Source organism: Eptesicus fuscus, chromosome 12 (assembly GCF_027574615.1).
Source record: "Eptesicus fuscus isolate TK198812 chromosome 12, DD_ASM_mEF_20220401, whole genome shotgun sequence".
Classification (NCBI taxonomy): Eukaryota; Metazoa; Chordata; class Mammalia; order Chiroptera; family Vespertilionidae; genus Eptesicus; species Eptesicus fuscus.
The window spans coordinates 67,696,350-67,825,787 of record NC_072484.1 but is presented as its reverse complement, the minus strand read 5'-3'; the positions used below and the strand labels follow the sequence as shown (position 1 = coordinate 67,825,787).

Below are 129,438 nucleotides of genomic sequence, written 5' to 3'. Positions count from 1 at the left end.
CCGCCCTCTCCCTCTCCCTCTTCCAATCCACCATCAGTTCTGCCCACCCTTACCTCCAAGTCACTTACTGAATTTGCCTCCTCCTCTCCAACCCCAGCAGCACGGGGCCTGAGCGCAATCCCTGGCCAGCCCTTCCCTGGCCGATCACAAGTCACCAGTGTCTCCCCCTCCAAACCTCCTTCATCCTGTGGCGGGGTGGGGGCGGGGGGGATGGGAGGGGCGGTTCCTACAGTCAGGTCTTCTCTGCTGCCCTCCTTGCATGGCTCCCATGGCCCCCACATAACATCCAGTCCTTGCGGTCTCCCCAGCTGTGTCTCTCATGGTTCCTCTTACCCTCAATCACCGCCAGCCTTTGAATTCTGCCCTTTCTTACCTCTGTACTTTGCTCACAATGGCCTGCCCTTTTGGAATTCCCTTCTACCTCTTTCTTCCCTTAGCTAACGCCTCTGCACCCTTCAAGGCTCCCTCCAAGCCCACCTCCTCCTGGAAGCCTTCGATGATCACCCAAGACCACATGACCTGCTTTCTCTGGGTTCCCAAAAGTACCCTATTCCAACATGGCTCACACGGAATTAAAACGATCTTTTTACTTCTCTGTTAGAGGTTTCGTGGTTAAAACATGGGGGCTTCGGATCCCCTGAGTTCACAACCTGGTTCTGTCTTATTGTGACCCTGGGCAAATTACTTGTTTTTTCTGTACCTCAGGTTTCTCACCTGTAAAATGGGGATAAAAAGAGTCCCTACCAAAAACTAAAAATTCAAACCAAGAAAGTACACACCTCATGGGTTTACTGGAACCAATGAATGCACGTAAGTTCTCAGCACAGGGCCTGGCACATAGTAAATGCTCAATAAATGCTCAATAAATTTCCCATACCAAGCGATGAGCGCCTGGACTTCAGGGCAGCATCTGATGTGTCTTTGGGAGCCCAGCACCTCCCAGGACCGGCCTGATGAGTGGCCACCTGTCAGAGACCCAGAGCCTCGTGCGCTAAGAGATTCCTCAGCAGTGCCCACCATCAGCCGCTTCTCAGCCCCGCGTCTCAGGATTGACTCCAGAGCACAGTTGGTCCAGGATTTTCACTGGGGGCCCTGCAGTGCCTATGATGGTGGCAAAGGGGCCACCATTAGCCAGAGCTCTCCCCCTGCCTCCCGGCCTGGTCCCAGCACCCCTGAACGATGTAGCCGATGGGGCAGAGGACAGGGTTCTCCATGGTAGGAGCTGTCCCTGGCCAGGCCACTCTCAGTCCAGCAGGCAGACCCTTCTTGGTGCCACAGCCCCACCCGGCTACCGCCGACTCCCCAACATAGCTACAGCTCTTCCACGGCTGCCCCCACTGGGCTCTCTCCTGCCTGGGTGGCCCTTGGCCTTGGTAACAAAGGAGTGTTTCTTGGCAGCGTTACTAATTAGCTGGGAAAGACGATTAGTGTCATTAACAGACTCAAAACATTTGCATTATGAGCTCCTTGCTGGCTGTGGGGGTGCCCTGGACAGAAGTAGGGGTGGGAGCCTCGGAGAGAGCAGGCTTGAGAGGGAGCTGCCCAGGGAGACAGCGAGACAGAGGAGGGCGGAAGGGCGTTGGCAAGAGAAAACGAAATTTAAAGTGGATGAATTATTTACTGCAGGAAACAATCCCGGACTCACTTACTCTCACTCGGAACATCCCAAACTGTAATCCACGGCATTTTTCACTTCTCCCTAGCGTGCTGAGTGATTTTCTTTATGACTGGATACCAGAGGCCGGGTAATCTTGTAAGAGATTGGCTTAGTATCGATCATGTGTGTCTTCCAGGGCTCCCGGCTCCCACCCGTTCTGGATGCTGCCGTCCCCAGGTCCCCAGCTTGGGCCACACCCCAGGTGGGATCTTAGTAGGTGGTCACCTCCCTGGTGAGGATTGGGAGCCACCAGGGTGGGCCCCTTGTCCACCAACGAACTGGGCCGCGGCTGCCATGTTTGGCCTCGCCCAGGGCGGCCCTTCTATTTTGCCAAATGCTTTGGACGCATTGTGCCATTACCTCCTGTCAAGAGCCCTCAGGTAGACACGAGGAAGCCCACTTTTCAGATAATAAGAGCAGTGCTCTCTTAAACAAATGAAATAGCAGCTACTCGTGATTGACCTCCCCATGTCCTAGGTACTGCGCTAGTACTTTTCCTTGATTAGTCATTGTTGGCTCCCCACACCCCCCTTTACCGAAACACTCAGAGAGGTCCCAGGGCTTGCCTGCAGTCACACAGGAAGTGGCGGGATCTGGCCCAAACCCTGACCTGCTCACTGCCAGCACCTGGCATACAGGCTCCAGCTCAGAGCCACGGGAGAGGAGTCACTAAGATAAAGGATGTAGCCCAACCGGTGTGACTCAGTGGCTGAGCGTCCACCTCTGAACCAGATGCCGGTCGGGGCATGTGCCCAGATTGCGGGCTCAATCCCACGTGTGGGGTGTGCAGGAGGCAGCCGATCAATGGTTCTCTCTCATCATTGATGTTTCTCTCTCTCTCTTCCTCTCCCTTCCTCTCTGAAATCAATACAAATATTGTTTTAAAAAGATAAAGGCTGTCAAGCACGTGGTGAAATCGAGCAGGTGTCAGTAGTACGTAGGTGCCCCTCCGGGCACTTCCTGAAGAGGGCAGTGCTGCAGCCGAGGGCCGAGTGGCCGATAGATCAGGCAGGAGTGCAGAGCGTCCAGCTGCTCACTCAGGGCCAGGGCTGTCTTCAGAGCAGAGACGAAGGGTGTCCAGCTGGCTGGAGGACACTGCTGGCTGGACCAGACTCGCCTCCTGCAAGGTGAGAGTGCCCTGAGGGGAGGGACCTCCAGGGAATCAAGAAGGAGGAGAGAGAGATGGGATGTGAGGACGCTGGGGCAGAGAACTCCTGAAACACAGGACCCCAGCTCAGCAGCTGTCCTGGCCTCTGCTTCTTTCACGAAGAAAGAGGAGAAGTGCAGAGACCTGGGTTCTAGTCCTGACAGGGCAGGGTGACATCCCTGCTCCTCTCTGACTTTCCATCTGTAAAGTGGGATCTTTGTCCTGAGTCTCTTTAAAGGCCTCCTTAATTGAGTTCCAGTTAATGAGGTCAGCAGCTGCCCTTCCAAATAGGGGTGGGGCAGCGAAGATGGTAGGTGCCAAATCTCCCGCTGCCACTCCCCCGCACCCCTCACCCCCAGCATTAGCAGAGATCACACGGACAGTCAGGGAATAGGGCCAGGATCCCAGCCTAGCCCCTTCCCAGCCATGCTCCTCCTGGGTCTGCCCCATCCAAGCTGCAGAGGCAATTTGCTTTTAAGGTCACTTGCGTGGGACTGAGGGACCAGAGGCACAGGGCAGGGGGATGGGCAGGAAGTGGGTCCCACCATGGGGCCATGGCTCTGGCATTTGGCCACCTTCTTCTGCTATTGTAACTGTAAATAAAGCATCTGGGAGGATTTCCAGCACTTTAACGGGTTTAACAAGCAGTAATGTGCGACCCACACTACAAATGGATCTTTTAATAATGAATAAGCATTTATTTAACAAGTAATAACAGTTTTACCACCCTCCGGAGCCGCAGAGGTTCAAAGCCCTGGCATCAACTCCTTAGATCTCCTTAGATTGGCATCCCCTGATCATCTCTTTTGTCCACTTTTGAAAAATGAATGTTTGTCTTTCTCTTATTGATTGGTAAAAGCTCTTTGTATGTTAAGGCTATTAACCCTTTATCTGCCATATGCCAATATTTTCTCATAAGTCTGTACCTTTCCCCCCCCTTAGGTTGTACAAAAATTTAAACATTTTATGAGGTAAAATCTGTTCCTTTTTTTTTTTTTTTAACGTGGAGGCTTCTGGGTTTTGAGAATTGCTTATGGGGCCTCTGGCTGTCTTGGGGAGTTGCAGGGCAAGACCAAAGCACAGGCTTAGGGAGTATGGTGGGCGATGCTCAGCAGAATTCCAAGACAAGAGCCCTGGCCCTGGAGTATGATCTTCAGTGAGTCCCTATCTCTTTTGGGCTTCAATGGACTCATCTATAAAATAAAGGTGTTGAAATAGACAATCTCTCAGCTGCCTCCCAGCACAAATCTCTCAAGATTCTAAGAAGAGGATAGTGTAGGAAAGATACCGCAGTGCATTCTGGGAGGGGTCCCAGCCATACTGTCTTTCATGCATCCATCTCTCCCACCAGATCTCAGCCCTTGGAGATCAGGAACTGCAGCTTTTTATTGTGGTGTCCTTAGCATCTTACAGAAGGCTGCCCAGTAGTAAGACTCGGGGTGCGATCTATTGAGCTGATGATCACCCCTGGAGGCAAACCCTGGCTCCATGCATGCCTCTACCCAGGAGGGAGAGTCAAGGGAATAAGATTGTGTGCTGCCTGAGTTTGAAAAGTGACTCTTTTGTTTGCTGGCTGTGTAACCTTGGGCAAGTCACTTCACCTCTCTGAGAATCTGTTTCCTCATCGGTACAACTGGGACAAGACCTCCCAGAAATGTGTTCCAGTTTGAATGAAAATTGACCCAGGAGCAAGAAACACACACGCCAAACCTCTTGCTGTATCTCCATTGCTGACTAGAGTGCATTACACCACGAGCTGCTAACAAGTGTTTTGTGAGTGTCTTGGTGCGGGTTCCTGCAGAAGGGACCCACAGAAAAGGGTTCCAGGGCAAACGGCTTATTTGGGAGGTGCTCCTAGGAAGCACCAGCAGTCAGGTGGGGAAGTGATGGGGGCAGAAAGACAGCCAACGAGGGGTGCATGATCGAGCCCCTTAACCACTGGCGCTTAACTCCACTGGGGAATTCTGGGAGCCGGTGAAGAACTCACATCTCACCCAAAGGGTGAGTGAGAGCTGGGGTCCTTGCACCCCAGCTCCAGAGAGTCTGCAGGTAAGAGCTGCTCCCTGGACGTTATTCCGTGGCTCTTCCAGCCTGTCAGCGGGCAGCGGCGCGGCTCTGGGAGCCTGGGCACGCCTCAGGTGAGGAGGTGCAGGCGCTGGCAGGCGCTGGCAGGCGGGAAGGTGTGCGCGGCGATGCTGAGAGCCAGGGTAGGTCCCGCACCTCTTCTGAAGGACAGGTGATGGCTGCTCAGGAGGGCTGCTCCCCCGGGCGAAGGGAAGGCTCAGGTGGCAGAGGGGTGAGGAGGGCCTGCCTGGTTCTTCATTGCACTCCACTCCGGTCACCGCCTGAAATTGATAGCTGGTCCCAAAGGGCAGAAGTGTCACCTCTCTATAAGATGAGATCTATGTCTCGGGCGGATGGAGGCGACAGGAAGATTTATCAAGGCCCTGGCAAAGTTAACATTAGGACAGGGGACACGGCAAGAGCAGCCTCCAGAGGGGGTCTCTTTGCATTTGCTCAGGCTGGTTCCTGCCGGCAGCTGGGCGAGAAAGGGCCGCCAGGGTCAGCCATCCAGCTGGCCTCCTGGGGGAGAGACGCCCGCCAGACAGATGGGGACACACGGGGCGGAAGGAGACTGGAAGGAGAGCCATCACCCCCGCCTGGCAGTGAGGCTGCGGGGAGACCCGGGGCTGAGTCCTGGCCCTGCCACTCACTCGTTGCAGCCCCGGGCCTCAGTTTCTCCATCTGAGAGGAGAGGGCGGTGCTTTCCCACAGTCTTGGGAAGCTGGTGTGGGATTCGTCCGGGGAAACGATGACAAGCCCGGACTGAACACCTACTATGTGTCAGGCACTGTGATAAGTGCTTTGTTTACAGTTCCTGTAATATTCCGTACAACCACCCACCAGGGAGGCACTATTATTATCTCCATTTGCCTCTGATCTCAGAGAAATGAAGTATCACACCGCGAGTTTGGGGCCGAGTAGAGATTTAAATCCAGGTCCCCTGGTTTCCAGCCCAGAACTCCTTCCACTGTAGCCACGTCCTTGGGGCCGTGGTCCAGGGCCTCCATTGCTGGAACTCCCCAGTCCTGACTTCCCTCTTGCACAGGTGAGCACGTCAGGCTGATGGAATCAGACAAACCTGGGTTTGAATCCCAGCTCAACCAGGTCCTCACCGTGAGACCTTATTCTAAGCACTGCAGAGGAGCCTCCGTTTCTTTGTCTGTAAAATGGGCCTGGTTCTAGGGTCGCTAGGGAACAGGCTCCAGTGGAGGTCGGCTCTCTCTCCTCTCCGTCTTTCCACTCTGGATCTGCAGAGGCGTGGGATTTGCATCTGGGGGGTCATCTGGGGATGGCTTTGTGCTCAGGAAGTGAGGCCCTCCCTCCAGCTCAGCATCTGTGGGGCAAGGAGCCCCAGCAGGCCTGGAAGATGCTAGGGTGAGGCCTGAGGCAAGGACAGCGGCCCGGCTGAAGGAGGAAAGGCAGGTGTCGGGAGCGTGGTCCCCTGTCCCACCTCAGATCCTTGCACCAGACGCACCATCTGAAAACCCAGCCTGCTCCCCTGGGCCCTGAGGTGGGAGGGAATGGCAGGGAGCCTTCGTGGGAGGGGCACCCTACTAACACTTAAAGTAGCTGTGGACTGGGCCTCGGTGTCCCTGTTTGAAAAATGGGCACAGAGAGCTCTCCACGCCACACCTGGGTCTATAAGGGTGTAACTAGGATTTAAAAATTGGGACTCTGGGCACTTTGAAAGATTCATGGTGGGCACTGTCTAACTGTGGGCAGGTTACCGATGCCTCCATGCCTCAGTTCACTCATCTGTACAATGGAACACAATACTTCCCGCACTGGGCTGCTGCGGGGATCATGGAGAGCTGACATGAGTCACACTTGGAATAGTGCTTGGTGCCTAGGAAATGCTGGTGAGCACTGGGTGTGTTGTTGCTATTATTATCTATCATCATCATCGTCATCACCATCATCATCATCATCATCTCATCATCATCATCATCATCATGTCAGATGAGGGAATGCGGGTGTCCGGAGAGGGGCAGAGGCTTGCTCAAGGCCACATGGCAGTCACTGTGACCAGGGGTCTGGACGCCAAGACCACAGCCACCAACGCTGAGCCCAGCCCCGCCCAGGTCCCAGCATCTCCTCGGAGCAGGGCTGCCTCAGCCCATCCTTCCCCCCTGCCCCCACCTACCTTGCCCAGGAGAGAGAGGAGGCCCAGATCCAATTAGCCTGGGAGCCAACGGTGGAGCATTCCCCTTTAACATCGCCGGAGAAGCTGCAGAGATAAAAGGGAAATTAGAATTCTGCTGGGGTCTTCGAGACCGGCCTGGGGCCGCCGTGCGCTGGGGCTGCAGTTCTCCGGGGGAAGGCATGGCTGTCTGAGCCGTAATGGAGGGGCTGCCCCTTGAGAGGTGCTGGTGAGGGTTCTGTCCACACCCAGTTTCTCCCATGAGCTGCCTTCCCACCTTCCCCCCTCCCCATGCCTCAGCCACCCCCTCGCTCCCCCACAGACAGAATTAACTTCTTCTCTCTTGGCTCCCCCTCCCCTTCCAGTACCTGGGGGGAACTAGGGAGGGCATCATGTCAGGGGCACACCCTCAGTTCCTGGCCTACCCCTTCCCCTAACCGAACCCAGGATCCTTCCCTCCTTGCCATGTCTGGACCCAGGAGGAGCAGGGCCTGGGCCAGGACAGACTCTGGGGCTGAAGGCTCGGTCACTTGGGATGGGGAGGGAGGGACCTCTCTAATCATCCTCAAGAAAGAAGGGTCCAGACAGGAGCGCCTTCTGAGGGTCACGGAGGGGTACACAAATGGGACGTCTGAGCCCCTCCTCTAGAGGGGCCTGGGCTATCCCAGGAAATCCCCCGTCACCGCGTCTCCTGCAGCCCCTGCCCTACGGTTGGGGGCTGGACACCCCAGACCCGGTCCTGGGAAGCAAGCAGGCGCCCCCTCGCATCAGCCCCGCCCCGCCCCTGCCTCCCAACGCTCTCCCTCCAGGGACACATTTGCTGCTGGGAAAGTTAATCCATTACAGTTTAAAGGCTCTGTTCCTCGCTGGCAGTAAATTACCTGCTTTGCATTTTGCAGCAACAACTTAACGGTATTAATTTATTGTGCTCTGTCTTTAACAAACATCATTATCATATTGCCAGCCAGGATTATGCAAATGGGAGGGACAAGGGAGAAAGAGGCCCATTCTTGTCCCTAAAGTCACCTTGATTTATTAACTTCGGGGCCCTGCCATTGGCCCGGTCTGGGAGGCACAGGTGAGCAGGTGGCCAGAAGAACCTGGAAAGTCTGGGAAGAGGCGTGGGGCTGGTGGGGGCTCCCCGGGAGGTCCCCCTGGAGGGAAGGGCTGGCTGGGCTCAGAGGGACTGCCTCGTCATGTGACTTCGGATAAGTTCATACCCTCCCCACCTGTAAAACGGGCGTTTGATTAACCAGTTAACTGCCACGTGTCCAAAATGGAAACCATCCCCACACGCCACGATATTTTGAATTTAATTTAAAAAATCAATTTGCCATGAATATTATAAAGATAAATATATCACTCACTCACAATTCGGGTGTTCATGAATATTTTCAGCTGAAAATGCTCACGAAAAATGATTTTAAAGTTGGTCAGGGCTGCCACTTAGGGAAAACATTTTTTTTTTATAGATGCACGTGGCGTGCGGGGAAGGTCCCGCCGCTTGGGTCTACAGACGCTTATGGCATACAATGGGTTAAAAGGTCTCTGGAGCTGATAATATGTGAATTTGAGATTCAACAAGACATTCTGAATGATCTTGAAGGTGTGGGCGCGCATGCGGGTAATACGTGTGGGTGTTTGAGGAGAGTGGCTGGGTGGGAAAGGTCTGGGGCCATGACCTGGTCTTCCCTGGGTCCCCTGGCTCCTGTGACCGCCTGCCTGCCCACCCCAGGCACTGCGCTGGACTAGTGATGGGCAGTACGGGGGGTGGGAGGGTGCGCGGGGGCTGTGGAGAGAGGGTGTGAGGGAAGGGGCTGCTGCCTGGTTAGAGGCCAGGTGCCAGTTCAGGAGAGAGTCCTAGGCTTTCAGGCGACAGAGGGAGAAGCTGGCGTGGGAAGGGGAGCCAGGACCAGCTCAGGCGGGGACAGCAGCACCTCGCCTGATTTTCATCAGGCCTGCAGGCTGGACGAGGCCGCGCCAGGGGCCCCAGTCTCCTGCTGACTCCTGCAACCCCTCCTGAATTTCCTGGGCAACGAGCCATGCCCCAGGCCTGAGTGGGGCGCTGGAGGCAGGTGGGGCCCGGCCCTCCCTCTGCTCACCCGCCTCTACTCTGCCCACCCCCTGCCTCGGGCTGGCCACTCTGAGAGCTGCCTGATTACACAGCTGGCTGCCCCCTGGCCACCCAAGGCCCATTCCCCACCACCTGCAGCCTGGCTCTGCCAGGAACTCACTGGGGCTGCTTCCAAGCACCCGTGGGCTCCCGCCCAGGGTTCTGCCCCGGCCATCAGGGCCCTGCCTCAGGCCCTGCAGAGGCGCCAGGGTGGGGACTGGAGAAGGGCCAGCAGGGATGAGAAGGCAGCAACCTGGCCAGCGGGTGCAGGGGCAGGTAGGGGAATGAGCAGGAGGGGCCATCCTCCTCTCGGCTGAGGCCCCAGGTCACTCCCATCCCTGCCTGTTTCTGCCTCTGCCTCCTGGTCCCCCAGAGCGTGGGGTCTGCTCGGCTGCTTTCCTCTCTACCTCGGTGTCTCCTGCATCTGTCTCTTGGTCTCTCCCAGCAGGGCTTTCAGAGGGGGTGGGGCTGGGAGGGAACTAGGAGCAGAGGGAAGGGGGTAGTGGAGGGCAGGGGGAGGGCAGGAGGCAATTCAATTTTCAGAGTTGGTCCTGGCAATTCAGGTTGTGCAGTGATAAGAAAGCCATTTCTGCGATGGGCTCTAATCCACGCCCTCCTGCCTGCCTTTGCATTCTGAGGCTCCCTCCTCCCTCTGCCCACCTCTTTCCACCTGCCCCGCCTCTCCCTCACTGGCCTGTGCGGTTCCACAGGGGGCGGTTGGGGGGCGGGGAGTTAGAGGGGGATGAGGTGGGAAAGGCTAGGGCTGGGGCTGGGGCTGGGGCTGGGACCTCCCTGCTGTGGAGCTCAGCAAACAGCTGGCGGCCCTGAGCGCAGGGAGGGCCGTGGGTGGTGGCGAGTGGGGACTTGCTTAGCAGGCAAGCTAATCTCATTTGGTTGCTGCAGCCTACACAACCGGCTGCATGCTAAGTGGCCAGAGGCAGCGGCAGGACACAGGACAGACCAGAGAGAGAGGGGAGTGGACCCTTGTGCACCCTGACAGCCCAGACACCGGCCCTGACTTGGATGAGGAGCCACACTGGGCAGTGGCAGGGGGACAGTAAGGGGGCTGGGCATCCTGTGGGGTCAGAGGTTACTCCCTGGGGGGACTTGCCAGAGATGGGAGTAACAGGGTCATTCAGTTGCTTTCTTTCTCAATTCCATGTCCTCCCCACAACTAGCCCTCCTCCTGTGGGGCGGCGGGGCCGGGGTGGGGGGGGATCCACGGGGCAGCAGACATCTGGAGAGTGAGCTGCAGGCTGCTCTTTGGATGTGATTGGAGGGGGGCCAGCTTCGGGTGCAATGGAGCTGATGAGGGGCATAGGGAAAGTGCTGGAAAAGAGGAGGAGGAGGAGGGACACTGGGGGTGGGTGAGAGGGAGCCACTGGGCCTCAGAATCCTGCTCAGTCAGTCACTGCTCCGAGCCTCCAGGGCCTTGTTTGGAGAGAGGCCCAGTGAGGTCTGCAAAGGCCCTGGCTGTTAAAAGATGACCAAGGCCATGGCTCTTGGGAAATGGTCAGAAACCATCTTTCGCTCAGAGCAGGCGGATGGAAGTGCCGAGATGTGGGGCCTGGGCTGGCGCCAGGCTGAAAGTCAGGGCCTCCCAATGGCATCAACACTCCCTCTCCAGCCACCACCCCTCAGGGCTGCCAATTCCCTCCTCGCTCACTGAGAGAATCCTGGAATCACTCAGGTAGCTCGGACAGTGGCTCCTACATGGGGGGGTGGGGGTGGGGGGGGGGGGGGGGTGCCTGCATCATGGGAAAGATGGAGACCTGTTGAGGAACATAAACCTTGACACTCACAAGCTGGGGCGTTGGGAGCCATGCATGGATAGCTCTGTGACTGTTTCCCCATGTGCACCTGAGGGGTTGCTGATGAAATGAGATGGTGCGTGTCCAGTGTCTGGCCCAGGGTCCAGTGTAAAAGAAGCCCCGTTATCATTTCTCAGCATCACATCCCGCACAATGTGGGGCACCCAGAAGGCACCCTAAAATACCCAAAGTACCACAATGCTCCATCGTTGGAGTCGGATGGGCCTTTAGATAACGGCTCTGCCCTCACTTGCTGTGTGGCTGTGGGCAAGTACCTTAACCTCTCTGAGCCTCAGATTCTCCATCGGTAAATGGGAACCTTACAGCAATGTTTTAAGGAGCCAAATAGAAAAATAAACGTAAACATGAATAGGACAATAAATATAGAAAGAGTATCCAGTATGCAAGAGGTGCTCAGGAAACACGTGTTCACTCCCGTAGACGCCCCCGTCTAACGAACTCTCTGGGGGTACACAGGGTCCAGAGAAGGCTCAAGGGCGCCCCCCTGACCCAGGCTGGAACAAAGGTCTCCTGACACCTGCCAGGGGGACAAGAGTGGAGAAACCTCTGGCCCTCAGTTTGCCGCCTGTGCTAGTGAAAGAAGGCTGGATTGATCCACGGTTACAGCGTGGCTCTGGGCTCTCAGGGTCTACTGTTGGGGTCATTGCCAAGCCCAGGGGGCTCCAGGATCATCTTGTCTAATTCACCCAGACCAGTGGTCGGCAAACTCATTAGTCAACAGAGCCAAATATCAACAGCACAACGATTGAAATTTCTTTTGAGAGCCAAATTTTTTAAACTTAAACTATATAGGTAGGTACATTGTTATTCACTTAATTAGGGTACTCCTAAGCTGGCCTTTGCTAAAAACTCAAGGGGCCAGAGAGCCGCATGTGGCTCGCGAGCCGCAGTTTGCCGACCACTGACCCAGACCACTTCCCTTTTGCTCATTGAGTGGCCGTGGAAGACTTGATTCGAAAGGGTGTTAGCTGCTTCAAAGCCTCAGATATGTGTCAAGCCCCTGACGTGTCTATGGTCAAGGGTCCTGGCAGCTCAGACTTTGTGGGATGGGACCACTCCCCACACCCCGGCCCGTGCAGACCCTCCTTATCCCTGCCTGAGTCGGGGCTGGCTGGCCTGCCTGGGGTGGTGAGTGAAGGGGGAGAAGGGACCCCACCCACCCCAACCAGCTGGAGTCTGAGCCTTGGATGCCGGCTCCATTGGCAGTTGAAGTCCCCCTGGTTGTCTAATTTAATCACAGCTGTGTGCACGGTGACTCTATAAATAATTTTTAGTGCGACATAACCATTATTTCACTAATTGCTTCACTCACACCCCTGGCCTGTGAGATAAATTAAAGTTTGCTGAGTCAGCACCTTTGGCCGCTGCCACTTGGGGGCTTGGGAAGTGCAGCCCAACACCGGGTGGTTCCCAGGGCAGCTCCACCTGGGACCCTGCGGGGAGCTGGCTCAGGTGAAGAGGATGCCGGTGGGATGGAAGCCATGAGGAGGAATGAGGAGAAACGGGCTGATAAGGGTTGCCATGGGATACTCGGCCCAGGGCACAACCGGGGGCTGAAATCCAGCCCCCAGAAGGCTTTATCAGTTCACGTGCCCTGACAAGGGATTTGTTGACCCCTGGGAAGGAGGTGCCTTTTTGTACTGTGCACAAAGGCCCTGCGTGGCCAGTAGACCCGAACTAACCCCACCAGCAAGGGTGTCAGGCTATCCCTGTCAGAGGGAAGCAAAGGACGCCTCTCACATCGGCAGTAACGCGGAGGCCGGGGGCTGGGCCTGGTGCTGAGTGACCTTGGCCAAGTCCCTTCCCTCCTCTGGGTTAACATGTCTTGACAGTTTATCACGTGCAAGTCACATCGAAGGCTGGCTTCGAACCCAAGCCCCTGGCTCTAGGCACTAGGTCCTTTCCACTGCCCTGGCCGCGTCCGAAGTTAGTGGGTGTGGCCTGAAATAAAGGCTCACTTGGTCACGCAGGTTTGGGAAGCCTCGGGCGAGGCAGCTGTCTTTCCTGCCTGGCTTCCGGAGAGCTGCAGCCCGTGCCAAAGCGGCCTGACTCTCAGAGTGGCGTTTCCTGGCGCTGCTGGCCACGGAAGCCTTCCTTTTAGATTTCTGGTTCGTGCTAGGCTCCTAGCATCTACCTCTGGCTTTATTAGTGATTTATCCCCAAGGGCAGAGAGCTCTTCTGTTCCTGACCTGCTCGCTGCCCCAGGGGGGCCCGGAGCCGGGACTCTGCACGCAGGGCACTTCCGGATCTGTCTCCACGAGCAGACACGGGTCTTCCTGCGATCAGTGCCGAGTGGGATCAGGCTCCAAGTTCCTCGAGAGCAGCGTCAGGCCTGCCCAGTTGCTGCCGCATCCCGGGGCGCAGCTCGGGGAATACATGTTGAATGAATACATACCCGAGTGGCTGATCTGAAAAGAGACAGCAACTGAGCCACCTGGCTTCACCTCCCGCCCGGAACCTCACGGCTCAGTGGCCTCGGAGCAGAGAGCTCTCGCGTCCGGCTGTCAAATGTGGATTAGACGCAGCCCTGTCCGTCCTGAAGGGCTGGAGTGAGGCTCCAGGTACGATGGGAGTGAAGGAGGCTTTCTAGCGTGTGAACCACTGGACGCAACGGCGGGGCTATTCCTGTTCTCTCCCCGTGGCTCGCCGTGCGGGCTGGGACTGCGGTACGGTCCTCGCGGGCACTGTGGTGCGTGTGCACCTCGGGGCAGGCCCTCTCCCTCTCACATGTCGCTCCTGTCCCATCATCCTCACAGACAGACATGGGCACGAGGGGAAGAATAGGATGCAGGAACTGAGGCTCAGAGATTCTTCCCAGAGGTGATGGGACTTACTCAAGGTCACACAGCTGGTCTTGAACCCAATCTGCTGTCTCCAGAGCTTGCTTTTTTCTCTCCACTCGGGTCTCATTGGCTTCCGTGCCACCAGCTTACACTCCCGGCTCCAAGTGACCAAGTGGCTTGTTATTACAGCCGTGCCAGCAAGCAGTGGAGGGACTACTGGCCCCGTGGTCCAGTCACCGGCTATAGGTTAACAGTGACAGGGCAGCCGTTAGCTGATTGTCTACCACGCGCCTGACATTGAGTCGGCTGCTTTAGATCCATTATGTTCCCCACTGAATCCTCATGCCCCCGCACTTACAGACGTGGGGAGGTATGGAGCGCCAGGTGACTTGTACAAGAGCCTGCGATTAAAGAGCAAGTGGCCACCCCAGAATCCCACCCAAGTCGGTCTGATTCCAAAAGTCTGCTCTTTCCCCTCGTTCTCAGGTCGCCGCAAAACCCACGGCCCTAAGTAGGCAGCTCCGTCTGGGAGGGGTGACTGGTCTCCTCCTTGGCTTCAGGGCCTGGCACACCAGGTCTCTCTGTGGTAGCTGCCGTGGAGCTGTCCCCAAGGCGAGCCATGAGCCTCTGAGGCTCCCCTTCCCTTCCCAGCCCACCCCCCCCTTCTGCCTCCTCAGTCCCTGCGGGCCTGCCCTCGCTGCCTGACACACCATTACGGCCTGGGAATCTCTGAAGAACGAGGACAGGGCTTTGGGCCCGGCCTCTGCAAGCTCCCTGTTTAACATCCAGGGAGGCTGGAAGGAGGAGACGGGTCAGCAGAGATGGAAGTGGCTGCCGACATTCACGATCGACATGGTTTACACCTGAGCCTCCCTCAGAAAGCTGCCCCCGAAGGCAGGCAGGCTCAGTCCACTCCCCTCCCTGCCATCCTGTCTCCCCCGGCCCATCTCCCCTCCCGGGGTCCCAGCCACACTCCTGAGTGTGACATTCAAGGCCCTTCGCGTCTAGCCCCAGCCTCCCCATCTCTCCAGCCTTATCTCTCTTGTTTGTTCATTTAAAAAAGAGAAAATGCTTATTGATCACTCGTGTGTCTGGCAGTGTTCTAGGTACTGAAGAGGCAGCAGAGAGCAGAACAGATCCAATCTCTACTCTCCTGGGAGACACTGACAGTAAGCAAGTTAACAAATAAATGTGTAATGTCAAGCAAAGAAAGAGACTTAAAAAATACACAACAGCCCAGACTCCCCCCAAGGGATCCATAGACAAAATTCACGGAGTTGGTGAAGTTAGAGGGAGTGGGGCGGGGCGGGGGAGGGGGGAGGGGGCAGAAATTACCTTTTTATTACATTAACCTTTAGCTGAAATACAGCATTTCTCTCCGATGATAAATGTTGGCCACACACCTTGGTCGTATTAGCAATGCCTGTGACTGTCGCCAGCAGCAATCAGATACTTCCTATCACGTTAGAGTTGTTGGGGATGTTTCAAAATATCATTGACACCCATCATCGCTTCAAAATTGTGGTGGTTAGTAGAGCTGCCTCCGGATCTGGTTATTTAATGCATTAATAAAGAAGCACTATAGCACTACATCACACATTTGTTTTGCAAATGTTTTGAAAACTGTATTTCAATATAATTGATTTCCTTTGTAACTCTACATATTTTCTTCCCCGCATCTGGGAAGGGGTCTCTAGGCTTCACCAGAGGCCTAGGAGCCTGTGGTCCCAAACGGGTTAAACCCTGGAGAACAGAGTGATGGTGAGGAGGGGGTTAGGTAGAATGGTCAGGGGGCCTCTCTGGGGAGGTGATATTTGACCTGGAGGAGGCAGAGGAGCCTCCACGTGAAGCTTCTGAATGAAGGTCACCCTGGGCGCGTGAACAGCTAGTGGCGTGGGAAGGAGCCAGAAGTCAGCATGGCTGGAGTGAAGTGACCAACGGGGAGAGACAGAGGTGTTGGAGGCAGACAGACGTGAGCAGAGGGAGGATGATGGGCAGGTACAGAAGGTCACCTGGGTGGAAAGCCCCAGGTGCCTAGCAACAGACAATCAGTTGTAGGCGGGACCTCACCCCCAGGGTGACTCTCCTGACCCTTCCTCCCTAGAGATAACATCTAGGCCTCAGTTGTCTTTCAGTTCCAGGCCCAGAAAAACAACAAAACCAGACTCGGGACCAGCTGCATTGAATAATGACCCCCTGCCCTGGTGCTGGCCAACCAATCAGTGGAGGGAACCAAACTCTGAAGGGACACTCCTGGAAAGCTGCTGAATATTCTATTGAGATCTTCCCCCGGGACCTCCCCTAAAATCTCCGCCCTTAAAACCCTTACGGGGAGGACCCAGTGCACTCTCCCTCCTGGGAGCACACCTGTGCCTTCCCCATTCGCCCTCCCCTTCCCTTCCCTGCCCTTCCCCCGCCCCTGGCACTTACCATTAGCTTCCTCACTCCCAAGCTCCAAGGCCCTTCCTCTGCCTCTAGAACTTGTTTGCTAAGACCATTCCTTCTAGGTCTTACTTTCTCTACCTCTGTGATCTACCCAACACATGTTCTCTTACAGTTTGGGTCTAGACTCTGAATTCTTTCCTAGCCAGAACCCAAGTACTGAGGTTGCTGAACCCAGGTTTGGTCTGACCCCACGGGTCAGACACCTGGTGCCATTCCAGCCATCTACAGTAGAGGAAACAGGGGTTACGTCAAGTACAGCCTTGCAGGCCTTGGTGAGGGCTTGGGGTCTCATTCGGAGTGAGATGGAAGCTACTGTAGGGTGTTGAGCAGGGAGCCAGTCTCCAATGTATGGATCAGGAGTCACTGTAAATGTTGGACAGAGAACTGGGCACTGGGCAGTGGGTCAGAAGGGAGCAGGGAGACCAGGTACAAGGCTGCTGCTCTGATCCAGGTGAAGATCATGGTGGCTTGGACCAGGGCAGGAGGGGAGAAGGGGTTCCATTCTGGAGTTTAGAAGCTGAAGCCAACAGGACGGAATGTGACTGCGGATGCACCCGAGCTTTCACACCTCTGTGCCTTAGCATCTGCTCTTCCCTGGGTGCACCTTCCTGCTGTGTCCATCCTCAGGCCCAGAACTCTCCTCTGATTCCCCACCCAGGGTTCAGAGGCTGCTAGTTGCTGACTCTACCCAGTTCCTCTTTCCTCCTTACTAATATCATAGATCCCCAATATTATCTGGGAATAATGTCCACAACTTAAAAGCCACATATCCCAGTCCCCTTTTGCATCTAGGAGTTGCCAGGGAGATATAATTAAAAGTCACTGGGAGGGGCTTCCAGGAACAGGCTTCCTATAGGCGGTTGACTCACTCTTCTGCCTCTCTTCTTCCTCTTTCTTCCTCCCTAGAACACAGACGTGATGGGTGAGGCTCCTTCCCTCAAAAGCTCTTTTGAGACCACGAGGGAAAGACCAAGGGCATCACAGTGACCTCAGCCCTGATATCCTGGGGGCTATACCTCTATTAGAACTTCTCGTCCTGTGAAACGGAAAATGGATTCAAGCCATTGTAGTTGGGTCTCTGTTAGCAGCAGAATAAAACTCTTACCTGATAAAACCGCAATTCAGCTGCTTATTGGATGTCTCCATCTGAATAACATAGGCCCTTGAAATTCAATATGTCTAATGCTGGATCTGCCATCTTTCTCTGAAGGAACTTCTTATTGGGGAACACAGACATCTGGGAAAAAAAGAGCTGTACCTATCCACCTGCCTGCCCACCCGGTCCTCCATCCATCCATCCATCCATCCATCCATCCATCCATCCACCCTCCTACCCATCCACTAATCCATCCATCCATCCATCCATACATACATCCATCCATCCATCCATCCATCATCCATCCACTCACTCATTCACCCATTCATCCATCATCCCTCCATCCATCATCCATCCATCCCTTCATCTATCCATCCATCCACTTACTCATCCACCCATCCATCCATCAATCCTGCATCCATCCATCTATCCAGTCATTCATTCATCTATTTATCCATCTGTCCATCATTCATCCATCCACCCACCCACACATCCACCATCCAACTATCCATATAACCTGTTTGTGCATCCATCTATCTGACAAAGTTTTATAAAGTATCTACCATGAGCTGGACGCTGTGTTAGACACAGGAGCTAGGCATGTGGATAATGTATTTGATACCCATTTGCCTCTATCTGAACAGAATATCTCTGGAAGGATACATTGAAAGCTGGAAACCATGACTATCCCCAGAGAGAAAATGGGTACCAGAAGTCATGGGTATTTATTCCTTTAAAACCCTCTGAATTTTGTATCATGCATATGTATTCACTAAATATTTTTTAATTAAAAATATATGTACATCTCATCTGGGTTTTCAGAATCTGCCTTGCTCCTGAAAGGATTTGAGGCAGTTTACAGGAATGCACAGGGATGAATAGACGCAGCCTGCTGTCGGGGGTTGACAGTCTGACGGGGAAAAGGAATGAGTTAGCAATTCCAATGCAATGTCACATGAGGGCTAGAGGGACCGGGGTACCACTTGGCTTCCCCCAAGCAATGACCATGACCACCTTCATCTCACTCCTGGCTGGGCTTCAGAACCAAGATGCCTACCTCTGTTATATGGCTGACCCCATCGCCCCCCAGGTTCAGGCACTTCTGTGAGCCGACCCCTAAGTCACTGAGCCACACTCCTGTGCACATGCCCACGTCGGGGGTGGCGGAGGGGGGCGGGGAAGGACCTGGAAAAGCAGGCCAGGCCCGGGGAACACGGATGCTCCATGCGGCGTGACCCCTGCGGGGCCTGGGAGAGAGGGCACAGAGCACAGGAAGGAACTTGTCTCTGGTGCCCCGTTGTCCAGCATGGCTGCGACCATCTCCACTGCCTGGGGCTGGGCAGTGCGGCTGAGGGCTGAGGGGGAGCGGGACTGGGAACGCACAGCAGGCCAGAGGAGAGAGAGGACCAGCCGGGCTGCTTGGACAATGCAGTCCTTTTCAGAACAGGCCTTTGAAATTGAACAAGAATAACTTTAAACAATAAGATGCTTCTCTCTCCCCCTCAGCTGTTGCCCAGGCAACACCAGAGTGCTCAACAACTGTTTAGTTTTTTAAGGAACCAAATCTCCCTTCTTTTGGTCAGCGACTGCCAGGAAGATGAAGAGGCAGCGGAGGCGCCCCTCGCGGCCCATTGTGTGGGGACCCGGGTCAGCCGCCTGCAGCAGTGACATTTAAATCTGACGTTACAGATTATATATGAACCCAGAGCCGCACTCTCTCCGGGGGGAGGCTTCAATCTCCCGCCCAGGACACCTCGCCTACGCGTGGCTCTGGCAGTTTGGGGGTGGCGGTCACAGCGGAGAGGCTGACCTCCCCCTGCAAAGCACCAGGTGGCCAGTGTGGGTTTCCGAAGGTGCTCTGTCCCCAACCCTCCACATCACCTGACCCAGGAGAGCCCTCCTCCAGGGTCATTGCATCCACCCGGGGACAGCATCCAACCCCCCAGAGGCTCCCCGACATCCCTGCCTTTGGAGGGGCCTTGACCAGGAACACCTGCCGCTCGCCAGTTGCCAGTTCCCTGCTTGCCAGGCTGAGTGATGCCCATTATCTCCGCGGGGCTCCAACAGCCCAGCGCGCGAGGCTTTTTGTTGTCCCCGGGTCACAGCGAAAGAAACCCAGGTGCAGAGTTCTGATACAAGGCTACCGGAGGTTAGGCCTTTCAAACAGAACCCTTCGATGGCGCGAGGAGGTAGGTGTGACCAGGAGCCCACTGCCAGACGTGGAAGCTGAGGCCCCAGGTCCGGGGGACAGGTGGGGGTGTGGCAGGATGTGGACTGGGCCAGCCTGACTGCAGAGCCTGTGCACGCTGGCGTCGCCCCCCAGGCTGCCTGGGTGGGGCTGGGACCTGGGCGCAGAGGCCAGATCTTCCCTGGACCCTGGACTTGGTCAAAGTGCTCTTCTAGAGGGCGACTGACCTCCCACGTTGCCCCCTTGGAAGCTTTGGCAACATGGAGTTCTGGGCTATGCGTCCTTAGGCAAAAGAACGCATTTAAAACCTCACTTTGCTCACCTGTGAAATGGCAGCGTGGCGTGAAGGCCCTAACAGCTGCCGCGCAGGGAGAACTTGTGTTGGGCGGTGTTCCCAGCACTTGACATGTATTTACTTTGTTTAATCGTCACAATAACCCCGCACAGAGGTATTGCTATTCCCTCTCATTCCAGACGAGGGAATGGGCCAGGAGCGCGGTTGCTGGCCCCAAGTCACACAGCGAAGAATCGGAGCTAAGGAGCATGAGCCAGAGGGACAGGTCCCGGCACTGAGTAGGTTCGAAGCAGGTGCTGGCTCCGGTGTCCCAGGACGATGGACAAGGGGCTCCTGTCTTCTGGGCAACAAAACGCGGGAGAAAGTTACGTTTAGAAAAACCAAACCAGGTTAGGACAAGCCCCTTCTCCAGCTCAGCGGCAGACGCAGGGCGGGAAACTGGCTTCAGCCACCACAAGAGCCGAGGAAGGGGCGTCCCGCACTGTGAAACGAGGAAGGCCACCGCGGGGGAGGGAGTGCTCCCGTCCCCTGGGCCGAAGGAGCGAGCCCCACCCCTGAGACAGGTGGCCTTGCCCTGTGTGGGAATCCCTGGGGGCTGCCCCCAGAAGTGATGAGGAGCAGTCTGATGGCCAGCTGCAGGAATAACATCTCCAGCGGACCCTTCCGCCCTGCCCCTCGGGCCTCTTCTCTCCCAGGAAACTGGTGATGTTCACTGTCCACCTCCCAGCTCCACCCTGGGAAGGTCCCTGTCCCCTCACCCCTCACCCCTCACCCCTCACCCCTCACCCCCTGCATCTCCTTTAGTTTAGCGCCGCCAAATGGCAAGCCCAGAGGTGCAGCGATGGGAGGGGCTGGGTAATGAACTCCCATTGGCTTTCTCACAAGATCACTGTCTTAATTTACGAGGCCTGAGTGAGTCTCATTTCCCTAGTGCGCACCGAGTAATTAACTATTAATAAAAGCATTACTGAGTTAACCACGGGGGCATGTTTAATTCATGGGGCAGCCCTGCCACAGGACGGAGGCTCTGGCTCAGGGGGGATTCCTCCCGGAGCAAAACAGGGCCTGCGGATGCCACCCATGCCGCCCCTCGGGCCCCCGAGCCACCGCGGGGGACACGCTTTGTGCCCCTAACCAGAGAAGCCCAATCCCAGGAGGGTGCAGAGACCTGGCATCCCAAACAGCCATGTGCAGGGCACTGGGGTGGGGGTGGGGGTGGGGGTGAGCCCCGGGGAGGGCTCCGGCTGCTCTTGGGAGCTAGTGAGGTGAGTGACCTCGGGAAGTTGTCTAGCATCTCCTGTTTGTCATCTGGAAGTGGGCCAGCCATAACGCCAAGTTCCCAGGGGTGGCTGCAGGAGTGACCTCCCAGAGGCACGGGCCATCGCTGAGTGTTGGGGGTGGGGGTGGAGGAGATACCTGCTTGCTTGAGCAACTTGGGAGAACAATTCCTATCAGGATTCCTCCTGGGGGACCTGGGGGCTTTACTCCCTCCTCTCACGCAGATGAACTAACTCCTGCGTACAGTACCCAACACACCATCCTCATGCCTCTGTCCAACCGCCCCCCCCCCCCCCCCCCCCAGCCTGGTATGCTTTACCCTTACGTCTGCTTGGCAACGCTCATTCAGTCTTCGACTCAGTTCAAAATGGTCAGCTCCTCCTGAAAATCTTCGTTCCTGCGCCAGGCAGAACTGGTTTCTCCGCACAAGCTCTGCGTCTGTGTTTCCCAATAATTCTATGATGACATCTATCCACCCATCCACTCATCATCTAGCCATCCATCGTCTAGAGCACCTACAGTGTACATCTTTGATCCTGTGGTTTTTAGGTTGTGGATAAGTCTGGCTTTCCCTAGACCAGTGGTTCTTAATCTTTTCGGGGGTCAAAGGCACTCTTCCCCCCAAAAATGCACATATGCACATACATGTCAGATATGGGTTTTTACCCTTCTTCAGGGACCCCTGGTCATCCTTGAAGCCAGGCTGTGGCCCTGGGTGTGGTGGAGGCTGTGATGAGCTGTTCAGATACCCTTTGACAATGAGAGTGGTTCCCCTGCTGCAGTGGGACCGGGAGTCGGCCCTCAGCGGTCGGCCCTCTTTGGAAATTCTCATTGGAAAAAAATAGCCTCAGCAAAGTCACACCTCCTTCCGGGGGCAGGTCCACTTCCAGTGACAGATCGGCGTGGACATGCAAAGGCCGCAGCCCCTCACCCCACCCTGGGACAAGTCTGAAGGGCTGGCTCAGCTCCAGGGCTCCTTGTGGGGTCCTGAGCCCTTTGTGGGGACTCAACTTCTCCCACTCCCCAAACCTGCGTCCTTCTACTCCCTTCCACGTGTTTTTCCTAAGACCGTTTCCTAAATAACATCCTACACCCTAATCTCCCGAGTCTGCTTCCGAGGGAACCGACCGGGTTCAAAGGTCCCACAGAAGCTCCCTGCGGACAACGGCAGCGTCCTGAGGACTCCTCTGTCTCCAGTAGCTCGCACGGGGCAGGGCGCGTGGGCCGTGAGGTCCGAAAGGTTGGCGACCGCTGCTCTAGAATTTATTAAATGCATTGCCATGCACTTGCCCCTGGTTCTCTCTCCGACCCCTCTGTCGTCCCAGCAGGAGAGTTCTCATCAGACTTCCTGGAGAAAGGCACAGCCCCACCAGCAGGATGCCAGGAGAACAAGGCTGTGCGTCTGTTCCTGGGAAAGGCACTAGTTGCCAACGAAACTGCAGATAACCATGGGACCAGAAGTCAAGCTAACTGGGTACTACAAACCCGGGGCAAAGGGGCCCGACTCATGTCAGGGTGAGGGCTCGGGGGTGGCTGGGGGGGCAGGGGCTGGTGGAAATGGGTGGGGGAGGTGGGGAACAGCCTGCCCTTGCAGGACAAATCATTTACAAGTTAGGGTAGCCCCTGGGACCTGAAAAATCCCGTTAATTCCCACTGTTGGAAATTCCTTCACAGAACAAGTATCTATAAAGGGCCTCGCTGGGTCAGGCACTGGAGCAGGCAGCACTCCGTGCTTGCTCCTCCTCTCACTTGCTCCGTCACCTGGGCCAGTTATGTCACATCCTCCTTGCTGACCTTTATAAGTGGCTATTACTATGTGCCCAGCACTGTGCTGCTGTGTACAGACATGTCATCTTCACAACAGCTTCATTAGGATTCCTGCTTCATAGACAAGGAAACAGGCTCAGAGATCAGCAACATGCCCAAGACACACGGCTAGTCACAGGGCAGAGGCGTGAATCCAGGTCTGGTGGCGTCTCTGAGGTGCGTTCTCAGCCACCATCATGCTTAACCTCTGCGAGCTTAGTTTCCACGGCTGTGAAATGGGTACAGTCAATTCCTACTGCACTAGGATTTAGGGATTAAAGAGCCTACACGAGAGGCCTCGAAGGTGCCCAGTGACTGGTCCATCCCGTTCCCCCCGTTTCCCTGGTCCCCTGCCTCAACACTTCCCCGGGCTGGGAGGAAGGATGGCCCCATTTGCCATCTCTCCAAGGACTAATGTCTATCCCAAACTCAGCTCAATATCTGGCATGGGATCAGCACTCCTGGGATGCCGTCAACACAAATGGATGATGTGCATCCCCACCCTCAGTTCTCTGCACTTTGGGGACCCAGCCCAGCCCATCAATAGTCCACGATGCAGCAAGCTGTGGCAAGCATCTCAAAGACTGTTCTTATGGTTCTGTGTAACTCTACTCTCAAGCCACTGGGAGTTTCCTTCTTTTCCCTCAGAAGAATGGAGCAGAAACAGATGGAGGTGATGCCCTGAGCCCTCACAGCAGGGAAAGGTTCCAGAAGGAAGATGAAGGCATTCCAGGCCCTGCCTGCCATTGCAGGTTTGTCCCACAGGCAAGCTCCAGCTCGTTCTCATCCCCACCACGACCTCAACTACAGACATCCTCATATATTGGGGGCAATAACCTTCCTTCCGCGGTAGGCTCCTGGGAGACGGTGGGCATGTAAGCACTTAAAACTCGAACCTGCAGGTCAGCCCACATTCCCTCCTCCCTCCTCTACAGAAGCCCTGGAGCTGTAGGCTTCGTGGGGACAGACAGCACATCCTTGGAGAGACAAGTCACAGCCTGAGCTTCCTGAAACCTGTGCAAGCACCGAGTTACCATGGCAACGATGCAGCCCTGAGATGCAATGGCTGCAGACAGCATGGGTGCTGCTAGGGCTCCAAGCTGAGGGTGAACAGGGTCTGACCTGGGAGGCCAGGCAATAGGGCTGGCAGGGAGGCAGCAGGAGGAGGGACCCTCCTCTAGGATCAGCTGGTAATTGCTGCTAAGTGAGGGGCTGTCATTGAACCTCACATGCAGGCGGCACTGGCCTCTGCTCTGCACCCTGTAATTACTGCACCAGACAGCAGCTTTTGCTCCCTGTGTGGGAAGAGGGGGGCGGTGGGAGGAGGGGCAGGCAGGAAGCTCTCATCCACCTAAGCCGGGGGATCCTGGCAGGCCCTCCTGCAGCCCAAGCATCCTGCATCCCAAGCAGAGGCAGGGGTGAAGGGGGTCCTGACCCCTCCTTTTTGCTAGCTCGCCCCACATCATCTCGTAGAACACGAGCTTCCTTTAATCCTGAGCTTGCAGAATCCAGGGGAGCAGAGGTGCAGGAACCAGATAAGGCACCTCAGCGAGCCCTTCCTGTCACACCTCCCGGTACGGGAGAAGTCTGTGCGGTGAAGCTCACCTTGAGCCTGGAGGCTCTGAGGACCTCAGACTAGTCACGGCACCCACCCCCTGCCTCCGTGGACTGGGAGGGGGTGGGACTCAACAATTCTTAAGGCTTCTTCTTCAGCAGGGGTTGGCAAACTGCAGCCAACACGCCGAGTCCTATTCCTATAAATAAGGCTTCACTGGAACAGCCTGCCGTGTGTTTCTGGATCTGTCCATGGCGGCTGTCCTGCTGCATCGGCAGACTTGAGAGGCTGCAACAGAGACCAGATGGTTCCCAAATGGGAAATAGTTACTATCTGGCCCTTTTCAAAAAGTTTGCCGGTCCCATTCCTCAAACACTAACGTCCTCCTAGGCTTAAAAGGGGCTTTCGTGGCTCCAACCTATCAGAACAGCTCATAACAGGCCGCCCCCCCGCAGACACCCATACCTCCCGCCTGGGCTTGGGTGTGGTGGCAGTTCCCCCAGTTCTGGGAGTCACCTCGTGGTGCGATGGCGCCACCTGCTGTGAATGCCTATAAGCACTTGTGCTTGGGAGGGTGACCCCGTGGCCAGCAGTCCCGCCCAGTCCAGGGGAACCGGCTCCCAGGAGCAGGCCGGGCCTCAGACCCAGAGCACATCGGAGCTGGGGGCTTGTCTCCTCCCGCTCCACTTGATAGACAGCGACTCGTCCAGGGTAGGCGATGGGAAGGCCCAGAGGCCCATCACCCCATCCACATGTGACTCAGGGGCAAACTCTGGGCTCACACACCGGATGCTGAGAACCGTAGGTTGGCCACTCATTTAGGGTGTTGGATCCATGATTGTTGACAGGATTCTCAAAATAAACCCTAATATAATATTTAAACTGTTTCCAACCTTCAGAACAACTCAGACGCTTATTACCCCCATTTCAGAGAGGTTAAGTCATTTGGTTAATAAGTAACGGGTGATAAGGGACAGTCAGGATTCAGATCCAGGCTGTGGAAGCTTTAAGGTCCCCAGAACATGGTGCTCAGCGCATATTCCCTTTCCTGCCTGCAGGTGTGCTTGGGCCCCCGAGAGGGTCCTGGGCTCAAGCAGGAGGACACGTGATGGCAAGGCCTGGATTCTGGCCAGTCACCTGCGAGGACCCAGGCCGAGAAAGCAGAAGCCAGGCCGACTGCCCCTCCCTGCCCCCATGCGTCCAGGCAACATGAAGTGACTAGTGGACTGTAAACCCTTTATTTCCAAACTATAAATAGACCTGCTCTCTGAGCTGAGAGCTGTCCGGGTGATAAGCCCCCAGCTCTCCATCTCCCCGCAACTGCTCTGCAGTCCAGGCCCAGGCCCCTTAGACACCTGTGATGCCTCTGAAATCATGATCTTGGCAGCCAGAGCCTGGCAAGCAGCTGAGAACAGCCCTCCGTTCCTCTGCTGTGACTCCAGCACAGCGTGGGGCCTGTTCTGCCTGGTGCTCCCCGTTTGACCAGCTCTCCATGGGTCCCGTGCTCCCCGAGGCCCAGCGCGGACACTGCGGGCCCACTGCTCCCAGCTGCTGTGAGAAGCCACCTGGTCCCTGAGCGGCCCTCAGTATGAAGACTGGGAGCGGCCTGCTTCCAAGCTGCTCCCCTGGCTGGTCGCTGCTATCCCTGGGCCACCAAGTCCTCCTCCTCCGCCGCCTCATTATCCCCTTCCTCTGGCTGGCTGCTCCGGAGCAGCAGCTCCAGGTCGGGGTTGGAGCCCAGCCCCTTCGAGGGTTTAGGGTCGCCATCACCTGGGGATGAAGAGAGACCAGTTACAGCCCCAATCAGCTTCTTGTGCCCGACGTGAGTGTGTGCTCAGTCACCCGGGCCCCCTCCCCAGCTCCTTAGAGATGACTCCTGTGTCTTCTTGGGAGTGGCAGTGGCACAGCCACCAGCATGCTGAGCAGAGCAGCAGCCACCGCAGAGGCGGCTGAATGGTGCAGATTGGAACTACTTGGGGAAGCCGAGGGCCCCTTGCCTCTTCCCGGAAGGAAATCAGACGGGCTGAAGTCATGGGGAGAAAGTCATGAATGCGGGGCGTAGGAGAGGGGCTCAGGTTACCTCTGGAGTGCAGGGCTTTGAGGGCGACGTGCAGGGATATTCCCGAGAGGCAGAGGGCGAAGCCCAGCCAGTTCAGGAGGCTGATCTGATCGCCCAGCAGATGGCCTGCCAACAGCAAAGTGCAGACTTCCTGCGGGCAGAGAAGCAGGAAGGGGCAGTGATGGGCGGGGTGAGTGGGCCCCTTTGCAAAGAGGGCCAGGCACTAAGCACAACCGCAGGAGAGAGCCGGACGCGCCCAAACTCCCGGGCCAGGGCGGCCGGCCTGCAGGGCAGAGAGGAAGCTTCCAGGGGCTGCTGTAATGCTGTCCTCCTTTGTGTTACTGAGGACACAAAGGAGATGCCTTCACAGAATCGTCAGCATAAAAGGAGGCAAACCAAACGCAGCTGTGCCCACAGGAATAAAGGAGAGCCCTCCGGAAGGTAGAGGTGGGGAGCCCTCCGCTGCCGGGGGAGAATGCGGCGTCATACAGGGCTTTGTGGGACATGCACTGGTTAGGGGTTCTTCGTACACAATGGCTGCCAATGGCACTGTGCAATGACTCATTCTGAGAACCATGGCTCAGGCCTCATCATTTGGTTGGCAACCAGAAGACCCCGGGGGAGCCCTCCGTTTCTGCTTTTAGGCAGCACTGCTTGAGGATCAAAGAGCAAACTCCCTCACGGCTCCAAGGAAGGAGTGAGACCTGGGGTGGAGGGAAGAGGGAAGTGACGAGAGGAGAGGCAAGAGCGCTGCCAGGGAGAGGTAAAGGCAGGCTAGGCAAGCACAGGGCACTGACTTAACCATCCCTGGCTGTGCCCATGGCAGACATCACCAATCAATCACAGAACTTGTTACTGATGAGTCAGTGGGGGCTTCGCAATCCATGGCTCCCTGCCGCTGCCAAAGGACCAGAGTAGGCATTCCTAGTAAAAGGTAAATGCGTCCCAAGCCTAGTGGAGTGGGACCTGGCTCTGCACCCCAGCTCGGCCACTAGCTGTGTTTTCTGGGGTAGGAGCAGCTCATGTCTCATGACCCTCCCCACCTCACAGGGCTGCAGTGAGGGTGGGCGGTACAGACGAGAGCAGGGCACTTAGCACCCTAATGAGGCACTTCGCTGTCTTCTCTATAGGCCCTGGGGTGCAGGAGCTGCTGGTGAGAAACACCCTCAGGGGCTCCTCTCTGAGACAGGACGGGGGTCACCTCTGAGTCTGTACCTTAAAAATGCCGGCAATGGAGAGAGTAAGGCTGGAGGTTCTGGAAACCAGGAGGAACTCGGAGAAACCCAAACCAAAGGCAAGAATCCCGCCAAGGAAGAGGCTCCCGAGTACCCGCAGGAGCAGCCCTGTGTCCTGGAAACGGAAGATTTTCTCAGATGTGGACAAATGGAGACCTGAAAGCAATGGGGGAGACAGGGGGGCCATGTCCTGGGTGTGCCTGCCAGGCGGCCTCCCCCTCCCGCAGCCGCAGCAGGGTGAGAACTGCCCCTGTGGCAGGGCATACTTCCCAAGCATCTGCTGACTGTCCCCGGCCCCGAGGACAAGGATGGGAGGAGCTCATGCAGATGGCCCGAGCCGTGGGGGAACCAGGAAGCAAGGATGGCTGCCCGAGAGCCCAGGGAGTGGCAGGAGGGCTTCGGAGCCCCTGCGCTAAGTACAGGGGGTGGCACCACAGAGACAACCCACAGGGCACCCTGCTCTTCCACGTGGCCTTCCCTCCCATCTGCGGCCTTGGCAGCTGTGAGAACCAATGGGCCCCAGAGAGGTGGGGCAGGCACCAAGTGAGGACTTTCCACCCCTGGGCAACGGGTGGGGGCGGCTGCGGGGGAGGCCTCTGTTCTCCATTCCAGGTGGGCCACCTATAGACAGGGGCAAAACTCGTCTTAATCCAGGCCTATAACACAGCTGTGGGAATTGGCCGAGACACGCCCCCTTTTGGGAGCCGTTTCCCCACTAATAAAATGAACCGGTTGGGACTAGACCCATGTTTCTCAAACAGATGGTATAATCTGATGAACAGTTCTCAAAAAAACACACACTGCATATAAATACTCGACAAAAGCCACGGCCCCCTGCTCCAGAGACACCCACACAGGCATCCAGGCAGCGAATGTGCTTAGACTCTCAGAGGGTTCCTGACCCTCCAGCACTGTCCCTCTGAGAGGGCCCCGCCCTTCAGGAAAGGCCCCTGCGAGTATTAACAGGATGCGGGGTGAGCCCAGACCAGGCACAAAGGACACACCTGCGGGGGCAGGAGGCTGGCTGAGGACTCTGAGACTTTTGGAGGGAAGTACCATAGAAACAGAGTGACGGCCCCCCACTTCCCTGGGGGGCAAACAGCCTCCGATGTAGGACATCTTGCCTGGTGCTGGGCTCAGCAGTACTGCAAAGGCATGGCAAATGGAAGGGACTCGGGGAAAGCAACATAAGTAATGAAGGCGCTTGGGGGATTAATTTACCAGAAAAGATTAAAGGAGCTAAATCCATGCAGCTTTGCTAAGTGACGACCAGGGGCTTTTGGGGGCTTTCGGGGGAGGGCTGGCAGAGATGGGGAGCGGTGTAAACACCCAGGGCGGAGGGAGAGTGTGGCGTTTTGACTGGGGACACAATGGAAGAATGGGGAGAGATTTTAAAGAGAGAGAAAAAATGAGGCTGCAGAACAGAAGTTTCCTGGACAACGGGGCCACACATAATTTTCTCAGAGGTCCGAGACGCTTCACTGCTTGCAACTTAAATGGATGCGGGTCAGAATTTTCTGTAATGGCCCTGAGGACAGAAGGGACTCTGGGAGGAAGGATAAACAGACAGGGGACAAAGCCTAATCCCAAAACATCAAGAGGAAGGAGGATGCTGTGCACCTCCCAGCCTAGATGATTCTCCCTGCTCTCCTCCTCTCTGGGAGAGGACAGTGGAGGGGAATTGCTCACCTGCCCAGACTCTCTGTACCCCCCGCCCCCCCAATACACACTCCTGCAATCCAGCACATATTCCATTCCTCGGAACCTACTGTTTCTACTTCCTGGGATGCTCCCCCCGATCCCCCGTCAGCCTGTCCAAGTCCCATTCATCCTCGCAGATACACTGTCTGGGAGGCCTTTCCACCCTCCCACCCTGAGACAATGCGTGACCTCTCCTCCTAAGAGGCGGAGCACAGGGAATGGTTAAGAGGAGGGACTCTGGAGCCAGCTCCTGGATCCAAGTTCAGGCTCGTTTATGAGGCATGAGACCCGAAGCAAGGTTATCTCTACTTCTCTCTGCCTCAGTTTCTTTCACCTGCAAGATGAGGATACTAATAGTACTGGCCCATGGGGTTTCGGGGAGTATTAAAAGAGGTGATATATGTACAACGATTAGAACAGCCCTGGCCTACCTCTGGGGCTGGACACGTTCACTGTCATCATCGTCTACTATGTTTCATACATTTTCCATGTAACGTTTATCATGCTGGATTCTAGCCATTTGGTTTAAGTGTCTGTTCAGACACACAAACCGGGCACTGCCAGGAGAGGCCGACTAGATCTGTGTCCTGTACAGCTACCACAGTGCTGGGCTCAGAGAGGGGGCCGGGGCCTGCTGTACTGACGTGCCCCGGGGTGGACGGCCCAACCTACCTTCAAATATGGCAAAGAGAGGGAAGAGCCCGAGAAACATGAGTGGCTGCAGGTGGAACATGGTGTCGATGGGGTTCTGGAGCCCTACAGAATGGGGACACGGTGAGCCGCCAGGCCTGGCCACCTGCCTCCACCCGCCGGTGCCGGGCCCCGCTCTCACCAAGATCCGCCTTCTGCAGGAGAATCTGCGTGAGGGTCCAGCGAATGCCGCCGATGAACGAGGCCCCCAGCACCAAGGCAAAGCCCTCCATGTTGAACTGCGTGGACTTGTAGGTGAACATGAAGAGGCCCCCGGCGATGAGGAGGACCACCAGGACCAGCGCCGCCCGCTAGGAGGAGGGGAGCAGGCGGCAGCTCACTGGGGAGTCTCCAGGTCACCCCACCTGGAGTTTGGGGGTCGGCAGCCACCTTGGCTGGCCCTTCCCTCCCCACCCACCACCCTGGAAGGCCCTGGCCAGCTTCTTCCCATGGAGGGGTGCAGGGCTGCATCCAGCTGGCTCGTCCCCAACACCCCTACCTGCCCTCCCCACTGCAGTGCTTCCCTCTGCTGTCCCCGGCCACCCCCCCACTGTGAAGCCCAGGTGCGCCTCCGGCCCCTCTTCCTGGAAGCCTCCCTCCCTTGGCCTCTACCCCCGCCTGCCACACCGCTTTCTGAACTGCTCGGTGGCGCCCCGTGCTAGGTCCTTCCTCAGCGTCGGGAGCTTCTGCCCCTGGGCTGGGCTTGTCTCTTCTGTCACAGTGAGGAGCCCTGCTCAGCCCCCCTTCTCATGCTTACCACCTGAGGGGGTAGGAGGGACTAAGGGGATGCTGGGGCCTCACCAGCTCCTCCAGCTTGAAGATCAGAGAGAAGATCAAGATGAAGAGGACGGCTGAGGATTTGGTCATTGTGTACCTGGAAGCGAAAGTGACCCCAGTGCACAGCTGGAACCCGGGGCTCAGACCCGCCATCCAGAACGGACCCCACAGTAACGTCAGCGGGCCGGAAAGGGGGGAGCTTCCTGACTTCCCTGAGGGCCACGGGCTCTGCTCAGGGCAGCAGGACAACCTGGGTACAAAAGACCAAAGGAAAGTGGCCCGAGTCATCTGGGCCGACACGTGACCTTTAATCGAAGGAAACTCCGAGAGGCCTCTCGTTATCAGCAGGGAGGAAAGCTGCAGGTCTGACACTGAGCTCACCGAGGCCTGCTCTCACCCGCCCTCAGCGGCGACCAGGACGAGGAAGAAAGAATGAGAGGAGAGTACGGGAAGGCAGGGACTGTGCTCTCCGAGGCACAAAATCGGAGAGAAGAAGTCACTGCGGGCCCCCTCTCTGTGCAGCTGCGTGCACCGCACGCCGACATGCCTTCCCGTGGGCCACGACCATCGGTTCTGGTTGAGCCCCTGGCTTCCCCAGGCCGCCCGGCAGCGGGCCCAGCATCGCCTGTGCCCAGCGTAAGGAAGAGTTTCTGGAAAGCTGCTGGGTGTCAGGGAGGAGCTCAGAGAGGACGGCTGGTCCCAGAGGGTGGTGCAGTGCGGGCTTGTCGGTCAGGGGTGCAGACAGCCAGCTGGACGGACAGGGAGCACGTGCGCCTGAGGGGTGGCGGTACTCACAGTGAGACGGTGATATAGAGGAAGCTCCAGTTGGATAGGCCCACGTCAAGTGCCGTCGCCAGTGCTGTGGAGACACAGGGCGCCCGCGGACATGCCGGGGAGAAAGGGCAGGTGGTATGGGGGCACCAGTGATTAGAACACTTCCATGAGGTCACTTCCAAGAGTCCCCTCACTTCCTCTGGGGCTTTAGGCCTTCCTTTCTACCAAGCAACTAAAAGGTTAACTCAAAAAATGGGGGGAGCCCTAACTGGTTTGGCTCAGTGGATAGAGCGTCGGCCTGCAGACTGACGGGTCCCAGGTTTGATTCCGGTCAAGGGCATGTACCTTGGTTGCAGGCACATCCCCAGTAGGGGGCATGCAGGAGGCAGCTGATCAATGTTTCTCTCTCATCGATGTTTCTAACTCTCTATTCCTCTCTCTTCCTCTCTGTAAAAAATCAATAAAATATATAAAAAAAAAAAAAACGGGGGGAGGAAGGGGGTCCACTCCAGCATTCAGGTTGAGGTGTGTTCTGACTGGCTGGGGCCTGTGTCCTTCCCACTTGCTTAATTCTTTGCATACCCCCCTGCTGACAGATATTAACCCGATCCTGCTAGCTCTTCGGAGTGGTCACGGAGGAGGACCTGGCCCTCCAGGATCTGACCCCGTCCACCCTCTCCCTTCCTCTCGCCAATGTTGAGTTCTCGGCGCCCCAAGACACTTTCAGTTCCCTTGCAGACTCCCACATGCACTCAACTCCTCCCCTCCCCGGACCGCCCGGTCCCACTCGCCCTCCAGGCCTCAGCCCACTCAGCCCTTGCTCTGGGGAACCCTCCCCGCCTAGCACCGAGAGCAGGGACTGCACGCTCTGCTCACCACCACCTCCAGGCCTGGAATCACGGCTCAGCGTGCATGTTCAAGGTCAAGGCAACTACACGGCTACCGCTGCACTGGGGCTTTTGTGTGGTGTGCATGGGGGAAGTGGGAAGATGGAGAGTACGTATGAGGCAGACGTGGGGGCAGGGAGGGCAGGCAGAGAGGAGTGAGGAAACATGGGTGGGGCAGGGAAAGAGGGGCCTACGCTTTAGGAGAGCAAGGCTTCCTTTTGTTCTTGGCCTATGGCTTCCCAAGCAACCGCCCTCCTGCCGGGCCCTCCCCACAGGAACACACCTGTCGGAGCTACTCTTCTGAGGTAGTCGGTCCAGCTCAGCACCACGCGGGCCCTGTGGCTGGAGCACTGGACCAGCGCCCTGGACAGGGCGGAGAACAGGAAGATCACGGCCAGGTGCAGCATCGTCATGAAGAGGGGGAAGTGGAAGCTCTGCACGGGGCCCAAAGCACAGCCGGCCCGGCGCAGGTTAGCAGCCAGCCCTCACCTGGCTCCCCGCCCCCGCCTGGTGGCAGTGGCCCTGGTTCGGCGCTTGCTGAGGGCTCTGCAGGGGCTTTCACCCACGTTACAATCACTTGGCATCAGAGACTTAGTCCCAGTGTGGAGGTCACACAGACAGCAGGTGGACGAATGGGGCTCCGCTGTAGCTCAGTGCTGCCTCCACCTTCGCCAGCCTGTCAGCTCTCTGCTCCAGCCCCTCCCCAGGGCCCACACCCAGGAAACAGCAGCCTGGGCCAGGATGGCTGTGCCAGCCATGAGAGTATTGAACCACTTCGCTACCTGTTGGTCAACAGCTGCTGCGTAAGCTCCCCAAGTCTCCCCAGCTCATCCCTGTGGCCCCCTAATTTCCCCCCGATGCAAACATTTCGGGAGAATCCCTGGCATGGCAGCGCTGGCTGTAGGGGTCTGTCCCATCACTAATGGGACTGGCTGAGGCCCCTGCCTTCCTGTTGCTCAGTACCAGGGGCACGGCAGCCCCGCCACCTCCCTCCCGGCCCCGCGGTGCAGGCCTCCCAGTCACCTTGGTCAGCCATTTGTTGTAGAAGGTGATGCCGATGGAGAAGCAGTAGTAGAGAAGGACCAGCCCCAGGGTCAACACTGCCCTCCACACGAAGGCCACGTCGAGGGCCCACCTCCCCATCTGTGGAAGCAGCTGCTCGCCAGCTGGGGGCGGCGGGGGCAGGCTCCTCTCCTGAAGATGGGCCGCGGGAAGAGCCGCCGGGCCTGCGCCACGGCTTCCAACCAGAACTCGCAACAAGGGCGTCGCCCGGTGAGAGGCGTTCTCTTCACTCCATGATCAGGGTGGCGGCCGAGCCCAGGCGGAGTCCTCACCTCAGGGGCTGGTGACCGAGCCAGTCCTCTCCATGGTCACCGGGCGCAGGGCTCCCAGGTCCCAGGTCTGAGGCTAGAAGGACACAAAGGCAGCGCTGGTGACCTGGGCAGAGTGGGGGCCATCTGACGCCACCCACCCAGGCCTGTCCCGCGGGGAGCCGGGAGCCGACGGGAGCAGGAAGGAGCCCACCCCGAGGACGGGCGCTCCCAGCTGAGCTCCCGGTCACATCCGCTCTCTTGTCGCCTCAAGCTGCTCTCCATGAATTGCTACCAAAGTGACCTTTTTAAAACATAAATCTGATCGTGTCAGACCACCGCTTAAAGCCCTTCTGCGGCGTCCAGTGCTCTTAAGATAAAGATCAAAACCCTTCTTTAGGCTAAAAGGGCCCGATCGGGCCCCCGCAGGCCTCAGCTTAGCTGCGGCCCTCGGGCCCTCGTCCCACTGGCCAGCCGCCTTTCAGCTCCCCGAGCAACCGGGCTCCACCCTGCGCCTGGAGGAGCCGGCGCTCGGCCTCCCTCCATACTTTCTCAGCTGACCTACTCATCTTCAGCTCAAATGCTGCTTCCTCAGGAACCCCCCCCCGCCCCCAGTGTGAGGGGTGCCCCGGACACACAGGCTGCTCTCATAGGTCCCCCATGATTCTCCATCGGACCTGTGTCCCCTGGGAGGCGGTGAGCTCCACGAAGAAGGGCCCGCCACGCCCACGCTGGCCTTACAGCCCCACCTGGCACGTTGTAAGTTCTCCATTCGGCGACGACTCATTGCAAGAGAGTGGGCCAGTGGTTTTCAGGGGACCAACCTGGTCATTAAGGTGTTTAAATGGACCAGGAGCCCAGTCGGTGTGGCTCAGTAGTCGAGCATCGACCCATGTGCCCATGTGTCACCGGTCAGGGCACAGGCCTGGGTTACAGGCCTGATCTCTGGTGAGGCACATGGAAGAGGCAGCCAATCGATGTTCTCTCTCACTGATGTTTCTCCCTCTCCCTTGCTCTCTCTCTCTCTAATAATAATAATAATAATAATAATAATAATCAGTAAAATGGACCAGGAAACCAACACCGACCTTGCCGTAGACTCTAACAACCAGTGTCACAGACATGGAGTCTGCCACAGGGTCTTACCAAACTAAACCATCCGGTCAACCCCAGTGAGTGCCGAGCATACCAGACCACCCCCCCCCCCGTCCCCGTCCCCGTCCAGCTTATCCCACCTGCTGCTTCATCTGTGTCCCTCCCTGTCTTCTCCTTTGATACGTTCCCACCCTAAAGAAACGCCACTGCCTTAAAGCCTTCCTACAACCATCTGATCAGAGGCACCCCAACTTCCCCTCCCAGTCCTTTCTGCAGGGAGCATTAGCCTTGTTTCTGAACTCTGTATCATCTCCCCTTCCCCAAGGCAAACTGGGAGCTGGCACAGGCTCCTGTCCCAAAGGACTCCCTAGGGCTCTGGTTCTCGTCAGGGGATCTGGGGGAACCCTGGTGGTGTTCTGCAGGGACACTCCTGACTTTTAGGGAGTGGGGACTCTGAGGCGGGCAGCGCACACCACTGAGAACTGGTCTGCAGCCTCATGACTTGGAGATTCCTGTAGGTTCAAGAGCTGCTTAGAAAGAACCCAACTCTGTTTTACGGGTAACAGAGCAGTTTTTCCATGGTTCTCCTAAGTTTTAGGCACGAACATGTCCAAGAATACATTTACTATGTACACCGAGGGGAGACTGAACTGTTTGTGATGAAAGGGTACCGCGAGCCCCCAGTCTGGAAAAACCAACCGCGGCCGCGGCGGCACGGGGCTGGAGCTGCCACGGGCTGCGGCAGGCTGCACTGTGGCCGTCACCGCCTGCAGGTGCCACCGGAGTGAAGGCAGGGGCTGCTGCATTGTCGCTTCTAGTAGCCTGTGCCCAGGAGCTCACATATTAAAACATTATTACCAACTACTTTCCTTTTATTTATTTTACATTATGGGCAGGGCATTGCCAATTTAAAAAACGTATGTGTTGGCAGTTTTTTGAACCATAAGTTTCATTTTAAGATAATAAAGGGTGGGGGAAGTTATCACCAAAATATGTGTCATTAAAAAGAGGGCGTAGCATCCAGGAGGCTGAGAGCCACTGGGCTATTTTGCCTAAAGTGGGCGCATTCCTTGAAAGGTCTCTGTAAGCCGACAAGGCCCAAGGCGCACCGCCCCCTCCGACCTCCCCGGCAAACGCAGGACATCCCACTGCCTCCTTGTCCTCTGGGCTTGGATGCCTACCATCAGGTGCCTCACACCCAGCCTGTCCAGAATGGACCCTGTTCTCCAGGAGTCCTCCACCCCCCGTCGAGACCTGCTCCTCTTCCCACCTCAGCCAGTGGCACCACCAGTTGCTAGTTGCTAGTTGCTCAGGCCGGAAACCTTGTTCTCATCCTCGATTCCTCTTTTTCCCTCAGCCCACATTCAATCAACAAGTACTGTCAGATCCATCTTAAAAATATCCCAAATACGGTCACATTTCCTGACCTCCACCACTACCATCCAGCCACCATTCCCTTCCCCCCACCCGATGCATTAGTCTCCTATACAATTCTCTCTCTTCTCCCTGCACCGCCCACAGTCAGAATCCTGCTAGCACAGCGAGGCAGTGGGGCCCAACAGGTCTCAAGGCTCACACTCCTTCCTCTAGACCAGGGTTTCTCCACGTGGCATTATGGACATTCGGAGAAGGCCTGTCCTGTGCACTGTAGGACTTTTAGCAGCATTTGGTCCCTAACCACGAGATGCCCGTAGCATCCCTGCCCCTCATCCCAAGTTAATGACAAACAAGAATGTCTCCAGACATTGCTGAACGTCTCCTGGGTTGAGAAGCACTGCTTACACCACACGGGGGACCACAGGGCACGCTGGCACTGAGAGGTCTTTCTTCTAGCCCTCCCTCCCCGTGGTCCTACCCACGGCTTCCAAGACAGGGCAGTCTGTACCCTTCTGTGAATCAACTTCTACCTCCTGCCTTTGCTGCAGTTCCTGCTCCAACAGTGTAATACCCTCCACCCTCCCTCCTTCCTTCAAAGAAAGGTGAGGTCCCCCACCACTAGGAAGTCCCCGGGACTAACCAGCTCACAGGCAGCCCTGTCCGAGTTAACAACACTCCTCTTACTACTTTTCAGAGGTCACCTAACCCCAAACACAACAGACCTCAGCTAGCAGGGCTCTTGGAAATCATCTAGCCACTTACTCAGTGTGCATTTATTGAGCACTCCTGTAAACCAAGAAATCTGTGACTGATAAGGTCCCCACCCTTATTCTGTGATAAGGGAAACCAGGCTTAAAGGAGCAAATACTCTTTTTCAAATCTCGCCTGCCCAGGAAAGGCATTGCATATTCTGCCTTTCTTTCCTTGGGGCAGCGTCGCTTGGAGCAGTAGCCACAGCAGTTGGTGTATCACCACAGCACCCGGCTGCCCCGAACCTTCCCAACTAGAACGTGGGCGGTGCAGCTCAGGGTCAGAAGTGTGGGCCCGGAGTGAGAAAGACCTGGGATCCAATCCTGGCTCCTCTCCTTCCTATTTCATGACCCCAGTTACCTGACTTCTGGACCTCAGTTTCCCCAACTGCAAAGGAGGATAAAGTCATGAGCCTCCTGGGAGGGGAGTCAGTGGCATCAGGCACAGCGCGTGGTGCTGGCTCACGGTAGGGGCCCACCCCCGTCCTGGTCCCGTGAAACGTCCCCAGCCTGTCCCCACGGCCCCAGCGAGTCACTTGCCCCTTCAAGGGCCAAGTCTCTAGTCTCATCATCATCTTACACAACTGACCACTTCCTCCTCCTGGGAAAGCCGCTTGGATATCACACCACACCCTGCAGAGCTTCTTCTGCTTTTCTGGCCTCCTTCTTGGTCAACCCAACCTTTAAAAACCGGGTGCCTGCCGTTGGAACCTGGCTTCTGTTTTCTACCTTAATTCTCATCTTGCGTCATCTCATCCCAGTGATCGACATGCCAACAAGTTCTAAATTCCTTACATCAGCCCCAACCTTTCCTACGAGCTCCAGGCTAGCACATCTAACTTGGGCTCCACTCAGGACACCTGAACCTCACAGTGCCCCCAGTCGAGTGCTTGATTCATGCCCCCCGACATCCTTAGTAAAGGCCAGCATCACATCTGATTACTTAGGCCGAAACCCCCAAATCAATGGCAGGAGCTATCCTTAACCACTCTTTCCTTCTTCTCCAATCCTGTCCTGTCTCCACCCGTCTGCGCCCTTCTCTCTACTCCACCATCGCAGCCTAAGCCACAATTACCTTTCACTACTGACTGCTACCGTTTCCATACCCGCACCTTCTCCTCCTCCTACCCCCCCCCCCACCCCCCTTCCCGCAGCCTGGAGAGAGGGCTTAGGCACAGAAAGCAGCCCAGCAGCCCTCGGGCGAACCCCAACTCCTCAGAAGGCCCCCAGAAATGCCTCCCACCATCTGGCCTCCGAAGAGGGCTGCAACCTCCCTCTCCCACCGCCACCTCGGCGCCCAGCACGCCGGCCCTGGCGGAGTGTCACACACGTCAGCCTGCGTCCTTTGCGCCAGCTGTTCCCTCTGCCGGCAACACTGTTCCCCACAGCTCTGCGCGCTGAACTCTCCCCGGGGCCCCTCCTCATCCTCACAGCACCTCCCACCACCTGGCGATTCCTGGTTTGCCCACGAGTTTTCTGCGGGCCCTCACTCCCACCCAGCGGGCTGCAGCCTCTTCGCGGGCAGAGCCGCACGGGCGGGATTCCCGTGGGCTCCAGGCCAGCTTCGCGGGGCCCAGGAAATGCCCGGTGCAGCGCGCGCAAAGGGCGGCCCGCGAGGGCGCGCGAGGCCCAGGCCCCTCCGCGCGGGGCAGGCTCCCAGGCGCGCCCCGCAGAGCCCGGCCGGACCCGCTCCCCCTCCCGCCCCCGGGAGCGCGCGGAGGCCGGCGGCGCGCCCACTCACCTCGGCCCGGGCGCTCCCGGCCGCGATCCTCCTGCCGGAAGTGCGAGGCCGGCGATGCGTGGTCGGAGGAACATTTCCGCCCCAAGCCACTGGGGGGCGGGGCGTCTGCCGCGGGGGCGGGGCGGGGCGGGGCGGGCCTGGGAGCTGGGTTCTCTCTCCCCGGTCCGCCAACACCCCGCGTCGCGTGCCCTCCCCGGGGAGCATCCCCGCCACCCCGTCCGCAGCCCAGCGCCCGGCACCCGCTCGTACTGTGATCCTCGGGGCCTCGCTCTGGAGCCTCCGTGCCTGCTGCAGAGCCGGGGCACCCAGAAAACTGTCACCTATTTACTTCTATTGAGCCAATTGTTTACCTTATTCCAAACCAGTGCTGGGCAATCGTGGGAGGAACTGCAGAGATAACTCTCACGGGCTTTTTCTTCTGGTTGCACAAGCCAGCTGGGGAGTGCTATGTCAGGGCACTACACTTTAGGATTTAGAAGGTCCAGGGAAGGTAGTAAACAATAAACGTTTGTGAACCATTTTCTATGTGCCCGAAGCTTTATAAGAATGACCTCCATCTCAATAGGCTGAGTAAGGGGAGACAGAGGAAGCAAGGAGAAGAGAAAGATAAGGACAAACTGGTGGGGAAAGAAGCCAAGGCACGGGATGCAGTGGTCCCCAAAACGCCAGCGGCAGAGTTTAGATCTTCATCTCGCAGGATGGATTAAAAGGGGCAGAGCCAGCAGAGCAGACAGAGATCCATTAGGACAGAGCAGGGTAGGGTTGAAGACTGAGGCCCACTTTGGGGCTTTTTGTCCCCCTCTGACGCCAATCCCCTCCTGGGCTCTGGCTCTAAGACTGGCTGCAAACATGCATCCTTGCAAGTGACTCAGCTGGGTTCCCTGGCTCCTCTGAACAGAAGGTTCAAGGCCAGAGTGTAAGCAGTTTATTAGGCAAACCTCTGCTGCCCTCACCACCAGCAGCTGGCATTTCACAGGCTTTAGTTCATTCTGCGCTTAATCACTTACAATGGCACCCATCGCTGCCCAAGGTCTTGGCTTTATTCAGTCCTCAAGGCCTGTACGGTGTGCACTTTCTGTGCAGTTTGGAAGAGCTTGTCCTTGCCCCCTTCTCTCTGAGGCAAGAGAAAAGTATCTGTATTCATCACGGCCCTCCTTCCAGCCTCCCTACTACCAAGGCTGAGGTTTGGAGCAACAGCCCGAAACGTCACCTGGAAGGCTGGGCACGAAGCGTGGCGACACACGGGGTGAAGAACGTGTTTTCTTTGTAAGGTACAAGTACTCCCACTGTTCCCTGGCTGTGTCCCCGGCAGGAAGAGGAGGGAGGATGTGTTCATGGGGGTGTGCAGTGTCTTTCCCTGATGTACTCAGCAGGCCCGAGCAGAAAACACTTGGTCCTGATGTGACAATCTGTGAGCATCTTTACCCAGCAGGTACCTGTGTGCGGGGTGGAGGCAGGGTGGCTGAAGGGAAAGGGGCCCTTGGAAGGTGGCTGGGGACTCCGGCTGGCGCTCTCTCGTCTCCCAGACACAATGAAGTGAAGGCTTGTCAGGTGAAAGTGCCCTTGGGCAGGACGCCAGTAACAGACAGAGCTGTTAGTAGGAAGTAGGAACCACAGTTTGTACATGAAAGAGTATTTATTGAAAACATGTTACTGACAGGAAGCTCCTGGCTGCTCTCAGGTTACAATCTTGGCTCACAACTGGAAGTGTTACTTTTTTTTTTTTTCCTTCCAATTTTATAATCCCTCAAACATTCCATCCTAGGATAGGTAGATCTTATATAAATATATATACACGTCTGTATAAGTATGGCCTATAGTAAAGAAAATATATAGTACACTCTTCATTGGGTAGTACCTACCGTGCCAGGCTACCAAAACTGAATGCCACTGTGTTCACGTACGTCCAAGGAGAGAGGCTGTGTGTGGTCTACAAGTGCGGCAGCACCAGGGAAAGCCACGGGCACAGCTGTGGCTTCCAGCTAGCTCCCTGAAGTCATGGCCAATGGCGGGAACCACAGCACTGGGATGGGCAGGAGGGAAGCCCAACTTGCCGAGGTCTGGAAGGCCGAAGGAAAGCCACCTGGAAGGCTGCACTCCGGGTTAGGTGGGAGGTCTCCCCGGAGGAAGGGAAAGATGTAAGTGTGGGGCGGGGAGTGGACTCTAGTGACCTCACCACAGGCTAGGCCCAGGCTCACCTGGGCTCTCCCTGCAGAGTTCCTGGAGACTAAGAGGGTGGGACTCAGCCTTGATGTCTCTGACTTGCCAGGATGGGAGATTGTGAGCTGGTAGGGAGACATTTGCATCTGCCCAGACAACTGCGTGGGCAAGAGAGACCTGGTGGATCCCGAGAGGAGATGTTAGTGTCGAGCCTCAGCAGCAGCCGCATGTTGGCCCTGTCTGAGGCTGGAGTGAGCCCTCACAAAGACGACAAAAGCATGGGCAAGGCCTCTACTTAGATCTGAGACAGTCACGGGTCACCCAAAGGCAGTCTCTGCAGGGCTCTGAACATGCCCAGCACTGTCCTCTGCAGCCGCCTTTCCTGGGCCAGCTCTTGCCCACATGGGAGCCAGCTGACCACGGGAGTAGGCTCGGGAAGAAAAGGTGAGTGGCTGCTGTTATCCAGCTCAAAAAGCAGTTTCTTGGCCTGAAGGGCAAGGGCATTTGCTGTTCATTCCTCATGGCCCAAAGCCAGGCTCCACAGTGATGGGAGGGCAGAGCACCTGCCTTCATGACTCAGAGTGGATGGGGACCAAGAGGAAGCTCTGGGTGGTCAGAAGTGGGCTGGAGGAATGGTTGGCATTTACTGGCCACCACGGTCCCTACGGATTCTGTACAAGCAAAAGACAAGGCACCAGACTGTGAGTGTTCCTCCTGGGTCCCCGATGCCTTCCCGGGTGCCGTCGCCTCTGGCTCAGGCTCAGGCTCAGGCTCAGCCGTAGTGATACACAAAGTCGTAGCTGCTGGGCTCCTTGGGCACCGGTGGGGGCGCTTCCGGGATCTGGACGTTCTCCAGGTCCAGGAGCCGCAGCTTCATCTCCATGCTCAGCAGGGTGTCCAGGTCGCTCTTGGTCAGCTCGCTGGACATGTCCTTCCCCAGGAGGGCACTGAGGCCGTCAATCCAGATGCAGTACTGGGGGAGCAAGTCGCAGAACATCAGAAGGTGCCCCTGGACAGCAGGAGTCCTGCCACGGTCCTTTTCCTAGGACTCACTCTGGTCTCTTTGGAACTAGTCAGCGTAGGCAAAACGGACTTGGCATAATAGCAAAGGTAAATTGGGAGCTGCTCACTTTCTCAAAAGACTTTTATTTTGGTTTGTTTTTCAATGTCTCCCCATTCACAATACAGACCAGGCAAAGGGCCTGAGCTGAGGTGTACATGGGGTGGGTTTACTCTGCCTCCTATTTCTGTACAGTCAGTGTAAGAACACAGCCTGTGGTAAGCACCAGGAGGCCTGACCTTTTGGGTTTTATGAGAGATTGACATTTAAACTCCCTAAGATAATATAAAATATGATTTTAAAAAATACAATTAGAGAACACAGCAAAACCAGACCTGAGAACTGGGGCAGCAAGTACCTGGAAATGCCCCTGAAATTAGTAATGGGGAGGGAAGAATACAAATTAGGTGAAAAGGACAGGACACAAAAGAAACCACTGTGGGACTCACTTTTGTTTTTAAAAAAGTAAACAAAAACAATACCCCCCCCTCCCCCCCCTGTCAATAAATGTTGAAATTAAGTACTAGAGAAACTGCACCAGAGGGTCTCACAACGAGGGAATGACAGAGTTCTCAGCCCTCCTGCCCCATCTTTCTCTATGCCTTTGCTCCGGGTCTCCCTCCCCACCTGCTAGTTCACTTCCTCCCACTAAAGCTCTGCTGGCAGCTCAGGTCCCTCCTAACGGTTTCCTCCTCCAGAAGCCCCGCCTCCAGCTTCCTCTGACGGCTCAGAGCTCACCAGACCGTGTGGTCTCAACCGCAGTGACTCAGGTAACATCTAGTAGCTTCCAGGTCTGCAACTGAGACTGCAAGCCAGGGTCAGCAGGACCAGGGCCATCTGGCTTCAAAGCCCAAGCCAGACCCACTGCACATGGCCAGGAGCCCTGAGGAGGGGCATCGTTAGGTTCCCTAGGGAGGCAGCCACAGAAACTGAAAAGAGGAAACTTTTCCTAGTCCCAGCAAATAAGTTAGCCCTAGGTGGCCCTGTCTTGCTAATGACAACCTACAGCTACCGCTGAAGAGAGACCTGGAGGGCCTGGCTCAGGGGAAAAGGACCCGGGTGGCAGACCTGTGTCAAACAGCCTTCACGACAGGCTCCAGCCTCCTGCTTTAGGGGGGACAGGACGTTCCTGTTGTGCCCGCTTCTCCCCTCTGGCTAAAGAATCGCAGAGAGGGCCGGGATGTGCAAGGCAGCACCATGCCGCTCACCTCATACTTATTAGGCGCAATGAAGTTTAAGGTCTCATCGGGGTCATAGAGGATGGAGAAAGCCAACTCCAACACCTCCTGAAGGAGAAAGGTTTCAGTTAGTGGAGCAATGGACTGGCCTGGGCCCTGCACACCAAGATCTTGGCCAAAGTCCTAGTGAGTTGGCACCATCACCAAATGTGCTGAGTCATATGTGATGCCATCCAGCACACGAGTGGCTGGAGATGGGGCCCAGTGGTGACTGACCAACCTGAACTCACCCCTCCCCACCCAAGTCATGCCTACAATGGGGTGATACTTTTAAGATTGGAGAAAAGTTATTACTTAATACTCAGAAGCTTCAGAATGTCAGAGCCCATGACTGTGTATTACCTTAAATATGTATCTTGGTAATTAAACCGAAAGGTGTTAACAGTTTAAAACCACAACAATGAAAACAAATTGTGGCCAAAGATGGGAAAATGTGAGCATCAACAACATAAGTGTAATGGGTTAAAAAGAAAGAAAAAGAATTTGCTTAAACCCTGAGTTCATAATACTGGAAAATAAAACAAGACACATACACACAATTGGTCACTGTTGGGTAGTATCAGGGAACCAACTCTAGGTACACAATAGGAAAGAATTCAGCATTTATCCTCCTTTCTTACATAAACTGTACCACTGGGAAACCAACAGTAGGTGACAGCAAGTGTCTCTTTAGAGAAGTAGTTCAGCTAATAATGAAAAGGACGTGTTGCATTCAAATATCACTAGCTATCAAACCTATTTACTAGCGGGACGAGGCATTGAGCATTCGGAGAACTGACACCACAAAAAGAGAGACAGCCACGTGGTATGTGTCTCTGATAGAACATAAGACCCTCTAGGAAGTAGTCTTATTTAAAAAAAAAAGGTCACACCTGAAGTGGATCAAGCCTCTAGATCTCCCCCTCCGTGTACAGATCTGGGACAGAGGAGCAAGTTAAACTGCACCGTGGGGAGACAGTCAGCAAATCTCAGACTCTGGGAAACTACCAAACAAGCAACCTGGTTCCTTCAACTAATAAACTGCAAAGAGAAATACAGATGGAAAGATGGAGGGGGAACTTATGAATTAAGAAACGTAAAAGGCGCTCGCTTCAGCAGCACATATACCGAAATTGGAACGATACAGGGCAGGTTAGCATGGCCCCTGCGCAAGAATGACACGCAAATTTGTGAAGCGTTTCACATTAAAAAAAACCCACAAAACTTAAAAGACTAATCACGAAGTGTAGCCTCTCTTTGGATGCTCACTTAACAAACAAAACGAGGATGAATGTTTGTATGTCTATATGTATTGCATTTGCATATTTATACAGAGAAATTATGTTTATAAAACAATTAGAGGAAGTTCAAACATCAATGGAATAGTTGACATTAAATAACAATTTTTATTTCTTTTTAGATGTGATAATGCTGTTGGGATTATGTTAAAGGAGTCCTCATAATCTAGGGATACATTCTACATACTGACAGATGGAATGATGTGACACTTGGGGTTTTCTTCAAAGTAACAGAGGGGAGGAAGGTAGACAGTACTTTGCCATGGCTGTGAGGCTGGGTGATGCATATATGGGGGTTCTATCTGTTTTTCTGTATGCTCAAAATTATTCTTCATAAAACATTCAGGAGTTAGAGAGACAGAATGCGGGCGAGAGCATGCACCTGAAAGACCGCCACCACGGCCTGCACCAGGCGTCCCTGTGACAGCAGCCGCCTCGGGACTGCCTCTCCACTCACCTTGTTCTGTTTCAGAGCGCTTTTCTCTTTCATGTGGGGACAATCTTTCCCAGTGACAATGGCCTTGATGTCTGCAACAGGAACTGATCAATGAAGGGAATTAGTTTCTGGGAGCTTCCTGGTGCAAGCTGGTCCTGGCTTCGGTGCTCGAAGGGAAGCCTCAGCCCCCAGACTCAGAGAGCTGTATCAGCTCAGCGTGTGGGGCCTTGTATTGTCCCCCTCTGGGGTCACTGCCCATGAACCATGGCCTGCAGGGCTGTGTCAAATCTGACTGGGCTTTTGGATCGTTTCCCCAAGGCATGGGGCCTCTGACACTCACCTCACTTTCATGTCACAGTAATGACGGTGACAACGCCACCACAGCAAACAGCAGTGGCGGCAGCTAACAGTTGCACCTGCTACTGGTTCTAAGTGCTTTACATAGACTAGGCATTTCATCCTCTTATGAGGGAGATATGGCTATTAATCTGACAGAAGGAAAAAAGGCAGAGAGGAGAATGAACTCGAAAATGATTTGAATTAATCAGAATTAATTAGAATTAGTGGCAAAGCCAGGATTTGAATCCAAGTAGTCTGCTCTTAACCACCACCTTTCAACTTTGTTTTGTATCACCCTTTACTATCTGCAAAGCCCATTGCCCTCTGTGATCTCACCGAATTATTCAAACGGCCCTGTGAGGGAGGCAGATAGAGATGACCTCCAACAGATGAGCAAACAGGTCCAGAGAGACATCTGGCCCAAGACCAGATAATCAGCTTGAAACAGCCAGGATTAGAACTCTCCTGACATCGAGTCCAGCTACCAGGTCACAGCAATAGAGAAATGAACCTACTTTTCTCCTGCAGGGACTCAAATGTCACCTCCCCTTGAGGGTTGTCGTCCAAGTCACCATAGTGCAGGACCTTGTGGTTCAGAGCCAAGCGGCAGTACCAGAAACGTTCTGGAACACAAGGGAAGCCAAACAGGTGAGCAAGGACAGTTCTGGGAAAGGCCTGGGCACACACAGGCAGAGGATGCTGTGTTCCCTGCCTGCTCCCTGCAGGGCCCGCCCAGGCAGGCTCCCTCCCCGGGCAGTGGCTCTGGGCAGTAAGGACCGCGCAGTGCCCCAGGCCCCCGTCACCTTGCCTTCGGCGATTCCCAATCTTCCGGAAGCTGCTGCCCTCACAGAGCCGGTTCAGACGCTGCTGCTTGATCAGCTCAAGGATCTCGGGCTGGATCTTCTCCCTCAGCTCCCTGTGGTGGCCACATACCGGGGAAGGGGAAGGTCACAGCGAGCTTTGGAAGGAAGGCAGAGTGGGGCTGGGTTCTCCCACCTGGTCCCCTACGGGATGGTACTTACACAATTGGCGGGGACTGGAAGTCATCCTGGCTCATCCTTTCGGATTGGCGCAGCCTCAGAATCTCAGAGTAGCTCAGGCTGCGCAGTTTGCTCTTGAACTGATCCAAAGAGTTGGGTTTGGAGGGCAGAGCACGAGTGATCTGCTCTCGGACGACCTGCATAACCTAAGGGGGAGGAAGAAGGCACCAGCTTGCCCCTGCTCTGACACCCAGACAGACCGCCTCTGGCACCAAGGCTTGGCCCGTGCCCAGGCCTTGAGCATAGCAGGACGACAGATGTGTGCTGGGGAACAGAGCACCGACTTGCTAAGGAACACCTCCTCGGATGGTTAGTTAGGACAAATGACTGATGGTGACAAATGCCTTGTTTCTCATACATTTCAATTAGTCAATGGTGTGGAATGAGCATAGGTTTTTGGAGTCAGAGAAGAATGGATTCAGATCTTGACTCTGTCCCTTCATCTGTTCCTTGAATAAGTCACTTAACACCCTCCCCCTACACTTTAAAGGGACAGAGAAAGACACATCATCTGATACGTGCTGCCCGAAGGATTATGAGATGCTATATGGAGGCACAGTGCTGGCACACTGTGGTATGTTCAAAAAAAGGTGTTACTTCCCCTAAAACAACAGTTAAAGGAAAAACAGAATATCACACTGCACATCCGGTCAGCTCTCCATCAATGAAGGAAAAATCTACAGGAAAAAAGGACTACAGTGAAACCCATAAAAAATGGTCATCACTGGGTGGTGAAATTACAGCAAACACTTTCTTCTTTATACTTCCCAAACTTTTTACAATGAGATGATCAGCTTCAAAACACTCAAGTCTAGAGTAGCAGCTTTTGAGGGCCCTGCGTGCTCCACCGAGACGGGTACTCAGAAAGCACGGAGGAGTGACTTCCGAGTAGGTATCCATGACCTGCATATCATGCCAATCCACTCGGACCTCTCCCTGACGCTTCCAGTGCACAAAACAGCAACAGTGCCCGCACATAGTAAGTGCTCAGCAAACCACCGCTATTATTGTGCTTATCCTCCTGGCCCGTAAGGAACACGGGAGGGGTGAGTACTGCTCCAGGGGCAAATGAGGGGCCAGGGCACCAAGGGGAAGACATCTGCTCAAGGTGACAGAGGAAGCACAACCAGAGGGGACAATGCCTCCGTCTTGTGACGCGTTGCTGCAGACCAGGCTGGTTTTCCAGTGCAGGGATTTCCCCGGCTCTGGCCAGCTGTGACAGGCTGTCAGGTGATGGTCTCAGCCCATGGACCTCAGAGCTCTGCGACACTGACCTTGTTGAAGTCCTCGGCTGTTGCCCTCATCTCCTTCCAGGTCTTGTTCAGCAGCTGGATGCAGATTCCAAAGAGCTCCTCAAAGGCTCGGTCGTGGGTAAAGAACATCGGGTGATAGTCATTGCGCCCTTCGTTTGCTATGGGAGAAAAGAGGCAGGAAAGGGATGAGCTGGGTGCTCATGTCCTGGAACTTTGGTTCCTCTGCACCAAAGTCCTGAAGAACAAAACCAAGATGAGGACCAGGGCTAGTGATGAGTGTAGGATGGGCCTTTCCCAATTCCTGAGCCTTCTTCTCCAGGGCACTTGCTCTTGGTCCGCCTCTGCCCTGTGACAGACTCAGCCAGTCCTTGCACCTGGGAGTGGATGGTGGCATAGCTCTTGAACATGTTCAAACTGCCAGCTTGAACAAAGCAATACCGAAGTCTCCCATTAACAAGGATAAGCCGATCACAGCTCACTCAGCCCCCGATTACAGGGCTGCTGTACAGACTTACGTAGTTCCCCAACCTGGAGGATTTCACAGAGCATTTTGGTAAGCTCAATTGCACTGCGGCCAAAGGGGCATTCATGTTTGTCTTCGCGGCTGCTGTTCTCCAGGACGATCTGGGGAGGAGAGGAAAGGAGGTGAGGGAGGAGAGGACTAGGGAGGTGGGGGAGGGAGGCCAGAGATGTAGTACCAGGAGTGAGAAAGCTGGCCCCAGCCTTTACCCGGATGTAGGTGTCCTGATGGACTTTAGCCAAGTATAGCATGTTGTCCAAGGCCAGCATTCCAGGAGGAGTCTGTGTAAAGTCCATTGCTGGGTTGATATGGTTCTGGAGGAAGAAGAAACCCGATTTAAGACTTGGCAGTCTTTCTGTGCGCGGTATCACCTGAAGGGAAGCCCTTGCCCCTCATCTGAATGCTGCCAGCACTGCAGACCTACATCCATTGTAGCTCTTTCCATGCCCGTCGCTACTATGAGACTGTGAGCCCTTGACCACTGGGCTGACTCACCTTGTAACCCCAGTGTATAGCACACTGCTGGGCACTGAGTAGGTGCATAATAAATATTTAAATGAATTAACTCCATCCTCAAGCTGATCCTATCACAAAATACCCACGCCTGCTTTTCAAAGAACCTTGCTGCTGTGGTGAGAGGTCTCCGCTCCATCCATATGGCTGACCGCCTGGCCCTGCCTACAGCTGGCTTTGTTTCACAGGCCAAATGCTGCACATAAACTGTGACTCTGCCATTGCATAAGCAAACTGAGCATCAAGGCCCTCCAGCTTCTCAGTGTCATCTATTCCAGGGCCACCGTTACGAAGCAGGGGTGCCCAGGACTCACTTGGGGGGCCCTCTGACTTCCTGTCAGAGCAGAAGGCCTACTGAGGTCTGTGCTTTGGGAAACTTACAGTAAATCCCAGCATTTTGTAGTCCTTGGTATACATGGCTTTGCGTTTCTCAGTCCCACTCCCGGGGACATTGCTTGGGTCAGACTCTGCATCAAATGCAATCCTCCTCAGTTCGAATATAATGTCTCTTTGAGCCTGAGGTGAAACAGACAGCCAGCAGGTGAATCAGCTAACCAAGGGAAGCAAGGAAAAGAAATCGAGTGGTGGGGCTTGGGCAGAACTCTGGCCCCGATGGATCTCTGAAGGGGCATCACCTATTCCTTAGCAGGACAGAGGTGGGCTTGGCGTAAAGGGTCACCAGCAGGAAGAGGACATGGGGAGGCACACAGCTAGATTTCTCAGAGCAGACCAAACCGTTTGTGCAGACACATCTAAGCAAGGTCGCTGGCACACAGTAGGTGCTCAGTGTCTGCTCAAACGGTTTGGTCTGCTCTGAGAAATCTAGCTGTGTGCTGCACTCCACACAGGCTGAGGGTGGAGTGCAGCACATCAAACAGCACGCAGCTTAAGCCAGGGAAGCTCTGCCCCACTTAGCGCCTACCTGGTCATTGGGGTCCATCTTGGTCATCATCCTTTCTTCCAGAAGGTTAAAGGTCAGGACTTGTAGGACATACAGTTGATGGGCCATCTCAGTTTTGATTGGGCGGTTCCCTCGGATCACATGCTGGAAAAAGCACAGGCAGGGAGCAGGGGGCTGAACTGATTTTCTTTTACTGAAGAGTCACATCCATGCTGGTGAAAAAGAAAGTACACTGGGCAAGGAAGAGGGCTTTCCTCCCACACACAAGGACTTTGTGTTCTCGAAGGGGATGGAGCATGAATAGGCTTGATTCAGGCAGAGAGGATGCACTGCAGGCCAGAGGGCACCATCCTCTTCTCTTACCCCACTAAGACTATGATATGGGAGCTCAGCGGCTGGACCTTATTCCAATCAGGTAAGTAATTACTGGTTATAATCAGTAATTACTAGTTTTAATTTGGACTAGCCACATTTTAAGTGTTCAACAGCCACATGTGGCTAGTAGCTACCAAACTGGACTGCAGGTCTAAAGAGATCCAAGACAATCCAAGACGATAGCTAGTGGGCATGGAGAAAGATTTGCTTGTGGAGTTGGACAGTATGGTTCTTTGTTTTCCCTTAGAAAAATAAAATGTTTTGGTGAAGATGGCGTCACCAAGTAGAGAGGCTTTAGAAAAGATCATTTTCTTTAAATGACATGGAGACACCTATATAAAGGGAGGCATCTAATGCTCTGTCCAACCCTCCTCACTCGCCCCTCCCTCCTTTGTCTCCTACAACTGTCCCTCTTTTCTCTCCCCTCACTGTGTTGTGTTCCCACCACGTCCCTCTCCCTCCTCTAACTTGTTCTGCCTGCTCTCTTTCCATGGCCCTGGTCCCCCCTCAGCTCATCACCTCCTCCCTCTGTCCCTCTGATGCCTACCCCTCTCCTATTCTCACGCTCGCTCTGTCTTTTCCCACATGCTCCGGGCTGAGCAATGCTGGTTATGTTCTTGTCTCAAGCTGTCCTGTTCTCACTCCCACAAGAGTCTGCTCTTTCCTGCATGCTTCCTGTATATCTCACTCCCCCACTTTATCTCACTATCATCTTGAATCCTGTCACTCTTGCTCTTTTCTCGGCCAAATGAGACTCTTGTCCAGTTTCCCACATGAACCACCTGTATCTTTTGTGCTCTCTTACTCAGTCTAGTTGTGTCTCTATTGGGCCTGCTGTCCAATGTGACAGCCTCTGGCCATATGGGGCTACTTGCATTTAAGTCACTTACAATGAATTTTAGTTGAGAATTCAGGTCCTCAGTAGCACTAGACACATTTTAAGCTCACCAGGCACATGTGGCTAGTGGCTGCCACCCGATGGTAGGGTAGATATGGAAGATTCCATTATCACAGAAAGTTCTATCAGACAGCTCTATAGAGCTTCTAACTCTAGATCAGTGTCTTTTTCGGGCTCCCTCTAACTTCAGATCAGCTCTCCAGGGCCTGCTCGGCTGGAGATCAAGCTCATTAGACCCGTGCAGTCCACTAAGGTAGCCACTAGCCATGTGTGGCTATTGAACATTGGAAATGCAGCTAGTCCAGACTGAGACGTGCTGTCAATGAAGGCACACCAGACCTCAGAACCTTTGTATGTGAAAACAAAATGTACAGTATCTCATTAATGATTTTCCTATTGATTATATGTTGGAATCATAGAGTTTTAGATAGACTGGGTTAAATGAAATGTTATTGAAATTAATTTCCTCCATCCCTTTTTTAACATTGCCGCTAGAACATCTATAATAATAAAAGCGTAATATGCAAATCGACCGAACAGCTAAACAGCTGAACGACCATCCGGACGACCTTCTGGACAAAGCCGGAGCTACAAGGGCCAAGCCCCTTGCACCAATTTCATGCATCGGGCCTCTAGTAGCAAATAAAATAAGTGGTCCCTATAATTTCACTGCACGGCGTTGCTAGGTCTCATCTCCCCACCATGAGATGCCAGAGTGCTTCTCCTTCCTGTCTCTTTCTTTCTCTAGGTCTGCACAGCCCAAACAGTAACCACAAGCCATATTCCAAGTAAAATTTTAAAAAATGACAAATTAAGTTCCCCAGTCAGACTGGATACATTTCAAGTGCTCAACAGCCACGTGTGGCTAGTGGCTACCATTGGGGACAGCACTTCCACAGCTGCAGAAATTTCCACTGGACAAAGCTGCCCGCTCTCTTGCTAGAGGGAGTGCTAATGCCCTCATCCCTCCCTCTGTCCCATGTGCTCCCTCTTTGTCTCTCCTCTTAGCTCAGTCTCAGTGTCCGTCTCCATCTCCCCACGCTTACTTTTTCATTCTCTGCTCTCCCCCTAAGCTTCCCTTTCTCCTCTCTCCCCAGACTCTCTTTGCCCAGGCTCTCTCTCTGTCACTGCTCTGCTGTCCCACTGACACCCCACTTCTTTGCCCCACTGTGAGCCTCTTCCTTTCTCTATGTTCCCCCACTCTGCCACTCCAATTTCTCACCACCTGTCTATCCCTACTCCTTCCACCTCACCTCTCTACAACTCATAAACCACTTTAAAGAGAGGTTAAGATAATGTGATGTTGGTTTTCATTCATTTAACCCGCCTTTCTTAAACTTAGACACACCATTGTGGGAAAGTAATTACTCTAGCCATCAATGGCTTACAGAAGGACAGCTCCAGTTGGGTGAGTTTTACCTGACATCTTATTTGCTGTCAGATACTTCCAGGCCTATGTTCTTTGGGTGGACTCAGTTAACCTCCTGGACTTACTAGGAAGTGAGCGTGCATACCATTTCCTAGCAGACTATCTAAGTCCTGAGCCCTGACACTGAACTGTCTTCTGTAGTGGAATCTTAGCTTGTCATAACCTCATTCAAGAAAATAAAAAGTCTCAAAATTCATTAAATTTCCCTCACAAAGGCAGCCTCGCTCCCACACACGAAGAGGAATGTGGATGAGAAGGCGTGGGCACTGTGTGCTCTCCGTCACTTGCAGGCAGAGTGCTTGAGCATTTGCTCAGTCCCTCCTGCGGGCTGCCCATGGGCTGTGACCAGGGAATGGCCAGTAGGCAAGAGCTAGTTCTGCTTAGTGAAGTCTGACAGGCTCCGTGTGTTTAGACCAGCTGATCACTGGACTTCACAAATACTCGGAGCTTACTTCTTGAATCTATCAGCTGTTCTTTCTTGTTCACAAAGAACTGCCAATAGAAGCACAGCACTTACCACATGCCAGGCACCCTGCTAAGCACTGTATATATATTAGCTCATTTAGTTCTCACATCCAGAGGAGCAGATCGAAGCCCACAGAAGTTAAGTGAATTACTCAAGATCAAAGATTTGGCTAATGGCAGAGTGGGTGCTGGTGACTCCAAAGTTCATGTTCAGAATTAGTAAGTCTTTCACACTTGACTGAATTTCTTCACTGTGCCCTCCTAGTTCTCCCTTGTTTTTGACAACTGACAAAATGGCCGCCTTTTAATGTAGATCCTTGGCTCTTTCCCCGCTCCCACTGTTTCCCCTTCCCACCTCGGTTCCTTCCCACCCCACTTCCCCTCCCTGGTAACAAGGAATTAGACCTCTTTCCAGATGTCTCCCCCTCCCCACCACCTCCTACTCCACTTTCCTCCCTAACACAACCCTCAGGAAACACACAGATTTTGGAGTGTGATCTTTCTAAAATGCTAGTCTGGCTACTTCGTGATCCTGGTTAAATTCCCTCAACTGCCGATAGGAAAAAGACTAAGACCCTACTTGATCTGGTCTTTGCTACCTCTGCAGTCTCACCACACATCTGCTCCTTGCTTCACCCTCTACCCATCACATACTCCGTCTGGCTCCGGGCCCTCAACGCCCCCATTCCTTTTCTCTTTGGTCTGCTTGCTTGTCCTCAGCCTCCCCTAAAGATGGTCCTCTGAAGGCTTCCTGACACCTCTCCTTCCACACAGGACTGACTGCCCTCCTCTGAAATCTCCCATACCACGAATCTCTACAGAACCTGGCCACAGGGTGCCATGACCACTCGTCTTTCCTGCTGGACTGGAAATTCTTCGAGAGCAAACACACTGTCTTAGTCATTCCTGCTGGTGCCCCACACACTCAGGTTTATGACCCGAGTTAATTCAACGAGTTACCTTCCTTTTTTGGTGCCTATGTTAACACGTTCCCTCTAGATAAACAAGTTTGGATCTGCCAGGCAACAAACAGTACAGCTGGCCTCAGTGTCTCCTTTGAGGCTCTGCAATCCCTGGTGGGCCAGCGGCCTCCTAGAGACAACTCTGCCTATAGAGGATTACAAAAAAAGCTTTTCACCTTGAGAGTGTTTAGTGCCTATTGGTAAGTTCTCTCTGAGTGCCCAACCCACTCAATAGTAATTTCAACAATAATACAACTATAGTAATGGTAATAATTGCTATTAATAGTAACAAAATACAGCTTGTTTCGGAAACTTACATTTAGGATTATGGATCGTAGGTGCTTCTGTGCAAATGCATTGGCCATGTCCTAGTGAGAAAATAAGAAACATGAGGCAAGGTGGCAGAACAAAGCTGTGACAACCATAGAGGAAGGTGATGTCACAGCTCTGGGGCTTTTTCTGTCACAATTTTTTTCGTTTCAAATGAAAAGTGGGAAAATAGAAAAAAATCCACGAACCATCAACTGTATCTTACACTCCAACAAATTCCCTCACGTTTTTCCTTTGTGAGTGCAAATGAACAAATAGGGTTTCTGGTCCCAATGGCACAATCCACCACACCACCTTCAAAGAGGGACGAAGACACCTCAGACAAGACACGGTGTTACAAGGACGGTGGGCGATGGACAGTGTAAACGGAGCACAGAGCAGCGTGATGGTCCCCAAGCCGCAGGCCCTGTTCACTGTTCCAGGCAGGCACCCACTGCCTAGGCTGGAAGGGACTCCAAACCCAGGAAAGGGCTTTGGCCCTGCGCTGCTCCCGGGGCTCACCAGCAGAGGGAGCTGGGTGGGGACCCCCTGAAACAGTGAGTAGTTCCCATTCACTTCTGACTGGTGGAGAGAACATGTTGGGTGCTTTGGGATAATTTTTCATAATAGGTTACTTTTTAAATTATATTTGGTTCTGATTTAAGAGGAACACTTTATGTATTTAGCACACTCAGGAAAGTATCCTACTAAATTACATCTTCCAGGGAGCGAAGCTTTAAGGGTCCTCTCAGAACCATTACTTGGACCATTCTTATGCAAATCTTTAAAAAATACATGTCTATTTCAGAAGAGACTGCAATGATTATAATTTAATCACTGCCAAGGACTTGGCTTTATTAAGACCATCATTTATTTTTCTGGGTTGTGACACTAATACCCTTAAGGAGCTATTGAGATGTGAAGCTATTTTCTCCTAAACAAAATGGTCCCAGATTACCATGCTTTTAATTTCTCTGACAGCTTTTCATAATTCTTCTGTCTCTGCCTTCCAATGTCAGCCATCACTTCTTATCATGGTAATTGGTATGACTTCACTTTAAACTTCTGCCTTAGTTTCATTTCACAGAGAATTCTAAGTCCATCGGCCTGAGGGAGCTGTCACACCTCTCCATGGAGCAGTGTCCTCAGAGCTCAAAGGCCTTTTTCTCACGCCTGGATTTCTGGCCAAAGGCCAAGTGGCTGATGCTGCCAGGAACATTAGGTTTTACTATGCTTGCCCTGGGGGAGAGGAGAGTGGCCTACACACTTCTTGGTAGCTATAGGAGGTCAGCTTGAGATTAGATCTCTCTGTGGACAACCAACAGCGGGAAGCAGGCAGTGGTCTACTGCTAGGGCATTAAGGCCTCAGACTAAAAGCTTCTCTGTGGGGGAAGCACTCATCCTCTTTCAGGTCCTTGCAGAGCTGACCTCCCTAAGCTCCCTCTTAGGAAAAATGAGCATCCAAATTCCCTCTTGTCAACTGTCCAAACCTCTTCAAATGCCCACGGTCTAGGTAAACAGGGATTTACCTTTACACTTTGCTATATTAAGTTGGGGGGTGATGTGTCATGGTGTCATCTAGATGAAAGCCAGGCTATTTCTGAATCTGATCTTCGCTGGCTGAGCCACAGACCCATGTAAAGGCGAGCTACAAAGGAAAGACTGGGCCACATTCCCTGGACCAGGCATCGCCTTAATCCTGCATGTGGCTCTACTCTGCAGGATGTCCTCAAGTGTCCTGACAAGTGAGGCTTACAGCACACAACCTTTCCTGGTCCTGGAGTTCCCTGAACATCTTAGATCAGAGGTGAGATTCTTGCCCAGCTGAGACCTCCCCACCTGGATGAGAGCGGGGCCCTTTCCACACAGCGGTGCTACTTACAGTGGCAGGCAGGTCTAGAGGATTAAGGTGCTTGTCCTGCCGGCAGAAAGCAAAAGCACAGAGAGAAGCAGATGGAAGAATGAGCTTTCAGTTTACATTCAGCTCAGGACTAGGAAGGAAGAGCTTAATGGAGCAAAGCCATCCAAGAAAGGCAGGACAGACAGAAACACAGATGCCCCTGGTCTCCCACTAGAATCCACCAAGGGCTTGGTACCTGATCCCACATGAATTTCAACCTCCTGAGCCCAGGGTACTGACAGACAACGAAAAAGTCTTTCTTTTGTGCACCACCTGGGCTTTTACCAGAGAAATCTACGAAGTGTGCTGGGAGGGCCCCTAGGGGTCTTTAATCTGGCCCTTTCATTTGACAGGAAGAGAAACTGAGACCCAAAGAGGTTAAAGCATGTGTCCGGCCAGTGGCAGGCCCTGGACTCTTAGGTCAGAGCTTGTTCTCCTGCCCAACCGATTCCTAGTGTCCTCACTTGTAAATCGGGGGTCTGGTTTACCTCATGACATCCTTGTGAAGTAAATGGGGAAGATGTGATAGCTCCCATATTATAGGTGAGGAAATTGGGGTTCAGAGAAGTAGAGCTGTTTGCATAATGTCACACAGATAATTCACAGGAAAAGAAGGAAGTTTAGAACCTGGATCAGAGGGTCCTTACACACGAAACCAGGTGCTAAGTCCCTCCACTCTTGCTTCCTTAAGTAAGGCTCTCATTTGTTTCAATCTCCTTGGACTCAACAGTGATGCCCAGAGGGTCTCCTCTCCCTTCTTGATCCTCTAACCTAGGGGGCGGCAAACTAAGGCCAAATTAGGCTTGTCAACTATTTGTGTAAATAAGGTCTTACTGCGAGACAGCCACATCATTCGTTCACCTACTGTCTGAAGTGGCTTTTGGCTACAACAGGAAGGGTGGATAGTTGCCACATGGACAATACGGCCCACAAAGCAAACACATTTACCCTCTGCCCCTTTAGAGGAACAAGTTTGCAGGCCCCTGCTCTGACCTAAGACCCCAGCTCGTTTCCCTGCTCGTTCTCCCCTGGGTCTTCCTTAGCAAAGCCGCTCGATGGGCTCTGATCACAGAAGGACAGGAGGAAGGACCCTTGGGAAAATGGTTGGGATTCTGCTGTCTGCAAAGGATGAGTGGGTGAGAATTCTTCTCTTGGAAGAGCCCAAACGAAAAGCTTGGAAAGGCAGCCACAGACCTGTCGCTTGTCCTCAGGAGCCTTCAGAAAAAGTGCGTTAATCAGGGCAATGGCGTAGGTCTGAATTTCCTGGTTGGAGCTGTGTCAATGAAGAAAGAAGGCAGAGGAGATTAGAAGAATGACCAGCAAGATGATGCTTAGACATGGTTCATAAAATCACTCACGATTGTAATCAAATAATAACCTGGGGCAAAGTCTCAAAAGCGTTTTTAAAAGTATTTGTTCAACAAATGCTAATTGGGCTTTTGCTTAAATCAAAGCAGAGGATACAAAAATGATTGGTCCCTGTTCCCAGATAGCTCAGTTTAAAATGGGAGACAGAGCCTCAGCTGGTTTGGCTCAGTGGATAGAGTGTCAGCCCGCGGACCAAAGGGTCCCAGGAGTGATTCCAGTCAAGGGCACATGCCCAGGGTTGCGGGCTTGGTCCCCAGTAGGGGGCATGCAGGAGGCAGCCAATCAATGATTCTCTCTCATCACTGATGTTTCTATCTCCCTCTCCCTTCCTCTCTGAAATAAAAATATATTTAAAAAATTTATAAAATGGGAGACAGATAATAAAAAGTAGAGTATTTTATATAAATATAATTGCCAAAGGTACAAACAGAGATTGTTTGGCCCACAGAGAAGAAAGCATTTATTTTGTCTGGTACCACAGTGGTACAGGGAGACTGGTGAAAACTTCACTTTATCCGAAGGGGCAAGCAGAGTTACAGAGGGTTTTACACAGGAGCATGACATGAGCAGGTCTGAATTATGAGTGGAATCTGGCAGTAGTGTGGAAGAAGCGATGAATGGATGAACAAGCAGACCAGCAGCTTGGAATCCAAGCAAAGCAGGAGGAGGACGGGAAGACTTATGCAGACGGAGAGAGGAGAAGAGAAGCTACAGGGCAGGGAGGCAGGCAGAGTCTCTTACTCACACCTGGAGGTGAGAGATGAGCTGTCCCACAGTGATTTCCTCTGCTATCTTCTGGTACAAACTCTGGCTATTCAGGACCATGCTCTCCAGGATGGCCAGGGACCTCTGAAGGATGGACACATCCACCATGGGCTGGCTCACGTACCCTGCAATCTAAAGGCAGAGAGGGACAAATCAGTTAGGAAGCTCAGGGCCCATGGGAGCTGGACGGCTTAGGCTTCTGCTGCTAGCCCACAGGCTCTCTCCTCTCGGGAGTGTTGACCACATTGGGGCAGGTGTCCTGAGCTGGAGAGTGCTATCTGTTTATGGCTACCTGGGCCAATGCCAGGGATTCCCTAGGCATGGAAAACCCAATTTCAAATTACAGTATCCAGTCAACTGTATATCCTCAAAATCTAAGAGCTTAATACTTCATTTTCAAAATAAGGACTCAGGTGTGAAAAAGCTGAGTATAGAAAGCAGAGGATCTTACTGATACTAGGATATTATTTCCAGGTACTCTTCTCCTGACATGCACTGTGTCCCTCTACACAAGTAGAACAGAGAGACTTGGAGAGTTAGACAGGATCTCAAAGTCTGGTCATCTAATCATCCTCAATCCCCATTATAATATCCTTAACATATGGCCAGGTCACTTTCGCCAAAATAGCGTTAGCACTGGGAGGTTCCCAAAGTCCCAAGACAATGGCAGGTCAGGACATATTATTCACTGGTTTTAGTTCAGTTTTCCGAGTTGATGCGGTCCCTTCTTGTAAAAGAAAGGAGGGCAAAACTAGAAGTCTCCTATTCTACCGACTGAGTTCAATCTGACAGTCTAAACAGGCTACCTGGCAGATTTGTAAACAGAAGGCAGACTTATAAATATAAGGCAAATGAAATGAACACTTTTTATCAAAGAGAAGGGAAAGTCAGGAAGCAGGTCAAAAGACTCAAGGATGGCACTGGCTGATGCTGGTGTTCTCCCAAGTCTCACTAATAATCCAGTGGCACTTTGGGCAGATTCACTTGGAGAGCCCAGTTCATCTCAGTGCAGGTCCTGAGAGTACAGCAGAGTAAGTCTTGCAGGAACCAGAGGAAGACCAGAGCTCCAGGATGAAAGTCTGGCCTCAGGGATAGAAAGCTGACCCATACCAGAATGCAGTATTGCCTGCATCTCCACCTTAGCTTAGAGAACAAGGGGTGACTGAGGAAGGAGAGAAAGACAGAATGCTGGAGGCCTCACCTGCTTAATGAAGGTGATGGAAACCATGTCCCAGGAGACAATGCCATGGTCCATGAGCTCTAAGAAGGCAGTCAGGGTGAATGCCAGCATCTCACTGTAGCTGAGACATGTGCAAAACACACACACAACAATACAAAGATTCAAAACCGGGAACAGGTGTGAAGGCAGCCACAATGGAAGGATTTCAGTGTAAGCACTACATGAGCAATCAGTCGATGCAACTCTGAGTCAGCGCCTGCATGCACACCTACACAGACGTGGAGCAGATCTGTCCAGGTATCTATCACTGAAAACATAAAGGCTGCTGGGGATTAGGCTTTCCTTCTCCATGTCACCTCATCTCAGGGAAACAGAATCATTTATCCATTTCCCAAGAACAAAACCACAGCAGATCTTTGTCAAACCCCAATACCTTGTGGGGGTACCTAAGGAAGCTTATGTACCATGTTCACCTTCAGGCCTGGAGGCAGCAGAGAGTACAAACTTTGGATATGGGTTCAATTCCTGTTCAGCTATTTGCTAACTGTGCAAATTTTATCTTTTCAAACTTTAATTTCTTTCTCTGTAAAATCATGTTAATCTCACTGGGTTGTGGTGGGGGCAAGATGACAATAAATGCAAAGCCCTTAGCATTGTGCTGATGGAAAATAAGGATGAAAATGTTTTCTTCCCTTTGTCTCTCCTGTTTATACATTAAATCCTTTATACTTCTGTAGAGTGCTTTGCAATTAACAAACTATACTCCCATGGACAAAGCCTGCTCAGATCCATTCTCATTTACAATGCTCCTCATGACAATACTGGGGCATTATCCCCATTTTAAAGAGGAAGAAACGAAGGCCCTTCTAATCCTGTACTTCTGGGAGACTGCAGCACTCTTGGGAGGTCAATGCTGATGACAGCGAAAGCTTTAGGATTTTCTAGGACTTAAACAAATACCCATGATTAGTTGCTTGGTTTGGCTGAAAATTTCAATAGCTGATCTGTCAGCTGAAAGATTTCTGACTCCCTCTCTGCCAGCTTAGGCTCCACAGGCTCAAAGGCAAACTAAACATGTTATTCACTGTGGATCACGACAAGCCAGTTTCCCATCACATTCATCTTGGCGCTGGAGCAGCGTAAAGATGTTCGTGGTGTATCTCAAAGTTCTGGATCTCCTCTGCCCTGTGAAAATGGGTGGCAGGGAGATGGCACATGGATAGGGGGTAACCTATGATAAACACAGAGAAAGGTGTGTGTGTGTGTGTGTGTGTGTGTGTGTGTGTGTGGAGGGGAGGTGACTGGACAGGGAGGGAGGCAGGGGGTGGTTAAGAATAGACAGACACCTGTTCTAGTCCATAATGGATAGTCTGCACACTAATCTTCATCAGACCAATCATTTTCCATTAATGTACAGGTCTGTCTTCAGCTGACCTCCTTCTTCCGGAGTTCAGCAGCCCCTACTACTACTCACTTGGCATAGTACGGTTTTGTGAGAGCCCATGCAGACTATAAGATTTAGGACCACAATAGTGAATTATGTCCCTCTGTGTGGACTCTTGTGCTTGGCACACTGCTCTGTATGCAGACAGTTTTCAAAAACCTCATTTGACTCAATGGAAATGAGAATAGGATGCCCTGTGGAGAGTAGCAGACCTCCGAAAGCCCCAGACAAGACCTCAATAATACTCACTGGGACAAGAGCTTGGTTCCACTTTCCACAAGCCGCGTCAGCACAACAATGCCATCCATGTTGATGAACTCGGTGGCGAAGGTCACGTCGGCAGAGAGCTTGGCCAGCTCCTTCATGGCATCCAGCCGGGTCTCCATGCTGGATGACTGGGTCCTCTCCATCAGCTGGCGTGCGGCCCGGGACTGTGAGAGCAGAAACAAGATATCTGCCATCTGTTCCTTATGGCAGGTGATTGCTCTGTGGATAGCTCTGAGGCCCTTTCTGTGAACATCCATGCCTGAGGCAGAACTAGTTTTTTTCACTGCGTAGAAGCTGTTAAATAAATGTTCACTGGATAAATCGGGGAATTACCAGTATGCCCAGACCAATTCTGTAGTATCTGTGTCCTTTGTGTACCACTCTGGTCTATGGATTAAAGGAATTCCCATCCAGGGAATACAAGAGATATCTGGGAGTTGACAGTCCACTAACTCTGGCAAGTCACAGAGAAACAGATACTGGTTCCACATAGGGCAGTTTTCTGTTTATTAAAGCCATTAGACGGTGGAAGTGGTTGTCTCTTGAAGTAATAAGCTCTTGGTCACTAGATGCAATCAAGGAGAATCTGGACAACCATCTATCAAAGATGTTATAGAAGGGATGCCTGGGTGGAGAATTTAATCTGATGATCCTGAAGATCCCTTTCAATCTGAAAATGGGGGAAGCCTCACAATTTTTTTTAAACTTTCTCTTCAAGTCCACATCATTGTTCCTCAAAGTGATAGTCCTGGCGACGGAATAGAGTCGGGTTTGGAGTCTGTTCCTGGGGCGGAGAGTCGGAGCAGCAGAGGCTCGCAGAGGGAGTGTATGTGGGCAAGCCAAGGGACAGCTAAACTCCAGGAGAAGGCGGGGGAGTGCTGGGCAGTGTTCCTCTGACCGCGCAGCACCCACAGGGGCTGGGTCCCCTCCTGGAGCTGCGGGCTCGCCGGGCGCCTCGCCATCTTGCAAGGAAAGGAGGATTTTAGTGGAAACCTGACTTTCTGCGACAACTGCAAACACTGAACTGCTGGGAGCACCAGACCACCGGTCCCCTATCAGCGCAAACACTCGGATTCAAAGAAACTCTTCACTGCACCACGGAAAGGTCAGATTTTGTCTGAAATAAGCTGCGGTTTCTAATCCCCGCGGTGGGTGAGGGAAGCGCTGGGTGAGGGAAGTGCGGCAGCCGCAGGACCGGCAGGAGCCGGGAGGTCTGTGCCTAGAAAAATCAGCGGCAGTTGGAACTGCCGTGATCCGTGAATGAGGAGGGGGGTCTTCTGAGCTGCTAACAGAAGTGACCTCTTGAAAGCAACTCATTTTAATCTGACGAGGAGGGTCAGACTAAGAATTTTCAAAGGAGTGCAGGCTCCTTAGTCTGGGGCACAGACCCACGGTCCGCACACCTGGGCTCTTTCCGACTCTGATTGCTAAGCCCAATACAGAGGTAAACCCAGGTGGAAACCCTGAAAGACTGCAGGGGGAAGGTGTTTTTTCGGAACCTGGGGACCAGAGCTGCTTGTGACCATCAGAGAGGCAGCTCTGAGGCGCACATCTCCACAAACCGGTAGTGAGTGCCATAGAAGGGGGAAAAAAAGAAAAGAAAAAAGAGCTAGAGAGGCCCGGAAGTCAATTCAGAAACACTGCCACCCAGGGGCTGAAACGCTAATTGTCTCTGGTGTAATCAAAAATAAATACGAGAAATTAAGACAGGGCTGGCTTAAAAAGCAGGACTGGCTTCCAACACTGAGGAGCCCTGGAATGAAGCTGAACTGAAATACCGCCCAGACTGGGAAAAAGGCGTACCAAACAGAATAATAGAGGAAGTGAATGACAGCCGCTACTGCACATTTTAGTCTTCCTATTTTTTAATTTTCAATTTTTTAATTTTTTTATTCTCATATTTTTTTATTTTCATTTTTTGCATCTTTTACTTAAGAAACTAATATTTTTTTCTTTTTCCTCACTTGATTTTCACCTTTTTAATTATTACATTTTTATTTTCAATCAGCACTATTATTACTATTATTTTACTTTTTTTTCTTTTTACTGTCATTAGATTTTCCCTTTCTTTTATTTTTGGATTAGTGTCCTACATTCGATTTGCATCTTTCCCTTACAATCGCTTTACCCTATCTCAAAGCTAAAATTATGCCATCACTCTCCTCCTAACCTTTCCCCTTTTGGTCCCCAGTTTATCTTAACCCTTTCTGCCTTTAGATTTTCCCTACTTTTTCAGTTTACTCCCTGCTAAAACTTCACCCTACTTATATATCTAATTCCCAACCCCCTGCTCCAAATCCATACAAACCTCTCTCTACGCTACCTTTAAAAAATTATTTTTCTCTCGGGCCTTTTGTTGTTGTTTGCTTGAATGTTGATTAGATTGAATTTTTATGCTTTTTTATGAGATTGTTTTGATTATTCTTTTTGTTGGTTTGGTTGGTTCTTTTGTTTGCTTTGTTTTTGTTTGTTTTTTACTTTTGTTTTCCCTTGCCTCACTTGATATTAGCTGCTGTTGCAGTTTGTATTAATCTCCAGGCTCGTGTTGCTGGAATTTGCTGGGAATAGTGGTTGTTCTAGTGGAGTTTACTCCCCATATATATAGTTTGTTCCCCTTTTCTCTCTTAGTATCATTCTTGTCTCTCTTACTTTTTTTTTCTTTTCTTTTTCTTTTCTGTTTTTTCTTTTCTTTCTTTCTGCTCTTTTCCCAAGTTCAGATTCACACTCTTTGTTGTTTTTTTTTTTTTTCTTCGTTGTTGTTCTTTCTTTTTACTCTCCCTCTTCCACTCCTATTCCCTAATTTGTCTTTCTCTGGTGGTTACCTTTATTGGAGGTTATTAATATCGTGAATACAATTCTGTTCAGTGCCTTGTCTGTTGTGCCTGGTTGTGTTGTATTTTATACCTTTAAATCAACGCCAGAGAGAGAAATCTATATAACCAGACATCCGGAGAAGAGAGACCATGGGGAGACAAAGAAACAGCCCAAACAGGAAAGAGAAGCAGGCATCACCAGAAAAGGAAGTAAACGATTTAGAGGCAAACAACCTATCAGAGAAAGAATTCAGAGAAATGGTCATAAAGTGGCTGAAAAGGATGGAAGACAAATTCGACAATATGAGTAAGAACCAAGAAGAAAAGAAGAAGAACCAAGAAGAAATGAAAAATGACATCGCTGCTGTAAAGAACTCAATAGAAAGCATCAAGAGTAGACTAGATGAAGCAGAGGACCGCATAAGTGAGCTAGAAGACAAGATGGAAAAAAATACCCAATTACAACAGCTTCTAGAAACAAAAATTAGAAAGATTGAGGAGAGCGTAAGGGAACTTCGGGACAATACAAAACAAAACAACATCAGGATAATAGGGGTGCCAGAAGGAAAGGAAACTGAGCAAGGAATAGAAAACCTGTTTGAAGAAATAATAACAGAAAACTTCCCTGATATAGGGAAGAAAAAACCCACACAAATCCAAGAAGCTCACAGAGTTCCAAGCAAAATGAACCCCAAAAGACCGACGCCAAGGCACATTATAGTTAAGTTGGCAAACACCAACGACAAAGTAAGAATCTTACAAGCGGCCAGAGAGAGACAGACAGTTACATACAAAGGAACCCCCATCAGACTAGCAACTGATTTCTCAACAGAAACGCATCAGGCCAGAAGGGAATGGAATGAAATATACCAAGTCATGCAAAGGAAGGGTCTAAATCCAAGAATACTGTACCCAGCAAGGCTATCAATCAAAATTGAAGGTGAAATCAGGAGCTTCAGAGACAAAAAAGGACTAAGGGAGTTTATCACCACCAAACCAGCAATGAAAGAAATGCTAAAGGGTCTGCTGTAAAAAAAAAAAAAAGAAAGAAAGAAATAGGAAGCAAAGAAGGTACACAGGGGTATAGAATAAAAATGGCGTCAAATAAGTACCTATCAATAATAACTTTAAATGTAAATGGATTGAATGCCCCAATCAAAAGACACAGGGTAACAGACTGGATAAGAAAACAAAACCCAGATATCTGCTGTCTACAGGAAACCCACCTCAAAAAAAAGGATGCATACAGACTGAGAGTAAAGGGATGGAAAAAGGTTTTCCAGGCAAATGGAAATGAAAAAAAAGCTGGGGTTGCAATACTTATATCTGACAAATTAGATCTCAAAGTGAAGGACATAACAAGAGATAATGAAGGCCACTTCATAATACTTAAGGGAGAAATCCAACAAGAAGAAATAACTCTGGTAAACATATATGCACCCAATACAGGAGCACCAAGATACATTAAAAAACTCCTGGAAGATATCAAAGGAGAGATTGACAGTAATACAATCATAGTAGGAGACTTCAATACCCCACTATCACCATTGGACAAATCCTCTAAACAAAAAATCAGCAAAGAAACATCAATCCTAAATGACTCACTAGAACAGATGGAATTAATCGACATCTTCAGAACATTTCACCCCAAAGCCACAGAATATACATTCTTCTCAAGTGCACATGGGTCATTTTCAAAGATAGACCATATGTTAGGACATAGGCAAAGTCTCTCCAAATTCAAGAAGATAGAAATCATATCAAGTATCTTCTCAGATCACAGTGGCATAAAACTGGAAATCAACTACAATAAAAACAACCCAAAGAAATCAAACACTTGGAGACTAAACAGCATGCTATTAAACCATGACTGGGTTACCAAAGACATCAAGGAAGAAATAAAAAACATCATGGCAACAAACGACAATGAAAACACAACAATCCAAAATCTATGGGACACAGCGAAAGCAGTCCTGAGAGGGAAGTTCATAGCTCTACAAGCCTACTGCAAAAAACAAGAAACAATGGTAATAAATTACCTAACCCAACAACTCAAAGAGTTAGAGAGAGAGCAACAAGATAAGCCCAGTGTAAGCAGAAGGAAAGAAATAATAAAGATCAGAGCGGAGATAAACGACATAGAGACCAAAGAAACAATACAAAAGATCAACAAAACCAAGAGCTGGTTCTTTGAAAGGATAAACAAGATTGATGGACCTCTAGCCAGGCTCACCAAGAAGCAAAGAGAGAGGACCCAAATAAACAAAATCAGAAATGAAAGAGGTGAAATAACAACAGACCCCGACGAAATACAAAGGATTGTTACAAAATACTACGAACAACTCTATTCCAACAAACTGGACAACCTAGAGGAAATCGACATATTCCTAGAAAAATACAACCTTCCAAAACTCAATCAGGAAGATTCTAAACAGCTCAACATGCCAGTAACTATGGAAGAAATTGAAGCAGTCATCAAAAAGCTTCCGGCAAACAAAAGCCCGGGGCCAGATGGCTTCACAGGAGAGTTTTATCAAACTTTCAAGGAAGAACTAAAACCTATCCTCCTCAGACTATTCCAAAAAATTCAAGAGGAAGGAACACTTCCAGGCTCCTTCTATGAAGCCAGCATCACCCTAATACCAAAACCAGATAAAGACAACTCAATGAAAGAGAATTACAGGCCAATATCCCTCATGAACATTGATGCCAAAATCCTCAACAAAATTCTAGCAAATCGGCTCCAGCAGTACATCAGAAAGATCATACACCATGACCAAGTAGGATTTATCCCAGGAATGCAAGGATGGTACAATATCCGCAAATCAATAAACGTGATACATCACATAAACAAATTGAGAGATAAAAATCACATAGTCATATCAATAGATGCAGAAAAAGCATTTGACAAAATCCAACACCCTTTCTTGATAAAAACTCTCAACAAGGTGGGAATAGAAGGCTCATACCTCAACATAATAAAAGCTATTTATGATAAACCCACAGCAAACATCATACTCAATGGGCAAAAACTAAAACCATTTCCCCTAAGAACAGGAACAAGACAGGGATGCCCACTCTCACCACTCCTGTTTGACATAGTACTGGAAGTATTAGCTATCGCAATTAGGCAAGAAGAAGAAATAAGAGGCATCCAAATTGGAAAAGAAGAAGTGAAGCTGTCCTTATTTGCAGATGACATGATATTGTACATAAAAAACCCAAAAGATTCCATCAAAAAACTAATAGACTTAATAAATGAATTCGGCAATGTAGCGGGATACAAAATTAACGCCAAGAAATCTATGGCTTTTCTATACACCAATAATGAACTTACAGAAAGAGAGACTAAAAAAGCAATCCCATTTACCATCGCACCAAAAAAATTAAGATACCTAGGAATAAACTTAACTAAGGAGGTAAAAGACCTATACGCAGAAAACTACAGGACACTGAAAAAAGAGATAGAGGAAGAAGTAAACAGATGGAAGAACATACCATGTTCCTGGATTGGTAGAATCAACATCATTAAAATGTCCATACTACCCAAAGCAATCTACAGATTCAATGCACTCCCCATCAAAATACCAACAGCATATTTCACAGACCTAGAAAGAACTCTCCAAAAATTCATCTGGAATAAAAAAAGACCCCGAATAGCCTCAGCAATCCTCAGAAAGAAGAATAAAGTAGGTGGGATCTCAATACCTGATTTCAAGCTGTATTACAAAGCCACTGTTCTCAAAACAGCCTGGTACTGGCACAAGAACAGACATATTGATCAATGGAACAGAATAGAGAACCCAGATATCGACCCAAACCACTATGCTCAATTAATATTTGACAAAGGAGGCATGAACATACAATGGAGTCAAGACAGTCTCTTCAATAAATGGTGTTGGGAAAACTGGACAGATACATGCAAAAAAATGAAACTAGATCACCAACTTACACCATACACAAAAATAAATTCAAAATGGATACAGGACTTAAACATAAGACAGGAAACCATAAAAATACTAGAGGAATCCACAGGCAACAAAATCTCAGACATATGCCACAAGAACTTCTTCACTGACACTGCCCCTAGGGCAATGGAAGCTAAAGAGAAAATTAACAAATGGGACTACATCAAAATAAAAAGCTTTTTTACAGCAAAAGAAACCATCAACAAAACAACAAGAAAGCCCACTGCATGGGAAAACATATTTGCAAATGCTATCACTGATAAAGGTTTAATCTCCAACATCTACAGGCAGCTTATGCAACTCAATAAGAGGAAGATAAATGATCCAATAAAAAAATGGGCAACAGACCTAAACAGAATATTTTCAAAAGAAGACAGAAGGAAGGCCAAGAGACACATGAAAACATGTTCAAAGTCACTTATTATCCGAGAGATGCAAATCAAAACAACAATGAGGTACCATCTCACACCTGTCAGAATGGCTATCATCAACAAATCAACAAACAACAAGTGTTGGCGAGGATGCGGAGAAAAAGGAACCCTCGTGCACTGCTGGTGGGAATGCAGACTGGTGCAGCCACTGTGGAGAACAGTATGGAGTTTCCTCAAAAAACTGAAAATGGAACTCCCATTTGACCCAGTAATCCCACTCCTGGGAATATATCCGAAGAAACTAGAAACACCAATCAGAAAGGATATATGCACCCCTATGTTCATAGCAGCACAATTCACCATAGCTAAGATTTGGAAACAGCCTAGGTGCCCATCAGCAGATGACTGGATCGGAAAACTGTGGTACATCTACACAATGGAATACTATGCTGCCATAAAAAAGAAGGAATTCTCATCATTTGCAGCAACCTGGATGGAATTGGAGAACATTATGCTAAGTGAAATAAGCCAGTCAATGAAAGAAAAATACCACATGATCTCACTCATTTAGGGATAGTAAAGAACATTATAAAATGGTGAACAAAAAGATAGATACAGAGACAGTAAAGCATCAAACAGACTTTCAAAGTACAGGGGGAAAGTTTGGGAAAGGTGGGGGAGTTATGAAATCAAACGAAGGACTTGTATGCATGCATATAAGCATAAAAATGGACGCAAAACTCTGGGGGGGGAGGGCATGTGTGGGTGTGGGGTGGGGGGGGTAATAGTAAGATATGTACACATATAATACCTCAATAAAAATATTAAAAAAAAAAAAAAAATAAGAATATCAAGGAGCAGGAAGTAACTAATTTCAAAATAGCTTTTTGAAGATGAAGACTGGTGACGAAGCCTCCCAGTGTGGGAACTTTTCTTGGCAGAATGCTTGTCTCTACTCTGCAAGCTACAGCTACAATCCCTCCTCTTGTGTTCACTGATCTTTCCTTTTGCTGAACTTATTAACTTTATAGTCATTGCCTCACAATTTACCGTTTCATCATTCTCTATTTCTGGTGTGTTCATTTAATGTTCTCAGTTGGAATGGAAGAATCTCAAGAGCAAAAATGCTCCTGTAGTCTTTATTGTTTTTTTACAGACTAAGCAAGTGACTGAAGCCTAGTCTTGTTGCCGGCCAAGGAGTCAGGCCTGTTTCATCTCTCTCCCCTGTGCCTCCATCTTTGACTATTATAGATGGCCCTTTAACAGCACACTGCTCTCAATGATACAGAAATCCTTCAAGATCTCCACAGCGGGGGAAATGCCCGCCAGGAGAAAAGGTCACAGGAGAGAACAATGTGAAGAGCACTGGTCTGCATCACACTTAGAAACTTCCAACTCCAAATGTTAATTTCCCTCTTGAGACAGCGTGTCCGGGCGGCTGCCTCCTGCTCCAGAGAGGTGTGCTTCTGGGAAAGTCAAATGCTCCGTGAGAGAGCTCTGTAGGACGCTTCATGGGTCTATAAAAGTGAGTAACTCCAAGACTGTCATATTAAATTAGCAGATTGAGGGGGGAATAACGAAGTCCTTAAGATCAGTTCAGGAAAAGAGAGGGAAGCAGAAGAATGGGACGGTAAGAATACTGGCTGGAGTCTGACAGACCTGTAGCATTGTGACAAGTGGCAAGTTAACCTCTCTAAGCTTAGTTTCTTTGTCTGCCAAATGAGGCTGTCAAGAGTGCCCATCTCATTGGGTGTTTGTCAGGATTAAAAGATATAACCTATGCAAAGTAGTCAGCAAAACATGGGTGTTTAAGAAATGTTGGCAGTTATTACTTCAAGCCTCCCTTCCTTGTAGACAAACAAGTCTCTCTCTCTCTCTCTCTCTCTCTCTCTCTCTCTCTCTCTCTCTCTCTCTCAAGAAAACAGGTGCCCTTAATTTTCTGGTGGCCCTTCCGCAAATATACCTAAGCTACCCCGCATCGACTGTCCTCCTCTTGGGCTGAGCAGCCAGGGTGCATTGGGTTCCTCCTGTTCTGACCCAGAAGGGTCCTGTTCCATTCATTGCCCCCTCTTTTCTGCACTGTCAGCCTTCCTCTTGTCCATCTTAACAAGATTTTCAAGGACACATAAAAAGATGCAACATTAGTTAACAACTGTGAAGGGTTGGAGGATGTGGGGAACTGGGGAGATGAGGGAGGGTAGTAGGGGGGAGACCTTTCATTGTATCTTCATGAAAATTTGTTGATTTTTTTGAACACTTGAATGTTTTACCTCTTTCTAAAGAGCACATCTTTTGCCCTCCACATTTCTGAGTTACTACCGTCTCCACCTATTTCCTTTTATAACCAAGCTTCTTAGTAATATGGTAAACTGGAGGTTCTCACTTTTTCACTTCTTTTTATCAACCCATGACAATCTGGATGTCACACCACGAAAAGTTTGCAGGAAGCTCACCATGACTGACTGACATAACAGGTTAACAGCCAGCCTTTCTGTTCTGTTTACTTTATCTCTCTGCTCCTTGGGGACACCTCCCTCTGTCCTGACACTCTGCTGCCCCCAGCTCCTGAGCCATTTCATGCTCCTGGTTTTCTTCCTGCCCTTCTGGTTGCTCCCTTAGTTACCCTTGAAAGCTGCTCTTGCAGAAAACAGGGGTCATCCTGGATTCTCCCCTTTCCTTCCACATCCAGTATGTTACCATGTTCATGCAGTTTACCGCTAAGTATTTTGTCTCCATTGCCATTTGCCTTCAGGGGCTGTTAACATTCCTCATTAGTTTCTTAGAGATTCCGCCTGCCACGGACCTTCCTTTTCTTGGCTGATCTTCCACTCTATGACTAAGATCTTTCTAAAATATAAATCTAAACGTAATATAACTTCCTGCTCAAAACCTTTCAGTGTTCCCACCTTCCCTTCTAGACAGAATCCAAACCCATAAGCAGACCCCCAGGGACTTCAGTATCTGGCTTCTCACTGATGGCCACAGGCTCTAGCCATCCTGCATCCCGCTTTCCCCAGACAAAGTGTGTCTCTCTGCTTGGGACACTTCTCATTTTCTTCTTTCTTCAGCTTTTCTTGCTCAGTCTTCGACATTCAAGCTATGTGTTCCCTTCTCTGGGAAGCCTCCGGTTGAGTCAGGTGGTCCCTTTTCTGAGTTCCTACAACTCCCTAAGCAACTTTCCATCAAGACCCTTGAGAAAGGCCAAATACTGTATTTGTTGGTTTAATCTCAAGTAGACTGTGAGGGCAAAGACTGACTTGTTAATCTCTACAGTCTTAGTTTCTAGAACAGAGTCTGGCCCAGGATAGATACTCATATATGTTTGTTAAATAAATTAATTCCTAAGGAAAGCAGAGTACCTACCGGGGAGATAGCCAGCTGTAAGATTGTCCCATTCTTAATGTCACTGCGAGTCTGGGGAGCAAAGAGAAAAAAGAGTAAAATAAAATATTAAAATTGTACAAGCTGTTGAGTCAACAAGAACTTTCTGTCATTTCTAAAGGAGTTGGAACAGAGACTCTTCAGTCTGGCCCTCTTCTCCTGCTGCTTGTTTCTTGGCACAGAACTTCTAAGGTCTTTTTCAAGCCCTGGGCTCTCGGGAAGTAAATCCATGGTGTTCCAGCCAGTAGTGGAGAACAAGGGCTGCGCTCCCTGGTCTGCCAGGAAGCAGCTTTCCCCAGTGAGTGGAAGCTACCTGGATGGGAGTAAGGTGAACGGCGTGGTCTCCTTGGGTGGTGCCCTGCAAAGCAAGGCCTATACTGATTTGCGTCTCCTAGTACTGACCTGTTCAGTGATGTAGAGCTGGGGCCCGTCTGCATACCGCAGGGTGTAATACTCAGGGTTTGGCAATGACCACCTGTGTAAGAGAAAAACAGAACAGCCTGTTTGGCTACTCCTCTGGACCTATCTAGAAGGTGCAAATAAATAATTTCAGTAGAGTTGCTCAAGGGGTCGGGTGGCATGTTTAAAGGACTGGGGACAAAAATCAAAGCTTTAGGTTGAAATGTTGAAAAATAACCTCCTCAAGGTTACAAATAACCTTGTAAGATTGACAGCACAAAAGGAGGTACATATAATTCATCGTGGACCTCAGATCCCATCAGGACCTCAGGCAGGGCATTCCTGGACTTAAAGGAAAAACTAAAGATTGATAAGAGGTCTAAGGGTCATCCTCATTAGCTATACTTCCTTTGTAAGGCAACGATGCACAAAAGCCCATACTGGGGATCTGACTAACTGGAGACCCTTCAGCAGAAGACCTGTCAAAACTTGGTAGTGCTCCTTTAGTCTCTAGCTTGCCATTATCCAAAACAAGGGAGTTTCAACTTACCCATCACAAACTTCCTTGATGATGGATGCCAGGGGCCGTTTCTGAAAGAAAGAGAGAGGTCCTTCAACCACATCCTCCTCGTGCCACGGTTCTGACCAGGGGCTGCCAAGCAGGATTAACCTGGGGTCTGAGCATGGACTTCTCCCTTGATAGCTGGTATTGAGAGGCAGCCTCTCCCAAGCCATGGTGACCAACCTTCCGTAGGGTGGGACAGGCCTCAGCTTTCCTCTGGCGGGTTCTTACTCCAGACGCCAGTGGTCCCCATCCCTAAAGACATCCTCTGCCACACACTTCCCAGATCCCTCTGCTCACATCACTGTTTGTCATTTCAGGAGCTTACCTGGTCGATTTCAAGGAGCTGGGCATTAGCACCTGGCCACTCAATGGCCACTTTGACAATATCTGATGGTGGTGGCATTGTTCCCAATGGGCCCTACTTCTCTAAGATGCACACACAGATACAGCTGCCTGGGGAGAAGGAATCAGAAAGAAGAAAAAAGTCAGTTTGCTTTCACTTTTCACCCTTGTAAGATATTTTGGAAAACTAGAAGACAGACATTGTCCAAAGGCCGAACTACTACATGTGGACTACTTAGTTTGAATTTTTTTTATTTTTTAAATATATTTTATTGATTTTTACAGAGAGGAAGGAAGAGGGATAGAGAGCTAGAAACATCGATGAGAGAGAAACATCGATCAGCTGTCTCCTGCACACTCCCCACCGGGGATGTGCCCACAACAAATGTACATGCCCTTGACCGGAATCGAACATGGGACCCTTCAGTCCGCAGACGGACGCTCCATTCACTGAGTCAAACCGGTTTCAGCAGTTTGAATTTTTGTAGATCACCACAATCTCTCCTTGGGCTTGTTGTCTCTTTGGGTTAAATCAGGAAGTAGAAATGGGACGATCCTATCCATCAACTGCAGATCAGCCAGCAGGAAGATCTGCCAACGTGGCACTTCAGTTTAAGGGTAAGGAGTTCTCTGTGGCAGAGAACACATTTACTGCAAATTCCTGTCTTGGGACCGTGAGAGGGAGAAGCATATGCTCTGAGACGGGTAAGAACAGACGCCGCCTTCTCTTGCTTGGGCAGTGAGCTGCAGGAGCCAGCCCACTTGTGCCGTGCAGTCAATCCAGGAAAATCCCAGCATCAGCAGGGCCCGGCCACAAGCTCTCTGGGCTCCTCCCTAGTTATTGCTGCCACTCCTTCCCCCTTAAAGGACACAATGTGGAGCCTCCTCTGTGTGGGAAGATGCAGAGTTCAGAATATGGGGAAGAGAAAGAAGACAGGAAATGCTATTTCAGTCGCTATTGCCAAGGGCAAGAGCTGCTGAGAACTCAAACGTAGGGAGGTGAGGACACCCTCACACAGAGCCCTCTAGAGAAGGACAAGGTTTTGGAAGTACCTCTGGCCCCCTCCCCCACTTCTCTCCAAAACAAAGGAAAATAAATCATTTTGCACAAGTCTGGAAGATGCATCCATGTGACTGATATCCTAGGCAACTCTGCTAGCTTAGTGGTATTCCAAGCAGCAGCTAAAGCATTCTCTCTCCAAGGTCTGACAAAGGGGAGTCACTAGACTAATGGATCGTTTCATGTGTATTTACACTCCTGGCCTATAAGTTCAGGAGAGGCCTTTCTCTTAATGAAAAAGACCTTCCTCCTGCTCCCCAGGTTTAGCCCCTCACCCGTAATTCACTCTTCATTGATGGAGACCGCCTGCCTCCCCTGGAACATACCGCAGAGCTGCTGCTGAGCTGTAGTTCCTGTATGCTATCCATTTTCCAGCCCAAACACAAAGGTCAGTTTTCCCAGCCCTGTGAGCATGGCGAAAGGGTTAAGAGTCCTGTCCCCTTCAAACCAGAGGCCTCACAAGAGGGAAGCTTTCACGACCATTTCCTGACCAGGGTGGGCTGCTTCAGAAGTCAATCGTCACAAATACAAGCATTTCCAGAACATGACAATGTAAAAGAGATGGTTTCAAAGGTGCTTTTACTTAGTTTGTTGAGTCCTCCCAGCTGCCGTAGGAAGTAGGCAGAGTAGAATTAGTACCTCCCTGTGAAGATGACAAAAGGACGCTCGGGTTAAGTTGCCCGAGTTCACCAGCTAATAAGTAGTCAAGGGGACAGAAGCTGGAGCTAACTTTGGCCAGTGCTCTGCCCTCCCCCCACTCCCCCTCCCCCCCCAAGCTAGCCTGAATTCCTGTTCACTGCAACTAAATCAAGCCTAAAGGGACTTAAGGAGGCTGGCCTGATGGCCCCTAAAGCTTCCACAACTTCGGCAGCTCCGAGCAGAATTTTGCACGTGTAATTTTTATGTGCCTAGACACACAACAAACCTCTGAATAGAAACTGGCCCCATGAGAATAACTCGTGGTTGAAATGCTCTGCTCCAGTGACAAAGCAAAGCAGGGGCGGTACCACGAATATCTGGGTGCTAGGGCAGGCATCCTACCCTTATCGGTAAATCTGCCCTAATTAGGGGTGTGACTGTCAGTTGTGAGATAATTTTAGAAAACTGAGATGTCATTTACATACAATAAAATGCACAGAGCTTCTATATATAGTTCGATTATATGTATTTCTATTATGTATGTGTCTATAATGTAAATATATCATATATATAATGGAAATACCCACATCTTCCTAATCTAAAACAAGACTTTGAACATTTTCATTACCCCAGAAAATTCCCTCCATCATTCCAGTCAATCCCTTACCTCCCAGCCCTCTGAGAGGCAACTTCTTTTTGACTTCTATCACTTGGCCTGTTTTTATACTTGATATACATGGAACTGAACAGCATGCCTTCTTAGGACATTTGTTATTTAGTTCATTTTTCCTTGTTTTTAAAATAAGTAGACAGCACAGGTACAACAGGAAGAGCAGCTTGCTGGGATGGCTTTCCCTGCTGAAGCAGCAACTGGATTTAGAGCCAAAGGACTCAGGACCTAGTCCCAGTTCCATCACTAAGTGTCTGGGTGATGTGCACATGTCTTTTACCCAAGTCTCAGTTTTTTTTCTACTGTGAGATGTGAGTGTTAAACTAAAGATGTGTAAGATGCCTTCTAAGTCTAAAAGTCCGAGATTCTAAAGTGGACTTAAAACTTTGAATGCAGATTGCCCATTTCAAAGTCCTTACCGAAAGAAGCTATACCCTTATTTCGATGGTGCTGCTAAGAAACAAATAGTATTTTGGGGAACTCCTTTCCAGATACCGTTGTTAGAGATAAACAAGCTAAAGCTCATTAATTTACAGTTCCACTTTACTTGGACCCCATATGGCATTTCCTAGGTCAACAGTCCCTTTCTTTGTTCAAGTTAGCCCTGAGTGATTCCCGACTGTTCTAAGAATTTATATCCATTTTAAAGCCTGGAGACTTGCAACCACTAAGACTACTACAAACCCCCATTCTCAGCAACTCTGCCCTTTCCCACAAAGCCAGGCAGCCCGGTGTGTTGAATGACCTCTTCCCAACTATGCCATAGCTGATGGCACCAAGGTGAACACTCAACTTTAGCTGGACTAGTCCAGTTCTTTCTCTTGAACTTACAAACACGGGCTAAAAGGGAGTTGGATGGCAATGGCCCTGGAACAGAAAGGTCACAGTCAGCTTTAGAACAGGTATCATGGCAAGCCCAGGCCATTCGTAAGCCAAAGGTACAGAGAAGCAACCCCCTGCCCCCTGCAGAGGGAGCTGCTCTGCAGAAAGAATCCAGAAATGCGCAGACGATTGGAGGCCAGAAACCAGAAGCCACAAAGTTCCCGAAAGAGATGGAAGAGGCCACTGCCTGAGGACTTTCGAGATCCCATGGCTACACCTCCTACACTTGCGGTACCGGAAATTCCCTTGTATCATGCCAATAAAACTTTAAATTAAACTAGCCTGCATTTCTGTTCATTGCAGCTAAAAAGCCTAAGACTAAGATTGACCCAAGCTTTGAAGCAACTCTAACATGGAGGTATGAACAGACTGCAGCATAACAGGCATAAGATGATGCATAAAGAAGGCCCTTAATTAACACTGACTGAATTAATGAAGAGCAGAACCCACTTAATTTTTTAAAAATATATTTTATTGATTTTTTACAGAGAGGGAGAGGGATAGAGAGTTAGAAACATTGATGAGAGAGAAACATCGATCAGCTGCCTCCTGCACACTCCCCACTGGGGATGTGCCCGCAACCAAGGTACATGCTCTTGACCGGAATCGAACCTGGGACCTTTCAGTCCGCATGCCGATGCTCTATCCACTGAGCCAAACCGGTTTCAGCCAGAACCCACTTATTTAAAACAGAGCAGTTATACGGTGACTTTATAGCAATCATCTGTACATAACAATTATGTGTAGATGCCTCTGTATAGTCGATCGCTCACTCTACAGCATTTTTATAGCTGATGCTCACAAAAACCCTGAAATCACTCCCATTTTACAGGTGAGGCTATTGAAGTTCGGAGGGGTTGAGAAACTTGTCTTCCATACACCTCCACCTCAGAACTGGATCACAAGGCTAGGTCTTAGGACTTCAAAATTCATTCTCTTCCCTCTACATAAGAATTCCTTTGATGATGACATTAGCTAACAATTACATAGTGCTATGGTACCGTTCTAAGGGCTTTGCAAATATTAACTCATTTAATCCACACAGCAACCCTGTATGGTACATTATTACCCTTATTTACAGATAAGAAAATGGAGGCACAGAAAAATTAAGTTCCATGCTCAGTGTCACAGCTAGGAAGTGGTACAGCCAGAATTTGATCCAAGGCAGACTGGTGTTGTTTGAAAGCCATGGGAACAAAGGAACACTGTATCTGGCCCATAGCAAGTGCTCATGGGAGAATTCTAGTTTGCTGTACCTGAAGCTAGAATACACTGAAGCTAAGAGACCCACAAAACAACACCTCACTATTTTAACAGATAATGGTACTCCACTATCTAAACTATTTAGTCCTGCACAATCCAGCCAGATCTCCCTGGACTACTTGCTATTTTTATGAGGTAGGTCATGTTCCTTCATTTCTTCTGTACCTTTTCACATTCTCTTCCTTCCTTAACTGTCAAATGAACTATTCAAGCTTCAAAGCTCAGCTCAAATGTCACTTCCTCTCTGTACCATTCATAGCTTTCCTTACCTTTCCTTAGCAAATCAAAATAGGATTTACACCTCTCTTTTCACTAGCTCCTCCTGTGGTCTCACCAGGCATATAGTTGTGGTTCAGTGAGCACTCGTGTCTGCTTAAATCCACCAGCTCTGACTTCAACACCTATGCACTGGCTGGTTCTAAATGGAAAGGAACTGGCATGAATTGTCTTAGTTGCCTGATGTTCCCGTCATGTCTTACAACCTCCCAGCTACACAGTATTTCCATTGTTTAAAGTTTTGTTTTCATATCTAACATTAGTGAGTTTCACTGGAAAACCAGATTTAGTACCCTGACTCTAGTTAAAAGAAAGGGGGAAATATCCCTCTGCTTTTCTCCCTATAGAAACACCGGGAAATAGGAGAAAGGAAGTAATAACATTCTCCAGACCATTTTCCCAGGATAAAGGATCTCCTTGTGGGGCACTCTTCCAGCACTTGTTTGCTTACTCTTTTCATTTTCATTCTAGAAAGGAAGTGGAAATTAGGTGGAAGCAATTCAATAACATTGCAAAATTTTCGGGTTTATAAATAGCCTTATTCCGCCACTCAGCAATTCTATAGAGCTCACTAGCAAAGAGTCAGGATGAGGGAGCTACAGCTCTACATCCAGGCCCAGGGGCAAAGAAGGAAAATGCCCCTTCCGATTACACAACTCTCCATCCCTTGCCCTCCCATCCCCTTGGAACTATTACGGCTATAAAGATGACATGGAAAATTCAAAATGCCAAAGAACAGGAGCAAGGTACACATTGATTTGGAGAAGATAATTCTATAAGGATTGAAAGCCCAGGTTTTCAAAGGCAAAGCTGGGCAACAAGAGAAAAATAGCAGCATCAGTGTCTCCAAGGAAGCATTCTCTCAGTGGCTTCTGGAAGGTGTGCTGATCAAATCAGCACCTTGGAGCTTTCCCAATCAATCACCTATGCAGTGACTCCGTGGCAGAGCTGGATTCTGACAGGGGGTGGACAGCCCATCTGCAGAAAGGAAGTGAAAGATGATCCTTTCCGATTAGTAAGGAATTCAGAATGAAGAATGCCAGAGGTTTCCAGCTCTCCCCTCCCCCTTCTTTTTAGGATAGGGTTGCCTAGTGCTCTTTGTTCTGTTCTTCTGTTTTTGACTCAGTGGGAGGGGGGGGAGTGCAGAGGTAAGTTTGGTTTATGTTTCCTGCAGCAGAATAGCCACACCAGGAAGGCAATTAGAGGTCACACCATCATTCTAATCAAGAACACAATCTCAATAGAGGCTTCTCTCTGAGATCTTCTCATCTGAGAAGTGACTCAACTTCCCTTAGTTCTGACCACCAAATGCCGAGGAGGCTCTGAGGTAGAGAAAAGGGGAATTCGGTTGGCAGAGATTCATGTGCTGACATCCACTGCTAGAAACGCTGTGAAGGACCATCATACCAAAGGCAGCTGAGATTTCTCCTTTTTGTTGAAATTTATTGGACACAAGACTTATTCAAACATGTGGTTAAAAACCACTAAGTTAGATAGAGCCCAAGTGTGGTGAGGAAGGGTGTGGGAACAGGGTAACTGTTTGGGCTTCTTCCGCTTAACACCTACCCTAAGGATCACCTAGGTCTCCTCTTACCCTGCTTAGAAACCTTCTGCAGTTCCTATACTCACATAAGGGAGCTTACACTCCTGAACGGAGCATTCCCTTCCTGCAGTTATTGTAGCTTTCAGATTCTCCCCTGTAGATGCTACATCCCTCACATCAGGCCACTTTGTTCCTTCAAACATCCTCCAAGTCTGGACTTTGGTTGCCTTCACCATGCTGGCTGATAAACTCCTACTCATCCTTCAAGGCCCAGCTCAGACAATCACTCTCCCGAGTGGATTTCCTAGTCCTGTCACCCCGTGCCCTCACCTGCTCTCCTAGTCTTTTAGACACCCCTTCACAATCCCAATGACTGTGACTTCTCCACTGCTCTCTGTGATCTGCACACGGGCAGCACTGGCCTTGCCTGGGAGCTGCAGGCATACAAACCACCCACTGAGTCAGAATCTGCCTTCAAAAAGGTCCACCCAGGGGGTTCATGTACACCTCAAAGCCCGAGAAGCAGCTCTAGACCAGTGGTTCTCAACTCTGGTTGTGCATCAATGCCCACCCCACAGTCACTGAAATACTCTCGCCGGTGATTCTAATGGGTGGCCTGGGCCAAAAGCCACAGCAATTTGAGGACAGGGATTCATCAAGCCTGTGCCTACTCCCCAAAATTCATAGCACAATACCCAGTACTCGGCTGTGCCCACACAATTCCACACCAAAAATACCCTTCAGGATGGCTCTACACCTAACTGCCTTTGGAGTAGAATAAAAACACTAACGACAGGATTGTTCACTGCCTAGAACTTGTGAACCCCTAACCAAAACAGAGGAGACGGATTTAGGAGGGGTCCGTGTTTACAGTGCCCCAGTCTTTGGCAATCAAAGGAACAGAAACTGAGATGGAAAATACAGATGAACTTTAAGAGATGGTTTTCCTTCAACAGACTACCATGGTTGCAACTGGAGGCCGAGCTGTGTAGGGAAGGAGTGCGGGGAGCTAAGCGTCCTGGGTTAGGCCTGAAATCTGGGCTGTGGGCCTGACTCCTTCAATCCCAACCGTAACAACACAGCCTTGTGTTTGGAAAATCAGGCCAAGGCCTCTCATTTTACAAATGAGGGAACAGAGGTCCAAAGAGGTTGGCAAGGCCACACCACCACCAGTTAGGGACAAAAGAAGGCGTGGGCCCCCGTTTCTGGGTTAGTCTTCCCCCCTGGAGCACAGGAGACCTGACTGCCTGCAAGCACAAGCCTCTCTAGACTTCAGGTCCTGATCTACTGAGGGGGTGGGACAAGATGTTTGTGAGGTCTCTTCCAACCTTGACCTTCTAGTGAGACAGTGTAGCTTAACAGGAGCGTGTGTTCTAGAGTGGATTTCCTTACTTATAAAATCTCCTGCGCTATAAAATGGGGATTAGCATCAATCCTACTCTATAAAGTCGTTGGAAACATAAGTGGGATAATATATGTAAACCATTTAAGCATAATACCTGACACAGAGTAAGCAGAATTCCAACTATGAACTTGAAGAAGTTGCAAAAACATTGTAACCATGTTTCACCAGCATAAAAGGGCCCTACTTGCTAGGTTGAAGTATGATGAATGAGGGAACATATGTGTGAAAGGGAGAAAAATCAATCTAAAAGGCAAAGCACTGCTGATTGTGTTGTCCTATTATTATTATTATTATTATTATTATTATTATTATTATTTTCTTCTAGCAGAATAATCTTGGGGAGTTTTACAGTCAGTTCCAGAGCTGTGTCCAATACAATGGCACCTAATAAGTGCTCAACAAACCCCTTCCAGTAACTCTCTTCTAAAACCAGCATGTCCAATGGGGTTACAAATTCATATGCCTTAAGCATGCCCTAGCCGGTCGCTCAGTGGTTAGAGCATCGGCTTGCAGACTGAAGGGTCCTAGGTTTGATTCTGGTCCAGGGCACATACCTCAGTTACAGGCTCTATCCCCGGCCCTGATCAGGGCCCATGTGGGAGGCAACCAATCTATGCGTCTCTCTCACATCAATGTTTCTCTCTCTGTCTCTCCCCCTCCCTTCCACTCTCTCTAGAAAAATATATCCTTGGGGGTGAGGATTAACAAAAGACACCCCCCCCCAAAAAAAAAATCCAACCCCCTAGACACCTTAAGCAGCCAGCTAAGTAAGTAAATAACTCAAGCAGCATCTATGTAGGGACTGTGGCAAACTGCAAAGTACCCGCCCTGCATAAAGAAATTCAAATTAAACACTCTTCTGCGCGTTACACTGTTTGGCTTAGAAAGAGCCACTTTGCAGTCTCTGCACATCACTGATTCTGGTTCTTCATCACCACAGTGCCTTGCACATCATCTAATCATTCTGTGATCAGTTTTTCCAACTACACGATAAGCATCCTAAAGATGAAGGCTGTGACTTATACTCCTGGTCATCCTAAAGGGCCGAGAACAGTGCTGGCCTCATGGTAGTGAGGAGACCTCACTCAGAGAGCAATTATTGAACTGAACAGCCTGGCTGTTAACTCAAGCCTAGCACCTCTGCGATGCTGCAGGGTGTGCACACTGTTCTATCCAGACCCTGGGCCCAGGCTGAGTGGGTGCAGGCTGTGCTGAGGTAGGTGACTGGGTCAAAGAAGGACCCAGGTTTTTCCTTCAACTGCATCGAATATGCATTCAGACACATTATCTCTGCATAGAACAAGACAGAATACGCAATACACCCGAAATACCACTGTTTCCAATAAGTTTAGTCCCCACTTCCTGTACCCTCACACCTCCTTGGCACCTCGTAGAGGCAGCATAGGGTATTGAAAGACTCCATGTTAACAGATGGGAGTCCTCGTCCTCATCTTGCCTCCTCTACTCACAAATTCTAGGATGACTGCTGGCAGGCAAAGTAACTTTTAGGAGCCTCATCATTTTTGCTAGTAAAGTGCAGATAATACTTTATATACCTGTGGCGTTTTATCACCTTTAGAGTCAAAAGGGGATACAATGTCACAGGTATATAAAGCTCCTAGCACTGCACAGCCCAACACAGCAAGCAGCCCGTATGGCTATTGAGCATTTGAAATATCGTTACCACGAACTGAGATGGGCTGCAAGCGGAAAACACACACCAGATTTCGAAGACTTGGTATACACACAAAAATGTGAAATACCTAATTAATAATGTTTTTATATTGATTACATGTCAAAATAACATTTTGGAATATATTAAGTAAGTATATATTACGAGAATTAATTTCACCTGTTTCTTTTCAATGTGGCTACTGAACATGTTTAAATTGTATGTATTGCATTATATTTGTATTGGACAGCACTGCTGTCGCACAGAGCCTGGCACACTAAAAAGTATTCCCGCGCTGGTTTCCTTCCCCCACTGGTAGGGCATAAGGGACCACGCCCTTCCTCCTGCCAAAGCCAAGTCCTCCGTTCACTTTTTAAATGAATATATACAGTGCCTGGCCCTGTGCAGGATGCTGGAGACACAAGGAGCAAAAGCAGACACTATGTTCTTCCTTGTGAACCTCATTGCTGGTGGGCTGGAGAGGCACTGATTCCTTCCTAAATCAATGCACACTGCAGCTGTGCAAGTGCGGGGAAGGAGAAGTACCCAGGGTGATGAAAGTGGGGAATTCACTCGGTGGGGGAGTCAGGGACCACGGATGCCTCCAGTCTAGAGGAAGTGATACTTGAATGGAGATGTGAAGGATGAAGACTTCACTGGACGAAGTCAGGCGGGAAGAGAGGCCCAGGGAGCAGGAAATCTAAGTGTCAAGACCCTGAGGACTGAGGGCGTCCAGGGTGAGGAGTATTGAGCAAGCGGGATTCGCAGACTGGGAGGAAGGAGAGGTCGGAGGGGCCAGATCTCCAGGGCCTGGGTGAGGACCTGGGGGGGAGGACCTGGGGCTGACCCTTCAGGAGCCGGGAAGCCCGCCAGTTTTAAGGAGCCCAGTGTCCGGATCTGACCTGCATTTTGAAAAGATCCCTCTGGCCGCGGGGAGAGGGCCGAGTGCATGTGGGCGGGTCAGTTGGCCACGGGGATGGACAGGAGGCGAGAGAGGCCTGAGCCGCGGGGGAGCGGGGCGATGGGTAGTGAATGGAATGTGGCTACCGAGCCGGCCGGTCGGCGGGCGGGCGGGCGGGCGGGCGGGCGGGTGGTGACTAGTGTCTGAGTGTGCAGCGGGGTGCGATGCCAAGAAGGGCTCCCGGGCTTCGAACACGTACCGCCCAGCCCCACACTCTCTCCCATCCCGTCCCTCTCCCATCTCCTCGCTCCCCATCACCCGTCGCGCCCCCAGCTCCACCCTCCTTCCCCCACCTCCCTCCGACCCAGCCCCCGCTCCTCCCGGCCTGGCCCGCCCTCTTTCCCACCCGGCACCCCTTCCTAGTCAGATACTCGGTGCCCCCTCGAGCCGGGCGGGCCGGCTGGGCCACGACCCCTTAGGAGCCTGCGAGCCCGCACGGTGCAGCCCAGGCCCGCCCTCCCCGGCCCCTCCGCCCCCAGCAGCAGCCCCCGGCCCCTTCCCAGCCCGAACTCGCTTCTCCTCGCTGCGCCCTCAGGGCCAAGCCCTTCTCCGCAGCCCGCCGCGGCCCGGCCCCCGGCGCGCCCCTTACTCACCAGGGCGCGGACCTAGGCCCAGCTCCCAGCGCCGGGGTCTCGCTGCCGCCGCTCCTCCGGCCTCCGCCAGCCCCGCCTTCCCTGGGCCCCGCCCCGCGCAGGCCAACCCGCGCTTCTATTGCTCCGTTTGGCCGTCACGCTGAACTCTCTTCCTTCAATTAGGTTGTTGGCCTGTCATTCAAGAAAGGGCGGGCCCAGCTGTCGCGGGAAACGCCGGGGGTCTCCGCCCGGCTAGCGGAGGCCTCTTAAAGAAACAGGCTGCCTTTCTCCCACCGGGGGCTATGGGATCCGGAGGAACGGATTTCTCAGCAAATGCAAGACGCAGCATTTTTTTTTTTTTTCTGCTTCAGACTTGTCTTTTGGCACACCCCGGGAGCAAAGAAAAAGGCTTTGATGCCTTGTGACAAGTCAGAGGTTTTGAGTGCTAAGCTTGTCCCCTGGTGGCACTCAGACCCGTGCCCGGCAGAGGGGATAACTGAGTGGGAGGTGACAGTCGTGTCAGAGGCTGTGAGCATGCTCGCCACCGAGACGGAGCTAATTATACCGGCGCCCAGGGCTGACCGTGGGCGCTGAGCCGAGGCAGAGGGGTACAGCTCAGCTGTACTGTTGATAGAGACCCGTGGGCGGTGGCATTTGTCACTGCAACTGCGATGGGAACAAGGCCGGCAGGGCGCCAAGGCCTCGCTCCTGCTATCTCCCTTGACACTCACAGCAACTCCGAGGGAGGAAGAATGCTGATCCCCTCGTTACAGACGAGGCAGCGGGTCTTCCGAGAGGGCCAAGATCATCCAGACAGTGATGGGCAGAACAAGACACCAGCTTGTGCCTGTCTGATTCCAAAGTTCATGCTTTAACCATTTTATTTCGCAGATCCGTACCACAACTCCGGGAGGCAGGTGTTTAGTGGTCCGTTTTACAGATGCTCAGTGGAGACTAAATAATGAAACGGATGGATACTCAGCAAAGGGACTAACTAATGACTGCCATTTATAGGGCACTTACCAGCCTGCAAAGCAGTTCTACATATGTTGTTTCATTTGATCCTCAAAACATCTCAGAAATGACGGTGATGCTTGTTAGTCCTAGTTTACTGGTGAATAAAATGATGCTCAAGGAAGTTTGAGGCTACAGTCCTTGCAGAGGTCATCAGCAAACTTGCCACAAAGGTCCAGATAAGAAATACTTTTGGCCACGCGGTCCCCGTCACAGCCACTCAATTTTGCGTTTTAGCGTGAAAGCCGCCACTGACAACATATGAACAAGTGAGTGAGTCTGTGTTCTATTGCAGCTTTATTTACCAAATCCGTGGTGGCCTATGGCAGTAATTTGCCCACCCCTGGTCTACACTTTGCTGGAGACCAAAGCCTTTCATAGACTATGGCTTTGTGGGATCCTCACATCCACATTGTTCTCATTCATACTACCATTCTTTATTATTGATGATGCTTTCTTGCTGATGATGCTGTTATCATCCTTATCATTTCAAAAGGAGCAATCTAAGGCATGTCAATGTTAAAGACTGACCCGAGGTTAATGCAGGAACCGGAAGGCAGGTCCAGCTCCCCTCACCCCGCACCCTCTGTCCCCCACAGTGTGTTATGAGATGACTTGAGAGCTCCGCCTTGGTCTAGCAGATCTCCTGCCTGTCCCATGGAAGGATGACTGGCTGCGTTCACTTTACCTTTACCAACCCTAGGGGTTACTCCTCCTCAGGTACCTTCTCCCCCGTTATACCAGCCCATGAACACCTCTCCCTCCCTGAGCCACCATGGTGCTTCTACCCAGCAGCCTTTAATATCACCGAGAATAGAAGCTGCTGGAAAACAGGTTCCCTGTGCATAGTGACTGCAGTGGCACCTGCCAGCTGCCCACCGAAACCCCTTCCCCCCGCCTTTTACAGTCACCTGGCTGCCCGGCTAATTTCACTTCCCAGCCTCCCTTGCAGTGAGTAACTAAGTCCTTGCCAGTGGACATGATGTGTGAAACTTCCGGCAAGGCCTTTAGTCAGAGAGCCTGCCTCCTCCCTGCTCTTTTGCCTTCTCCCTGGCCGGGCCCAGCCTTGACCTTAGGATGAGGATGTGCTGGGGGGTGACAGAGCCACAACATTGAAGGTGCCAGTGTCCCAGAATGATCACACGGCGTACGTCATACTCTTCTGTGAAAGAGAAGTAATCTGTTCTTTAAGCCACTAACCTTTATTTTTTTTTTTTGGAGGGGGGGCACCTGCTTGTTAGAGCCATCCTGCACTTACACAACCCTGAGAGTGAAAGCCCCCCTAAGTTTTGTGCCCATGGTACCTCACTTGCTTCACCCTAGTTCTGACCCTGCTCCGTGCATATTTTATCCAAGGAATGAATCATTCACTTTAGCTTACAATACTTTGTCTTTTTTTTTTTTTTTTTCTGATATGCCAGTGCAGATTCTTTCATTGCAAGTCAGGCACCAATTCTGGCTTTCTTTAGCAGGAAAGGAGTTTATGGGCAGGCCAGTGGCGCATTCACAGGGGTGGCTTGAAGCTGGAGAACTAGGCTTAGAAAAGAACAGAGACTGGAGACATTTGGGTGTTTAGATGGCCAACATGGATCAGTTCCATCTTTTTCTCCCCTTTATCGATCTTTCTTTGATCAATGTCGAAGTCTCTGGAACAAGTCCAATTGGTTGAGCTCAGATAACATGTCCTCCCCTTAGCTAAAGAGGATGGGCACTTTGATTGACAGCTCTATCAAGGCTGCACACAAGGGAAGAATGCCAGATCCCTCCACCTCCACTCCCAGCTTCTACCCCTGAACAACTGAGGCCAGGTGCCCTGTTTTCAGGCTGGGCTCAAGTAGGAGAATTACCTGAATCTGAATGTCATGATTACATGAACCCAGCACAGTGTCTGGCACATAATAGAACACAGTAGTTAGGATCCTTGGGCCTTGTAACCATACAGAGCTCTCTGCTACTTACCAGCTGTGCATTCTTGTGGAAGTTACTACATTTCTCTGAACCTCAGTCTCCTCATCTGTACAATGGGGATGATAACAGTACCGACTTTAATTCGTTGTAAATATTAAATGAGATACAGTAAAGGTACACTTAGCACAATGTCTGACACATTATAAGTGCTCAATAAATTGTAGGCAGTTTTAAAAATTATAATAGGTCTTCAATAAGTACTTACTATGTGAGTGCATTATGTGTAGTATTTTGAGTTCCTCTAAAATCACATCTGAAACTGGAATGTATTGAAATACCCCTCCCAGTTCTCTAAGCCACTGACCTTCTACATTTGTATAGTTCACCACTCCCTTTGTGGCCTCACTTCCCTCCTTCCCCAGCTTAGAGCCCTGGTCTTCACTATAATCACTCAACGTGTTCGCCCTGAACCCCATGCCCCCTTCTCTCTCCATCTACTCACCTGGAAAATCTCAACAGTGCTCAGCCCCAGCTCACTGCCTGTTCCACACATGCACACAGCAGTGGACTAGGGCCTGAGAAAAAGAGAACCTTTCCGGCTCAAGTGGGTCCTCCCATCCTGGGACAATCCTACAGTGCCTATTCCCATGGTCAGTTTACTTTCCCCTCACCCAGAGCCTGTCTCATATCTTCTCCTCTCTTCTGCCTTCAACTCTTCACTCTGAGTTAATGACCTTCTTATCTCTTTGACAAAAACAATACAAAACAAAACCATTAAGGAGAAAACCATCTCCTCTTCTCATTGCCAAATCCACCGATCTACCTGCATCAGTACCTGAGTGCTCTGCCTTCTCTCCTGTTACCATAAAGGTGCCTTCTCTGATCCTCTGTAAAGGCAACCATGCAGGGGTACTCTGGATTCCATCTCATCTCACCTACTCAGAAATATTGCTCTTGCAGTTATCCCCTTACTCCTTTAACATCAGTGCTTCTGTCATTCCCATTAGCACCAGCTCAGCTGTAATATGGCCCATCTGTAGAATGCTGGGGGCTCAGAAAGATGAAATCTTCACCATGGACTACAAGACCTTAGCTCATCTGGCACTTGACTACTCTGACTTAATCTATTTATGGTCTCCCCCTAGCTCACTCTGCTTGAATCTTCTGGGTCTAATCTCTAATTCCTCAGAGTTTCTTCCTACCTCTGTGACTTTGTACTTGCTATTCCCTCTCCTGGGATGCTCTTCCCCCTGATCATTACATGGCTTACTTCTTCACTTTGTTTAGGTCATGCTCTAATACCTCCTCAGAGAAGTCTTCCCTGACTACTCTATTTTCGCTAATCCAGCCCCTCTAACCCCACTCTGTTCCCTTAGCTGGCTCTAATCTTCTTCATAGCACTTGATGACATATTAACGTTTTGTTTTCTGACTTCCACATCTGTTGTAAACTCCGCAGCAGCAGGAATGTTGACTGTCTTGTTCTTAACTGTATCTCAGCACGGAGTTGTAGAACATATCTAGTACATAATATGTGATCAGTATCTTATTTATTGCATCATTGAATAAACAAATTGCAAGAAGGATTTCTGATATGGTTGCTTATAAATGTCAAAACCTATGTTTATGTGCTAAAAGAAAAAGAACCAGTATCTAATGAGTTGTGCTGGGGACTGTTAAACATATCAACTCATTTGAAACTGTCAACTTCCTATAGAGCATGAGGAAGATTGAGGTTTAGAAATGCAAAGATGCTTGCTAAAGTCACACAGCCTGGCTGGTACCCAAAATATGGGTAGGCTGAACCCAAAGTATGTGTCCCTTTTCTTTATTCTACTCAATGAAAACCATATACCTGGGCAGTTCATTCTTCACATTGTTCTTATTTTAAAATACTTATGAAGGCTGGCTATATGATACTTTGTGCTAAGGTCTTTACATGATTTATCTCATTTGATCCTCATGTTCCTATTTGGTACATACTCTTATTGCCTTTATTATACAAACTAGAGGCCTGGTACACAAAATTCATGCACGGGTAGGGTCTCTAGGCCTGGCCCGCGATCAGGGCTGATCTGTGGGGCGACAGGCGGGGCGATTGGGAGTCCCCCAGTGGCACCTGCCTTGGCCAGCCTGACACTGCCTGCTCACCACCCCTGCCAACCCCCCCCCCCCCCCCCCGCCACTGCAGCCGGTCACCTCCCTCTGCGGCATTCGTCTTGGCTGGCCTGGGGCCTGCAGGCTGGGGCCAGCTCCTGCATTGAGCATCTGCCCCCTGGTGGTCAGTGTGCATCATAGCGACCGGTCATTCCACCATTCAGTTGATTTGCATATTAAGCTTTTATTATATAGGATGAGGAAACAGGCACAGAAAGGTTGAGACACTTCCCCAGGTCTGTTTGGTGGGGTGGCAAAGCCAATATTCAAATATTCAGTTCTGTCTAATTTCAAGGCCTGGGTCTTTTCCACACATTGTGCTATTTTCCTTAAGATAACTCTCTGCCTCCGCTAGAAAGAGAAGAAAAATGACTAACACAGGCGCATAGAGTATCATTAAGAAAATTCATGGTGACTTGGCTCTTTAAGCAAGAAGCAAAGGGCAGGAGGCAGACAGCCAGTCTAGCATGGGCTCTTGCAGGTTGGGGGGTTCACATAATTCATGATAACTTAATTTACGAAGACCGTTCTTCCAGGAACTGGGGCTTATCATATATTTGTGTGAGTAGAGGCCTGGAGAGAGATGGAAGTGGGGGGCAGGGACTGGAGACCACGGTGAGCAGTCAGCTATCAGACCCAGCAGGGGTTACTTGAGCCTCCTGTGAGACCAGCGCCTCCTGCTGGCATAGGAGATCATCTTCCAACATCTAAAGCTCTGAGTGTGGGTGTACTTATGTGTCTGGGGGCCAGAAGGGGGAGGGGAGAGGGAGCAGGGGGAGGGAACCTTGCTAACGCAGGGCCCCTCTGTCTCACCATCCCTTGCCTACATCCCTCTCATTGTGAGCCTGGCCCAAGAGATCAGAGCCTGGGTGGTGACTGGGGTTTCTTTGCTCCTATAGGCACCTACATGAGTTTTATGGAACTGGTTTGGCCAGAGCACCTTCCTATTTGTTGAGAAGCGGAGGCAGCCATCATGGAAGAAATGAAGGCCCACTCTTGCCAGAAGGCCTGGAGGTCTGGCTGGGGGAGGAGACCATCTGGAGAAGCTCCTATTTATTGTAGGAAGACCGCCTGCCCCCCCAAGAGTTTATCTGTTCTTTTCATAAACATTTGTTGAGTGCTCAATGTAAGCCAGCCACTGGTTTTATAGTGGTGAGCAAAACAAATGTAGTTCCTGTCCTCAGAGCATTCACAGCCCCATAGGGGAGATAGACAGCAAACAAAAACCGGACAAATCAGATATGTTATTACCAACTGTGATGCATGTTACGGGAAAACGATTAGGTTCACTTCTCTACCTTCTGGCAGCTAAAGCAGAAGGATTGCATGATCCTGGGGTTCCTCTCTGAGGAGGTGATGATGATGATGTGGAGACTTGACAGATGAATAGGAGTTTTCCAGGTGAAGGGTGGAGGGTAGGGTGTTCCAACAACGTGGGGAGATCTGGAGGTAGGAGAGATCCTGGCTTGAACTGGGTGGTTGGATCATAAAAGCAAAGGGAAGAGGAAGTGAGGAAGAAGCCAGCAATGCAGGCCTTGTCAGCTCTGCTGTGAAGAGTTTCACTTTTGTTCTATGTGCACTGGGGATCCATTAGAGAGTTGTAAGCAGGGCAATAACACGATGTGATTTAAATTTTGGAAAAAAAAATCTCTCTTGGTTGCTGTGATCAGGGCTAGAGAGGGTGGTGGTTTGCCCTCTGTCACTGCTGAGGATGTCCTGCTGGGTTTGTGCTCCTGACTCTCATTGATCTAGGCTTCTATGTCCGACGAACCCCTTTTGAAGGAAACCTTCTTCCTTTGGAGGTTTTATGCCTGAATTCAGGTGTACAGTCTCTTCTTGTCCTGGGCGATGGTCTACTCCTTTAAGGGGAGGTGTTGAATAGGGTCTGGCCAGGAGATAGAAACGACACCAGGTATTTGAAAGAGAGAAATCAATATAAGGAATTGTCAACTAGGATCACGTTGTGAAGTAGGGATCTAAAAAAGGATTAAAAGGACTCTGGTTTCACAGATTAGTGACTTCAGGAAGCATCTACCCACCGTTTCTAAGGCCGAAGGAACAAAGGAAAGACATTGGAATTCTTAAAACTTAGAGATAGTCCTGAGGTTCCTGAAACTCAGCCCCCTGAGGGCCTCACTGGCCAGCTTGTGCTGGGGTTCTGAGCTCAGAGGAGGACCTGTGAGGAGCTCAGCTGAGGAGGGGCTGCTGCTCGCCTGCACTGGTGTCTGCAGGGGCATAAGGAGGCTCTCTGCAAATGTGGGGATAACTGAACTGGACTCACCTGCCACGGTGAATAAGTGGCGCTGGGATGATGCTCATAGGACTCCCAGGGAACAGGAAGGAGCAAGTCCGTTTCCTGCTCCAGGCTTGCAGCTTCCCACGAGTACCCCATTAGCAGAGACTGGGAGGGAGCTGCTGGCAAAGCCACACAGCAGTTCTCGGAAGCCCAGCTCCAGCATCACAAAGCAGGCGATGGCAAGGTGGGTTTGGAGCAGAGAGACCGCAGCTTAATAACCACACGGGTGACATTCTAAATCTCTGTTTCCATCCCATTTTTGTTTGTTTGTTTGTTTTATCATTTTATTATCAGAGGGCAGCCTTATTTCTAAGATTTTCGGGAAGTCATCTTATTGTCGCCTCCTGTGCTTCTCTCAAGCAGCTCCCTATCTGGTGGTGGGGGTGGAGGCGCACACAATGAGCTGATTTCCCAGCAAAGTCTGGTGCCTTTGGTGAAAGAAGGGACGAGGAAGTAGTGAAATGTGGTGAGAGTTCACCCTGAATGCTCTAACCCTTGGGAGAGGCCACAGTGCATTTGTACTGGCATTGAGAGAAGAGTGACAGGTGGCACTTCAAAAGAATTGACAAAAAAGGCAACTGTAAGGCCTATTACAGAGAAGAAGAAACTGAGGCTCAGGGAATTCATTTCTTGAGTCAGAAAACTCCATCTGTCTGACTGCCTAGCCCACGGCCTTGTGACTAGAGCTTGTCATGTCTTCAGGTTTATCCTCCTCTGAAACTGGGTAATGACGTCTGTCTTTCAGGGTGGGTGGTGAGGGCTAACTGGCTTCGTGGATTAAATAGAATCATACAGCCATTTTTGGAGACAGATGCTGGGCACATTCCCACTCCTACTCACCAGCCTTGGAACTTGTAGTTCAAATTCGTGCCTCTGCAAAGTCACAAAGCAGTCCATGTCGTGGATCTGGGGGTGGGAGGGGTGTGGTGTTCTCATATTGAAACAAGAATGTAAAATCCCTGAATGCCATTGTCTCCGCGAATACTGATAATGAGGGTAATGATAATAACAGTAATATGTTTCCACTTAATGAGCGCTGACTAGGTATGTGCCAGGTATTCTATATATACTATTTTGCTTTGTCTTTTCATTAAATTGGTATTTCAGTGTACTTTGTGCCAGGTATCATGTTATGTTAACTCTAATTATCACAGTGACACTGAGTGGTAGGTATTATTATTATTCCTGTTTAACAGATGATGAATCTGAGTTAAGAGAGCAAACAGAACCAGACCATAGAACAGGCATCATTCATATCTTGGACAAATGAAAGAGACTATTGTATCAAATTTTTTAAAGCACCTACAGGTTTTAAAAACTACCAAGTCTGATTCTTTTTAAAAGAAAAATAATTCTTTTTAAAATAAGAAAATCTCAATAGATGGGTTGAATAGCAAAATGGACTGAAGAGTTAATCAGTGAACTAGAAGATCAAACTAAGGAATTCTCCCAGAATGCAGTGCAAAAGAATAAATAAATGGAAAGTCTGAACAAAGTGTTAAGAGACATGAAGGACAGATACAAAAGTTCTACTGTCCCTTAATGTGAGCTACAGAATGAGAGAAGAAAACAGAGGAAGGAGAGGCAATAATTCAATAAATTTATTTGGAACTTAGTCATTCTTCTTCTCTTTCTATAAGAGGCAGAGAGTTGGTCTCACAGGAGGCTCAAGTAATCCCTGCTGGGTCTGATAGCTGACTGCTATTATAATTCAATATAATACAAAGCTCTTATATTGAGAGGACCTAGGAAGTAATTCCTTTAAGTTACAGAAAGGATGTAAAACAACCTACATCTAAGTACCTGGTGATGACATTTCAGGACACTAAGAATAAAAAAGAAATCCTAAAAGCTTCCAGAGTGGAAAAAAAAAAGTGATCAAGGATGGAATGAGAATAAGATTGACCTCAATCTTTCTTCTTATTTACAACTTTGTAAGCAAGACAACAGAATGTTATCTTCAAAGTTCTCTGGTGAAATACTTGTGAATTTAGGATTCTTTACCCAACCAAGCTATCAAGCAAATGTGAGAGCATCTTAAAGACATTTTAAGACACAAATGGACTTCAAAAGTTTAAACTCACAGTCCATGTAGAATAGCATTTCCCAATAGGGTACTGGTGGCATTTGGGTAGACAATTCTTTATTGTGTAAGACTGATCCACACAATGCAATCCACTAAATGCCAGCAGCATCCTTCCTTATTCACTGTGACAACACAAAACACCCCACATTAGAAAGGGGTGTGGTGTAGCCTCTGCGTGAGAACCCACTGGTGTAAAAGAGCAAATGAATCCAGGAAGAAAACGTGGGGTATAAGAAGCAGAGGTAAGTAAGGAAACCAGCAATGTTTATTTATAAGTCTAAAATAAATATATTTTCTTATAAGGACTAAATAAAATTTGAGATGATCACATGGGATGGAGAGGCTTGCAGTTTGGAAAGGAGGAAGGAGAGGGAAGTAATAGCATGCTAAAATTTCCATTCTATGTAGTAGGAAAATATAGATACTATTTAACTCTAGATGTTGATTAAGAATATGCTTAACTATGTGTTTCAAAAATATACATATAATAGGAAGTGAAAGAATATATATGTTCCATGTCATTAGAAGACAAATCAATTGGGAACAAATAAAATGCTATCAACTATTCAAAAAGGAGGGATGAAAAAGAAACATGAAAAAAGCCTATCCAGTAGACAAATGCATGGTAAATGGGAAGAAATGTGTGAATATGGCAATCCTATATAATAAAAGAGTAATATGCAAATTGACTGTACCTCTGCTACACCCACAAGCCACACCCACCAGTCAATCAGGAGCAAGCATGCAAATTAACCCAACCAAGATGGCTGCAGTCACGGAGTGAGCAGGAGGCTTGGGTTTCCCTGGCAATGGAGGAAGCCAAGCTTTCTGCTTGCCCTGGCCAGCCCAGGCCTCCACTCAAGGCTACAGAGTTTCAATTATAGAAGATAAATAAATCCTAACAAAAATGGCTGTGGCCACAGAGCGAGCAGGAGGCTTGGGTTTCCCTGGTGATGGAGGAAGCCAAACTTCCTGGCCTGCCCTGGCCTGCGCTCAAGGCTATGAAGTTTCAATTATAGAAGATAAATAAATCCCAGATACCAGGGCCTCCGCTTGGGTCTCTGGGGGTCATGGCCAGCCTGCAAACCACCACAGGTCCCTCGCCCAGGCTGCCCCACGCCCCAAGGGAACCCCCACCCTGATCTAGGACACCCTTCAGGGCAAAGCAGCCGGCCCCCACCCTTGCACCAGGCCTCTATCCTATCTAATAAAAGAGCAATATGCAAATTGACCATCACTCCAACACACAAGATGGCTGCCCCTATGTGGTCAAAGATCCTGCCCCCATGTGGACACAAGATGGCTGCCACAAGATGGCCAGCAAGGGAGGGCAGTTGGAAGGGACCAGGCCTGCAAGGGAGGGAAGTTGGGGGTGACCAAGCCTGCAGGGAAGGGCAGTTAGGGGTGACCAGGCCTGCAAGGGAGGGAAGTTGGGGGTGACCAGGCCTGCAGGGAAGGGCAGTTGGGGGTGACCCAGGCCTGCAGGGGAGAGCAGTTGGGGGTGACCAGGCTTGCAGGGGAGGGCAGTTAGGGGTGACCAGGCCTTCAGGGGAGGGCAGTTAGGGGTAATCAGGCTGGCAGGGGAGCAGTTAGGGCATCAATCAGGCTGGCAGGGGAGTGGTTAGGGGGTGATCAGGCTAGCAGGCAGAAGCGGTTGGGGCAATCAGGAAGGCAGGCAGGTGAGCAGTTGGGAGCCAGCAGTCCTGGATTGTGAGAGGGATTTCCAACTGCCCATTTAGGCCCGATCCTACTGGGATCGGCCTAAACGGGCAGTCGGACAACCCTCGAGAGGTCAGATTGGAGAGGGTGCAGGCTGGGCTGAGGGACACCCCCCCTCCCGTGCACAAATTTCGTGCACCGGGCCTCTAGTAATAATAATAAATGTGAATATATTAAATTCACTGTTAAAAAACAGAGACTTGAATTTAGTAAAATTGTCAAAATGTATGCTGTTTTATGAGACAGCAAAAACAGAATAATAAAGCCTGAAAAAAATGCTGAAACAGAAAAAGATACACCAGGCAAATGCCAGCAAAGGGGGAGCAAGTGGTGCAAGCAATCGTAGCAACAGGCAAAGGGATTTCAAGGCAAAAATAATCAGTATTATTTGAAGAGACAAAAATATATATTGATAAGATATTCAACCTACCAATGAGTGTAGCCTTTATGCTTGCCTGTGCCTAGTAATGTAGGATTGAGATCTGTGGTACGCAAACTGATAGAATTTCAGGAGAAACCAACCAATCCACAGCTTTGTGGGAAACTTTAATATACAGGAATCTACAGAACTAGGAGTCAGGAAAATCCAGTGAGGAACTGTGAGGATTTGAATATCATGATTAACAAGCTTTATGGAATAGATTAACATGAAGAAAAATGCTTGCCCTTTTCAAACACACATGATAACTTCGCAAAATCATCCTTACTTGAAATAATAGTTATTTCTTTTAACCTTTCCCCCTTTTTGCTTTTCTCCTAGTCTCATATTTTCCTTTCCTCCACTTCCATTTTTCTGTCTGTACCACCTGCTTCTCCTCCTCCCTGCAGGAAATCTTGCCTGCAGAGGGACTACATCCTTCTTATCTTCCTTTATGCTCATAAAATAAGATGTACATATATACATACCTAAGTCGATTTCTCTCCCTGCCTCTTACAACAATGGAATCATAGTTTGTACATTTCTTTGCATCTTTTTAAAAATACCTTTTTATTGATTTCAGAGAGGAAAGGAGAGGGAGAAAGAGATAGGAACATCAATGATGCATGTGGCCTGACCGGGAATTGAACCGTGACCTTCTGGTTCATAGGTTGACGCTCAACCACTGAGCCACGCCAGCTGGGCCCTTACTTTGCATCTTGCAGAGATGGAAGATGGAAGCTCCTTCCAGTCAGTACACAGACGTTTAAGACATTCTTTGTTAATGGCGTTACAACATGCCATGATATAAATGTACCACAATTGATTCAACCGTTCTACCTATGGGTATGGCACTTGGGTTGTAGGGTTTTATTGCCACCGTGATCACTGTTGATATGATCTACATACATTCCAGTGCTTTTATTTCTATGGGCTGGATTCTCAGGCGAGGGATTGCTGGCTCAAAGAATATACGGAGCTGCTTTATTTTGATAAATGTTGCCAGATTGCTCTCCAACAAGGTCCTAACTACTGTGATGAGATGAAGACAGTCCCTGCCCAGCCTGTAGCAGGTGTTATCATGCTCCCAAATTGCTAGTCTGATGTGAATGAAGTGATATTTCATTGTTTTTTAATTTGTATTTCCCTGACTCCTGGGGAAGCTGAACATCTTTTTAGGTTTATTCTGCGTTTGGATTTTTTAAAAAATAGTCTAGTGATAACTTCTGACCATTCTGATGCTGATAGGAATTTGCAAAAGCTCTTTGTATATATAGATATCAACCCTGCACCTGCCATCTGTGCTGTAGATGGACAGAAAGATCTCACTGAGTGCTCAGTAGATGTAGTGCTGTATGTTTACTTCTAACATCTTTGTGGCTTTATTTTTTAGATTTAAGTCTTAGATTCAGCTGGAATTTATTTTTGTGTAAATGACATGAAACATGGTTCCGATTTTATTTCTTCTCCCTCTACACTCTCCAATGTGGTAGCCTCTAGCTGTATGTGGCTAGTGAGCACTTGAAATGTGACTGCTCTGAATTGAAATGGGCTGTAAGTTTAAAACATACACCGGATTTCCAAGACAAAAAAAAAGTAAAATTTCTTATTAATAACTTTTATATTGATTACATGTAAAATCAGAATGTTTTGGATATACTGGATTACATAAAACATTAAAATGAACTTCACATATTTCTTTCTTTACTCTTTTTAGTGAAGCTACCAGAAAAATGTTAATTATGCACACAGCTTGCATTATGTTTCTATCGAACAGCACTATTCCAGATAATCAGTTATGCCAGAACTATTTCTTACACATTTTGTTCTCTTGCACTTATCTTTTATCTGCCTCATGAGGGGTATATCTATTTTATTGCTTGAAATAGACTTCTGTCTTACTCATCACTTCCCATCATCTTTTGAGTAGCTTTTTTGTGTTTGGAAAAGCTAATCAGAACTCGAATTCCCAGCTTCCCTCACTATGAAGATTGTGTATTTGACCTTCATGGAATGAATGGGAAGAAAGCTACATGGGGAATCGAGTCCTGCCTGGAGTTTCCATTTCCATAGGCCCAGGTGGCTCAGGCAATGGGCTTTGATGGTGGCCGTCCCAGCAGCGGTTTCAAGGTCAAGGTCCTGGCATTGGAGGGATGGTGACAGCAGTGGGCAGTTCCTTCATCAGGCAGCACTGGGTATGGGTTAGGGCACTGATTAACCTTGAATCTGGCTTTTTAGCCCTCACAGCAATATTGTGAGCTACTCAATATCTAATCTAATAATAGACAAATATGCAAATTGACCATACCTCCGACACACCCAGAAGCCACGCCCACAAGCCACGCCCACCACCCAATCAGAGCGAGTATGCAAATTAACCCAAACCAAGATGGCTACAGCCACAGAGAGCAAGGTTTCCTAGGTAACGGAGGAAGCCAAGCTTTCTGCCAGCCGTTGCAGGCCTAAGCCTCCACTCAAGCTACAAAGTTTCAATTATAGAAGGTAAACAAATTCAAACAAATGGCGGCAGAATGGAGCTTGAGAGGGCAGGCCAGGGTTGCCGCCAGCAACAGGGGAAGCAAAGCTTTCCACACACCCTGGCCGGGCCCACCCGTTTAAGGCAACAAAGTTTCAATTATAAGCCCAACACAAATGGCTACGGGCCTCGGAGGGAGCCCCAGGCTTGGCCCTGCTCCAGGCTACAAAGTTTCAATTGTAGAAGGAAAATAAATTCCAGATACCAGGGCCTCTGCTTGCATTGCCAGGGGGCGTGGCCTGCCTGCAAACCACCACAGGCCCCTCACTCAGGCCGCCCCCGCCCCAAAGGGAACCCCACCCTGATCAGGGACACCCTTCAGGGCAAACCAGCCGGCCCCTACCCATGCACCAGGCCTCTATCCTATCTAATAAAAGAGTACTATGCAGATTGATCATCATTGCAACACACAATATAGCTGCCCCCATGTGATCAAAGATCCTGCCCCCATGTGGACACAAGATGGCCACCACAAGATGGCCAGCAGGAGAGGGCAGTTGGGAGGCACCCAGCCTGCAAGGGAGGGCAGTTGAGAAGGACCAGGCCTGCAAGGGAGGGCAGTTGAGAAGGACCAGGCCTGCAAGGGAGGGCAGTTGAGAGGTACCAGGCCTGCAAGGAAGGGCAGTTGGAGGTGATCAACCCTGCAGGAGAGGGCAGTTAGGGGTGACCAGGCCGGCAGAGGAGGGAAGTTGGGGGCAAACATGCTGGCAGCAGAGTGGTTAGGGGTGATCAGGCTGGCAGGCAGAAGCGGTTAGGGGCAATCAGGAAGGCAGGCAGGCAAGCAGTTGGGAGCCAGCAGTCCTGGATTGTGAGAGGGATGTCCGACTGCCTGTTTAGGCCCGATCTCAGGGATCGGGCCTAAACGGGCAGTCAGACATCCCTTGAGGGGTCCCAGATTGGAGAGGGTACAGGCTGGGCTGAGGGACAACACCCCTCCGTGCACGAATTTCGTGCACTGGGCCTCTAGTCTCTTTAATAAACTCGTTTTCTGCTTAATCATTAGAATCAGCTTCTATGGCAATATGTGTGAAGACAGAGGGCATAAGGAGGTCACAGAGATGGGGAAGAAGGGCGGGCTGTAGTAGGGTGTGGCTACAAATTCAGAGCAATGCTCAAACTGATTCAGGTACGAGTATTAGGTTCTTTGCATTGTTGGCAAAGTTACTTAAGGCTATAAAATTTCCTTTGAGTATATCTTTTTTAAAAAATATATATTTTATTGATTTTTTACAGAGAGGAAGGGAGAGGGATAGAGAGTTAGAAACATCGATGAGAGAGAAACATCAATCAGCTGCCTCCTGCACACCCCCTACTGGGGATGTGCTTGCAACCAATGTACATGCCCTTGACCGGAATCGAACCTGGGACCTTTCAGTCCGCAGACCGACGCTCTATCCACTGAGCCAAACCGGTTTCGGCTGAGTATATCTTTTTGCATCCCCCATACATTTTTTCAAGAAGTCTCCTAGTGTTTGCTAGATAATTTGGAATTTCACTTTTGCTCTCCTTTGATCCAAGATTTACCAAACAGTGTGTTTCTTATACTGAGTTTCCAAGTAATTAGCACATTTTGGCAACCTTTTAAATGATTTACTTCTTTTTCTTTATCGAATGATGAGCACAGAAGATAGCTTATGAAATATCTAACTTATTGAATTTTCCAAGGGTTTCCTTATGACCAAGCAGATGATAAATTTTGGTAAGTGCTTGAGTATGTATAAAATGCATACTCTGTATTTGAATAAATATTTATTTGTTTGTTTGAGTTTGTAGATATATTTTTCCCTATCAGAGCAGCTAATTTTAAAAGAGATATCGCGAAGCCTCCTACTGAAGTTGTGTTTTCATGAGATCCTCTTTTTATTTCTAATAATTTTTACTGTCTGTATTTACCTGCTATGTGGCTTGGGGCAGAAAGTTTTATGCTCATTACATGCTCTTCATACATTGTGCAGTAGTAATGCGCTTCCTTATTCACTTTGGAATTTTTATCTCGAAGTCCAACTTGTCCGATGTGAATAGTGCTACTCCTGCTTTTTTGTTTGCTCCCTGGTCAAAGCCGATGTTTGAATCCCAAACACATTGACGGAGCAAGCGTCTCGCTGTGGCCCTGAGACCAGATGCATTGGGGTTGCAGCCTTCCTCTTACAAGTTTCCTTCAGGGAGGGTGCCCATTGGAATTCCGAGGAGTAGCCCCTAGAACTTCAATGGAGGAAGTGGCACTGCGTGGCAACGGGGTGGTCTGTAGCCGATACTGGACGCCCTGCCCAGATCGCCCACCAGGAGTGAGGGCTTATTCCCGGGGCTGCTGGCGTCACTGCCAGCAAATAGTCCTCAGTTGTCAGCACTCCTCAGGGTGTGCCTGGGCTGAAGAGACTTGCCGCACCTAAGGCCCAGCCCTTCCCCAGGGCGGCCCATGTCCAATTACCCGGTCACTTGGGGCTGTAAAGACCCAGCTCCCCTCACGCCAACTTGGCACAGCTCTGAAGTGCCATCACAGCTTCAGAGCCCCTCGAAGAGCGGGCTGATGCTCTTACTGGCTCTGTATCTCAGCCCACTTCCTCACTCTGCCCAAGCCTTCCTTCCCTTTCACAGATGTTGGTCCCAAGGGCCTTCACACACACATCTTTGTTTCAGAGTGTTTCTTCTAAGGAAGCCAACTATGACAATAGGAGGCTGTGTTTATGATTAAGAGATGCATGCTTAAGAGTGAAGTGTCATAATATTGGTAACTTATTTTTAAATGATTCAGAAAAAAAAATGTGTACCAGGTACAAAGAGATATAGAGATAAAGAGAATCATAACAATAGGTGAACCCAGATGGTTTATATAGAAATGTTGATTGTAACATTCCTCTGCCTTATTTGGGGATTTAAAATGGTACAAAATACAAAGGTGGAAATAAAATCCCTGTGTTCTATTTTTAATAGCTGTCTCAGTGTGAGCAAAATTAAACTTGAATGGCCAATCTGCTATCTTTACCTGGGAGCTTGTCATTATTTTAAATCTTTTTGTTTGTTTTTCTAAGACAGTTAAGTAAATCTGCATGCCTTCCTTTGAATTCTCCTATGGTCTCATCTCATAGATTTTTATATTTTGTGTTCTCATTGCTAGTCACTAGAAATAATTTATAATCTGGATTTTGATTTTCTCTTTGACCAGCGAGGAGACAGTTAAAAGAGTAGATTCTGGATATTTGTGTCTAGAGGAGTTTTGCTGGAGGTGAGGTCTTGGTTTGACTCTTTGGCTTTTCAGGTTGATGAATTCCAGTTCTCCTGCATTGTGGTCTGGGAAATGGCTTGTGGTATGTTTTGCCTTTTGGAATATAGTAAAATTTCCTCTAAGGATTCTGGGGAGATGGTTGAGTACATCCTTCCATTTAAACCTAGCTCCTGAACTTTTGTTGAGCAAGCAGCTCTGAGGTTTAGGGCAAAAGCAAGATCTAGTGCATCTCCCGGGTCCAGAAGGAGGGAGTTGGCAGAGCAACATTCCCCCTCTAGGTCCGGAGAGAGCTCGGGGACCAGTGGCCCAGGCCCAGGAGCGATGGTCAGAAGGAAAGTGGCAAAATCTGGGAACACTTGACTTATGAAAATCTAAGGAGCTCCTGAGGGAGAGGCTGCGCCGGCCCACATGCTGTGCTCGGGGCTCACTGCTCTGGCGCTCAGAAGGCTGCGGGGGAGGAAACAAATGTGTCAAAGCCTTTCTTCCCTGAGAACATGCCAGCGGAGGGGAAAGAGTGCAGAGGGAGTCCTTCTGGGACCAACAACTCACCAGCTGGGGCGCCGCAGACCCCGAGCGCCAAGACTGCTGCCCTGTCCATTACTCGGGAAGCTGACTACCACGGATCCCCAGCGAGTCAGCAAAGGAAGATGTCAACGTGCTCACGGGGACCCCAGAGTGAGAGGAGAAAGAACTGGCACATCTCAGAGAACAACGAGCACAACCTCCTGGAGGAGAGAGAGGACACCCTCAATAGCAACCGATGATGCAAACAACACCTAAGGAGGTGTAGGTGCAGTGTGCACACACGCACGCTCACTAACACACACACACACATTCTGGATCGAGGGAAAATCTCGTGTTCAGACTGAAGTTCTCAGGAGATGAAGGTCACTGCTGAAGCCTGACCTGGAACACCAAATGGAGAAATAAAACACACAAGTCAGAAATCCACAGAGATGGGAATTATGAGAGGTGAAATAGAAGAGGTTCAAGGGAATGATGCAGGTGACCAAATACTTGTGTATTTAAATTATTCAGTATTGGAATTATTATTATTATTATTATTATTATTATTATTATTATTGGAACGTTGGAAATTCATGAAATGAAGGAAATGGAAGACAAGCAATAATTAAACAAAATAGTGGCGGAAATTTTTCCAATAAAGACTTGATCTGAAGATTCGAAGGGTTCCCTGAATTCCAAACAGAAGTTATAAAATACTAGAGGCCCAGTGCACGAATTCGTGCATGGGTGGGGTCCCTCAGCCTGGCCAGCAATCGGGATCCATCGGACCAGGCCAGCCAGGGGGAGGGGCCATGGGAGGTTGGCCTTTGGGCTGCCAGGAGAGGGGCCACAGGAGGTTGGCCGGCCTGGGGGAAGGGCCGAGGGAGGTGGGCTGGCCAGCCCCACCCCAATTGGGGCCAATCGGGGACCAGCTGGTTGGGGTGAGGGGCTGCAGGAGGTTGGCCAGCTGCGGGAGGTTGGCTGTGGGAGCACACTGACCACCATGGGGCAGCTCCTGTATTGAGCGTCTGCCCTCTGGTGGTCAGAGTGCATCATAGCAACTGGTTGGCTGGTTGTCCTGGTCATTCCAGTCCTTCAGGTCATTCGGTTGCTTAGGCTTTTATATATATAGATGATACTCCCCTTTAGGCATGTCCTGGGCAAAGGACTGAGCTCTGAGTATAAATAAAAAGCTTTCCAGCTTTCAGTGAGGGAGGATAGGTAACTTACAAAGGCAGACAATGAGACTAGTATTGGACTTCTTCTCTGAAATACTGGAAGCAAACAATGATTTTTCATCTGCAACTGGAAGCAAATAAAATCCCTGTATTTTACCTGGGAGCTTCTCATTATTTTAAATCTTGTGCTTCCAGTTGCAGATAAAGTAATAATACCTACCAACTTCTGAGGGCGGGGGGGAGGGAGGGGAAAATCCTGAGGGAAAGACCAATAATATGGGACTCTAAGTACGGAAGGGTCTCGATCTGGTATTTGGGGAGATGGAGAATAAAAGCATTTACATTTCTTTGGGGGTTGGGAACACAGAGATGTAAAGTATTGTAAATGGGTCATCTTAATGTGGAGAAATAGATGGCATTTTTATATAATGGCAGATGATATAAGTGTGATTATGTATTTTATTCTGAACGTGCACCCCAGCGAGCCAGCAAAGGAAAATACCAACGTGCCTTCCTTAAAAAGGAAAAGCAACTGCTATTCTATAGAATACCAAAATCCGAAAGAAAGAAGAAAAGATAATAAGTGGCTATGTTGTCAAGCCGGCAAAGGTAAGAAAAAGAAGAGAGAAATAACAAAGAAAAGCAAATAGTAAGCCTGGATTAAAGTGGAAGGAATAAAATAAAGCATATCCATTTTATACTAATCTTAAATGAGCTGAATTGTCCCATTAAAACCCAAAGTCTGCTAAATAAGATTAAAGAACAAAACCCAGACATGTGCTGTTGTCAGGAATACTGTATTAGTAAGAATTGCATGCAACTGAAACCTGAATCACAGTGGCTTAAACACAAGAAATTTATTTTGCCTTTGTAACAAGAGGTGGGTAGGTAGGTGGTGCTGAGCTGGGGCAGCTGCTCAGAAAAGTTCTCCTCTCTACTGCTCTTTCTAGATTCCCCTCACCCTTAGTGCCTCTGCTGGTGGCAGTAGCTTACTTGGTGGTGTGACCTCAACACTCATTCCTCAGGGATCTGAGCCCTCCCTGGTCCCAGGCCGTGATGGATGCGCATGTCCACTTACCATCAAAATCGGGCAACACATCCATATGCCAAGTGGAGGCTGCGTCCTCCTCTGTGGACTGGTCGTGAGGGACCCTCATCTCATCCCAGTTAGCCACAGGGGTAAGCAGAGGGAGAGGCAATAGTGGGGGAAATGGGGGTCTGCTTGCTTGCTCGTGCAGCTCCCTGCTGCCATCTGGTCCTCCTCTGCTCAGTCCCGGGTGTACTGGGGACCCCCATCCTGGCATGCTGCTGGGTCCACCGAACTTAGGAGTTGATTGATTTGACAGAATCCAGCTCATTGTGGATAGTTCTGGCTGCACAGTCATGTGCTCTCCCAGGGTCAGGGGTCCAGCCCTACCCGGGCAAGCAGCATACGCATCTTACAGAAAGGTGTGTGCTTCTCTGCGGCAGATGATGTGGCCTGGCTCCAGAACCCGAGGGATCTGAGTTGTGGTTTCCCCACAAGACTCGACCAAAACTCCACTCGGCATCTTATCTCTAACCCGTAGGGTCTGCTAGGCCAGATGGGCCAAGCCTGGGGGCCACGGGCATTGCAGCCTAGACCTGCTGCCAGGCTTTGCCTGCTCTGGACCTCTCTCTGTGGTGGAAGCCTTCATTCCACCCAGCCCGTGGATCTGTGCGGTATTCCCAGGTTTGGACATGCTGCCTCCAGAATCCAAAGAGGTCTACCCAGCCCAGCGCTTCCTTCTCTGTGGCCAACTTGGGTCCTGTGCCAATAGCTCTTAAGATGTTTGCGCATTTTCTTTCCTCAGCATATGGTTATCTGCCATGAGCTTTCAGAGTTCTAGGGAGCCAGCCTCTTCTCCTTCTCCTCCTTCTTCTCCTTCTCCTTCTCCTTCTCCTTCTCCTTCTCCTCCTCCTTCTCCTTCTCCTCCTCTTCCTTCTCCTCCTCTTCCTCCTCCTCCTCTTTCTCCTCCTCCTCCTCCTCTTCCTTCTTCTTCCTTTTTTAATATGTTTTATTGATTTCAGAGAGGAAGGGGGACACAGAGACAGAAACATCAATGATGGGAGAGAATCATTGATTAGGCTGCCTCCTGCACACACACACCCCCCCCCCCCCACCAGGGGTCAAGCCCACAATCCGGGCATGTGCCCTGACCGGGAATTGAACCGTGACCTCCTGGTTCATAGGTCAACGCTCAACTACTGAGCCACACTGTCTGGGCTGCCAGCCTCTCCTTCATTCAGTGTGTCTGGAATCCTAAAACTGGCTCAGATCTAGAAACTAAATAAGAAATTGTGACTCTTGAGAAGTGGCCAACCACCTGATCAGGAAAGTTAAATTGGGAAAAACATGTAGTGTGGAAGAGACACACACCACACATTTCTGTGTGTAATATGCGTAGAAAAAAGACTAGAAGAAACACCGCAGACTTAGCCATCCTCACCTCTCAGTGGTAAGAATGGCGGTGTTGTGGACCGATTTCATATTCTTCGTGGTACTTTCCTGTATTGTTCACACTTTGGTACCATAGCAGGTGTACTCTACCACGCCTGAAATTATGTGTGTTTTCTCTTCTCTGGAGAGAGGTGCATAAACTCATCTTGTCATAGTTGGAAGTGGCTGTCAACTCCCTACTCTCCAAAGGGTGGGCGTGGGTATCTGGCATCACTTAAGAAGTCTCCCCTGGAAAGACTCCTTCTGAATCAAGGTGGCCTCTCCCAGAGGCATGGGGAAGGGGCCCCACTGCCTGGGGAGAGGGACTTTAACAGCCCCTTTCTTATAAAGAGCAACATACACTTGCCAAACAACCCAGTCATTTTACTCCTAGGTGTTAACTCAAGAGAAATGAAAACACATGTCCATTCAAAGACTTGTACATGAGTACACATAGCAGCTTTATTCATGATAGCCTCAAACTGAATACAACCCAAAGAGACATTAACAAGTGAATGAACGAACAAATCGTGTATATCCTTACAATGGAATACTACTCAGCAATAAAAAGAATGGACTGTTAATACATCCAACAACATGGATGAATCTCACAATAATTGTGCCAAGTAAAAGAAGTCAGAAAGATAGCACATAGTGTTTGATTCCATTTATATAAGTTTCTTTAAAAAGCAAATGAATCTTTAGTGACACAAAGCAGATCCGTGGTTGCTTGGGGTTCTAGGGGCGGGAAATGGGAAGAAGGGAGTAAGGTAGGTACATGGGGAAACTTGTGGGGATGATTAGAATGGAACACTTGAGTTCAAGTTTAAGTTATAGCAACCCCCACCCACAAGGAGACTTTTAAGATATTTTTACTAATTGTGTCCTCCCCATAAACATTTAATACCATAGATATACCATATATCTGTTTATGTACTGTGGTGTTTTGAGGGCCACAAACCACTGTAATATATAATAATTTTTTTGGGGGGGGATAGAACGTTGATTTGACTAATTTTCACCACCTTGGGTTCAATATTGCCCTTATTGAGAATGCATGCCTATTCCATAAGAAAAAAAAAATTAAAGTAGGCAAGGAAGTAGTGGTATTATAATTAAAATAATCTGCTCTGACTCTTTGATGGAAACATAGTAACACACATAACTGTGAAAAATGTCTCCCCAGCACTATGCATTAATATGGGTTAATGAAGATGGGTGGCTGAAATGAGAAGGTGGTTTGGAAGGCAGGCACCTTTCAGAGCAGAGAAATGGTGGAGTCTTTCATGTGCAACTAGAGCCCTCTGCTGGCCATTTTGGGAAACTGCCTCAGTAAGTTAAATCGCCCATTCATGTACTTTTTTCTCCAGCATCTGTAATGTACCATGGACGAGGCTTGGGTTTGAAGCTCAGCAAGGTTTAATAACCGAGTCAAACCATACAGTGATAAATGGCAAAGCTGGCATTCAAGTCAGGTTTGTCCAGTTCTAACGCCCATTCTCTTCTCCTCTGGAGGTGGAGGCTCATTTACCCACCTATAGATGTCCTATTGCTCCAGCATCATTTGTTAAAAAGTCTTTCTTCCTCCATTGAACTGCTTTTGCATCTTTGTAAATCAGCTGGACATATTTGTGTGGGTCTATTTCTGGGTTCTCTGTTATGTTCCATTGATCATGTGTCTATCTACCCATCAATACCACATGGTCTTGATTATTGTAGCTTTATAATAAGTCTTCAAATCAGCAAACTGATCAATTTTATTCCTCTTTTTCAAAATTGTTTTACCTCTTCTAGTTCCTTTCTCTTTCCATAAAAACTTTAGAATAATCTTGCCTATAGCTACAAAAAATTCCTTCAGGAATTTGATAGGAATTGCATTAAATCTAGATATCAATATGGGGAGAATTGACATCTTTACTGCTGAGGATATTTTTCCATTAACTGTTTTAGAGAGAGTGGAGGAGGAGGAGGAGAGCGAAGGAAACACCTATGTGAAGAGATGCATCAATTGGCTGCCTTCTGCCCTCACCCTGATTGGGCCAGGACAGAGCCTGCAATCTAAAATGATATTGTATTATATCTTTTGTCAAATAAATTCCCTAGAATCTATAAATCTCTATAAACAAGGTTTTCTTAATATAGGTAAAGACCGATATATAATTGTGTTTTTTAAAACCATAATAATAAAATGTTATGTTTTAAGTCATATTGTTTTAATCCAGGCATTGGATCCATAGAATTTCATTTAAAACATTAGTATTTGCTTTGAATGTTTTATTTTCCTATAGTTGGTAAATTTGTTAGAGTACTTGATAAATTTCTCATGTTGTAATGGCAATTTATTTGACTAAAGACATAATTAACTTGTGGGAGAAACAATGTTATGAAAACCCATGGCTGCAATTATTATCAAATCTTACCAAATTTAACTGACCTGGAGACATGTCCAAGGCCAAGATGATTATAAATACATCAATCAACAGAAAAAAAGTAAGATTTGCCTGGCCAGCATGACTCAGTGGTTGAGCATTGACCTATGAACCAGGAGGTCACAGTTCAATTACCAGTCAGGGCATATACCCAGGTTGTGGGCTCAATATCCAGTGTGGGGTGTGCAGGAGGCAACTGATTAATAGTTCTATCTCATCATTGATGTTTCTATCTCTCCTTTCCACTCTGAAATCAATAAAAAATATTTTTAAAGTATTAAAAAATAAAAAAATGATATTATATTTTAAATTTTGATGCCGTTTGTTCATTGCTGGCATATAGAAATACAATTGAATTTTGTATGTTTACCTTGCTGAACTCATTTGTTAGTTCGAGGAGATTTTTGTTTTTTTAGATTCTTTGGGATTTTTCTACTTAGACAATCACCATGTCATCTGCAAACAGGACAATTTTACTTCTTTGCTGAAGTGTATGCTTTTATTTTATTTTCTTGCCTTACTGCACTGGTTAGAACTTCCAGCACTCTGCTGGATAAGAATGGTAACAACAGATATCCTTGCTTTGTTCCCACTCTTAGGAGTGCAGCATCCAGTCTTTCACCATCCTATCTAATAAAAGAGTAATATGCAAATTGACAGTACCTCCACCACACCGCAAGCCACGCCCACCAGCCAATCAGGAGCGAGTATGCAAATTAACCCAACCAAGATGGCTGCGGCCACTGAGCGAGCAGGAGGCTAGGGTTGCCCTTGGCGATGGAGGAAGCCAAGCTTCCTGCACACCCTGGCCAGCCCAGGCCTCTGCTGAAGGCTACAAAGTTTCAATTATAGAAGACAAATAAATCCCAGATACCAGGGCCTCCGCTTGGGTTGCCAGGGGGTGTGGCCGGCCTGCAAACCACCACAGGCCCCTCGCCCAGGCCACCCCACACCCCAAGGGAACCCCCACCCTGATCCAGGACACCTTACAGGGCAAACCAGCCGGCCCCCACCCATGCACCAGGCCTCTATCCTATCTAATAAAAGAGTAATATGCAAATTGACCATCACTCTAACACACAAGGTGGCTGCCCCCATGTGGACACAAGATGGCCACCACAAGATGGCCAGCAGAGGAGGGCAGTTGGGAGGGACCAGGCCAGCAGGGGAGGGCAGTTGGGAGGGACGAGGCATGCAAGGGAGGGCAGTTGGGGGCAATGAAGCCTGCAGGGGAAGGCAGTTAGGGGTGACCAGGCCGGCAGAGGAGGGAAGTTGGGGGCAACCGGGCCTGCAGGGAAGGGCAGTTGGAGGGGACCCAGGCCTGCAGGGGAGGGCAGTTAGGTATCAATCAGGCTGGCTGGGGAGTGGTTAGGGGGTGATCAGCCTGGCAGGCAGAAGCGGTTGGGGCAATCAGGAAGGCAGGCAGGTGAGCAGTTGGGAGCCAGCAGTTCTGGATTGTGAGAGGGCAGTCAGACATCCCTCAAGGTGTCCCAGATTGGAGAGGGTGCAGGCTGGGCTGAGGGACACCCCCCCACCCCCGTGCACAAATTTTGTGCACCGGGCCTCTAGTTAAGTATAAAGTTAGCTGTAGGCTTTTTTAGATGTTTTTTATCAAGTTCCCCTCTATTCCTATTTTTCTGAGAGTTTTTTTGTCATGACTTTCAAATACCTTGGTCAATTTGATTTTTCTTCATTGGTTGATATGATCATGTGATAGCCACCAAAGATAATTTATTCTTTAGTTTGTTAATATGGTGGATTACATTGATTTATTTCAAGTATTAAACCAGCCTTGCATTTTTGCAATGAACTCCATGGTATATAATTCACTTTATATATTCATGTCTTTTCATATAATCCTATCTAATAAAGGGGGAATATGCTAATTGACCATCACGCCATTGCAAAGATGGCAACACCCACAGCCAATAAGGAGGGAATATGCTAATTGACTGCCCTGCCCTCAAAGATGGCAGTGCCCACAGCCTCAAGATGGTGGCGCCCAGTTCCCTCAGCTCTGCCGGGGTGGCAGGTGCACGGCAAGGCCAGGCCCACCCCAAGGTGGGCCTGTCCACTCTGCACACCTGCCTCCAGAGTCCCCCAGTCCCTGTGGGAGTGCACTGACCACCAGGGGGCAGCTCCTGCATTGAGTGTCTGCCCCTGGTGGTTAGTGCACATTATAGTGATCAGTTGTTCTGCTGTCAGGCCGAAACTGGCTCTCTGACATCCCCTGAAGGGTCCCAGATTGCAAGAGGGCACAGGCCAGGCTGAGGGACCCCACTGGTGCATGATCAGGGCTGGGGAGGGACGTGGGAGGTTGGCCAGCCTGGGAGGGGCCACGGGAGGGCTCCAGGGCATGTCCAGCCTGTCTTGCTCAGTCCTGATCGGCCGGACCCCAGCAGCAAGCTAACCTACCAGTTGGAGTGTCTGCCCCCTGGTGGTCAGTGCACATCATAGCAAGTAGTTGAGCGGCCTTAGCATATCATTAGTATATTATGCTTTGATTGGTTGAACGGCCAACTGGATGACTGTACACTTAGCATATTAGGCTTTTATTATATAGGATTTAATTTTCAAGAAACAGGCTTGAAATAATTGCATTAGAATGTTAGCAAAAGTGATGTTTTGGTGTGAGGATCATAGTTAAGATTTTTTTCTTTTATTTATTTTTCTGCATTCAAAACGTTTTTCAAGTATCTCCACCACTCATAATTTGGGCCTAGCCTTCCTGATTTTCTTGATTGTATTATTTTCCTTTGTTCCCTAGTATTTTTAAAAATAATATGAACCTTGAACAAAATATAAAAAGTGACGAAAGTCAAAACAAAACAAAATCAAAGTACAGTAAACATAAATAAAAATAAAAAGTAATAAGTTATCACAAATAATATGAACAAGTTGAATTCACATATCAGTTAATAATTGGCTACAGCAGCTCCACATTTCACATTCCACTTGAAACTGAATATTTTCTGTTATCTTTTCTGTAACAAGTTTGGTGTTACATCTGAAATACGATCTCTAGTTAAACAATATTTCTACAATAACATTTTAATTCATATTCCTAAAATGACATATTTCCCCTCAACATCTTTGAGTACTCATTGAAAGCTTTTCATGCACTCCAAGTATACAAAGGGTTTCACTCCTATATTAATCCTCTCATTTCCATTAGCTATAACCTATTGATAAAGACTTCCCTATGTGTTGACATCTTAGCATTTCTGCCCTGCAAACTTGCTGATGGTCAATAAGTTTGACTTGTACATGCAGGCTCCTGCCCACGGAGATTGTTGACAGGAGTTTTCTTCTTGTGTGTTCTTCTTTGATGTTTGGTGAGGGCTGACCTCTGGCTGAAGGTTTTGCTACATTCATTACACTCATAGGGTTTTTCCCCTGTGTGAATTCTCTGATGTTTTGTGAGTGCTGACTTTTCATAGAAAGTTTTTCCACATTCCGGACATTTGTAGGGTTTCTCTCCTGTATGAGTTCTCTGATGTACAACAAGGTTGGATTTCACACAGAAAGATCTCCAGCATTCATTACATTTATAGGGTTTCTCTCCTGTGTGGGTCCTTTGATGTTGAGTAAGGTTTGATTTCACACAAAAGGTTTTCCCACATTCATTACACCGATATGGTTTCTCTCCCGTGTGAGTTCTCTGGTGCACCGTGAGGGCTGACTTCTGGCAGAAGGATTTTCCACATTCATTACATTCATATGGTTTTTCTCCTGTGTGAGTTCTCTGATGTTCAGTGAGGTTGGACTTCACAAAGAAGGATTTTCCACATTCATTACATTCATAGGGTTTTCTCCCTATGTGTGTTCTCTGATGTTGAGTAAGGTCTGTTTTCTTATGGAAGCCTTTCCCACATTTATTACAGTCATAGGTTTTCTTTCCTTTGTGAACACTCTGATTCTGAGTGAGGTCTGACTTATTACTTAAGTCCCTCCCACTTTCATTACATTTATTGGTTCTTTTCCTCAAGTGTGTTCTCTGATGTTGACCGAGTTTCAAGTTCTTGCAGGAGGATTTCTCACACTTACTACCTTCAAAGCTTTTGTCTCCTGTGTTAATCCTCTGGTTTTGAGTGAGGTGTGACTTCTTTATGGCTTTCTCGCTTCCATTACACTCACTGTGTTTTTCTGTTGTATGAATTTTCTGATGTTGAGAAAGGCATGACTTTTCATGGAAGGATTTCCCACGTTTATTACAGTCATAGATTTTCTCTCCACTGTGAGTTCTCTCAGCTTGAGTGTGGTATGACTTCTGCAAGGCTTCCTCACTTTCATTATACTCATCAGGGTTTCCTCCTGTGTGCATTCTCTGATGTTGAGTAAGGTTTGACTTACTGCTACAGGATTTCTCCAATTTATTACATTCGGAGTGTTTCTCCCCTGTGCGAGTTCTCTGATGTGCACGTTTTGGCTTTACCCATGAAGATTTCCCATTTTTACTGGATTCGTGTGGCTTCCTTTCCCTAAGGGTTCTCAGATAAGCACTGAACTTCAACTTTTGCTTGAAGGTTGTTCTATGTTTTTTACCTTCAGAGGGGTTCTCTCCTGTGTGAACTCTCTTATATGTAACAAAGGCTGTTTTTTTGTGAAAGGCTTTCCCACAATTATTATATTTAAGAAGTTGCTCTGAATCTGAATTCTTCTGATGTTGACTAAAGTAATCATTATGACTGTGGGACTTCTTTTGATCATTGTCACAGGGGTTGCTCATTGTATGAGTTTTCTCATGCATAGTATCAAGGAATACACATCCATTGAAATCATTGGGCTTTTTTATTTCATGGATTCTATTACTAAGAATTAATTTTGAAACATTTTTCAAGTTTGTTCCAAATGAGTCACATTTATGAGATATTTTTCTTGAAGACACTGGGTTTGTGGCCATATTTAATTCTTCTAAGGTTTTACTTCTCTCCTTAGTCAGTGTTTTGTTGTTGCTGAATAAAGCTTGCTTTGGATATATATCTTCATTTTCTTGGCTTCTCTCTTTCATGTTATTGACTTTCTGGACTTCTATAAATATTAAAAATTAACATACATTATAAATCTTAACATATTCTTAAAGCAATGGGGTTGTATACAAGTGCCCTATGTTGAGTTGATTCTTAGGTTTTAGACATAGTCTCCAGGGATGAAAGACTCTTAAGCAAATATTTAACTCTTTTGTTTGGTAACATGAAAACAAAGACAAAAAACACATACCATAGTAGAAAAAGAGAGAAAACGCTGAAAATTAATCAAGTAGGTTTGGCTTGTTACAAATATAACATTAAAATAGGTAGAGAGTTTGAAATAAAGCAGAAGGAATGGTGAACTGAGAACAAAAGATGTCAGGAAAACAATTGATCCAAAGATGGAGGTTAGTCAAAGAATGGGGCAAAGATAAGGGACCCTGAGTAGGGAGACAAGGAAGACTAAAGGGTGACCAAGGGACGTATCAGAGCAAAGATTAAGTTTGGGGGCAGATTAAAGACTAGAATCTTATCCTCCTCTCCTTATGCTTTAATTAATGCAGCAGGATCCTTCTTACAGTCTACATGCTTCCAACCTCTTCTTTTCTACTCTGTATACCAACTCACACTTATGTTTATAAAATCATTCATTTCCTCTGGTCTAAAGGTCAGTCCTATAGTTCTGGCTCCATCTCTCCATATAGCTGTGATATGGAAAAACAATGTCCAAAGAGAATGTCAAAATATATGAGAGGACAAGCCATGCTTACAACAGGATCCAACTCCCCTCTGTGTTTTGATTGCTGGTGCTATCATTTGATCTATCAGAGTTAATCAATGTAATCTGTCCTGATTGACACTCTACTTTTTCCACTTTCAGTCTGCAATCACAATACTAATTTTTAAAAAAAATATATTTTATTGATATTTTTTACAGAGAGGGATAGAGAGTTAGAAACATCAATGAGAGAGAAACATTGATCAGCTGCCTTCTGCACATCCCCTACTGGGGATGTGCCCACAACCAAGGTACATGCCCTTGACCAGAATCGAACCTGGGACCCTTCAGTCCGCAGGCCGACACTCTATCCACTGAGCCAAACCGGTTAGGGCACAATACTAATTTTTAATTCCACGTTTATGTCATGTTTTCTTCCTCTCTGATTTCTCTTGTCTGTGGGAGCTCAAGCACCTGGCTATTCAACTTGATCCTAGGACCATTACTAATTTTCATCTTAAACATTTTTGGTTATGGGTAATTATTGTTATCCTCTGTTATTCTCATTTTATTCAGTAACATCAACTGTGTGCTTAAAAGCTTATGACTTTTCTGTAGCAGATAGAGGGAAATTTGATGTTGAATGTTTATACTTAAGAGTTGATACTAGTTTCATATGCCTAAATTTACAATGCATGTTCAAATGATCATCCCACAAGTCTACAATATTGCTAGCTTCTACAAAACCAGGATATTTAATCCCATATATTGTGCATTTTCAAACGCAAACCCACTTTCATGTTCTTCACTGAGTTAGCACACATTCCCGCCTTAGCTCTTCTCAGAACCTAGCCATCCTTCAGGGCAATGCTACTTTCCTGCTGTTTAAAAAATATATCTTCACTCTTTTAAATTCCATTTGTGGCCCTGGCCGGTGTTGCTCAGTGGATAGAGCGCCAGCCTGCGGACTGGAGGGTCCCGGGTTCGATTCCGGACAAGGGCATGTGCCTTGGTTGCGGGCACATCCCTAGTGGGGGGTGTGCAGGAGGCAGCTGATCGATGTTTCTCTCTCATCGATGTTTCTAACTCTCTATCCCTCTCCCTTCCTTTCTGTAAAAAAATCAATAAAATATATATAAAAAAATAAAAAAATAAAAAAAAAATAAATTCCATTTGTGGTAAATATTACAAGTAAATACTATCTGTACAATATGTTCTCACACTATTTCCTACGCACTTCTACTTCCATGATCAAGCCTGATTTCCATTGCTTTTGGCAGTTTTCCACATTTTAAAAATTATTATTATTATGTTTGGGATTCCAGCTGCCTCCCACCTACAACAAATACAGAGTTGACTTTTTTCCTTGTGGCATTTGGGTAATTTTCAGGAAAAGAAGGGACAAGGCTGACTTTACACTTGCATCTGTGTATTGGAATTCACTTGTCCCTTCAGAAAACACTGTTTATGTGGCTTCTGAACACCCCTGTCTCCTGACCCTCCCCCTAAAGAGTGGGTGCTCCCTCTCAGTCTCTCTGGCTAGCATCCCGTGTCTTCCTGACTTACAAGTGTAGTGCTTAAGGGTATAGTTCTTGACTTCTTCTCCTACCTATTGTCTCCCTCAAAGTAGAACTCAGTCTTTTCCAGCCATGTAAAGTTTTGCCCCCAGTTCACTCTCTGCCATCATTTGCTAATTTCTCCTCAATAAACCCTCTCTGACTTCCCTGCTGCTCCCTGATTACACCACGTCCACTCCTGTCTCAGAGGCTTGGCACCGGCTGCTCCCTCCATCTGGAAATCTCTCAGGCAACCCATGTCTCACTCCATTCCACTTTTCTTGCTCTGATGTTCACCTCCTCAAAGAGGCCATTCCTGACTTCCCTGCCGATCTCTATCCCCTTCACCTGACTTTAATTTTTCAGAGTGCTGATTACTACCAGACAGACTGCATATTTCCCTGCTCACCAGATCTATTGATAGGACTAGAGACCTTGCTTTTGTACCCCTATGCTTGGAACGTGACTGGTGCACAGCAGGCATTAAATAGCTAGGTGTTTGTTGAATAAAATAATGTGTCAATAAATGCATATCTATAGAGTGTGTAGCACTGGTGGGAAGGTGAACAATGGCCATTATTGAACAGAGAAAAAACAGAGAAATAAAGGTCTAAGATGAGGGAGGCAGCAAATGGATTCCACAAAAACCAAGCAAATCTCTCACTGTACATGTCAAACAGAAAATTTAAAAATTATATATGAAGCTGAAATTTGGAGGTTTAATATCTAAGGTAAGGTACTTATTTGTCTTTAGTCATGTCTAAAAGTGGAGCCTCTATAAGAGATTTCTGAAACATATTTCAAAGATACCAACCCCTGACCTGGACTCTTGGGATTCAGTTTCTACCAGTTGCCTTGACCTGACTTCATTAACTCACCTGGATGGCTCTGACTCGGGAATTCTCCCTTTAATATCCATGGTTCTTCTCCTTGCTCCAACTTGAATATCAGCTCAGGTTTGGTAGCACAGTGTCCTGTTATGGGAAATGACAGGGGACTTGGCAACATTTCTTAGGGTTCAGGCCCTTTGAAGAATCAGAAGGGAAAAGCTTTAGAAGCTGTACAATGATGGAGTCTTCTTTGAAAAAGACTCTTTCACTGGGGAGGTGAGAATACAATATTCTTTCAAGTTCCTTAAAAGGATCTTTTAATCCAAATTCCTAAGCCGAAAACTCATAATATTTTACATTGATTTGGTTCCTCAGAAAGGAAGTGCATGCTGTTGGGAGGTGCATGGGGCTGTGCTTACCCAGGGACAACAGGTGCCTGTAGTTCTCCAGCATCACGTCCCTGTACAGGTGCCTCTGAGCAGAGTCCAGCAGCTGCCACTCATCCTGGGTGAAGGCCACAGATATATCCTCGAACGACACTGACCCCTGTAATAGCCCAATCCTGCTCAGTCTGAAGTGCTCAAGACCAGAGGGCATGAGAAGTACATCTGGGAACTAATCCTACTGTATTCACCGTTAAGAGTTTACAAGGTGCCCTAGCCAGCATGGCTCAGTGGATAGAGCATCTGTCTGTGGACTGAAGGGTCCTGGGTTTGATTCCGGTCAAGGACATATGCCTGGGTTGTGGGCTTGGTCCCCAGTGGAGGCTGTGCATGAGGCAGCTGATCGATGATTCTCTCTCATCATTGATGCTTCTATCTTTCTCCCTCTCCCTTCCTCTCTGAAATCAATAAAAATATATTAAAAAAAGAGTTTACTAGGCAATATTACAAGGGATGTCTGTGTACTTGTGGGAAAAACAGAAATCATAACCGAAATACTCTGCTGCCATACTTGTTTGTTAATTCATAAAACTATCTGAGTTCCTCTACCTGCCTAGAACTGTCCTGGTTTTGGAGGACGCCAAGGAGAATAAGACACTGGCCCTGTGCTTAAGGCAGTTACAGACTGATGAGGCGAATTTCTAGAGAAAGAGACATGTGCAATAGTGAATTATGGGAGCCATGAAAAACTGTGTGGACAGAGTGGGGTCACAAGGGGAGAGAGGGTTACATTTCTTGGTGTGTTTTTTCAGGTTATGCTTCATTGAGGGGATAAAGAAGTGATTGCACACCAACAGTGAGTTTTGTGTGAATAAGAGGCAATAGTATAAGCAAAGATACAGACACACTAAAAATGCACATTCAGTTAAGGGAATTGCAAGCAGTACAGCGTGATAGAATAAGGTTGGAGGCTTTGATGAGACATAGAACGGTAGGAGGTATTTAGTGGTCAGACATGGAGAACTTTTGGACTTTCCTCTATAGACCAGTGGCCTCCAAATATTTGGTCACCCCATCAGTAAGAGTTCCTGGGTATTTCTCTAGGTTTGTGGGCTCGATCCCCAGTGCGGGGCATGCTGGAGGCAGCCAATCAATGATTCTCTCTCATCATTGATGTTTCTATCTCTCTCTCCCTCTCCCTTCCTCTCTGAAATCAATAAAAATATATTTTTAAAAAAGTTACTGGGTATTTCTTATAAATTATACTAGATGTATGTGACTCTCCAGCCGTACACCAAAAGTAAAGCTTACCTTTCCTGAGCTTTTTAGATACAAAAGAAACATAAAAGTGCATTCTAGTGCTTTATTTACATGCCACGGAAGACTTGATTGTGCAGTTCTCTGGGACCAACATGCCTGCTTTGGAGATTGCTTCTGAGGACGACGGGGTCATGTACGTAAGTGACACGATCGGAATTACAATTTGAAAGGAGTGTTCTAGAGGCCGAGTGCAAGGTGTTTCAAAGCTGTGGTTCTCAATCAGACATCATTTTGCCACTCGCGGGGGATTTGGCAATGTCTGGAGACATTTCTGGTTGTCACAACTGAGGAAAGGGTGCTACTGGTATATAGTGGGTGGAGACCAGAGATACTACTAAATATCCTACAATGCATAGGCCAGCCTCGATAGCAAAGACTTGACTGGTCTGGTTGGTGTGGCTCAGTGGTTGAGCATCGACCCAATAACTAAGAGGTCACTGGTTCAATTCCTGGTCAGGGCACACACCCGGGTTGCAGGGTGTGCAGGAGGCAGATGATGGGTGATGTTTTTCTCTCATTAATGTTTCTATCTCTTTATCCCTCTCCCTTCCTCTCTCTCTCTAAAAATCCATAACATGTTGTTGTTGTTTAAAAAAAGAATGATCTGGCCCAAAATATCAATAGTGTTGAAGGCTAAGAAAGCCTGTTTCCAAGAGAAGTCAGAGAGGAAGGTACTAGACTATGAAAAGAGATGACCACCTACTTTAATGTAGCAGCAAAAGGATTTAGAAGTGGGAGCTGATTCCAAACGGAATTAATCAGTAACTGTTTATGGAATGAGGGGGGAGAAGGAGCATTAGTCCCAGATAAGTGCAATGGCAGCTGGGTCGATGCTGATGCCAGATACTGAGATTGCAAAATGGGAGAGGGAGCAGATTGGGCAGAGGAGAGAGAGCTGATTCTTGGACATGTTATACTGCAGGCGTCTGTGGCACGCACAGGTGGAGATGTTGAGGTGACCGTTGGGGCTCAGGAGAGAGGTGTAGGTTAGGATGTGTTTTTAGAAACCAGGAACATCTCAGTGGTAGCAAAAGCCATCCGAACAGCGACCTTGCTCACAAAGAGCATGGAGACCAAGGGCGCAGGGCCTGGGGGCACAGCAGGCCAAGGCCAGTGGGCCTGGTGACTAAGAAGGAAGAGGAACCAGGAGTTAGCAGCTGTATCTGCAGCATCTAGAACAGTCCTGGTCTGGTCCACTGTGGTGCCCAAAAAGCAGCGGTCAAATAAATGAAGAGTGTCTGGTGGTGACAATTTCAAGAATAAGTGATCTCCTAACTCGATGCAATGGGCTGGACACACACACACACACACACACACACACACACACACACACGTACCTCCTCTGCCTCTGAAACTACAGCAAGGAGAGACATAAAAACACGAATATGTTTCTCAGAACAGAGGCGTATTGGGAAAGAGGATGGCAGCAAGTGAGAAACGTTGACTAGCTTCTGGAAGATGCCGAAGAGGAGGGAGATGGTGGCAGCACTGTGCTCACCCCTTCAAACAGAGTGTGGCAAAGCCTCAGGCTCCGAGCAGAGCCTGGTGTGACCTCCCAGCTCAGGAAACGTTAGTGGACAGTGGACGTTAGTGGACAGTGGACGCGGGGCTGCAGAAGAGAGAGCAGGAGTAACAGAAGGACCGCCTCCTCTGAGGCTGGTTCCTTCGCTGCTCGGGGCGGGGCCCGGGGGGCGGGGGTGTTAGCTGAGGGTTAACACTCCGGAGGCCAGGTCTCTAGAAAAGGCAGGGAACTGCCTCCACGTGTCTGCATGAACTTTGAAACCCAAGAGATAATCAGAGTACTGTGCTTAGCACCCGGATACGGCCATAGCTTTTCTTTTAAGGCAACTCTAGGGAAACAGACTAATATGCTCAGGTAAGGCACTGCCCCACTTGGCAGGGGAAACGGGGTCCCCTCGAGCATTGTCCCCCTCTGTTCAGACTAAAGAGAAGCCTGTCTGTACACATGTCCCAACTATTCACGTGGGAGACCCCGAGTCATCCTTTCATTCAAATGAAAAGCTTGCCAAGGAAACAGGCCTCTGGTTGCCAAGCAACACACATCAGCTCCCCACATTGATATAACGAGGTGTGTGTTTTTTTTACCATTCTTTTCACACAGAAAACAAAAAAGGCCTCCATGTAGGAGGAAAAACAACAATCTGAAAAATAAGCCTTAAGAACAGACCTGAAGACTGTTAAACAAATTTACTGTCAATAAAAATCAATGGCCTGAAAGGTAAGTACTGAGAACAGACTGAATACTCTGACAACAAGTTTAGTGCCCCTACCAAAGAGAATAACTTTTAAGAATTCAAATAGATGTTCCCAAATTGGTGAAGGAGTCTTCTATGCAATGAGAAAAGTGAGGATGAAAAAAGAAGTCCACAGACACTACTTTATTGCTGACTTACGGAAACAGAAAAACAAAACTCTCGAGAGAAGGCTTGAAACAAACCATACAGGTGACAAAAATGAGCAAATCCCTCAACCCATAGAACAAAAACACAGAAAAACGAAAACGATGAAAGAAAAGTAAGAAGTCACAGGCGGCCGATCGGGAGAGGCACTGACAGTCTAATGGGATTTCTGGGCGACAAGAACCAAGAGCTGGAGGGGAGGAGAAACCAGCTGAGAAGTGACGGAAAACATCCCGGAACGCATGAGCCTTCATCCTAACAGGACCAACCAGTTCCCCAGCAGGCAGCCTGAAGAAGAACAAATAACAGGCCCTGCCTGGTGAGGTATCTGGAAACCGAGGGTAACAGCAAACCTGCGAGCTGGAAGAACAAATCAGGTTACCTCCAAAAAAGGCGAGAATAAACTGCCGCACGACTTCTCCATGGAGATCATCTTTTCTCCTAATACGCTGACGGAAAAGGATTCAAACCCACATCCTGTAGGCAATCCATCATTCATGTAACGGGGCAGAATAAAGGCACTTTCCGATACCCAGCCTCAGAAGGCATGTAACCACACAGTCTTTCCGTGCAACCCCCAGGGGTCTCTACCAAAGCTCAGCAGAATCTGAGGAAGAAGACCTGGCATCCAGGATCATGGTGGGTGGCAGATAGAAGGGCCGAAGAACTGGTTCCGGTAGAGCAGGAAGGACTGACCGTGGGTGGCTTACAGGCGGTGAAAGGGAAGAGTGCATGGGGCTAATTGAACAGGAAACATTTTTTTAAAGCTACTTATAAAGGGTATGTGGGCAAAGTTTTCTATTTTTTGACAAAGCCGTGGGGAGCACGCCTGAGAATTCCTGGAACTTTGGAAGAGGAGCTGCTACAGGGATTGACGGTGATGCTACAGTGGCCTCGTGGGTTCAACGACAGGCCCTCTGGGACGGGGTAATGCGATCAGCCACAGAAGACAGGGCAGGTCAGGCCTCTGGTGGAGCTAGGACCGCCAGCTCCATTGGTCAGCACGGGCACCTGAAACCCTCTTTCTATCTAAGTAGGGTTGCCAGTTAAATTTGAACTTCAGATAAGCAACAAATAAGTTTTTAGTATGTGTGTGTCCCATGCAGGATATACTTTGTTTTATGTGCCCTGTGTCTTCTCTGGCAACCCTATACCTAAGATGTCTCCCAAGTTCTTGAGCAAGTTGAAACATAAGTGGATGATAACTTACAACCAACAGTGCGTGGGAAGCTTGCAGTGAATGTGGCCTCAAATGTCCTTCCGGCCAAACTTCTAACGATGTATCCTTAGAACTATTCCAGCTACAAGCTCTTAAAAAGTTACTTAAATCTGTTACTTATATCCTCCAAAAAGGGGCATAATAAAAGTACCTATCTAAAAAAATAGACAAAACAAAAGTTAAAAAAAAAATACCTACCTCATGACATCAGAATTATCTGAACTAATCCAGGTAAGAAAATTAACAGTGACTAGAACATAATAAGCAGCCCTAACTTGTAGGTAATACTATAACTGACCAATTATTATTATTTTGTCACGTTGCCTTCAACCTTGGGACAGCAAAAATAATCAGAAAGTGGATGCTAAAATTTAAATAATTATTATCCAAGTAGTTAAAAGGTGTGATGCGACTGTTAACTAAAAACTCGCAAAATAATATTTATTATATTAAAAAAAGAGAAAAAAGAAAACCATTAGATTATTTCCACAAAACTTGAGATGAGGGAGGAGTCCATCTTATTTAGATGATACTATAAAAACCATTCCTGATGCTGAGGGAAACGTATGTTTACATCTGTGCTAAACACATCAAAGGTAATTAATAGTAGGATAAAAAGGAAATATAGACCTTGGCAACTACCTGAAGATTAAGAAAGGAAAGTAAAATAATAATGCAGGAAATGGTAAAAATAAAGAAAAACAATTGATAAGAAAATGTGTTTACTGAAAATGCAAAGGAACTCTTAGATTTCACAGTGAAAAAATTGGTAATAAGTGAACAACTCACCTCGGATGTGTTCATTTTCTCCTGCTCCTGGAAGAGTTTAGAGAACCGTGAAGGCAGAGCTGGAGAAAGGGAAGGAGAAAAGGTATCATGAGAATTACAGTCTACCTTGAAGTCCTCATGGCACTTTCTAGAAATCCACACGTATTAGCTGCCACAGCACGCAGGGGGAGAATGTCTCTGACCCCTCAGAAAGGGCAGGTATGTCGAGGGGCCTCTTGCAACCCTGGTCTAACCATGAGGAGCACAGAGAGGCAGGCTTTCCATTGGGGAGAGTAAATATTTGTTCTTAATGGTTTCTTACAAGGTATAACCTCCCTCGATTCAATAGCGACAAATAGACAAGGCAAAGTCCAACTAAGAAAGTCCTGGTTACACAAATCGTAGCATAGGAAGGACAACATGCCAACCTTTGGTCCATTATGAAACATGTTACATCTTAAATTTTTTGATATTTGGGGTTTACTTTAAAATAATCCAGTAGAGGAAGGTGGAAGGTAGGGAGTGTGTGTGTGAGCGTGTGTGTGTGTGTGTGTGTGTGTGTGTCTGTTGGGGGAGTATAGATGAAATAAAATGGCCCATATTTTGAAAATTGCTGAAGCTATGACAAGTGTATGGGAGTCATTATGTAATTTTCTTTATTTTGTATGTTTTAAATATTTCCATTTAAAAATGTAGAAGATGACACAACAATAAAAACCTGATAGAAATCTGCTCACTTACTTTTATACTTATGTTTTTAACTCCTTGTGGTTAAAGAATTCATAGGAACCTCTGACAACAGGAATGGGTGTGCTTTAAGAAAATCTATTTTTTTTTTTAGAAAGGAGATTTGTTCTCCTTGGTTTGCAGTGTCTCCAAAGGACTTTTTATTAAGAAACTTGCTTTGATTTAACTGAGTCATGGTGGACAAAACCGTGGCTTGGGATTCGCAGTCAGGGGGCCTTGGTGCTCCTTTTAGTTCTGCCACGAATGAATAATGTAAATGGAGATAATAATCCAGGTGTAATAACATTAATGATACTGACAATAGTTGTATATTGCTCACTATGTAACGGCATTGTTCTAAGTACTTTATATATGTGACCCCGTTTATTCCTTAAAATAAAGCAAGATGTAGGTGCTCTTATAACTCCAATTTTACAGAGGAAATTGAGGGGGAGAACATTAAAGTAATATGGTGGAGCTAGGCTCTGACCCTGGCAGTCTGGCTCCAGAGACCTTATACTTAACCCTATGCCAATGACTCTCTCATGCCCGATATTGTTCACTTTAAAAAAAAATATATATATATATATTTTATTGATTTTTTCACAGAGAGGAAGGGAGAGGGATAGAGAGCCAGAACCATCGATCAGCTGCCTCCTGCACACACCCTACTGGGGATGTGCCCGGAACCAAAGTACATGCCCTTGACTGGAATCGAACCTGGGACCCTTCAGTCCGCAGACCGAAGCTCTATCCACTGAGCAAAACTGGCCAGGGTGATATTGTTCACTTTTAAAATGAGGCAGGGCCCTAACCGCTTTGGCTCAGTGGATAGAGCGTCAGCCTGCAGACTGAAAGGTCCCAGGTTCAATTCCTGTCAAGGGCATGTACCTTGGTTTCGGACACATCCCCAGTAGGGCGTGTGCAGGAGGCAGCTGATCGATGTTTCTGTCTCTCTATCCCTCTCCCATCCTCTCTGTAAAAAATCAATAAAATATATTTAAAAAAAATAAACTGAGGCAGGATTATAGAACCCTTGAAAACCCTTCCTGTGCTCCTATGAAGGCAGGAATGGCAGGTGGTGGCATATCCCTACATTCCAGATGTGGTGATGTGCATGGTTTAAGGGCTGGGCAGGGTCCCGGGAGAAGGGTGAGAGAACTGATGTGGGGAGGATTTTCTGGGAGGAGCAGAGATAGTGTCTCCCTCCCAGACCACGTCCTCATCATCCTGTCCACAGGGCTTCCCCTTCCCACAAAGCCCGCCTATTGCCCCCCATCCTCAGCCCAGCTGACCTCTCTCTTTGGAAAGTTGGCCCTTGCGGTCACTGCCTGACAGTTCTTGACAACCTCAGGGCAGAAGGATCAGGAACTGCTTCTGAGCACGCGAAGACAGACCCTGCTTGTTTCTTGGATCTCTGCCCTGCAGCTGTGGTAGCCGATCTGGGGAGGGTGGGGATCCCCCAGGTGGGAGTCCTGCTCCTGGTTTTCCCACCCTCTTTCCTCCCAAGAGCGGTGTGATCAGGGAAATTTGGACCTGGCCGGAAGGGGTAAAGTCAATTAACTGGAATCTTCAGCCCTGGCCCACTGTCTCTCGGAATTCACCATCCCCTACAACAGTTCTCCCGGTGTGGTCCCAGACCAGCAGCGTCAGCATCACCTGGGAGCTTGGGAGCAATGCGAAGTCTTGGGTCCCTCCCTAGACTTACTGACCCAGACACTCTGCGGGTGGGACCAGGCAGCTGTTGGGGTTGAACAAGCCCTCCAGGTGATTCTGATGCATGCTGGCCACCACTGCCAGAAAATGTGGCTTCGGGGTCTGTCAACTGCTGAGGGCACAGGGCAGACAGACAATGAAGGAAGAGTCTAGAAGGCTCAATTGTGCAGTAACCCGAGGGTTCTGTCCAGATACCAAGAATCCTCAAGAGCCTCTAGGGAAGACTCAGTCCTCACACACTGCAGGTTCCTCCCCGTGGCTCCAGGGCAGTGCCACTCTGCTAAGGGCTGTGAAGGATGTGCGGCCGGGCAACCCCCTGCCGGGGGCGTGGAAATCAATCTGTTGGGGGTTCCCACCCCAGCTCCTTCAATTACTGGCCGTGAAACGCCACCTCCAGAGTCTTGGCTTACTGCTTGGATAAAATGGGATGATTAATACCGACTTTACAGGGGGTCTTTGAGAACAAATAATATACTTCGTTAAAAGAACAGCGAAAAAGGCAGCAACATTTCTCAGGTGCTTAGTGAATGTCAGGCCTGTGCTGAGTGCTTTACAGGCGCTACCCCTACCCAGAGACTAAATAAGAAAATTATTTTATGTTTTCTCTAGGTTCTTGGTGGTTTACTGTAAGTTGTTAAATCAAGAATCCACATGAAATTTATGTTATAACGTGTATGACTGAGAGAGAGGGTCGTCCCCTCTCCACCCATTGCCTCTAGTGTGATCCTCAGACCACCCTTGAGACGGGTTTTAGAAACAACTTCATTTTGCCGATGGAGAAACAGAGTCTTAGAGGCTCACCATTTTGCCCAAGGAGACTCGGTGGCAAGGCTAGAATGTGCACCATCTGTAGTTCAAACTCGAGCTCTTGAATCAGCCTGCTAGCCTGCAGACCCACCACCTGCCCTTAGCCGGCAGGCATATCCTACCCGTTACAAGAATGAGTCTCATCTCCACTGGTGTGGGGGATGTGACTCCCTAATGAAGGGTGGGCCAGGGCACATGCAAATTCGAGGAGCTTCTGGCAACAGTCTTTTAACACGCGGATGCCTTTTCTCGGCGCGCTTTATTCTGACCAGGAAACCCATGTCCATATCCTTTTCCTGGAACCTGCAGGGTCGCAGCCAAGCTGCTCTGTCGCGTGGCTTCCTCTAGGGGCAATGCAGAGCAAGAGCTGCAGGGTGTCAGTCTGCATGGGACTCGCGCAGGTTTCGGCTTCCACCAGGTGTGGGCACACACCCGACAAAGCAACCCTGCAAACTAGGTTCTCACCTGTAGAGCACATCCTCCGTGCAGGATCCGGTCAGTGAGCGACGCGTACCCGGGGAGGCGCCGTGGTTATCTGGTTATCTGCCTGCCGCGCCAAGCTGGAAACCAGGGAGCGGGCGAACAATGAGGAAGAACTGCACATGCGCAGAAGGAGCTGCGAGGACCAGTTCTCTGCGCCTCCTCCCACTAATCCATCAAATTCAGGACTCCGTTTCCCATAAGTCTCCGAGCCCCTCTCCTTAGGGACAGACTTTAGAAGTCCCGCCTTATTCGGTGAATTGGGTGATGGGTTGTCCAAAATCATCTCTACTTTTCCTGGGAGCCCGGGTTCCCTCAACACCCCCAGGATCTGAAACTGGCTCCACCTACAACCAGTGTCTCTTTAGATTCAAAGCTACCTTGGGAAGGACAGATGTATGTCAGCTGCACGCATGAAAACATAAACATCTAACTAAACTACTAAAAAATACAGGCCAGCGGTATAGTGAAAGATTAATACCCACTACAAGCAAGTTTTCTCCAAGGAATGCAAACAACATCTCCAAACTGGGTTTCAAAAGTGATACTCTAAAACCAGGTAAAACACCAAGTACACAAAACTCAGAGGAAGATCTGATCAAAGGCAAACACAAGCTCCTCTCCCAGGAATGACTATGTTAGGTGATACTTTGATTAAACTAGGATCCTAAAAGCTCTATGTGTTGTTTTGATCTTTACATTAAACATGTGGTTAATCATTTTCTTACCCCTTTTACCTTTTCATTTTGAAAATTTTCAAATGTACAGAAAAGTTACAGGAATGATTCATTCTGAATAAAACACCTGAACAAACTGTTTATTTAGATTCACGGTTGTTAATATTTTGCCACTTTTGCGCTCTCCCTCCCTCCCGTCTCCTCTCTCCCTCTTTCTCTCTCATTTCCTCCAACTACATTCAGGTTACACATTTCTTGGCATAATATAGGGGCTGTTATGTTTTCAGTAAATCACACCAGATCAGTTTCATTCTCATGATGTCACTATATCAACTGTTTCTCTTATGCCAATGATAGTAATAGGAACTAAGTACCATTCACAGTAGCATTCGGTATTTAGGGCTAGATTAACAAAAACTGGGCAGAACTCACACAACAGAAATGATGTGAATGGAGACATGTATTGTTTTCCTAAATAGCAAGACACAACATTCTTCAACAAAATCCAATCAAAACCTTAGTAAGCTGAGTGATGTGACTTCTTTATTTTTTTTTTGTTTTATTTAACAGAACACATCTAAATTTCATCTGGAAGGAGGAGGAGGAGGAGGAGGAGGAGAAGAAGAAGAAGAAGAACAACAACAACAACAACAACAAACCACAGGATAACAGCCAGGTCTAAAAAAAAATCAGTATTTTCTGTAATACATGAATATGTATAATATTAATATAAAATTCAAAAGATTGCCTCTAGCTCCTTAGAAGTACAGACACAAACCCAAGAGTTCATACGAATTTAGAGTATGATGAAGGGGTAATTTCCAAGTGGGGGGAAGGGAGAAATGAGGTGGGCAGGAAACCATGTTAGGAAACTAGAGGCAATGGGTGGAGAGGGGATGACCATATCTCTCAGTCATACACGTTATAACATAAATTTCATGTGGATTCTTGATTTAACATCTTACAGTAAACCACCAAGAACCTAGAGAAAACATAAAATAATTTTCTTATTTAGTCTCTGGGTAGGGATAGCAAGCTGTCAAACCATAAAAGAAATGGCTGCCATATTTTACTCTAGAAAAATTTAAAACCTTACTTCTAAGGGAAAAAAATCAAGTAAAAATCACTTGGAAAATATATTTGTTAAGTATGCGAAAGAAATGGTTTATTGACTTCATTTAATTATCTCTTACACATTTATAAGAAGATCACACTACCATAAAAATGATCTATGGATACAAAGGGGAAAGTAATAAAAGAAAAAATGCAAATGAGGAATAAATATGTGAAAGCAACCCATAAACTACGAATAAAAAATGCAAGTGTTTTTTTGGCTTTACCATTGGCAAATATTATAAAGAAAAATGATATCCAGGGTAGGCATAAGTTTGGGAAGAATTCAGTCTCATAAATTTCTATTTGGAAAATAATTTATAAACCAATTTAGAGGCCACTCTACCAAGACTTAAAAGGAACATGCACTGCAATGTAGCAATTCTGTTATTAGAAATATGACCTAAGAAAATAATTGTCCAAAGATACATGTATAAGTACATTTCTCATAACGTATATTAACAGCAGCACACTGTCAAAAATATAAATGTGAAGAAAAAAGAATAGCTTGTAGGAATCTGTAAGGTGGGGCATCAGGTAACCATTAAAAATTATAATGCAGAGATATATTAACATGGTGGGGAGTTTAAAATATATTTTCAAATAAAATACTGTTTACACAAGAATATACTTATTTTTGGGGTAAAAACCATACATGTGTGTAGGAAGTGGTTATAGGGTTAAGCCTCTGACTGACCTGTGGCAGGATCACAAACAAGTTCATTTGGAGGGCAGACCCCTCCAAGCATAATTAAGCCTAATCCTGTAACTGATCCCTAGATCCTTCCTGGGTAGCTATTCCAAGTGAAACTTACAAGAACATTGTTAATTGCTTTGTTTGTCCCTGACTATAAATAAAGCCTCAGCTTTGCAGTCTGGATCTGTTCTGTGGCCTCAGCAAGGCACAGAAAGGTCCACCCAGCCCCAGCTTTCAAATCTATCTCTCCTCTCTTTATTTCTAGTATTTCTCAATCCCTGGCCGCCTCCACTTAGAACCAGTTGTTCGTTCATCTCTCTTTCCACGCGGGTCGCGGAAAAGGGAGATCCCTGCCATGTTTGGCCCCCACTGAATCAGGCCCCCGCACATGTGTCCTAAGGGTATAAAAACAAATATATAAAACAAATGCAAGAACAAAATTGAACAAAAAAAAAATTAAAAATACTTTATTCTCATCCATTAACAGTAGAGCAGTCTATGCAAAGATTTTCTTTATGAAGACCTGTAAAAATTCAAAACCTGCATCATTCAATACTAATATTCTCATAGGAATAGACATATAAGAGGGAAGGTACGTGCTCAGGGAGCATAAATTTACATCTATTGTGGAATATATCTGCTCTAACACTGCCTTTTTAATGTTCTCAGCATTAGCTCTGATGTTGTATTGAGTTCTTCACTAAATTAACTGCACAGTGCATTATGGTGTTTGCTTAAGTGTCTTTGTGGTATATTATAACATCTAATTTCCACTTCAATATAATTGGTCTTCATGAATTTGTAAGCCCCCCCTAAAAGTACTACTACTTAATGAATGTTTTGATGAGACTGGTGTAGTAATTAAAATATATTAAATTTTAATAACAGCAAATATTAAAATAACTGCCAAAGTTATAAAATCATTCAAACACATTCTAAAGCATTAGTGACAGTATGCTTAATCAAGAACACTAACAATCCTGGGCTTGACTACTAAATGTGTACATTTTAGCTCATTTGCTAAGGTGATACAGTCAAACCTCAATAACACATAGTTCACATTTAGTGTGCTTTACTGCTATAAGTTATGTGGTTCCTTATAATTTTTGAAATTTAAAAAATCTTATAGACACTAACAATATATGTGGTCCTAGACAAATCATTTACTCATTCTCCCCTAATTTTACTGTTATTTTAAGCAAGGAGTAAGGTTTAGGTAACTTGCAAAGTTCACTCCAGTACTACCTTTGAGTTCTTCTGTAGCTAAGAGGAAAACCTTTTCTTCCCATTGGCCATAATTAAGGGGAAAATACCAGTCAGGTCTGGTAATATTTATAGTATGGGACCAGCCCAGAATCTGGGAAAAAGAAAATAGAGTTGGTGTGTAGTTTAGGGAGGAGCTGGTAAAGTTAGTGAGCTATTATTCCAAGAACAA

The 129,438-nt window shown here is 48.9% G+C and overlaps 3 protein-coding genes and 2 non-coding genes across 6 annotated transcripts; 1 reads left to right on the top strand and 4 right to left on the bottom strand.

Moving 5' to 3' along the window:
• Nucleotides 1-25,618: 25,618 nt before the first annotated feature.
• On the bottom strand, nucleotides 25,619-33,804 carry SLC35C2 (solute carrier family 35 member C2). 2 transcript variants are annotated; one of them, XM_008158999.3, is made up of 9 exons: nucleotides 33,546-33,804; nucleotides 32,806-32,956; nucleotides 31,657-31,720; nucleotides 30,886-30,958; nucleotides 30,227-30,395; nucleotides 30,067-30,150; nucleotides 27,674-27,849; nucleotides 26,480-26,609; nucleotides 25,619-26,169 (listed from the first exon to the last, which is right to left on the bottom strand). In XM_008158999.3, exons 1-9 carry the CDS (start codon nucleotides 33,663-33,665, stop codon nucleotides 26,039-26,041), a joined length of 1,098 nt encoding a protein of 365 aa, XP_008157221.1. In that variant the 5' UTR covers nucleotides 33,666-33,804; the 3' UTR covers nucleotides 25,619-26,038. The 2 variants fall into 2 exon arrangements, with proteins under 2 accessions (XP_008157221.1, XP_027993834.1); XM_028138033.2 differs by lacking the exon at nucleotides 30,067-30,150 and having other exon boundaries at nucleotides 33,546-33,723.
• Nucleotides 33,805-40,421: 6,617 nt separating this feature from the next.
• Nucleotides 40,422-83,729, bottom strand: ELMO2 (engulfment and cell motility 2). Its single transcript, XM_054724115.1, has 21 exons — nucleotides 83,697-83,729; nucleotides 72,716-72,843; nucleotides 72,376-72,416; nucleotides 71,829-71,901; nucleotides 71,409-71,459; nucleotides 60,876-61,057; nucleotides 59,204-59,303; nucleotides 57,983-58,134; nucleotides 57,064-57,142; nucleotides 53,978-54,028; nucleotides 49,553-49,675; nucleotides 49,012-49,146; nucleotides 48,327-48,431; nucleotides 48,113-48,221; nucleotides 47,619-47,755; nucleotides 46,327-46,490; nucleotides 46,108-46,220; nucleotides 45,820-45,927; nucleotides 44,987-45,069; nucleotides 43,223-43,300; nucleotides 40,422-41,927 (listed from the first exon to the last, which is right to left on the bottom strand). Exons 2-21 carry the CDS (start codon nucleotides 72,791-72,793, stop codon nucleotides 41,727-41,729), a joined length of 2,163 nt encoding a protein of 720 aa, XP_054580090.1. The 5' UTR covers nucleotides 72,794-72,843; nucleotides 83,697-83,729; the 3' UTR covers nucleotides 40,422-41,726.
• LOC114230075 (small nucleolar RNA SNORA51) lies at nucleotides 42,118-42,249 on the bottom strand. The gene has a single exon (XR_003615924.2). It is a non-coding gene; the product is annotated as a small nucleolar RNA SNORA51 (small nucleolar RNA).
• Nucleotides 44,335-44,441, top strand: LOC114230055 (U6 spliceosomal RNA). Its single transcript, XR_003615912.2, has one exon. It is a non-coding gene; the product is annotated as a U6 spliceosomal RNA (small nuclear RNA).
• Nucleotides 83,730-90,570: 6,841 nt separating the features above from the next.
• LOC103304325 (zinc finger protein 25-like) lies at nucleotides 90,571-124,295 on the bottom strand. The gene is given in 10 exon segments (XM_054723598.1): nucleotides 90,571-90,606; nucleotides 91,890-91,955; nucleotides 110,871-110,924; nucleotides 110,926-111,533; nucleotides 111,783-111,930; nucleotides 112,369-112,634; nucleotides 115,726-115,821; nucleotides 116,097-116,223; nucleotides 121,809-121,867; nucleotides 124,226-124,295. Coding segments are annotated over 10 exon segments (1,530 nt in total).
• Nucleotides 124,296-129,438: the final 5,143 nt, after the last annotated feature.

Coding starts and splice junctions, on each gene's coding strand:
- ELMO2 (XM_054724115.1), bottom strand. CDS start 72,793: ATGCCACCACCATCAGATATTGTCAAAGTGGCCATTGAGTGGCCAGGT. Junction 48,432..49,011: donor ACAAAATGCTGGGATTTACT/GTAAGTTTCCCA, acceptor TTCTTCCTCCAG/AACCATATCAACCCAGCAAT. Junction 46,491..47,618: donor CAGCCGAGGACTTCAACAAG/GTCAGTGTCGCA, acceptor CCTCCCCCTTAG/GTTATGCAGGTCGTCCGAGA.
- SLC35C2 (XM_008158999.3), bottom strand. CDS start 33,665: ATGGGGAGGTGGGCCCTCGACGTGGCCTTCGTGTGGAGGGCAGTGTTG. Junction 32,957..33,545: donor ACAACAAATGGCTGACCAAG/GTGACTGGGAGG, acceptor GGCCCCGTGCAG/AGCTTCCACTTCCCCCTCTT. Junction 27,850..30,066: donor TCTCTTTGCCATATTTGAAG/GTAGGTTGGGCC, acceptor CATTGCTTTCAG/GTCTCCATTTGTCCACATCT.